This window comes from Humulus lupulus, chromosome 3 (genome assembly GCF_963169125.1).
Source record: "Humulus lupulus chromosome 3, drHumLupu1.1, whole genome shotgun sequence".
In the NCBI taxonomy this organism is placed as follows: domain Eukaryota; kingdom Viridiplantae; phylum Streptophyta; class Magnoliopsida; order Rosales; family Cannabaceae; genus Humulus; species Humulus lupulus.
In genome coordinates, this window is record NC_084795.1 from 199,760,210 (window position 1) to 199,904,388 (window position 144,179).

A 144,179-nucleotide genomic window follows, 5' to 3' on the forward strand; every position below is an offset into this window, starting at 1 on the left:
CACGTACTATAAATGAGAAGTACTAAACTGTTCCAATTCGAGCTGCAAAGGTTGATGAATTCATGAACATTACTCATAATAAAAAGACTGTAACAGAGTATGCCTTGAAGTTTGATCGATTGGCTAAGTTTGCACTGGATTTCGTGCCTATTGATATGGCATGGAGAGATCACTTTGTACGGGGGTTGAATGTAATTATTTCCCAGGATGTCAAGATAAAATTGGATCCAAGGACTACTACCTATACTCAAGTGTTGGAAAAAGCCCTTTCTGCCAAGGGTGCTAAAGATCAGAACTGGAAAGAAGGCACCACAAGGCGCGATGCTCAGAGGATGGTGCCTCCCTTCAGTGGTTCTAGTCGAGGTAGTGGCCCTAGTGAGCAGAAGAGAAAGGCCCCGGATTCTTTTGTTCCTCCTTGTCTAGATAGGAGGGCACGAGGTGTTGTTGGTAGCCGTCAAGGCGGGGGAGAGAACTGGAGAAGCTTCCCAGAGTGTCCACGGTGTAGGCGAGGACATCTGGGAGGGTGTAGAGTTAGAGCATGTTTCATTTATTGGAGTGTCAACCATTTGAGGAAAGGTTGTCCTCAAGTTAAGAAAGAGGAACCAAGGAGGAGCGACAGCCTCACTCTAGCCAGAGTGTTCACCTTGACCCAGAGCGAGGCTGAGGCTGAGGCTAGTCCCTCGGTTATGACAGGTCATATTTCTAGTGTTTGTTCCTCATTTACTGCATTGATTTATTCAGGAGCTACTCATTCATTCGTATATGTTAGAGTGATAGACCATTTGTGTAGACCTTGTGATCTATATGTTAGGGGATTTAGAACTTTGTTTCCAACTAGGGAACTGGTAGTCTCTATGAGGTGGGTTAGAGTGTAATCGGTGGAGATAGACACTAAGGAGTTGTCAGTGGATCTGATTGAACTGGTGATGGATGATTTTGATATGATCTTGGGGATGGATTGGTTAGCAAGGTATGGGTCGACGATAGACTACAAGCGAAGGATGGTGACTTTTGATCATGAAAGAGAGGAACCCTTTGTGTTTGTGGGGATGGTGAGTGGACCACGTGTACCTATGATATCTACATTGAAAGCTAGAGACCTATTCCAAGAAGGTTGCATAGCATTCCTAGCAGACATAGTGGTTACCTCTAGGGTCGTTTCACTTGGACAAGGTATGACTAGGTTGATGTGTGAGTTTCTTGACATATTTCCAGCAGACCTGACAGGATTTCCACCACAAACATTCCCCAACGATTGGTTTTGATAACATGGGGGGTTCAGCCAAATGAGTCTTCGGATCCTAAAATTCTTTTTTGCATTCTTCTGTCCATTGAAATCGTCTATTTCCCTTGAGAAAGTTGTTCGTAAACTTTGATACGAATCGGTTTAATGTTGCGACCTTTCTAGTTAGGCTCTATACTTCTTTTTGTGACCTTGGTGAAGGCATTTCTAAAATCGAACTTATCTTCTCTGGATATGCTTCGATCCCCCTTGTGCTCACTACAAAGCCTAAGAACTTCCCTGACGAAACCCCTAAGGTAGATTTCTGGTGGTTTAGCTTCATGTCATACTTTCTCAACACACCAAAACATTCTTCCACATCAGATACATGGTTATTGTTAGTCTTTGATTTGACGAGCATGTCGTTGACATAAACCTCCATGTCCTTCCCAATCTGGTTGACAAACATCTTATTGACTAGCCTTTGATATGTTGCACCAGTGCTCTTTAGCCCAAATGGCATGTCTTTATAGTAGTATACGTTATGTTTGGTCATGAAGCTGGTGTGCTCTTGGTCTGAAAGGTTCATCACAATCTTGTTATATCCAGATTACGCGTCCATGAAGGACATGAGCTCGTGGTCGACTATGGAAAAAACTAGCTAATCTATTCTTGGTAGTTGGAAACAGGCTTTAGGATAGGCTTTGTTGAGGTCGAAGAAATCGATGCAAGTCCTCCACTTTCTATTTGGCTTTGGGACAAAAATGGGTTTGGTAATCATGGTCTGATATTTATTCTCCCTACCTACATTTCAATAAGTGAGCTACCTCTTCCTCCAAAGCTTCTCCTCACTCTTTTCCCATTAGCCTATGTTTCTTCACCTTCGCAGGCGCATTTCTTTCCAAGTTTAAGGTATGCATCATTATGCTTGGACTAATTCTCACCATAACCTCATATGACGAGGCAATGACGTCAAGGTTTTTCCTTAGAAGCTCGACCAGTTCCTTCTTACTTTCAGTTTCGAGATTTTTTCCAACCTTTACTACCCTTGAAGGTACTTCTAGGTCAAGAACGATTTCCTGTAGCTACTCTAAAGCCTAGAGCTTAGATCTATCTTTGCCTAATCTTGAATCAATTTCTTCGAGTTGGGTGGCCTCATTTCAAGCTTCCTGAGGTTCTTCAGCCTCTCCGGCAATTACCAAGGCTTGAGGTTCCTCATTTTCTTCGACTATTACCATCGCTTGTTGTCCAGGTTGTGATTTTCCGTTCATGGTAATGCTATAGAATTCTCTGGCAGCGAGCTGATCTCCTCTCATGGTACATATTCCCGACGAGGATGGAATTTTTTTGGCCAAGTGGCAAGCTGAAGTTATAGCTTCAAACACCATCAGTGCAGGTCTCCCAAAATAGCATTGTAGGCAGACGGACAGTCAATTACCATGAACTCGAGCATCTTGGAAACGACTTGTGCCTCATTGTCCAATGTTACTATGAGCTCGATTGTTCCTAAGGACGCCATTCCTTCTACTGAAAATTTGTAGAGGGTAATAGAGGTTGCCTTAAGATTGGCTACAAATAGCCCCATCTTTTCAAGGGTGGATCTAAAAAGCACATTCATGGAGCTCTTGAGGTCATGGAGTATTATGTACAACCTTCACTTAGCAAGTTGAATAGTTATCACCAGCGGATCATTATAAGGGAATTGGACACAACTAGTGTCTTCTTTATTAAAAATGATTGGATGTTTATCCAATCATTGTTGTTTAGATAACCTTTTCTTCAGAACGTATTTGGTGCCATCATATTTTTTCAACTCCTGACTATATATCTCTTATGCGCTCAGTTGCTCATTCCTTCTAGAGGAGGTTCGTCTGCAATGGTGGCTATGTCCCTCCCTTTAGCAAAGGGAGGGATGATTTCACTTTCATGAGTTAGTTGAGCTTCTTTTGGATTGACTTGGTTACTCGAAGCCGGTTGAGGGTTTTTTCCCATCGGTCGGTTAGGAGTCTTTATCTCATCCTTTAACTTATGAAAATTGTCTGTGTTGTGGCTGATATCATTGTGGTATTGGAAGAACCTAGCTGGGTCTCTTATTACCCTTTCATGCTTCATGGGCTTGGGCTTCTTCCATAAATGATGGGCAGAATTATCCAGATAAATATGTTACCACGTATTTATTAGTACGCTATACGTGATGAAGATAGAAGTGTTCTTGTCCCCGTGCTTATTTTTCTTGGACCCGTTCTGGTCTCCCTCACCATTCCCTTTTCATTTATTACCTCTTGCCTGATTATTTTTGGCAGTGGGCTGAGGCATAGCTGTAGCACTCACCACTACTCCAGCAGGCTGAATGAGGTTCTGGCAGGTTCTTTAACTCGAGCCAAGAACTCATATACACTTTTCAACCATTTCCTTTGGAGCTCCTTCCATAGATATCCTCCTACAATGATTCATGTTGTCATGCCCATGAGCTTGGCACTGTCGTCAGTGTCTCTAGCTCAGGCTGCTGCATTAGTAAATCAATTGAGGTAGGCCTTCAGGGGCTCACCTGGTTGTTGCTTAATGTTGGCCAGTGAGTCAGTCTCTACTCGAACCTCTTTTGCAGTACAGAACTGTCTCTTGAAATCAGAGGATAACTTCTTCCAGGAGGTGATTAAGTGTTTCTTATATTTTTTGAAGCATAACTTGGCTGGTCTGGTCATCGTAGCTAGAAATAGAACACAGCGCTAGTCGAAGTTCACATTGTGGGCCATCATCAGAGTGTTGAAGGTCCCAATGTGGTTTTATGGAATGGTAGTTTTGTTATATGGGGGAAGTGTTGGCATCATGAAGCCAACAAGATACAGAGTTGTTGCAATATGAGGGGCAAAAGGCTCAAGATTCTCACCGTAATTGCAATCATCTATATTTATCCTAGACAAGAACCTCTTCATTTACTCCTCCATTAGGACCAGCCATTCATGGGTTGGATTCTTTATCTCTAGGTTATTTGGGAGCTTGTTACCAACTTCATCCTATTGTGTGTGTTAGGTGGGTATTGTCCCTCCAAGCATGAGCTCGGTTAGGCACGACGTTCCCATTTTCATGCACGACAGACAGATCTCCACTGTTTCGAATATAGCTTAGATCATCATAGCAAGTTGACAGTCTTATTTGCGTGTTTAGATGATCACGCAGGTGGAAATGTTGATTGGAGCGCAAGCTTTGAGCTGAACTCAACTGATTTGTCAGACTGCTCTCGTACCCAGGGCAATTCGTGTTACAGGGCATGTGTGTCTTCGTTAAATAACTACCATCCATGAAGTTTACTGTAATGCCCCGAATTCTCCGATGTGGTTTAATGGCCGGAATAGTAAGCCAGAAGGGCCATACTTGCTTAATTATGCCATTAATTGATAGAATGCATGTATATGTGAATTATATTATAATATGATGTTAAATGCATGCATGTGGGTCCACACTTTAATTACAGGGGTGTGATGGTAATCTGGCCCATTGAGGGTATAATTGTATAATTGTATGCATGTCGGTGATATGTTGTTGAGACCACATTATAATGTGGGTTTGTTCGAGCTATTCGGCATGAGACGGTCCTGGATTATTGATTAGCGGCCTAGTCATATCAGGTTTAAGTTCGGGGCTCGGGATGAGTCTCGGGGTGATTTTAATTATTAGAGCCTTATCGGGAATTAAAGGGTAACGGGATATGAATTATTGGTGTTTGAGATTATCGAGAATAGCGGGAATTGGAGAGCGTTAATTATGATTAACGGGATAGGTGGAAAATACCAATTTTTTCCTATTAATTGACCTAGGGGTATAATGGTCATTTCACCTCTAGAATAGATATAACCATTTTTGAGCTGAGAAAGAGGTAGAAAAACAGAGTCTACTTGAAGCTTCTCCCATATCATCCTTTCCTTCATTTTTCTTTGTGATTTTTGAATCATTCTTGAGGATTCAAGCTTGGAAAGTAAGCCTTGGGAGTTTGGGAGTGTGTTCCTCCATTGAAGAGCATCATAAGTTGAGCTTTGGGTAAGTTTCTAACCATTGAAATCCTTGATTTGCCCTGTTTTAGTTTTGTTTTACAGTTGTGATTTCTAGGTTGAATACTTGGTTTTGTTGGGAGTTTTGGCTAGGTTTCCTATGGTTGTGATGTTTGGGGTGTGTTAGGATGATTTTTGGGTTCATTTGGCATCAAAAATGGGATTTGGAAGCATTGGAATCAGGTTAGAATCGAAGGAGATGAAGAAGGAGGTTTCAGGGGGTTTCTGGTTTGGAGGTAGTGCTATAGCGCCCATCTTAGTGCGCTACAGCACTACTCAGGGGACATTTTGGCATGTTGGGGGTTATGAGAATAGCACTAGGGGCTAGGGGTCAGCACTATAGTGCTACTTTGTTCCTTCAAAGTCCCATTTTGAGTATCTTTAAGGGTTTTTTACTCGGGGTTTCAATCCTTAAGGCCCGGGATCGAATCTACTCACCGTGTGGGCATGTTTCGAGGTCTCGAGAGTGGCGCTTAGGTTAAGACCCTATCTATGTTGATTTTCATTAATGAAGGTTATAATTGGTTGTGATTAGGTAACTGCTAAGGAATCAAAGGTCGATCGTTCTCAGGAGTCGTTCTTGTTATTATTTCTCGCTCGAACCAGAGGTAAGAAAACTGCACCCCATATGAAACATGCATTATTATTCTTGAGGCATGTTGATTGTGTAAATGTGGACATGGATTGATTATCGAATGCTTAGCAAATCTTGCTCACTTATGTATGGCACTGACTCATTAGTCAGAATTGGAAAAGGTGTCGGTATCAACTGTGAAGCTGTGACTCATTAGTCAGGTTCGACAGTGGTACTGGGCACTGGTCACACGGTGCTGAATCATAAGTCAGGACGGCCTTAGTGTGTTTAACGCAAGCCAATAAAGATTAGATCTAATTGACATCTGCATTGGATGACTCAAAGAGCATTAATGCCAGACCGACCTCAAGTTCGATGAATACTTTAGGCGCTTGTGTGACTTACCCATCAGTCACTCATCTGTGAAGTTAGAGACTTACCTAGCAGTCTCTCATCTATTTAAGGCTAGTGGCTTACCTAGCAGCCACTCTTCGGCTTAAATTAGTGACTTTCTTGTCAGTCACTCAGTATGGTTTTCTAAAACCTCAAGTGATATTCACTCATCTGTTTAAGAGCTATAAGCTCTGTATGATTATATTGATAATCATTTGATAATGTTTATATCCAACACTGTGTTTTCTTGCTGTGATTTGGCTCATGGGTGCTATGTGGTGCAGGTAAAGGGAAAGAAAAGCTCACCCAGCCTTGAGTGGAGAGCTTAGGTGGTGATGTGTACATATGCGGCCGCTTGACCACCACGGCCAAGGAGTTCTTAGAGGAACTAGGGGGTTTACCCTATTTTTGTCGCTTAAGTCGGCGGGTTTGTTATTTTCAAACAGTAATGACCTTTTTGAGTTGTAAATAACTTGTAAATGTTCTTGTGGGCCCATTAACAGTTTTATGTACTTAATAAAATATAACCTTTCCATTTTATTGATTTTCCACCTTAGCCTGTTAATAACCCTTAGAACACGTTTTTAACCAAAGGACTCGGGTAACGGGTCAAATTTCCGGTTCAACGTTCACCATAGTGGTTCTGGGGTAACCAGGGCGTTACATTTACTACTAGTGGTGGAGGTTGAACAGCTGAATTATTGGCGCGAGATTGCGGGGCATATGTGTCTTCTCCATGTATAGAATGTTTCCTTTCATTCATACGCCCTAAAGCATTCCTCTATGGACGTGGAGGTGTTGGATGAAGAATAGGTGAGGGAGGATGCCTTATTGGAGAAGCAATCTATGTCCCATTAGGGTGGACTAGATTGGATCACCCATTATGTACTCTAATTTCTCGAGCTGGCTGCAACATGGAGTTATATGTGGTACCTGAGTGGCTGGTTGAGGCGCTGGTGGGTTTACAGGGATTTCTGCCCTTCTTGATGAGGTCTCAGCTCGCCATGCCTTTCTAGGATGATTTATGTGAGTGCAAGCCTCTTGTCAATTCGTAAACCAAATACAATTTTAATCAAGGTTACAAAAGTAGCTGACCTAAGCGGCAAAGATGGACTTATACTCTAATTCCGTCAAAAGTAAATCTCAAAAGTGGGAGCCGAGTAGGCTGAGTATGTACACAACGCCCTGTTGGGAAAACTCATACAATATCTTTATTTATTTTCATGTAGATATAATATTAAACAAATTAATATGAGACAACCTAGAACATGTTTCTAAAATTTAATTCAAGGAGAAATAATGATAAGAATGCTAACATTATACGCAGCACAATGAATGAGTCTTTCCTTCAGTTTCTCTAACCCTTGTATCCTTTCTTTCATAGAGTATTACCAAGAAACTGTCGATCTTTAATTTTCTTCACAGCCTTGAATAGTATTCTTAGAATCACCTAGACTAGAGTGGACAATTCTCAACACATGATATAGATACAGAGTTTAAAAGAATAGAATAGAAAAATTGAGGCTTAGAAACGACTTATGTTTAGAGAGAATCTAAAACATATCAGAAACTTGTGTTTCAACTTGTGTTTTGACTTCTCTCTTAAACCTCCCTTTATAGTCTCAATTAAATCATTTATTTAATTAAAAAAATCAATAAAATAATAGTCAATTAATAGCCCTAGGTGGAAATTATCATGGGCTTTAGGCCTGTGAAATTTTCCATTTGATTATAAGTCCATTGGACATAAAATCAAGGCCTGTATTATTTTCTATTGATTTAATTAATTAAATAATAATTTAAATCCTTTATCAAATTAATTATTTATAATTTGAACCTTGATTTAAACTTATTTATTAATTTAGATATCAATTTATCTTAATTAATAAATCTGCCCTTATTTCTCTTTTCTTCTCAAAATTGTAAAACTCTGTGAAACTATCCAAAATTTTCCTAGTCAACTTTGATAATTCTAATTGATAATTAAATCAATTAATTGATACTATCTAGATGATTTTATCCAAGGTATAGTGGGGACCATTGGCCTATGAAATTAAGCTCCAATAAGTTATCATAAATCTAACAAATAAATTTACTAACTTATTAATTCCTCGTCACTCCACTAAAGACTCAGAATTGCACTCTTGAATTGATAGAACGCTCTATAACAAATATAGTTACGCTATTAATTATCCATTGTTACAACAATAATTGTCACTCAATCCTTTATAGATGTCCTACAATGAGATGGGACTAAAGTACCGTTTTATCCCTAATTGTATTTTATCTTTAAAACACTTAGTTCCTTGTAAATTATATTTCAGTAATCTAATTTAATTACTGAAATGACTATCATTTAACACCTTGAACCAAACTAAAAGGAAACCATCGTTTCACTTCTTCATCAGAAGCTATAGATGTTCATATCTATGATTAACATTCCCACTCAATTATACTACCGAGTTTCTAAGATGTAAGTATGGGCAAGTCCGTAGGGTAATCTGGTAATGAACAAGTCAAAGAACTCAAATAATACAATAAGTTAGAATACTAACCACTCAGAATTGAGATTGAATTGACATATGGTCAACTATATGATATGAATAGAATAGATAATAATTGTATGTTTACTTATCCTATCAACTGTCAATATCGGGCCAGTCCGATGTAACAAATACATTCGATCTTATCTACTTTGGTAATGTTCTTGAAAGAACATAACACTACAAAATTTAAGTAGATCATATCGTAGATTGGCAAGTAAGTGTAAATCCTGTGCACTGACTAATCTTAGGACTAACTTATTTTGAACATATAATCAAATTTATATTCCACTGTTATTACGTCACTATAAATACGATTAGCTATATGCTCAGGATTGAATAGAAGTTTATATTAAACAACTAATCATGAAAACTTGTTAGCAAAGTGATTGACCAATCAAAAAATGATTTCTATTCTTTTATTGATAATAAATGAGATTACAAAGAAATTAGGGCATAAAACCCTAAAAAAATCCCACTTGCATTAATTGAAACTAATGCCTTAATTATACTAATCCCATTTCCTTGATATACTTATAAAATGTAGCTTCTGGTAGTGTCTTCGTAAATGGATATGCAAGATTTTGTTCATATGCAATCTTCATAACCTTCCCATATCCCCTGGCCAAATATTCTCGAATAATGTGATACTTTCTTTCTTATGCTTACTCCTCTTTTGACTACAAGGTTCTTTCGAGATGGCTATCGGTCATGTATTGTCACAAAACGACATAAGCGGTTTATCCATTTCTGGAATAACACCAAGATCCAAATAGAACTTCTTTAGCCAGACTATTTCTTTAGCTTTTTCTGATGTGGCTATGTACTTAGCCTCCATGGTGGAATCTAAGATTGCAAACTGCTTTATGCTTCTCCATATCACAGCTCCACCCTCAAGAGTAAACACCAGGATATGCTTAACTGTCATTCAATGTTCTATTCCTGGGTTCGCCTGATACCTGCTCACTACTCCCACTACATAGCAGATATATAGTCTAGTACTCCCACTTACAATTGCGGATGCGTAAGGAATTTTCTCAATGCATCTTCCTCTTCAAGAGTCTGAGGAGACTACTTCTTTGTAAGATGAATTTCATGGCGGGACAGTAAACGTCCTTTCTTGGAATTTGTCATTGAGAATCATTCAAGCACTTTATGTAACGACCCAAATTCGCTAATAAGGCTTAAGGGCCTTGATGAGTGTGCCAGGAGGGCATTAATAGAATAACTGTGATTTAATGAGTAATTATATGATTAATAATGCGTATATGATAATCGATTATTTTATGTGGTAATATGATATGTGATATATGTGAGAACAACATTATTATGTGGACAGGTTCGCTGAGCACGACTTAAGACGATTCTAGGGCCAGATAGTGGGAAAAGTCACAATGAGGGTTTAAGATAAGGCTTTGGAGAAGTCGGGGATACTTTTAGATAGCGGATAGTAATTTGGGTTATCAGGACACGGAAAGAAATATATGGAGATATATTTGAGGTTAGGATGTCTAGGCGGGAATATTGGGGGATTTTACCATTTTGGCCTTGGGGACGGTTCTGGCACCCCGAGCCTCGGGATTAACTTAACATATAAGTTAGACTTAAGGAAGCCTTTAGAAAAAACACAAACCGACTAAGCATTTTGTCCCAGCTCACTTACACATTCAAGGGAAACTAAGGAGAGAAAAACACAGAAAACATAAAGGAGAAACAAGCTGGAATTCTGAGATTTGAGGTGAGGAATTGAAGGTCTAGCTCAGGGATTGATCAAGCACTAAAACAAGGAGAAGGTAAGCCTTTAATTCTATTCTCTGTGGTTAGGATTCTGGTTTTGGTTAAGTGTTGAAACAAAGTTAGCTTTGGTGTTTTAAGGCAGAATTAAAGAAGGGAACTTGGGAACCTAGCTTGGCTATCCAGGGCATTACAACTTGGTATCAGAGCGTCCTAGGTTTATGGGTCTTGAAGACTGGCTGGATATGTACATTTTCCACAAGTGACAAGCTCAACTCAGGGTTTGGTAATTGTGTATACATGATTGTGTGTTTAAATGATTTGAGGGTGATATGATTGTTGATATCTGTTTGTTGAATAGGGAGCATGAGATACTGATAGGGCCTGGCCCTTGACTATTGCATGATGTTGTTGAGGCGTGCTTATTAGCACCGCTGTGTATGTGAATGAATATCTGGATAAATTGCTAAACTTTGATTGCTTGTGAATGATTGGAGTTCCAGTGATGGATTGTGAAAGAAATTTTACCCTGTCATCATAGCCTAATTGTCGAGTCGTTGATTGCAGATCGACTTGAATAGTTATGTGTTCAAGGAAATCAACACGACTAGCCGGCAGGTTTGGGGCTAGAGATGATGACCAGGGCCCGACCCCTCCGCCAGTCCCTGAGAAGTGGCAGCAGTTAATGGCAGATATGCAAGCTAGGCTTCAGAGCCAAGATGAACAGATTCGAATTTTGCAGCAGGCTCCATCTGGGAGTGTTGCCCCTGCTGTGCCACCGGCAATGGTACATGTGGTACAGCCAGTTGACGTTGGGAACAAGTGGGAACCGTTGTATGAGCGGTTCAGAAAGCAACAGCCCCCGGTCTTTGAGGGAGGAACAGATCCGCTGAAGGCTAAGCAGTGGATGACTTTGATCACTACCATACTTGATTTTATGAGAGTTGAAGGATATGATAGGGTGGCCTGTGCCACTTATATGCTGAGGGAGGATGCCCGAATCTGGTGGGAGGTGGCATCACAGACTAGAGAAGTTGCTACATTGACATGGGAAGGGTTTAAGGACCAGTTTAATCAGAAGTATTATAATGTTGCCATCAGGGCAGCAAAAGTGAATGAGTTCGTGGGGCTGGTTCAGGGCAGTATGAGAGTTACAGAATATGCCTTGAAGTTTGATAGGCTCGCGAAGTTTGGATCAGATCTTGTGCCTACCGGTGTAGCTAGGCAGGACAGATTTGTCAGAGGGCTGAATGCTATGATAGCCCGAGATGTAAGAATTACCACAGTTCCTGGAGAGACTACTTATGCCCAGGCTGTGGAGAGGGCTCTTACCGCTGAGGAAGCGGAGAATTAGATATGGAGGGAGAGTGCTGTGAGAAGGGAGGGCTGCAGGGCGGTGCCTCCGATTGCTCCTGTTCCTGATAGGAGAGGTCGGGGTACTCAGGGTGGCCGCCAGAGAGGCAGTGATTCATGGAGGACTTATCTAGAGTGCACTAGGTGCAAGAGGCGCCATTTGGGCGAGTGTCGGGCTAAGGCCTGCTATGTAAAGCCCTGGACAGCCAGGACCGATACACTGTGTGTTTATTAAGTGTTAGACTTGCTAGTCAAGTCAGTTAAATAGAATCGTGATACTAAAACTGTGAAGGAGCTAGGGCTAAAAACGCTTTGGTCTCAAAAGTTACATTTTCATTGCTAAACATTGTTTAATTACACGGGATCCCAAAAATATCAGTTTAAAGGCCATTTACAAAAGTTACAAGGTTTAAATACATTAATCAGCGATACTAAGGCAAAACGAGCAGTTAGGTAATCCCTGTCCTGACTCACTCCTCGACCATGGTGATCGAACAGCTGGCTATGCACATATCACCTCGGAGCTCTCCACCTCAGGCTTGGTCCAACTTGCCCTTGCCTTTACATGCACCACGTAGCACCCGTGAGCCAAGGCCCAGCAAGAAAACACAACAACAATAGAGCATGAACAACTAACAGACAAATCAATTACTCATATTATATCGCATAAACTCAGATATATCACCAGTTGGTATAATCAAGTTTCACATACTAAGCATTTCAGTACATAACACATAATTCACAAACGATAACCAGGGCTAGCGCTCACAGGCTGCTCCCTCTGTTAACATGTTGTTTCTGGCTCCCGGTGGCCAATTCGCGCCCCGTGCGCTAAAATCATGTACGGTACTCTTAGACCGCTTTTACATATCCCTTGGCGTAATACCAACATTGACATGATGTAACTCTTGGGAGCACTTAGTCCCATTACAATCATACATCCGGGTGCAGTTTTCTTACCTTTGAATTCACTGGTTTCCGATGCCACTAAGCCGCGAGCACGGTCCTCTACCCCGAGCCTCCCCAAAGTCCTAATCACAACACAAATAAAACATCCTTTGTCACTAATCAATCCAAGGCTACCTCCCCGGAACCAAACCCACACTCTCGGAACCCCCAAAATCCTAAAACAATATACCGAAGACATCCCCCGAACCCTCGGAGCAAAGGCCTAAAATTGCAAAAAATCATGTCCTGAAATTGGCCTTGAGCCGCTGCGCAGCCCTGGTGCGCCGTGGCGCCCAGCAAGTCATAGGCCAAACTTCGGCCAAAAGCAGCCTTGCGCCGCGGCGCGCTAGAACAGCGCCGCGGCGCGCCTTCGCGAGCCCAGAATTCTGGGTTTTCTTTCGCGTTTTTCCCGAACCCAACTCACTCCAAATCACCCCAAACTCCTTCCTAAGTCTCAAAACCAACTCTAAATCCCTAATAGACCTCACAGCAACCTAGAAACATCATGCTCAAGCTCATTCACACAATTATTCCCAAAATTCACTCTTGAGTTTCATGCTTAGTAACTCAAACCAGAAAATTAAAAACAACTTGAACCCAAACCCAAACCACACTCCAAATCCCCTAATCCTTAACAGAGATAAGCTTAGCAATTACTCAGAAACCTTACCTTGAATGGTGAGTCCAACCTCTAGCTTCAAACCTCCTTTCCCTTTGATTACCCAATTCTGAATTCATGCAAAACTAGCCACCAACTTGTTTCAATTCACACTTATCAACCAAAAACCAGACTTGAAACTTAAATATTCCATAGCTAAAATCTTACCTCTGAGAATTCTTTGTCTAAGCTTGCTTGACAACTTCAATCACCCCTTGATTCTCCTTCCAAGAGTTTAAAATTCTGCTTCCCCTTTCTATCTCCCTTTTGCTCTAATTCTAGGTCTCCACAATTCAGCATAAACCTATTTTCCCAAGTGTTATACGTACTTGTGTTTTTCTTCAGTTCAAACTCACCTATACACTGCCAAAAGACCAATTTAACCCTCCATTAATATCCCTTACTAACTAGACCTCAAGGGCTTACTTGTCCTTTTCCTAGCTTTACAATTCTACCACTTTCCCAATAAAACTTGTTACTCTCTAAGGTTACTAACAGCCACACAAGTTACCAAATTATCAGTTACCATTATCTAGTCTTCTAAGACCGTCTCGGCACGTGCATCACATCGGTATCACCGCGCCCACGTGGTACGATTCACCTATCATAATTATCACATAGCATAGTTCACATAGTCATATAACATGCTTAAACTCATAATCATGCATCTTAATCATAAAAATGAAACATAATTCCCATCATGCCCTCCCGGCACACTAATCAAGGCCCTTAAGCCCTATTAGTGAATTTGGGTCGTTACATGCTATGTGTGCAGGGTGGTGGGATACCTCAGGAAGGATTGCCCCACAGTGAAGAAGGGAGAGACAGGAAAGGTGGACAGCTTGACTCCAGCTCGAGTGTTCACCCTGACGCAGGCGGAGGCCAAGGCTAGTCCCTCGGTGGTGACAGGTCAGCTTTCTAGTGCTGGCACTCCCTTTACTGTTTTGATTGATTCTGGTGGTACGCATTCATTTTTATTTGATAAGGTGGTTGATAGATTGTGTATACCTAGTGAGTGTAGTGCCTCAAGGTTTGGGACTATATTGCCTATAGGGGAACTGGTAGTATCTAGGAGGTGGATTAGAGCACTGCCAATGATAGTTGATGGTAGGGAGTTATCAGTAGACTTGATTGAGTTGAGTATGGAGGACTTTGATATGATTTTAGGTATGGATTAGCTGGTTAGATATGGACCTACCATTGACTGTAGGAAGAAGATGGTAACTTTTGAGCCAGAGGGCGAGGATCCCTTCGTTTTTGTGGGAGCGGTGCATGGACCCCGTGTACCTAGGATATCTGCATTAAGAGCCAGAGACTTATTACAGGGTGGATGTATAGGCTTTCTGGCTGGTGTGGTGGATACCACCAGGGTTTCACCAGTAGGACCGGAGGGGACCAGATTAGTTTGTGAGTTCTTGGATGTCTTCCCTGAGGATTTTCTAGGGTTGCCGCCGCGTAGGGAGATACAGTTTGAGATTGAGTTGGTACCAGGGACAGAACCAGTGTCTAGGACACCATACAGGATGGCACAAGCAGAATTGAAAGATTTGAAGATACAGTTGCAAGAACTTCTGGATTTGGGGTTTATAAGGCCTAGCTACTCTCCATGGGGCGCACCGGTATTGTTTGTTAAGAAGAAGGACGGGACCTTGAGGATGTACATCGATTACAGAGAATTGAACAAGTTGACTATTAAGAATAAGTATCCTCTGCCAAGGATTGATGACTTGTTTGATCAGCTGCAAGGTAAGACGGTGTTCTCAAAGATTTATCTTCGATCTGGTTATCACCAGCTGAGGATCAAGGATGGGGATAAACCGAAGACAGGTTTCCGGACGCGTTATGGGCATTATGAGTTCTTGGTCATGTCTTTTGGTCTGACCAACGCCCCAGCAGCTTTTATGGACCCAATGAACAGGGTGTTCAATGACTTTTTGGACCAGTTCGTCATTGTCTTCATCGACGACATCTTGGTGTACTCTAGTTCGGAGGCAGAGCACAAATTTCATCTTCGACAGGTTTTAAAGAGGTTAAGGGAGCATCAGTTGTACGCCAAGTTTAAGAAGTTTGAGTTCTGGCTACCAGAGGTGACCTTTCTTGGACATATAGTTGGGGCAGAAGGGATTAAGGTGGATCCGTCTAAGGTAGAAGCAGTTAGGGATTGGCTGAGGCCGAGGAATGCCTCGGAGGTGCGAAGTTTCCTTGGGTTAGCAGGTTACTATAGGCGGTTTGTAGAAGGGTTCTCAAAGATTTCTTCTCCGATGACAGAGTTGACAAGGAAGAATCAGAAGTTCACCTGGTCAGAGAAGTGTGAGAACAGCTTCCAAGAGTTAAAGCGACGGCTTATTTCTGCGCCTGCGTTGAGTCTTCCTTCGGAGGAAGGGAAGTTCATGGTTTACTGTGACACATCAAGGTTGGGTTTAGGTTGTGTGCTGATGTAGAATGAGAAAGTTATAGCCTATGCATCTCGACAGCTAAAGGAGTATGAGCAAAGGTATCCGACTCATGATTTGGAGTTAGCGGCAGTTGTGTTTACACTGAAGGTGTGGCATCATTATCTGTACGGAGAGAAGTGCGAGATCTACACTGATCATAAGAGTCTGAAGTATTTCTTCACACAGAAGGATCTGAATATGAGACAGAGACATTGGCTAGAACTGGTTAAGGATTATGATTGTGACATCCTTTACCATCCTGGGAAAGCCAACGTGGTGGCAGATGCATTGAGTCGGAGGGGCCCAGGACAGTTGTATAGTTCTACTCATATCTCGAAGGAATTGGCTGATGAGATGGTTAGGGCAAAGATAGAAATAATGGTGGGCCAGTTAGCCAATATCACTTTGCAGTCGACCCTGCTGGAGCGGATCAAGGAGGGTCAGTTGGTGGATGTGCAGTTGCAGGATAGTAGGCAACATGCCTTCGCGGGGACAGCTAAGGATTATTCAGTTTCAGAGACAGGTTTGCTTCGGTATCAGGGACGGATGTGTTTCGGCAGATAAGGGGATTAGGCGTGAGATATTGGATGAATCCCACACTACGCCATACTCACTTCATCTGGGTACCAAGAAGATGTATCAGGATCTATGAACATTATACTGGTGGCCCGGGATGAAGAAGGATGTAGTTGAGTATGTGTCCAGATGTTTGACATGTCAGCAGATTAAGGATGAGCATCAACGACCGGCAGGGTTGCTTCAGCCTTTAGGTATCCCAGAATGGAAGTGAGAGTATATTACTATGGATTTCGTGGGAGGATTACCCAGGACAGTTGGACTTCATGAAGCAATGTGGGTGATAGTGGATAGATACACCAAGTCAGCTCATTTTCTACCAGTTAGGTCAACCTATATTGTGGAACAATATGCAGAGCTGTATGTGAGGGAGATAGTTCGTCTCCATGGGGTTCCGAAGTCTATTGTGTCTGATCGAGACCCTATCTTTACCTCTAAGTTCTGGGGAGCTCCGCAGAGAGCCATGGGGACTCAGTTGAAGTTTATCACAGCTTTTCATCCTCAGACTGATGGACAGTCTGAGAGAACGATTTAGGTATTGGAGGACATGCTTAGGGCATGTGTGATTGACTTTGAGGGTTCGTGGAGTAAGTATCTTCCATTGATTGAGTTTTCATATAACAACAGTTATCTGTCCACAATTGGAGTAGCTCCTTATGAGTTGTTATATGGAAGAAAGTGCAGATCACCTATTTACTGGGATGAGATGGGTGAGAGAAGGAATTTGGGGCCAGATATGGTTCAGAAGACTAATGAGGCCATTGAAAAGATTCAAGCTAGAATGCTTGCCTCGCAGAGCAGACAGAAAAGCTACGCTGATCCTAAGCATAGGGACGTGGAGTTTCAGGTTGGGGACCACGTGTTTCTGCGAGTTTCACCGTTGAGGGGTGTGAGGAGGTTTGGAGTGAAGGGCAAGCTGAGCCCTCAGTTCGTTGGACCCTTTGAGATTTTAGAGAGGGTTAGGCAGGTGGCTTACAGGCTGGCCTTGCCACCGTCCTTATCAGGAGTTCATAATGTGTTCCACGTCTCTATGTTACGGAAGTATGTTTCTGATACAACACATGTGTTGAGGCATGAGGACTTGGAGTTACAGGCAGATTTGTCCTATGAGGAGAGACAAGTTCAGATTTTAGATCGGAAGGATAAAGTTCAGCAGAATAAGACAATTTTGTTAGTGAAAGTATTATGGAGGAATAGCACGGTCAAGGAGGCGACCTGGGAGTTAGAGACAGCAATGCGGGATCAGCATCCTGAGCTATTCAGGTAAATTTTGAGGACGAAATTCTCAGTAGGAGGGGATAGTTGTAATGACCCAAATTCCCTAATAAGGGTTAAGGGCCTTGATTAGTGTGCCAAGAGGGAATTAATAGAATAACTGTGATTTAATGAGTAATTATATGATTAATAATGCGTATAGGATAATCGATTATATTATGTGGTAATATGATATGTGATATATGTGAGAACCACATTATTATGTGGACAGGTTCGCTGAGTACGACTCAAGACGATTCTAGGGCCAGATAGTGGGAAAAGTCACAATGAGGGTTTAAGATAAGACTTTGGAGAAGTCGGGGATACTTTTAGATAGCGGTTAGTAATTTGGGTTATCGGGACATGGAAATAAATATATGGAGATATATTTGAGGTTAGGATGTCTAGGCGGGAATATTAGGGGATTTTACCATTTTGGCCTCGGGGACGGTTCTGGCACCCCAAGCCTCGGGATTAACTTAACAGATAAGTTAGACTTAAGGAAGTCTTTAGAAAAAACACAAACCGACTAAGCATTTTGTCCCAGCTCACTTACACGTTCAAGGGAAACTAAGGAGAGAGAAACACAGAAAACATAAGGGAGAAACAAGCTGGAATTCTGAGATTTGAGGTGAGGAATTGAAGGTCTAGCTCAGGGATTGATCAAGCACTAAAACAGGGATAAGGTAAGCCTTTAATTCTCTTCTCTGTGGTTAGGATTCTGGTTTTGGTTAAGTGTTGAAACAAAGTTAGCTTTGGTGTTTTAAGGCAGAATTAAAGAAGGGAACTTGGGAACCTAGCTTGGCTATAGCTTGGTGAAGTGATTCTACAGCAAAGGTGAGTCTCTACTCCTGGTTTAGAGGTTTCTCATTGAGTTTGATGGCTGGTTTGTGTGTGTGTTAGCACTTGGGTTTCAGAAATTGAAAGGAAGAGATTAGAGTGTGTTAGGCTATGTTTTCTTGGGAGTTAGGTGGTTTAGATCATGCTAAAGAAGTTGGGAATTAATTTGTTAAGAGTTGGGAAGTTTTGGGATGGTTTAAGGTAAGGTTTTGAGCTTTGAAATGGTGTAAAATCTGGGATCGGAGGGGAGGGCCGTGGCTTTGTTCTAGAGCCTTGCGGCCCTAGCATGCAAGGAAGCCAAGGGGGCTCGGCGAAGGGGGCGCGCCGCGGCGCCCAAGGCAAGGGCCGCGACGCGTGTGTGGTTCAGTGAGGGAGTAGGCTCTGTTTTTGGGAAGGTCTGCGGCTAGGCTTTGGGGGCCGCAGCCCTTGGTTGCACACTTGGGATTTTGAGGGTTTTAAGCATGGGGGAGTGATCTAGTGTGCTCGGGTTTGGTTTCACCACCATGCTTGGTGGAATTTGATATCCCGGGAGTTAGTTTTATAACCGGAACCTATATTTGAGTATTTATGAAACCCTACACTTTGGTTGTGACTAGGTAATAAAGGCTTAGGCTCGGGAACGAATCGTACTTGAGGGGCGTTGCTCGTAATTCTATAACCGCACAGATTAAAGGTAAGAAAACTACACCCGATTATATGTTTGTGATGGGACAAAGTGCTCCCGAGAATTGTATCGTGTCAATGATGGTATTATTCCATGGGACATGTAAAGCGGCCTAAGGGTGTTGTACATAGTATTTATGCACAGGGCGCGGCTTGGTCACTAGTAGCCGAGAATATTCACCGAGCTCGGCTTAATCAAGCCGGAGTCAGTGCGATAACGGAGGGAGCAGCCTGAGAGCGCTAGCCCTAGTTATCATTTGTGCATTGATATGCGATAAGAATTGATATGCTTAGTATGTTGAATACTTGGTCATGCTGAATGATTATATGTTTGAGAACTCGTAATATAATGTGAGATGTGGGCTTGTCTGTTTATTGCTCATGCTCTGTTGTTGTGTTTTCTTGCTGGGCCTTGGCTCACGGGTGCTACGTGGTGCAGGTAAAGGAAAAGGCAAGCTGGACCAAGCCTGAGACGGAGAGCTCCGAGGTGGAATGTACATAGCCAGTCGTTCGATCATTATGGTCGAGGAGTAAATCAGTACAGGGATTACCTAACCGCTTGTTTTGCCTTAGTATGGCTGGTTATTGTATCTGAATCTTATAACTATTGTAAACGATCTTTGAACTTATATTTTTGGGATCCCGTGTAAACAAATAATGTTTCTTAATGAAAAATGTGGCTTTCGAGACCAAACCATTTTAAACCCTAGTTCCTCTACAGTTTTAGTAACACAATTTTAACTGAATGACTTGATTAGCAAGTCTGGCACTTTATAAACACACAGTGTAACGGTCTTGGCTATCCAGGGCGTTACACTTTATCTATGTAAACTTCTTGAGATAGAGCTAAGAGTCTGTTCTTTCTATCCATGATGATTTGGATACCTAGAACATAACTTGCTTGATCCAATTCCTTCATCTGGAATTGTGTGCTAAGACAATTCTTCACATCTTATAATTTCTTAACCTTGTTTCCAATGAGTAAGTTATCATCTACATAAAGAACCAGGAATACCACTATTTTATTTGCCTTCAGTTGGTAAACAGAAGGCTCATCAATATTTTGTTCAAATCCATAGGTTTTGGTTATTTCATGAAACCCAATATTCTAGGAACGAGAAGCTTGCTTAAGTCCATAAATGGACCTATTCAACTTGCAAACTTTTCCTTATTGTCCAGCTACTTTAAATCCTTTTGGATGATCCATATAAATGACTTCGTCAAGCTTTTCATTTAGAAAAGTTGTCTTGACATCCATTTTCCAGATCTCATAGTCGAGAGCGGCTGCTATGGATAGGAGGATGCGAATGGGCTTGAGCATGGCCACCAGACTAAAAGTTTCCTCATATTCCACGCCTTCTCTTTAGGTATAACCCTTTGCCACTAATCGAGCTTTATAAATCTTGATATTTCCATCAACACCTCGTTTCTTCTTGTAGATCCACATCATCCAATGGCCCTAAAGTCACTAGGTGCCTCCACAAAATCCCAGACGGAATTTGAGTACATGGACTCCATTTCATTTTTCATGGCTTCAAGCCATAGTTCCTTCTTAGGGTAAGCCTCTGCCTGTTTGTAAGACAACGGATCATCGTCACTAATGTGACGACCCAAAAATTTGCTACTAAGGCTTAAGGGCCTTGATTAGTGTGTCAGGAGGGCATAATTTGTATTTATTTGAATGAATGATTAAACGCATGATTGTATGGCATGCATGATCGAATGAGTATATGGATATAATTAGATGCATGTGTTATGATTATTGAATATACATGTGGGCCCTGTTTTGTTCTTAAGGGCATGATTGTAATTTTGGCCTGTTGATGGCATAAATGTAAATAATTGCGATAAATTGTTGAGACCACATTATGATGTGGATATATTTGCAGCTTGTGGCTCGAGGCGATCTTAGTGAGCGGTTTAGCGAAAAAGTCACAGTGGGGATTTATACCCGGTTCGGGGTGAACCTGGGGTATTTCTGGCAATTAAGGATATATATTGGAGATTATTTGATATTGAGGAAAATAATTGGTGATTAGTTAGGTGTCGGGGTTTAAGTGATAATTATTAGAGACACTCGGGGAATTAGCAGGAATTTGCAGCAATGACCAAAATGCCCTTAGAATGTTTTAGGTTTAGATTTTAATGGGAGGGCAATAAGGTCATTTTGTATAAAAGAGATAAGTCATTTTCAGTCTTATCAGATGTAGTGTAATGTTTAGAAACTAAGGGAAACTGAAAGAAAAGAAAAGAAGGAGGAAAGAAAGAAAGAAAAACAGAACACTTAAGCTTACCCTTTCTCTCTCTCGGTTTACCATTTTCTTCATCATTTCTTCTGGAATTTGAAGTTAAAATTCAGAGGAGGTTTAGACTAAGACTTAACATTTGGATCCATGATAAAGCTTGAGGATTTAGCAGGAGTTCTGACCCAATTGAGGTAAGGTTTTAAGATTGTTTCTTAGTTTTTGAGTTTTGCTGGACTGGTTTACTGAAACCTGGTTTTTGGAGGAAATTGAGAGATCTAAGTTTGAAGAACAGAGGAGTTGGAAGCTGGGAAGGTTTGGAAAATAACCTATGGTCGAAATTCTCCGTTGAAGGTAACAAATTCTAGTTTTGAAGTTTTAAGTTTTTGGTGTTCTGTTGAGTTTTTGAGCTTCAAGCTCAATCATGGCTTTGGGGTACATGTGTCTAAGTTTTACAAGGTTGGGTGATATGGGCTGAGATGTAGATGATGGTAGGCTCAATTTGGGGTATGGTTGAGGTTTGGAAGTGTTTTGGAGAGGTTTGGCTTGGGAAAAATTGACGGAAGAAAACCAAAGTTTTGGTGTGCTGTGACTACTGCTGTAGCGCTAGCCTTGGGGCGCTACAGCGTTAGGCTTGAATGTCTGGGAGCTTTTTAGATCTGTTTGTAGTGCTGAAGCTCCCTCTTTGAGGCGCAGTAGCGCTACCCTATTTCCTAAAGTGGGTTTTTGAGTTATTTCTTAGGGTTTTTGCCCGGGGGCTCGGGGTTTGATTCAACCACCCTGTTTGGTGGAATTAGGGCTTCTTGAGGGCTCGGGATTGGTCCCGAGGTTAGATTTTGGAATTGAAGTTTAGTGTTGTTTCTAATTTATGGCAGTGACTAGGTGTACGCTAGGGCTCGGACAGGATCGTGCTTGATGGTTGATTTCACTAGACAAAGCTATTGGAATCAATGGTAAGAAAACTGCACCCGATTATGTAGTAAGGTTGGGACTAAGTGTTCCCTGTATTTGTATGCATTGTTATGTGATTGTGATGAACCATGTGAATATGTTGGGACTAAGAGCTCCCTATATTTGTATAATGTCATGAGATGGTATTATGCCATGGGGACATGTGATAAACGGCCTAAGAGTGCCAAAATCAATATTTGCGCACAGGATGCGGCTCAGCCATTGGTAGCTAAGGACAGCTTATTTATCACTGAGCTCGATTAAGCTGGCTGGAGTAAGTGGGTATAACACTGGGGGCGGCCTATGTGAGCCGAAGACAGTGGGTTAAACAAAGGGTGCCAACCCTAAACATTATGTAATGGTTGCAATAACTGTTGGTTATGAATGTGATTATCGTTATTAATCTGATGAATATGATATGTTGGTTATCTGGATGACAAGTTGTTAACTTGTTGATTATTATCACTGGATAGGTGAATGTTATGAATTGCTAAATACTTGGTTATGCTTTGTGGAATATTTAGTTATTGATATTGATCATGCTATGATATTATGTTTTCTTGCTGGGCCTCGGCTCACAGGTTCTTCATGGTGCAAGTAAAGACATGGATTTAGTGGTTCGGTCATGAGTTGGAGTGCTCTAGGGGCGAGGTGTACAATGTCAGTTACTCAGCCGCCACGGTCGAGGATTTGTTCAGGGGCAGAAAACCTAAAATTGTATATTTTTCCATTAGAGTGGCCATGGTTGTTTATAACCTTTGGAATTATTGTAGACATGATTATCTGTTTTGACCAAAATATTTTAAGCCAAACCTGTTTATGATTATAGGATCACATTTTCAACTATATGACTTGGTTAGCAAGTCCCGCACTATCAAAAATACACAGTGTAACGACTTTGGTTATCCAGGGCGTTACAACTAGTGTCACCAACAACCCTATTGTTTTCACCATCCAAACCATAACGAACTAGGTTCCTAGAAACCCTCCCACTATGATGAGGCTCCATGACAGTTTGCTCCTGAACAATGGTACTATCTTACTTTAAATTGACTTACGTCAGTTGGACATGAAGAGTGGGAATTTTATCATCAACTCGCATTGATGACGATGGAACATTGGTTGGAGTCAATTCTTTAACCATCTCCTCTAAAACTACTTTCTTGCGTGGTTTGAAGTTTTGGACATAGTCATTTTCTAGAAAAGTATCATTCGTAGAAGTAAACACTTTCTTTTCTGAATGACTATAGAAAATTCCACCCCGAGTACCTTTAGGATAGCCAACAAACAAGAAAACTCAAGTTCAAGGTTCTAGCTTTCCTGTCCTTTTTCCTCAGGACATGGGCAGGACACCCCCAGATTCTATAATGGCGTAAACTAGGATCATGACCATTAAACATGTAATTAACCTAAGGTGAGTTCCCTCAAAGGCCCATCCTTTGTAAGTCTTTGAATCCTATCATAGCCAATGTGACCTAGTCTCAAATGCCATAAATACGTCATATTATCGTTATTGGTCTTTTGACGTTTATTGGTCCTAGGTTTTGCTACTTTGAATAAATCATTGTTAGGAGCGAGGGGTTCGTTAGGTCGCAGAATATAAAGTCCGTTTTCAAAACATGCAATACACAATTGTGATCCATTGAAAGAAATAGATATATTAGAACTTGTGAAAGTCATAACAAATCGTTCTAATTGCAACATGGAAACTGAAATTAAATTTCTACTAAAGTCCGGAATAAAAAATACATCTTGTAAAGAGTTGGACCGCAACGAAGGCTCTGTTCCCAACTCTAACCTTTAAGCCGCCTTTGTCCACTTCCTCCCCTGATTCAAGAAGTTATAAAGAGTTGCAAACAAGGTTCATAGATCTAGAATCAATAATCCAAATGGATTTATCATTCTCTAAAACGCATGTTTCTAAGAAAAATGAACTATAATCATTACCTTTTTTTTCCGTTGCTAGAAACTTGGGGCAATCTCGTTTCCAATGCCCCTTCTCTTTGCAGTGAAACCACTTATCTTTACATTTCTTCTTTTTCTTGTTCTTCCCCATAGGCGTCTGTGCATTTGGTTGTGCACTCATCTTTGCAGCCTTTGTAGGCTTGGGGTTGTTGTTTTTTCCATATTACCTCTTGTTTCCAGAACTCAAAGACGAAGCTTGGTTAGCTTTAGCCTTAGCTGGACAAGCAGCAACAACAATAGTCTTATTTTCTCCTCTCTTACTAAGTCCACCCATGATAGGCTAAAAAATATGAAGCTCGTTCATGAGAACCGTTAGACCATAGTTGAGTTGATCACGAATGTGTGGACACGATGCAATTTGAGCATTCACGAAGTCATCACGAACATGCGGAGATGGTGCTATACGAGCATTTACGGTGCCATCACAAGCATTGACGGTGCCATCACGAACATGTGGACACGGTGCTCGTTCTGGGGATTCCTCAATCATGATGAACTTGGAGTTGTCACCAATCAACACAATGTTTATGTTCTGCTTCCATTTAAGGAATTTTTCTCCAGTGAGTTTCTCCATCGAATGTTGAGAAAGGATGGGAGTAGAGACAAACACTACTTAACTTAAAACTTCAAATTATCAATAAAATAGAAATCAATCACATTTGCTCAATAAAACTCACACAAATTTCAAGAAATAGCACAACATATATAAAAAATATGTAAGATATGAGAAAAAATACCAAAATAATCATATCTCTATTTCTTAAAGTTTTTAACTAATCTATGATATCCTTGTCCTAGTTGGCGAGAGTCAAAAATACCACCAGTTAAATAAAGTTGTAAACTTATTTAATAATGGTGATCATTATTAACAACCTACTATTCGATCAAAATAAGAAAACAAAATCTCTTATTTTTTGAGCTAGACCCACAATTTCGACAATCAATAGATTTAGTCCTAGTAGTCACCGTAGGGATGAGTGTAGGAGAATTTGACCTATAATTATTTATCTTTCGAAATTTAACCTTGTCAAAATAACTAATGAACATCTTCCATAGGGGGACGAATCAAAGCGTCTCAAGGCCCCATTAAGGTATTGACTTTGTTAAACCAATGGTGGAGATTGAATATAATATTTAAAATAAGCTCATAATAAAACTAAAATAGTATTTTTATTATTTATTTTTAGAAAATTAATGACTACAGTTTACCAGAAATTGAAAAAAATAGAATTTTTAAAGCCAAAGTCCTATAATTTCCTATTAAGTCTAAAGTTTCATATTGAAACAAATTCAATTAATTTAGAATTAATTTGTTGCTAATCAATATTTAGGTTTAACTATTATAATGAACCTATACAATTAAGTCCAATTCAGGTAAATGGTCCTTAACAATTGGGCTTGTATGGAGGAGAGCTGGGTCCAGTATGTCGTTCCCACTACAAAGTCCCCCAAACTTCCATACAAGGTCCACAAGACAGAAATGGGCATTAATTGATTAGGCCAAGCCCACTATAGTCATGCAAAGAAAATGGGCATTCACAAGTAGAATCACCCATAAGAGAGGAGTTTAAACTTTATATTTTCTAATGGGCCTAAATAAAACCTATCATTTTATGAATATTTTATTTGACAAAATCCATTTATCAAAGCCCAATTGCAAAAATACCACATATAGTGGAAATAGACATGCTATAATTGGATGAGCCTAATCATGTTACTATATGAGCAATTCTATGAATTTATGCAAAAATACCACAATTTATTTCATTTGCAAAAATATAAAAAATTAATTATCTAGAATTTATCAAAAAATTTGAATTAATTAAATTTTTACAAAAATAAGGCAATTTAAATGAAATTTATCAACAATTAACAAAAGTTAATTTAAATTTCATTCATCAACAATCAACTTGGTTTTAGGTTAATTTAAAAAATATATATTAAATTAATTTAAATAGGATTTATCAACAATTAACCAACGTTAATTTAAATCCCATTTATTAAAAAATGTTTTATTAATTGGTTGGAAAAAATTATATTTTTCAAAATTTAACCATTTTAAAATTTTAAAATCAATATCTTAAGTGTTTTTCAAAAAATATCTTGTGCTGTTACAACTATAAGCTAATATTTTAACCATTTAAAAAAAATATATTAATAGTTATAACAACCCTAAAATATCTTAAAACAGTTAAACAAATTCAAATATCCATAAAAATATCTAACTAACAAATTTCAAATAATTTAAATATTAAAAACTATAGAATAAACATATATTTATATTCAAATAAAGATTTAATAAAAAATATCAAGTATTTAAAAGAAAATATCTTAAATATATGATATCTTAATTCTAATATTTTAAAAGATTTAAAATTAAGTTGTTAGTCTATTTTTAAATTTGAATTTGAATCTTTGTAAAAAATATCTAATTATTTAAATCTCAACTAACAAAAATATCTTATTTTTAAAAACATTTTTCAATGATATAATAAATATGATATTTTTGATTTTGTTATAAATAATCAATTTCATATTTTTATTTAAAAAATAATTAAACAAATTATGGGATGAACAGTGACGCGTGCGTGTGCGCGAAGGGCAGAGGAGTGTTGTGCGCACGAGAGCGTAGTGTACATGGGTGTGCGGTGTGTGGCGTGCTGCCCCTTTGGCACACCCACATGGGGCCATTTTGTAAGTGAGCATGCCTTGGTGCTTGATCATTAGTCAAGTCTTGCACCAAGCAACCTCATGATAGGGTAGTGGCAGTTTTGTAATTATGCATATGTCTCCCAGACGAAAATCATATATGTTCCTGGGAGGACCTTATTTCCCTAGAAGGCTCCTTAGGGGGAGGTGACCTGGTGACTTAGGGAAGCACCATGGACATCAGCAAATAGGGGCCAAAGATGTGTCCTCCCTTGCCCTATCAAGGCTATATATTAATAAAACAATATTTATCCATACTTGCCCCTGTGTGCTTCCTTGTTGCCTATAAGTTACTTGTTTGTTATCATCGTTGGGCCATTGCGTGCCACTTGCCTTGTTGTGTGCTTTGTGTTGTGTGGACGTTCCTAGGAATGACTTACTTTGTGCTTGCTCATACTTCGCTATTGCCCGTTGCATGTCCGAGATGTGTATGTGGCTAACCACTGAGTTTGTTTGCCTGTAGGTGTGTGTTGTAGGCTGACTAGCTTGCTTGAAGAGTCTGCAAGTGCCGCACGTTCTGTCTAGTTGGAGTACCCAAATATCTAGCCCGTGATAGTTGGGGTATCAGAGCCAGGTTAGAAAGAGCTTGGCAAAACAAACTATGGTGAGCAACACTCAGAGGATCGAAGCTCTTGAGAAGCGGTTGGGGGAATTAGATGGCGTGGACGAAAGGGTCAGGGATCATTCCTCTGCAAGTCATAACTCTGGATCGTTTGATGCAAACAATCGCATAGCTGCGCTGGAAAAGGAAAATGATGTTCTCTTATCAAGAATAATCGTGTTGGAGAAAAGAAACACTCCAACAAGTACTTATGTTTCCCCCCGGTGGGAAGAGCGCATCGCGGCAGTGGAGCGCATGCTGAAGGAACAAGAAGTTTCCATAAATGACACTACGGAGGACTGCAGGGAGGCAGTTGGCATGCTCAGAGAAGAAATGGCTGAGCTAACTGCCAAGGTAAACTTGACCATGCGAGCGGTTCAAAATGCCCCTGCAATAGGGCCGATAGGTATGGAATATGGCCGAGCTAAAGTACCCGAGCCGAGGCCCTATAATGGGGCCAGAGACACAAAGGATTTGGAGAATTTCCTCTTCGACATGGAACATTATTTTATAGACATGCGGGCCGATTTGGAAGATGGAAAGGTCACCATGGATACTATGTACTTGTCTGGGGATTCCAAGGTGTGGTGGAGGACCAAGTATGATGACATAGAAAATGGCAGGTGCACCATCATATCTTGGGCAGACCTGAAGAGAGAATTAAAGACGCACTTTCTGCCAGAAAATGTCTCTTACATAGCTCGACGCCAATTGAGAGAGCTCAAACAAGTCGGGACAGTCCGAGAATATGTGAAGAAATTTTCGGGACTAATGCCTGATATAATGGACATGTCCGAAGTAGACAAGCTCTTCTACTTCCTCGAGGGATTGAAATCGTGGGCCCAATAAGAACTTCAAAGACATCGTGTGTCTGATCTTGCCACCGCTCAAGCTACTGCTGAACGCTTAACAGATTACACTCCGGAGAGCAGCCTGCCGAAAAGGGCTTCTCCTCCAACCAGCTCAAGTAGCGATGGGAGTAAGAATTCTAGGAAGTCTTGGCAGGGCAAGAGTAGAGGAGAGAAGAGGACAGCTGAGTCCAATTCTTCCAGTGGTACAGATGCTGCTGCAGGGAGGAAGCCGCTAGCTTGTTGGCTTTGGAAAGGCCCACATAAGTCGGCAGTTTTCCCTTACAAGAGCAAGCTGAATGCCCTCATTGGCCAAGAACAACAAGGCGAAGGAGAAGAGGAAGACGAAGAGTATGCGCACATGGGCAATGTCCGCCTGTTGAATGCTCTCAAGAAACATGGCGAAAAAGGGAAGAAGACCCTAGGGAAGGGGCTAATGTTCATGGATGCCACTATCAATGGGAAGCCCGCCAAAAGCGTTATGATCAATACTGGCGCCACCCACAACTTCATCTCTGAACTTGAAGCAAAGTGACTGGGACTGAATCTGGAGAAAGATACAGGTCGCATGACAGCGGTCAACTCCAAGGCCTTGGCCACAACTGGCGTGGCTAAAGGGGTAAAAGTTAGAATTGACACGTGGGAAGGGCAGACTGACTTAGTGGTCGTCCATATGGACGACTTCGATGTAGTTTTGGGAATGGACTTTCTAACCGAGAAAGGTGCCATTCAATTTCCTACCACTGGAGCTTACTCATAATGGGAGAGATTCCTTCAATGGTGCTTGCAAAGGTGAAACAACTCCCTGGTGTGAAGCTTCTATCAACTTTACAGTTCAAGAAGGGTGTGAAGAAGCAGGAGCCCACTTGTGTAGCTGTACCCACCATGTTTGAAGAAGTAGTGGAAGTGATTGTTCCACTAGAAATTACGAGGGTCTTAAAGATGTATGGGGACGTGATGCCAGATAAACTCCCCAAAGCCTTGCCACCAAAGAGGGGGATTGATCACTAGATAGAGCTGGTACCGGGAGCAAAACCTCCAACTAAAGCCCCTTACAGAATGGCATCACCTAAGCTAGAAGAGTTGAGGAGACAACTAAAAGAGTTATTGGAGGCAGGCTTCATCAGACCGTCGAAGGCGCCATTTGGTGCGTCGGTTCTATTCCAGAAGAAGCACGATGGGAGCTTGAGACTGTGCATCGTATATAGGGCTCTCAACAAGGTGACAGTTCGCAACACCTACCCCATCCCTCTGATCGCTGATTTGTTCGACTAGCTAAGTGGAGCCAAATACTTCACAAAGTTGGACTTGAGATCAGACTACTATCAGGTGAGGATTGCAGATGGGGATGAACCAAAGACAATGTGTGTTACTCGATACGAAGCATTTGAGTTTCGAGTAATGCATTTTGGGTTGACAAATGCACCGTCTACTTTCTGTACACTGATGAACCAAGTATTCCACGAGTATCTAGATAAGTTCATGGTGGTGTACTTGGATGATATTGTGGTTTATAGTGCCACGATTGAAGAGCATCAAGAACACTTGGCTCAAGTGTTTCAAAAGTTGAGAGAGAACCAGCTATATCTGAAGCGTGAGAAATGCTCGTTTGCACAGGAGAGCATCAAGTTCTTAGGCCACGTTGTGGAACGTGGCCAAATTTGTATGGATCTGGAGAAGGTGAGGGCAATCCATGAATGGAAAGCCCCCACAAATGTGAAAGAACTCCGCTCCTTCTTGGGCCTAGCCAACTACTATAGACGATTTGTGGACGGCTACTCAAGAAGGGTGACACCCTTGACCGAGCTTCTGAAAAAGGGTGTGATTTGGGTGTGGACTGACAAGTGTGCTGAAGCATTTCGGAATTTGAAAGAAGCCATGATGAAGGATCCTGTTCTTGCCTTGCCAAATGTCAGCAAGCCCTTCGAAGTATAGACAGATGCCTCATATTACGCTCTAGGAGGGGTACTAGTAAAAGAAGACCACCCAGTAGCATATGAGAGCCGCAAGCTGTCTGATGTTGAGAGGTGGTATACTGCCCAGGAGAAAGAACTCCTCGCAGTTATACATTGCTTGCGAGTGTGGAGACATTACTTGCTGGGGTCAAAGTTCGTGGTGAAGACGGATAATGCAGTGGTTAGTCATTTCCTCACTCAGCCGAAACTGAACCCTAAGCAGGCTCGATGGCAGGAGTTCGTGGCGAAATTCGACTTCCGTTTCGAGCACAGGGCAGGACTCTTGAACCAGGCAATTACGCCTTGACTCGCAAAGAAGAATTGGCGACTATAATGATCCTGGCTAGTTTGTCAGCTAGCGTGGTGAACACTCCACACAAGGAGTGCATCAAAGTAAACATGGAGAAAGACTCGGTTGTCAGGACCATCCTGAAGCTTGTAAATGAAGGCAAGACTCACCATTTCTAGGTGGAGGATGATCTTCTGTGGGCTAAAGGGGGTCGCTTGTATGTTCTGAAAGATAGAGATTTACAGAGGACATTACAAAGCGAGTATCATGACACCTTGTGGGCAGGTCATCCAGGGTGGCAGAGAACCCATGCCCTCTTGAAGCAGGGATACTACTGGCCACAAATGCGAGATTATGTAGTGGAGTACACTAAGACCTGTCTCGTCTGCCAGCAAGACAAGGTCGATAGGAACAAGACACCTGGGTTGTTGGAGCCCATGCGAGTCCCAAGCTGACCATGGGAGAGTGTGTCGCTTGACTTTATCACCAGTCTACCAAAGACAGGGGATTTAAGTGCGATCTTTGTGGTCGTGGACGGATTCTCGAAGTACGCAACATTCATCCCAGTGTCGAAGTACTGTTTGGCAAAAGAGACAGCCCGACAATTTTTCAAGCATATTGTCAAATAATTGGGAGTGCCCCAAAACATTGTTAGTGACTGAGATGGAAGATTCACTGGGACCTTTTGGTCCGAACTATTCAGTCTCTTGGGGTCACAACTGAACATATCCTCGAGCTACCATCCACAGGTAGATGGGAAGACAGAAAGATTCAACGGGATGTTGGAGGAGTACTTGCGCCACTTTGTCAATGCCAATCAAAAGAATTGGCCGCAGCTACTCAATGGAGCTTAATTTTGCTTCAACTCTCTAAAGAGTTCTTCATCGAATAAGAGCCTTTTTGAAGTTGTTAATGGATAGCAACCACTGTTTCCCCACACAGTGGACGAATATCTCTATCGAAAACCGCGAGCCTTTCACTTCACAAAAGACTGGAAGAAAACAACAGAGATTGCCCGAGCTTATTTCGAAAATGTATCAAGAAGAATGAAGAAGTGGGCAGATCAGAAGCACACACCACTGGAGTTCAAAACAGGTGACTTAGTGTTAAAAAATACTTTTTGAAAGTCGTAGGCCATACATAATATTTAATACAAACATAGTTTATGAAGAGTAGAGTGAGCCTAGTCTATGAAAATAACACAACATTTCCAAGAAACGAAACGGCTTCCCAAAACATCAGTCCACATGTACATTCACAAGTTAGACTCCAGTGCTCACTGCTCTGCCTTTCCCTTGTTCTTACCTACAATTGGAGACAACTAGGTAAGCGAAAACGCTTAGTAAGTTCAACTTTAAAATGAAAGCATGTAGATAATACAGGTGGTCACTAACCTAGTTACTGTCCACATATAACAATAGCTCAAAAAAATTAGGGTCCCGGATCCATCCGGACCCTACGCAATTAATTTCAAGAATGCAAAAGCATCCTGGCAAACTTATGGTTATGCCTGATAACTAATGACAAACTATTTCATATAATCAAATAAATCCCTGCACTCAGAAAATCCCAGAGCAAGCAGGTATAATATATGAAAATATAATTCGAGACCAACGCTCGACAATTTCCAACAATTCGGGCGTATCACGCCCTCCAGCATAATTGCAATTCTATAAGAGAGAACCAAGTCTTAACACTAAGATCTAGCCAATAAATATCCCCATCAAGGGTAACTATTGAGTTACCTAGGGCATCACTACTTATCTATGAGTAAATCCCTCACAAGGGTAACCATCAAGTTACCTAGGGCATTGCTACTATTCAAGAATGTAATCGAAGTTGCACATGTTTACAGAGACTTTTATGTTAATCAGTGGTGCTGGTGAGCAGTTGCCCCTAGGGTGTTCAGCCTCACTCAAACTTGGCAAACCCTAGTATCTCTAGGCACTCTCACTAAATGGCCATTATTCACGGCTACTATCCAGGAATAACTTATCAGAGCACTTGCTGGGATTCTAACCATTCACTAATTAAGTAAGCATGAAGGCCCCTAGGTTTAAACCAGCAATCCTCAACTCTTGGCCACTCGTCGCTTTAATGAACCAGACATAATACAATCAAGTAGTGTGACGGGGATCAGCCGTCTAGAATATGACGAATATCTAACATTCATATTTGCTGAATCAGCAGCCACTATACTAAAGTCTCTAAGAAAACTTTCTACGACAGTGTATATGTGTCTCTATACTAACATACAACACAATAGTAGTTTCATGTTGTAGCCACACAATAGATGTTCACTTACTTGGTGTCCTTAGCTTTCAGGAGGATTTCCCCCTCCAACGTATAGTCCAGTTATGCTTTAGCCAATACTGTAATTATCCATACAGTATACTCAGATTAATTATGGCACTTCATAATTCATTATTATTATTTTGGGCAGTTTGGTCATTTTCAAAATCACTTGTAAGGATTAAAGATCTTTATTTGGTTTTAAACCCATTCGAGAAATTCATACTAAAAAATATTTGAGACTAAACCCTAAGTCTCGGAGAGACCTATCCTATGGTCTCAATACTTAGGCTCAGGTATCGCAATAGTATTTTCCCACAATCCGCTAAAATCTTATTCTTTAAAAGTATCGCTATTAACCCGTACTTTCAACAAGTCGATTAAATATATTAAAGATTTTAGCTGGTATTATATCCCGAAAATACTAATTAAATTCCTCAATTATTTTTCAAGAAAATAACATCTTCAATTTCCTTTTATTTTTCTAAAGGTTTTAATCTCTAAAAACCGTTTTAAGAAAATCGCCTAATTTTTACTTAATTAGGAGAAACCGTTAATAATTTCTTATCTTGACTAATTAATTCTCCTAAGTTAATTAATCAAGTTTGCTAACTAGAAAAATATTTTACTTAATTATTTTCTCAAAATCTAGGGCTTTTAAACCTTTTTTAATTTATCAACTTAATAATAAATTAATTCTTTTACTTTTAGACACAATAAAAATTCTTTAATAAATTTTTTTTTCACTAATCTCAAAGTTGTATTTTAGGTGAAAATGTTTTTAAGACTTACCAAGTTTTTATCTTGCAATATGCAAAAATGTACTTTTTGTCTTAAGTGTTACCAAAATTTTTAACTACATATTTTGTTAGGTTATAACTTGAAATTTACTTACCCAATTGTTACCAAAATTTCCCAATACAATATTTGGTATGCCTTTTAGGTCTTTGTAAAATCATACATCAAAAGGAGCATTTTTTATTGGTGAAAATATTTTCCAAACATTGAGGTAAAAATAACTCTCAAGCAGTTCATTATTTTGTTACCAAATTTTACAGTGGAATACTAGGTTATACCAAGAATCTGTCCACCAAATTTTAGAAAAACTTGGTTCATTTGAGCTATACAGTTGCTATCCAAACTTGGTCCCGAATTTAAGAATACGAAAAAAACAATTTTTTTTTTACCTAAACATTGAAACAGCATAACTCACTCATTTCTAAATATTTTGTAGTGTTTCAAGAGCTCAATTTTATGTACTCCATCTCAACAACATCACAGTATAATTTCATTTTACAAAATAAATATACAGTGGATTTTGAACAAAACCCCTTGGGGATTTTGGTCCCTATTTTCAAAAATCAACACACAAGCATCATAAAAATTATAAAGCAACTGCCATATCCTTATTACATCACCAATAAGAAAATTTAAGCATTCAATATACAAAATAATGTTTAAAAGAAATAAAAACCATACAATAACAACCATAAAATGTAAATTTTTTACCTCTTGTTGTTCTTGCTTTCAATCCTTAAAATCTCTTTCAAAACCTTAACCAACTCCCCCAACAACATATATAATCAGTGTTGACGGGGAGAACTCGTCAATGAAGTTAAGTTAGAAAAATTAAAGTATAGTGCTTATAAATGAAGAACTTCAAGAATCTAAACAGAAACTTAGAAAATAGTTGCAGAAGAAAAATGGAGGAAAGAACTTGTATTTCTCTTTTGTGTCCAGCTACAATGTTTTTTCCAATCCCTTATTTTGAGGGGTCAAGTCCATTTATAGTTGGGCTCTGATGGCCCCTTATACATGGTGGTCCCTCGGGACAAAATAGTACATGAGTAAACTGTCAGGATAATGGCACAGGTGGTAGTAGTGTTGGAAGAGTGGTGGTCTACTCTAGTACGTGTCAGGGGTCTGCAAAAGTACTCCTGTCTTGGTACCATATTATGCCCCCACTACTTTTTGGGTAGTGACCTCATAAGCGCGCTGAGGGAGTCCTGACCATGTACCATTCTTGTACTACCACTACCTCTCTGGCATGGGCACTGTATCCGTACCCTGACTCTTCTTGGTCTGTAGGCCCACTCCATATCTCTTCTGACTTCATGTTGAATCGTTGTGAGGCCTTTTCTGACTTTACATCTTATGGGACTCACAGGGAGAGTGGTGCCCCATTGGTGGCACTTTCCTTAGGAAGAGAGGTAAGGCCTTTCTAATGGGGCCTATTGCGTGTATGGTGAGGCTTGATGCCTGCGCATATGATTAGGATCTAACCTTGCGAAACCATCGCTTTGCAGCCTTCATGTGCGAGGCCCTTGGTGCGAGGCCATGGGGTGCTTGGCGCGAAACCCATGTCGCGAGACCTTAAGTGCATGGCCGAGGGGTGCTTGGCGCGGGACCCATGCTGCGGCTGTGTGAGGTGCGAGGCCATGGGTGTGCTTACGCTTCACACACCTTGGCAAGGCCCCCTAGGCACGGAAGATGGCTTCGCGAGGCGGAGGCCGCAGCTGTGTGAGGTGCTAGTCCATGGGTGCACCTACGTGAGACGCACCTAGGTTAGGCCCCTAGGCGCGTGAGACGGTTTCGCAAGGCGGAGGTCGTGGTTGTGTGAGGTGCGAGGCCATGGGTGCGCCTGCGTGAGATGCACCTGGGCGAGGCCCTTAGGCGCACGAGACGACTTCATGAGGCAGAGGCCGCATCTGTGTGAGGTGCTAGGCCATGGGTGCGCCTACGCGAGACACACCTGGGTGCGACCCCTAGGCGCGCGAGACAACTTCGCGAGGCAGAGGCTACGGCTGTGTGAGGCGCGAGGCCCTTAGGCGTGCGAGACGGTTTCACGAGGAAGAGGTCGTGGCAATGCGAGGCGCAAGGCCATGGGTGTGCCTGCGCGAGATGCACCGCGGCGAGGCCCTTAGGCGCACGAGACGGCTTCACGAGGTGTGGTGCAACATGTGCATATGTGTGAGATGGGCATGTCTAGGATGTAGCCAATATCATGAGGATCGAAGGTTCCAGCACTTGACCTATGGCCTCTTGGGACTACCTCGGCGGCATGCTACATTTTCTCTTGGCTTCCACAGGGGTCATTTTGCACAAGGCGGCTCATCCCCATTTTATGCCTTAGGCTCTAGGCTAGCCCGATCTCTAGAACCAAGCCATTGCTGCTCGTTGGGTCACTTCTTTCATGTTCGCAGACCCTTACTCATCTCAACGCAGGATCATGTATTTATTAATTTTATTAATGTGGATTTTTTATATCCAAACTTGCCCCCAGTCTAGCAGAAGGCCTTTAGGCGCTTTGGTAGACTCTTCGGTATGGTGTCCTGAAAGCATAGGCGGTGTTTATGATGATCCTTGTTATTACTTGAGCTTGGGTGTGAGCCCATTATTTGGTTTCGTGGATCCCAATGCAGGTGTTTAGCTTCATTTTTTTACCATAGATCAAGAACTGGACTTAATGGCTAAGATGAGATCATGAACCTTATAAATATCACTTCATGTCTAGCCTATCCTTCACCCTTTATTTCTTTGGCTTAGTGGTTTTGGAAACCTTACTCTTTTCAAGAGGTGAGGAGTTCCATTCCTCACTACCTCACTTTTTATTATTTATGTCATTTCATTTTTTTTTAGTTCATTTCATGTAGGTACGTATCCATGCAGGCATTTGTGGACTAAAACACCATTTTCCTTTGTTTTTGTAGACGCGTACTTTCGACCATTTGCCTCTAGTTGATCGTGATGGTGCTTTCGGCCCTCGAACTCCTTTTGACCACAACAGCACCCAATTTTACTTGCTTAAGGTATACTTTCTTTCTCCCTTATGTTTATTGCGTCCAAATTAGCACCACTCAGGAGGGGGTGTTTTGGCCTAAGCTTGTCGTTATTTAACCCAGTTGCATGCCCTTATTCATACCCCGTAGTGGGTTATTTAGAGCTCTTGTACCTAGGGGTTTTGAGCCCATTCCTTTGTGTTTTGTAGAAATCCTCTCATTTATACGTGAACCCTTTTTGCTTTCGGCATGTGAAGGTCCATTCGACACTCCTCTGGGGGTCGAGTTTGTTGACTTGTCTTCAGACTCGGAGTCCCCCAAGGACTATCCTCACCATGACTATGACACCTTAAGGCAGGCCCATAATCGTCATCTTGAGCATATGGCTGAACATAGGCATAAAATTTGGGTGGTAGAGAGTGAAATAGACTCGGTTTTCAGGGGAGACAGAGTACCTTTCCCCTTTGATCTTAACGACCATGTAGCGAACCTTAGGGTGACCCTTTTAGATTTACAGATGGAGTTGGAGTTTATGGAGGGAAATCTCCTGCCTGAGCCTCCTACTCCGTTTTTCGCTAATGACTATCATGGGGCCGTCTCGTCTTCTCCTCAACCCTTATTCTCGATCTACCCTTGCTTAGCGCTTTCACATCGATGCCTCGGTGGAAAACCCTTGCTAGGAAGAAAAAATGGAGGGTAAAGAGCCCTGTTTCCACCTCACCTTTTTCTTTTGGTTTTGCAGATATGTCGAAGAGAGCGTGACGACAGGTGACTACTGATGATCAAGACACTGCCCCCCTGTTGGCATCCACTCTAGTATCCCATGTGTCTGAAATAAACTGTTGGAGATAATGGGGAACAACCGTGTTGGCCCAGAATACACGTTATACATTCCTTCGAACAAGTGTCGGGCTGACTACCCTAGTCCGGGTTACGTGGCCATGAGCGAGCATATCTTGAAAGCGGGTGGCAAAATCCCATTACACCCATTTTTCATCACGGTTCTCAATTATTTTGACCTTGCTACGCTCCAGCTGGCGCCCAATAGCTGGCTGACCTTGATTTGCCTCTTCATCTCGTATATGGAGCGTTTCGAGCGTGCTCCTACGACCCAAGAGGTGCATATCATGTACAACCTCATGCCCTCTCCTAAATCCAAGGGTTTTTATTTCCTGCAAAAAGCCAATACTTCGGTCTTCTTGATATAGGGCTTTATGTAACGCCCCAACTCCAGGGACCGCTACAGTGCACATTGCAAACAGTGCTAAACTCGCTAATCGAGTCGTTTGGCCATAAATGTGTAACTAAGCATGTTTAGCGGTTTAGGGGTTAAAAACTTTGGTTAAGATATAACGTCTCACTAGAACGTTTAATATATACATTGGGATCCCAAAAATATAATTTTAGAGTCTACTACAAAAGAATATTTACAACAGGCCGTTCTAAGCGGCAAAACAGGGTTTAACCCTAGTTCCACTTTCAAACCTCGCCCAAGTATTGGTCGAGCAGCTGCATATGTACACGTCATCACCTAAGCTCTCCAACTAAAGGATGGCCCAGCTTCCTTTTGCCTTTCCCTGCACCACAAAGCACCCGTGAGCCGAAGCCCAGCAAGAAAACTCGTATGCTCAAAAACAGTCATTTCATGATATCAAATCATATCTGGCATGCCTAGCATTCATAGCGCTACTCAGCATGCAAATGAATTCAAACATATGCTGGGGTATCCAGGATAAGAAAACCTGGCCTTCTGATTGGAGGACTATCAAGTCAATCCTAATCAGATGAGTGTCGTAACACTAGAGGTTCTGATAAACCATGCTGAGTGACCGACAAGCGAATCACTAATTCAAGTGGAAGGGTGGCTGTTGGGTAAGCCTCTAACCTTCGATAGGTTCTGGTAAACCATACTGAGTGACTGACAAGCACGTCACTAATTCAAATGGAAGGCTGGCTGTTGGGTAAGCCTCTAACCTTCAACAGGTCCTGGTAAACCATACTGAGTGACCAACAAGCAAGTCACTGGGGCTTCGGTGCCCAAGCCATGCATATGATGATCAAAATGATCATGCAGAGCCCGTAGCTCTGATCAGATGAGTGAATATCACTTTGAGGTCCTGGTAAACCATACTGAGTGACTGACAACCAGGTCACTAGGGGCCTAGTGCCCATTTCCTGCAATGGCTCTACATGACTAGCCTTTGGCTAGATAAATGCTTGTTTATAATCATCGAACTTGAGGTCGGTCCTGCATTAATGCTCTTGGAGTCATTCAATGCAGAGGGTCGATTAGGTCCAATAGACATAGCTTGCACTACTCACTAGGGTTGTCATGACTAGTGAGTTAGCACAATGTGGCCAGTGCCCAGTACCACTGCCGAACCTGACTAATAAGTCACAGCTTCACAGTTGATACTAGCACCTTTGCCAATTCTGACTAATTAGTCAGAGCCATGCATGAGTAAGCATTTCTAACAATGAGTATCATATGCCAATTATCCACGAATAGGTCATTCAGCATGCTTACTAAATAGTTGCTAGCATATTTATGATCATGCACAAACGCAGAGACATAAGCTCTGGCCAATCTCATATTCATCATTCATGGCATGCCCTAATCACATGTTTCTCATGCATCACATTTAACCAACCAGCATGCCTCAATAATAATCATATGCAAATGGGCAAGATTTCCAAGCATTCATTATGCTATCAATGTTTACATTTCAACATCCAACATGCATCAAACATAACCATGCATGTCACATATGGGGTGCAGTTTTCTTACCTTGGGTCCAAGCACAGGTTACCAACAAATGAGCCACAAGAACGATCCCTATTCCAAGCCTCTAGAGATAACCTAGTCACAACCATAATATAAAACCTCATCAAAATGAGTAGATAAATACTTCCAAACCCAACCCAAGCCTCCGAGACATCGAATCCCACTCAACTCAGTAATAGGATCGATCCCGGGCCCTTAGAGCTAAGTTTCCATCACAAAAACACACTTTTGGGCAATTTTTCCCTTAAGGGCCGCGGCCCAACATGGCCATGCCGCGGCCCGCCACCCTGGCAGAGCCTCCTCCATCTTCTTCAAGCTAGGGCCGCGGAGCCCAAGAACAGGGCCGCGGCGGAACCTCGCTCCAGCCACTTTTCTTCGTTTTTTCCATTTTAAAACCTTCAAAAAACCCATCCAAACATTCCCAAATCATTAGATCAGAGTTCCCAAACTTCTCAATGGTCTAAAACCACCAAAATCTGAAGCTCAAACAAACTAAAAACTCAACGATTCACAAAATCCAATTCAAGCTTAAAAACTTTTAAAAACTTAAAACTTAAACTTGAATTACCTCCGATTAAGTTGTTTCCAACTAAATCCTCCGGTTAATAAGCTTCTAATCTTCCTTAGGATTGCTATGCCTCGATCCTTGCTTGATTCCGAGTCCTAGAACTCAAGATACCTTCGAAAATGCGATCGGGAAACAAAAAGGGAACTTTTAGGGAGAGAGAACGTACAAAACGTTCTTTTTATTTTCTTAAAAGGTTACTTCAAGCTTAAGTAGCTTCCAATAAAACCTAACGCTTGGGGTCCCGAAAACACCCCCCCCGGGGACATTATAGTCAAAACTTCCAGAATTTCCCCCTGATCTTACTAACTCCCAATTTATCACCAAATATTAATTCCCATTACCCAATAACCCGGTAATGCTCTAAATACCCCTTGACTTACTCCAAGTCAAGCTTAAATCCTGTTGTGACTTTCCCACTAGCTTACCTCCTAGGATCGTCTTGTGCTGGGTAACCCTGGCATAACCAAATAATAACAAAGCACCACACCCATTTCACATATATACCAAAATTGCCCGAAATGGCCAAAATATGAAAATCACCCAATTAATCACAAATGGGTTCACATGCATATTTAATACACCTAAACATGCATATTATCATTAAATAGCATAATAAATCAATTATGGCCCTCCCGGCCTCCTAATCAAGGTCCTAAACCTTATTAGGAAATTTGGGGCATTACAACTATCCCCTCCTTACAGAAATTTCGTCCTCGAAATTTACCTGAACCGCCCGGAATATCAATTCCGCACAACTGAGTCCAATTCCTAAGTCGTTCTCTCGACCTCGCTGTTTCTGCTACATACCTTACATCAAGGTACACTTTGTTTCTCAGAACCTCATAACTCAACTCATGAGTTCTTTCAACCCATGTCCACTGCATGAAAATACATAACACAATGTATAACTATCAAAACCAAAACTATGGTCCAACAAAAGATAATCTGATCAGTCATATCTAGGACCCAAACTGTCATACCAGTCTAGGCTCAACTTGCCTTTACTCATCACCCCTTTCCATGGTGATTCTTTAGGAATACACAACTTCCTACCTGGAATTCCATGTTCCTGCTTTTCAATTTAGTAACACTTTTCCTTTTACTCTGAGAAGCGAGCATCCAAGTTCCAACCTCTAATAATCCAATGGTCCCCTGAACCATCTCATGATCCAGATATAACATCTCCCCCAACTCATTCCAATGAAACGGTGACAAACATGTTCTACTATACCTTATCTCATAAGGTACCTTTTCAACTCTGGACAGCTCTCCCTCTGATTATGATCAGCCCGAGAACAATGAACTGTTATAAATTCCATCCATATACTCATCACCTTCCCTTCTCCCTTCCATACCCTGGAAGTAACAATAAAATCTTCCTCTAATAAGATAGACCTTAAATTTCATGAAGGCGCATTATCTCTTTCACAAAGAGATCTGAACACTGATCCACTGTGTTACTTATTCTTATAAACAAAAGGAATCTTACTCACAACACTGGTCCGAAGTGACCCAAATTCAATCATGTTGTCCCACCTTCCTGGGTAGCCCTACCGTGAAACCCATCACGATGTTTTCTTATTTCCATGACAAAATACTCAAAGGTTGCAATGACCTTACTGATTCCTGATACCTTGTCTTGACCTGCTAACATGTTAAGAACTTATCATGCATTCCATTATGCCCATCTCCATCCCAGGCCATCACCATAAAACTTTCATACTCTAGTACACTGACATGATGCCTGAATGAGGAGAATCAAAAAGTGACATGAGATTCATCCTGAATCTCCCATTAATTCCAATGTCCATCAGACCCCAAGTCTGACCCTTATATTACAATAAACTCACACTTGACACTGTAACACTCTTAGCTAACCCAGCTAAGACTTCCATTCAACTTTCTTATTTGAGATTCATTTAGTCATTTATCCTTTTTATCTCCACTGAGATAATAATCTCAAGCACAGAACTGGCCACCTGGCCCACCAGAAACTCTACACTAGCTCTGGTCAGATTCTTATACCAATGTGTTACACAAGCAATCTTTTCTCTGTTTCACTGAGGTGTCACAACAACCTGCCAATTGATTCTGATCTGTAAACAGAAACTCAGAGTTCTTTCCACAAATCACATATAATACCATACTCATCCAAGGACACTCCCACCTTCTAAGGTATCCCTTGGCCTTGGAAAATTTCCACAGAGAATACACCACAATACCATCGTCCCCAACGATCACAGATTCCCATTCAAATAATTCCTTGAACGCTCTGTTCATCCAATCCATAAACACTTAGCGTTAAACAAATTCTCAAAATACAATCCAGCACTTCCTAGTGCTCTTTTATCTATTATAAACACAGCCTTTCGCATATTCTTTTCCCCTGATCCCTAACTGGTATTAACCAGATCAATGATCAACTCTTGAGAATTCTTTCTCACTTCAGTATCTAAGCCTCGAGTTCTTACAACTCTACTAAACCATTCGATACAATGCATTCAATTCAACTCTATCCTTGGCACTAATCAAACCACCATTTTATCTCTTCATATTACAGAAATCCCGGCTAATCCCTTGAAAACACATTCAGGAACTCACAGACTAGTCCAGCCTGTCCTGATCCCACTAACCCAATCTAAGTGGTAACCACCACACTAGCTAAGGGTTCTATGCATCTCTCTGCCATAAAACTCTAGCTCTTAATACAGACGTCATCAGTATACCAAATCTGTGCACAGTGCCAACTACCACAAGGCTTTCCACTCTCAAGCCCAAGAAGTACTATTCTTAAGCCACCAATACATTACCACCTTTCCATCACATCATGACCATGAGATCAGCATGTCAACTCTATGCCTCTTTATATGCAACAAACAAAGGAACCACATGGCACCAAAACCAATTAGTACAACTCAGAAATAGAAACTAGAAAACTGACCTGCCACTCCCGAGGAGCTAGTCTCAGTCCCAGACTCTGACTGCTCTGGAATAAAAACTCGAGTTGGAGTCGAGCTGTCTATCCTCTTTTGCTCAAACTCTCTTAGTCTTCGGCAATTCTTCTTAAAATGTCCAACCATGTCACATAAGAAACATGCTTTTGCTCGGCATTCTCCCAGATGATGCCTCTTGCACTGAGCGCACTTTGGGTAAGGCCTCCAGCTTTCAATCTTACTTGCTCCAATATATGGAGATACCACCATCTGAGCTCCATGCCTCGTGGCACTCTTTTCCTCATCTCTGATGCTCTCAACAGCAAGAGCCCTCTCTACCACCTGAGCATAGGTAGAGACTTCATGCGCTGGGGCAACTCTAATGCCCTGAGCTATACCAGGATTCAATCCTTGAACAAACCTATCCTTCCGAGCCACATCTGTGGGTACCATGTCTAAAGAAAACTTGGTCAACCCATTAAATTTATTAACATACTCAATTACTGATGCCTTTCCCTGAACGAGATTCAGAAACTCATTCATCTTGGCAGCCTTGGCCACATCACAATAATACTTTTCATTAAACAGCTGCCTAAATTCTTTCCAATCCATCACAGCTGTGTCTCGTGTCTGGGATATCACTTCCCACCACGTCTGAGCATCATCCCGCAGTACAAGAGTAGCACAGATCACCCTATCGTGACTTACCTGCCCCATACTGTCAAGAATGGAGCTGATCATGCCCATCCATTGCTCAGCTCTAAATGGATCTAGGCCTCCCTCAAAAACTGGAGGGTAATACTCCTGGAATCTTCCACAAAGAAATTCCCATCTGCTCTCAACCCTAGGCTGAGCCAAATCTGGTGCCCTTCCTGGCACAACACAGGAAGAGGTGCTCCCCAACAGATTCTGCTGTTGCCTCAAACACCTAATCTCTTCCTCATACCTCTGCAATCTTGATTGCAAATCTGTGACTATCTGTTGAAAACTCTGAGGGGCAGATGAAGAACTCAACCCCTGGCTGAAACTCCCAGCCTCTAAATAACCACCACCAGGCCTCATATCTGCCTTGGCTATAAACTTGTTCTGCAGTCAATAACTTGACCCATTAGACACAAATGAGCATATCATGAGTTTTTTTCCCCCACGGGATCAATCTTACCACACCACATACACATATCACTGCAGTGCTATAAACATTCCCATGGCATTCACACATTAATTAGAATCCCTGTTCTTCCAACATTCACACCATGCCTCAACTCAAGCATGCAAATATCACAATTATGTAATCATGGAGCGGGTAATCAAATGACCATATTCATAAATATATCCACGGAGCATATAATCACATAGTCAAGAGCCAAGCTCTATCAGAATCTCATGCTCCCTAATGCAATGTGCAGGTAAAGCATTCACAATCTATTTAAGCAGCTAAGCACATAACTACGAAAATAGTTACCATTCCTTCAGTGAAGCTATCTTCAGTGATGAGTGTACATGCCCAGCTTGTCTTCAGGAACACATAAACCATGGCATTGCTCTGATACCAAAATTGTAACGCCCCAACTCCAGGGACCGCTACAGTGCACATTGCAAACAGTGCTAAACTCGCTAATCGAGTCGTTTGGCCATAAATGTGTAACTAAGCATGTTTAGCGGTTTAGGGGTTAAAAACTTTGGTTAAGATATAACGTCTCACTAGAACGTTTAATATATACATTGGGATCCCAAAAATATAATTTTAGAGTCTACTACAAAAGAATATTTACAACAGGTCGTTCAAAGCGGCAAAACAGGGTTTAACCCTAGTTCCACTTTCAAACCTCGCCCAAGTATTGGTCGAGCAGCTGCATATGTACACGTCATCACCTAAGCTCTCCAACTAAAGGATGGCCCAGCTTCCTTTTGCCTTTCCCTGCACCACAAAGCACCCGTGAGCCGAAGCCCAGCAAGAAAACTCGTATGCTCAAAAACAGTCATTTCATGATATCAAATCATATCTGGCATGCCTAGCATTCATAGCTCTACTCAGCATGCAAATGAATTCAAACATATGCTGGGGTATCCAGGATAAGAAAACCTGGCCTTCTGATTGGAGGACTATCAAGTCAATCCTAATCAGATGAGTGTCGTAACACTAGAGGTTCTGATAAACCATGCTGAGTGACCGACAAGCGAATCACTAATTCAAGTGGAAGGGTGGCTGTTGGGTAAGCCTCTAACCTTCGATAGGTTCTGGTAAACCATACTGAGTGACTGACAAGCACGTCACTAATTCAAATGGAAGGCTGGCTGTTGGGTAAGCCTCTAACCTTCAACAGGTCCTGGTAAACCATACTGAGTGACCAACAAGCAAGTCACTGGGGATATAGTGCCCAAACCATGCATATGATGATCAAAATGATCATGCAGAGCCCGTAGCTCTGATTAGATGAGTGAATATCACTTTGAGGTCCTGGTAAACCATACTGAGTGACTGACAACCAGGTCACTAGGGGCCCAGTGCCCATTTCCTGCAATGGCTCTACATGACTAGCCCTTGGCTAGATAAATGCTTGTTTATAATCATCGAACTTGAGGTCGGTCCTGCATTAATGCTCTTGGAGTCATTCAATGCAGAGGGTCGATTAGGTCCAATCGACATAGCTTGCACTACTCACTAGGGTTGTCATGACTAGTGAGTTAGCACAATGTGGCCAGTGCCCAGTACCACTGCCGAACCTGACTAATAAGTCACAGCTTCACAGTTGATACTAGCACCTTTGCCAATTCTGACTAATTAGTCAGAGCCATGCATGAGTAAGCATTTCTAACAATGAGTATCATATGCCAATTATCCACGAAAAGGTCATTCAGCATGCTTACTAAACAGTTGCTAGCATATTTATGATCATGCACAAACACAGATACTCAAGCTCTGGCCAATCTCATATTCATCATTCATGGCATGCCCTAATCACATGTTTCTCATGCATCACATGCATCACATGCATCACATTTAACCTACCAGAATGCCTCAATAATAATCATATGCAAATGGGCAAGATTGCCAAGCATTCATTTTGCTATCAATGTTTACATTTAAACATCCAACATGCATCAAACATAACCATGCATGTCACATATGGGGTGCAGTTTTCTTACCTTGGGTCCAAGCACAGGTTACCAACAAATGAGCCACAAGAACGATCCCGATTCCAAGCCTCTAGAGATAACCTAGTCACAACCATAATATAAAACCTCATCAAAATGAGTAGATAAACACTTCCAAACCCAACCCAAGCCTCCGAGACATCGAATCCCACTCAACTCAGTAGTAGGATCGATCCCGGGCCCTTAGATCTAAGTTTCCATCACAAAAACACACTTTTGGGAAATTTTTCCCTTAAGGGTCGCAGCCCTACATGGCCATGCCCCGGCCCGCCACCCTGGCAGAGCCTCCTCTATCTTCTTCAAGCTAGGGCCACGGCGCCCAAGAACAGGGCCGCAGCCCAACCTCGCACCAGCCACTTTTCTTCGTTTTTTCCATTTTAAAACCTTCCAAAAACCCATCCTACATTCCCAAATCATTAGATCAAAGTTCCCAAACTTCTCAATGGTCTAAAACCACCAAAACCTGAAGCTCAAACAAACTAAAAACTCAACGCTTCACAAAATCCAATTCAAGCTTAAAAACTTTTAAAAACTTAAAACTTAAACTTGAATTACCTCCGATTGAGTTGTTTCCAACTAAATCCTCCGGTTAATAAGCTTCTAATCTTCCTTAGGATTGCTATTCCTCGATCCTTGCTTGATTCCGAATCCTAGAACTCAAGATACCTTCGAAAATGCGATCGGGAAACAAAAAGGGAACTTTTAGGGATAGAGAACGTACATAACGTTCTTTTTATTTTCTTAAAAGGTTACTTCAAGCTTAAGTAGCTTCCAATAAAACCTAACGCTTGGGGTCCCGAAAACACCCCCCCCCCCTCCCGGGGACATTATAGTCAAAACTACCAGAATTTCCCCCTGATCTTACTAACTCTCAATTTATCACCAAATATTAATTCCCATTACCCAATAACCCGGTAATGCTCTAAATACCCCTTGACTTACTCCAAGTCAAGCTTAAATCCTGTTGTGACTTTCCCACTAGCTTACCTCCTAGGATCGTCTTGTGCTGGGTAACCCTGGCATAACCAAATAATAACAAAGCACCACACCCATTTCACATATATACCAAAATTGCCCGAAATGGCCAAAATATGAAAATCACCCAATTAATCACAAATGGGTTCACATGCATATTTAATACACCTAAACATGCATATTATCATTAAATAGCATAATAAATCAATTATGGCCCTCCCGGCCTCCTAATCAAGGTCCTAAACCTTATTAGGAAATTTGGGGCTTTACACTTTATATCCAACCCAGGGTTTTTGAAGCAGGACTTTTCTTTGTGAAGGGTCCCCTCTCTATTCGTGAGCACTTTCGCTCAGCTCCTAGTAAGTACTTTAAGCCCTTTTTTTAGGAACTTATGTTATTGTCGGTAACTGTGTTGATTGTGCAGAGCATTTCGCCACGCCTGAAGTTGGTCGGTCGGAGGCGAATACAGTGGATAAATTTCTCGAGGCTAACCCTACACAGAAAATGGCTATACACCTCTTCACCGTGGCAAAACTGAACTTTCACCAGTTGTCCCCGGTTTCGGAGCCCGGGTTGTTGTGCACTATTTCTAGAACAAAGAAGAAGAAGGATGTTTTGGCTGAACATCACTTGGACGGGGGTGAGACTGAGAGTGTGCCAGAGGGGGTCTCCACTGGACATGGGCAAGCCCACCGACCGTCATTGTCTCCCAGGGGGTGCCCTCCTTTAGCCCCTACAGACCATGACATGGCCTCCCATTCCCAGGATCAACAGGCCATGCCGAGGGGTTTCGTTTGTCCTTATTCTGAGGACTTCGATGCTTTCCCTCAGGCATCCCTTGATCCTGGTCCATCGAGGGCTCATTTTTTTGATATTCCTACGCCCCCTCCTGGTCCATCAGGGGCTCATTTTTCCGATCTTCCTACGCCCCCTCCTCCTTCTGTGAGGGGGTCATCTGTCCTTACCCAACCAAGCGCCTTTAGCTCGGAAGGGATTCTCTGGGTGGGCCGCATGGCAGCCTTTTATGGGCGACGGTATGTCTAGGTCGCCACAGATCTTCCTGAGGCTGATTGGAGTGGTCTTGGGTATTTTTCCATGTCGGAGCTCGGGGAGACTCTTGCGCGTTCCCCCGCTTGGGTGAGTTTATGCATCTTATGTCGGCCCTATCCCTTTCCTCTCTTTTTTTTTTGTTGCAATTCATTGTTATTGTTATTTTTCTTATGCAGACCTATACAGTGGCTCAGCGATTTGCCGAGTCAGTTCAAGACCTCTCCACGTCGAATGCTGAGAAGGACCGTCTTCCAGTCCAGGTCCAGGGGCTCGAGAGGGAACTTGTTGAAACCAAGCTTAAGCTAGAGAAGGCCCTAGTGAAGGCCTCTTCCTCATCAAAAAAGGAGAAGAGGGAGACTTCCAAGGCCACGATGTTGCAGGAAAAGGTCACTTGCTTAGAGACTGAACTTGAGGGTGTAAAGGCTACCATCGCAGCGTTGCAGGGGAGGGTCGCTTCCTTAGAGGCGGACAAGGTAGATATTGAGTATAGATCCATAGAGTGCACCCTCTACGGAGTATGGAGGTAGAATCCTAACTTCGATTTCTCCTCCTTTGGTGAGCACACCATTGCCCGGGCGGCTGAGTGGAACGCCCATGGCAGGAGGCCTTGAGATTATCATTCTGCGATTTTTTCCAGTTAGTCCAATGTGGATGTATGCTCATTTGAGCCCTATTTTGTTTGTAATTTCTCTGAGTCCTGTTATGTTATCAAAACTCTTTTTTTTTTATATACATATGTGATCATTCATCTTTATTCCTCTATGTTTGAGGTCCTTTTGTGCCGGCACGATGGGGTTCGATAGGTTCTCTTTTTGATTTATCAGGCTTGAGGTCCTTTGGAGCCCATGCGAAGGGGTTCAATATGTCCCTCTTTGGTGCCTCTTGATTGTTCCTATAAGTATATATTGACCCCTTGGGTTCGAGTTATTCTTTTATATACTTTTGCGCGCGCTTATTATTTCTTGCGAGAAGCGCCTTCTCTTCATTATTCATAATACTATTTTTGCCAGGGTCTCTTTTAGAACCCTTTTTGGCTAGCCGGCTTGGTGGCCGCTCTAGGCTTATCGGAGGGTGCTTCCCTTGAGGCACTTCCTCTTGTGGAAGCATTTACTCTTATTTAGATGCTTTTCTTGTAGGACCTTTCGGCCTCCTTGATGTTCATAAGGGTAGCTAATCCTTGTGAACCCAAGCGATACCTTACCAGGTCTTCTTCTTGATTTATAGGGTTTTTATATATATATATAAGGGTCTCGTTTAGGATCCTCTCCTTTGCTATATAGGTCTCGTTTAGGATCCTGAGATAGGGGGTCCTTTTAGGATCCTCTTGATATAAGGGTCCTTTTAGGATCCTCCTGATATAAGGGGTCCTTTTAGGATCCCTCTAATATAAGGGGCCCTTTTAGGATCCTTTTGACATCAGGGGTACTTTTAGGATCCTCTTCTTTGCTATATATTTTGTCTCCTATCCTACCCCTCCAAGTGCTTGGTGAAATTTATTCCAGCAGGCACTTTGGTGGATGCTATAGAGAAGAAAAATAACATGTGAATTTGCGAACAGTTTCATTCATGGCATGCAAGTTACAGTGACATATATGAAAGGGTTACATCTAATTGGGAGGTCACTGAGGTAGCCTCTCTAATTCCTACCTACTAGGTTAACACAACAGGGAACAAACTAAACATAGGTCTTCTTCGCATCAGGTGCAGAAGTCTCACTGGTAGTATTTCTTGAGGTGTTCCGCATTCCATGCTCGAGGTATGATGGTGTTATCAATGCGGGCAAGTTTATAGGTGTTTGGTGGTATGCATTGAGCGACTTGGTAGGTTCCTTCCCAGTTCGCCCCTAGTACCCCCGCCCCCAGGTCTCGCATATTGGGTAGTACTTTTCTCAGTACTAAGTCTCCTACCCTGAACATTCTCTCTCGCACCCTTGAGTTGTAGTACCTCGCTTCTCGTTGTTGATATGTGGCTAACATCAGTTGAGCTCTTTCTCTCTTGGCTTCCAGCAGGTCCAAATTCCCGACCAATGTTGCGATATTAGCTTGGTCATCATATGTTTGCATGCGGATGGAGTTAATCTTCATTTTTATCGGAAGGACAGCCTCGCAATCGTAGGGCATTACGAAAGGCGTCTCCCCAGTGGTGGAACGAGGGGTGGTCCTGTAGGCCTAGAGTATATTGGGGAGTTCCTCGACCCAGGCCCCTTTCAACTTTTCTAACTTTGTTTTCAAGTTCCTTTTTAGGATCTTGTTGATGGCCTCTACTTGTCCATTGGCTTGTGGGTGTACTACTGTGGAGAAACTTCTCTTAATTCCTTTTTCCTTGCAGTATACCTCGAACATTCCTCCTTCAAATTGTGTTCATTTATCGGAGATAATCTTGTAGGGTACTCCAAATTTGCAGACGTTATACTTATTGACAAAGGTGGTGATTTGCTTAGCCGTTATGTTGACTAAAGGCTCTGTTGGCAACACTCCAATCAATTCAATTCCCCACACAGCGAAGGGCCACGGACTGGCCATGTTCACCAGCTCATTTGGTGACTGTCGGGGGTAATTTGCATGTCTCTGGCACTTGTCACACCTTATCGCAAAGTCGCTTTTGTCCTTCTCCATGGTAGGCCAATAATACCCCTGACGGATGGCCGTTTTTGCCGTGGACTGCCCCCCAGCATGATTTCCACATTCTCCTTCGTGTATCTCTTGTAAAAATTTTAAAGCCTCTCCCTTATCTACGCACCGTAGGAGGGAAGTAGAGAAGCCTCTCTTATAAAAGGCTCCATCTAGTAGGGTGTACTGAGCGGCTTTGTAAGTCAGTTTACGGGCATCTTTTTTTTCCAAAGGCAAGGTCCCGTCATTTAAGTACCTCACGATGGGCGCAAACCATGACTCCTCAGTGTTCTTGACCATGTTGATCCTTTCTTCTACTATGCTTGGCTTGGGGAGGCATTCGACCAGGATGGACTCAAGCGTGTCTTCATCTCGTGTGGATGTGAGTTTCGTGAGTACATTGGCATTTGGGTTCTGCTCCCTTGGGATCTGTTCTATGGTGTATTTTTTGAACTAATCAAAATACCCTTTCACCTTGGCAAGATAAGCAACCATTTTTGGACCTCTAGCTTGGTATTCACCGTTCACCTGAAACACTACCAGCTGTGAGTCACTAAAGATATGCAAATGGGTTACCTTTAACTACCTAGCTAGCCATAGGCCAGCCAACAACGCCTCGTATTCTGCCTCATTGTTGGAAGCTTCGAATCCAAATCTCAAGGCACAATAAATTTTGTGCCCCTCAGGTCCCATCATTGCCATGCCAATGTCGGCTCCTCCTTCGTTTGATGCCCCGTCTAAATGGAGGCTCCATTCTTCAAGGTGCTTTTCCTCTTCATGCGCCGGTTCATTCTCATCTATTTCTCCCTCCTCATGGGGTCGGTGTGCAATCTCGACTATAAAGTCTGAGGGTACCTGCTCGTTGATTGAAGTCCTTGGGGTGTAAGTGATGTCAAATTTACTTAATTCAATCGACCATTTTACAACCTTCCCAAAGTCTCTGGCTTGTGCAAGACTTGACACAGAGGGGTGTTTGTGAGCACCTCGAGAGCATGAGCATGAAAATAGGGCCTCAACTTTTGAGAAGCCACTATCAAGGCATATGCTAACTTCTCTATTTCTTGGTATCGGGCTTCTGCGTCTATTAGTACATGGGTACACAGACTGCTAGTGCTTCTTTTCTCCTTTGCCCAAGGCAGCCCTTATAGCATGCTCTGATTCAGCTAGATACAAATACAACTTCTCCCATTTTTCTGCCTTAGGAAAAAGGGGTGGTTTTCCAAGGTGTTCCTTTAGCTTGGGGAAGGCATCCTGGCATTCATCATCCCAAGCGAACTTTTTGTTCCCTTTTAGGATGTTGAAGAAAGGGAGGCATTTGTCAGTAGACCTGGAGATGAACCTATTGAGAGCTGCTACCCTCCCTATTAAGCATTGCACCTCCTTCTTATTTCATGGTGGGCTCATTTCTAGCAATGCCTTGATTTTTTCAGGGTTAGCCTCGATACCTCGGGAATTCACCATAAAACCCAGGAACTTTCCTGATAAAACTTCGAAGGTGCACTTGAGCGGGTTTAACTTTATTCTAAACTTTTGAAGGGTGTCGAACATCTCCATGAGATCATTGGTGAGCTCTCCTGCCTTCTTTGTCTTTACCAACATATCCTCCACGTATACTTCCATATTCCTTCCTATTTGATTTGAAAACATTTTGTTCACCAGCCCTTGATAAGTGGCACATGCATTTTTTAAACCAAAAGGCATTACTTTGTAGCAATATAGCCCCTTATCTATTATGAACGAAGTGTGCTCTTCATCAGCCGGGTTCATGGGTATTTGCTTGTACCCCGAATATGCATCGATGAAGCTAAGTAATTCGTGCCCCGCTGTGGCGTCTTCTAACTAGACTACCCTAGGAAGCGGGAAGTTGTCCTTAGGGCAGGCCTTATTGAGGTTAGTAAAGTCCACACAAGTCCTCCACTTTCCATTGGGCTTTGAGACTAGCACTGGGTTTGATACCCATAGTGGGTAAAATGCCTCTTGGATAAACCCATTTGCCTTCAACTTTTCAAGCACCTCTTTTAGGTTCGCATATCTCTCTGGGTCCAACGCTCTCCTTTTCTGCCTCACAGGCCTTGCTTTTGGGTCGATGTTCAGGTGGTGGCACATGACCGCTGGGTCTATCCCCACCATATCCTTGTGACTGCAGGCGAATACGTCGAGGCTGGCTTTCAAGCATTCTACTAGCTTCCCCTTCACATCACCCATAAGGTTTTTCCCTACCTTCAACTTTCTCAACGGCTCATTCATGACCGTGGCTTCTTCCAACTCTTCAACCGGTTCGGCTCTAGGTTCTTCTGCGACTCGTGGGTCTAACTCGTGTGGGTTCGTGCCTTCATGCACAACCATTGCCGTAGGCACCGATGGTTTTGTGGCCATGTGGAGGGATGTGTTATAGCATTCCCTCGCTTCCTTCTACTCTTCTTTCATGAATGCTATTCCCTTGGGAGTTGGGAATTTCAGAGCTAAGTGGTACACAGAAGTGATCACCTTCAATATTCTCAGGGAAGGTCTCCCTAATACCGCATTAAAGGCTAAGGTGAAATCTACCACAACAAAGTTTTCCATTATGGTGGTTTGTCTGGGCTATTCTCCCATAGTGAGGGCTAACTCGATCGCCCCTAGGGGCTGTATTGAATCTCCGTAAATCCGTACAAGGAGGTACTGCAAGGCTTTAGGTGCCGGATGTTTAGTCCCATCTTATCCAAAGCTGGGCGATATAAGATGTCCACAGAGCTTCTGTTATCCACTAAGACCCAATGCACCCTCATGTTTGCGAGCTGGACAGTCAACACTAGGGGGTCATTATGGGGGAAATGTACACCCCAGTTGTCTTCCTCAGTGAAGGTTATTGAGTCATTTTCACCCTTATAACTCTTCGGAGGGCGTTGCTCCAAACTTAAGACGCACTGTGGTGGACTTCGTCTGGCCTCCCTAGCATATTTATCTCGCCCCCTTTTTAATTCACCCCTGAATCCTGGCCCTCCAAAGATGGTCCTGACCTCTCCTTGTACTTCCAAGGCCACCTCTCACGCCCGCGGTGAGGATGCTCTTTCTTCTGGCCTTTTGTTCTCCTTGCTGACACATCTGCCCAAATGACCCCTGTGTATAAGCTCCTCGATTTCTACCTTCAAATGGTTGCATTTCGCGGTGGTGTGGCCGATATCTTTGTGATACTGGCAATATTTGCCGGGGTCTCTTTTGGACCAGTCTTTTTTCATTGGCGGGGGCCTTCTAAAAGGGACCTGATTTTCATTCGTGACGAAAATATGTTCTCTAGCATTAGTGAGGTCAGTATAAAAGGTGTAGGGGGCCTGTCTGCGCTCATCACTGCGCTTATGCTTCCAGGGTCGATCATCTCTCATTCCTTCATGTACCCTCTTCTTCTTTGTGCCACTTTGGCTTTCACAGATCGAGGGTTTTGGTGGCGACTGGCCTTTTTTGGCCTTGAGGCTTTCGTGACCATCTTCCACGCGAATATATTTCTGCGCCCGCTCGTAGAAGTCATCCAAATCTGTGACCTCCGTCTTGAGCATGTTATCCCATAACTTGCTTCCCGGGCGTATTCCGGCTGTGACGAAAATTTTTAGCTCTCTATGGGTTAAACTCCCTACTTTGGCCGCCTCCATATTGAACCTGTGAATGTAGCTCTTTAGATTCTCATTTTCTCCTTGCTTCACGTTGGCGAGGCTGGTGCTCGGCATCGTGTAGACCCGCACGGCGTGGTGTTGCGGGAGAAATTCATCAGAAAATTGTTGCCAAGATCTGATGGACCTTGGTCTAAGTCTTTTGAACCATTTGTACGCAGGTCCTCTCAATGTGACAGAGAAGCAATGGCATCTAGCCCCGCTACTCATCCCCCTTAACTTCATCAGGTCCTTAAATGCATCCAGATGGTATTTAGGATCTGTGCTTCCTTCATATGGGGTCATATGGGGCTCCTTGAAGATGGCTGGGTGCCGAATGGCTTCGATCTCTTTGATGAAGGGCGACTCATGGTCGAACTCATCCTCAATGGCTTGTCCTCCAGAGGCGGTGATGATTTTGCTTCGTAGGCTCCTCATTTCTGTGTCTAGGTCTTGTCTCCTCTTGTTCAAGGAGTCTCTCAGCATGGATGGGTTAGGATCTCCCTTTCCTTTGCCTTCCCGCTGCGCCATAGGAGGCGTGGTCCTTTTACCCGCCCTCTTTTTGTGGAGTTCCTCTCGTTAATCTGAGGGTGTTCTCCTTGAGGTGACTTCGACATCGTTACGAGGGCCAGCGTTGGTCTTCGGCTCTGGCCTCTGGGGCTGCTTTGGTGGTCCGGGACGTTCGTGCTACTTCATCCGGGGAGTGTTACTGGTAGAGAGTCGAGTCCTTCCATTGTCTACTGGGATGGTGGTTTCTACCCCCTCTTGACCTCTCTCTTTTCGCTTAGGGAGTGTTGCGTTTGATCTGCTTTGCAACAGCCCATTTAACACCTCTTACATGTGTTCCAGGGTGGTTTCTATCCTTTGGTTCTTACGGTGAAGTTCGCGTATCTCATCTTCATAGAATCAAGATCAAGAACTCAAGCTCACGGAGTGGACCTGAGGGTGTTTGTCAAGTCTGCGCACCGATGGGCCTGGATCCTGCCGGCCGGAGTTTGGCACCTGCGGTGGCCTTGGAGGTAGGAACTCACCGGCATCCCTTGCTGGGGTAGCCGTTGGCCTTGGATGATCTTCCTCAAGTGGGAGTGCTGGGGATGAGGCTTCCCTTTCATCTCCGTGAACGTCAGGCTCCTTTGGGGCCTCCATGTTTGTGGGTGGAGGAGGATCCTTCATAGAGGCTTCATTTGACCTATACAGTTGCTGTCCAAACTTGGTCCCGAATTTAAGAATATGAAATTTTTTATTTTTTTTTACCTAAACATTGAAACAGCATAACTCACTCATTTCTAAACGTTTTGTAGTGTTTCAAAAGCTCAATTTTATGTACTCCATCTCAACAACATCACAATATAATTTAATTTTACAAAATAAATATACAATAGATGTTTGAACCCTTGGAAGTCACATCTCAAAACATGTATTTTTGTTTTAGGATTTTGAACAAAACCCCTTGGAGATTTTGGTCCCTATTTTCAAAAATCAACACACAAGCATCATAAAAATTATAAAGAAACTACCATATCCTTATTACATGACCAATAAGAAAATTTAAGCATTCAATATACAAAATAATGTTTAAAAAAATTAAAACCATACAATAAGAACCATAATATGTAAAATTTTTACCTCTTGTTGTTCTTGCTTTAAGATTTGATGTTTCTACTAGCTTTGAATCCTTAAAAACTCTTTCAAATCCTTAACCAACTCCCCCAACAACATATATAGTTAGTGTTGACGGGGAGAACTTGTCGATAAAGTTAAGTTAGAAAAATTAAAGTATAGTGCTTATAAATGAAGAACTTCAAGAATCTAAACAGAAACTTAGAAAATAGTTGCAGAAGAAAAATGGAGGAAAGAACTTATATTTCTCTTTTGTGTCCAGCTACATTGTTTTTTCCAACCCGTTATTCTGAGGGGTCAAGCTCCATTTATTGCTGGGCTCTAATGGCCCCTTATACATGGTGGTCCATTGGGACAAAATAGTACATGAGTAAACTGTCAGGATAAGGACACAGGTGGTAGTGGTGTTGGAAGAGTGGTGGTCTGCTCTAGTACATGTCAGGGGTCTGCAAAAGTACTCCTACCTTGGTATTCCGAAAGGGCCCCCACTACTTGTTAGATACTGACCTCATAAGCACTCTGAGGGAGTCTTGACCATCTACCATTCTTGTACTGCCACTACCTCTCTAGCATTGGCACTGTATCCATACCCTAACTCTTCTTGGTCTGTAGACCCACTCCGTATCTCTTCTGACTTCATGTTGAATCGATGTTAGGCCCTTTCGGAATTTACATCTCATGGGACTCACAGGGAGAGTGGTGCCCCATTGGTGGTGCTTTCATCAGGAAGAGAGGTAAGGCCTCTCTAATGGGGCCTACTGCATGTGCACTAAGGCATGATGCCTGAGCATGTGATTAGGATCTCACCTTGCGAGACCATCGCTTTGTAGCCTTCATGTGCGAGGCCCTTGGTGCGAGGCCATGGGGAGCTTGGCGCGAAACCCATGTCGCGAGGCCTTAGGTGCGTGGTCGTGGGGTGCTTGGCACAAGACCCATGCTGCGACTGCGTGAGGCACGTGGGCGAGGCCCCCTAGGTGCGCGGGCGAGGCGATGGGTGCGCCTGCACCTGATGCACCTGGGCAAAGCCCCCTAGGCGCGCGAGACTGCTTCGCGAGGCGGGTGCATCATGTGCATATGTGCGAGATGGGCATGTCTAGGATGAAGCAAATATCGTGAGGATCGATGGTTCCATCACTTGACCTATGGCCTCTTGGGACTACCTCGGAGGCGTGCTATGTTTTCTCTTGGCTTCCATAGGGGTCATTTTGCACAAGGCAGCTCATCCCCTTGTTAGGCCTTAGGCTCTATGCTGCTCGTTGGGTCACTTCTTTCATGTTCACAGACCCTTACTCATCTCAACGTGGGATCATGTATTTATTTATTTATTATTTTTTTAATGTGGATTTTTGATATCCATAGTTAGATATTGAAATATCTATGGTTAAAAACTTTACAAAAGTCAATTTTTTTGAAACTTTACCTTAGGGAAACTCTTCCTTGACCAAAGCTTAAGCTTCCAAGCTTTTCTTAGTGTTCTTGATGGTTGAAAATGGAGAGAAAACTTGAGAGATAATTTTTTAAGAAGATGAGATGATTTGAGAGAAGGGAGGGGGGGGGGGGGGGGGGGTTGTGTTTGGGTGGATTGGAAGAGTTTAGACTACTCTAAAATATCTAAAACACTCAGGTGTTTTTACCTTTAACCACTTAATGCCATTAACCCTAATTTAAATGGGACTTAAAACATAATTAATTTGGACCACACAATTTAAAACTCTAACATGGCCGGCCACCTCTTTTCTTTTTATGCATTTATATTATATATATATATTTATATAAAGGTTAATAAACATTTCCTAAGAAGAAAAATAAAAAATGACTTTCGATAACCTTTTTCACTCATATAATGTTTTAAAAACAAAACTTAACATATAATAATTAAATTAAATGTCTCTCCCATTTAATTTAATTAATCACACAATAAAATTTAACCTAAGGTCCATTTATGGAATAAAATTCCCCATTTTGGTAAAACTAAGCATTTTAACACAAAATGCCCTAAAATTTCCATTTCCTCTTCCGTTTATTATTTTTGACCAAACTTTAATTTTTATGATTGTATTTTATGCCCAAAATATATTTGCCATAGTTTTTCATTTTACTTTTTGAGATTTTTACCCGATTAGGGTTTTTGTGTCAGACTAAGACTGAAAGTCATTTCTTGACTTTTAATCACAAAATTCATAATATGGCTAGCAATAACTCATGCAAATAAATTCCAAACAAATATAATATTATTTAAAATAATATTCTTCACTCAGAGAAAAATCCCGACCCAAGTCATTTAAAGGTACCAAAAATGCAGGGCGTTACACTTTGTTAAATGTTGAATAAAGAACATTTTTCGAAGTAAAAAACTCACTGGAAAATAAAGAATTGGAAGATTCAAACCGGGTGAGGAAATACTTACAATTTATATGTTCGATTCAACAGAAATTTCAATACGTCCACAGGAAGCTCCTTGAAAGCTTCTAAGAGTCTGAAAGGCGGGGAAGGTTTTTGGGAGAAGTTTGAGAAGAAAAAGGGAATTTTTTTTTAAAAGGAAACTTTTTGAATGCAAAGGTGTTAAGGGTTCAGGTCTGATCACCCTATTTATATGTAAACTATGGGAATTAATTCGGGCCATCTGATTGGGTTAGGTTGAGATCCAAAGGCCAAGATTAAATGAACCACACGGCAGCAACAAAGTTGCAGGAGAGTGTCACAGTCCTCGAAACCCGAACATACACCAATTACTGATAGCCACATGTTCGATACTCGATTAGTAGGCTGGCACGATTTTACATGGAAGAAGCCTAAAATCCCGTACTGTGCATGTAAGAAAGTGAGGACATCAAGCAGGAGCAGGAGCTTGGGGGTCAAATATTGTACCCTAAAATTAGCACGAGTTTAATCACTTAGTTTGGGGTACAACTGGCAAATCAATACATGGAAAAGCAACCAAGTAGAACATCTGGTTAACCATGATGTCAGAAGCTCGATTTGTGACTTGACAACACAACACACAGGTTATTATCAGACCACCTCTTAGGATAAAAATCTAGTTCGAGACCTATAATGGTCAAATCCACCTTTGGGCACCTCGAGCTTAATCGAAGCTAAGGATCACACAATCTTTTACCACCAGCTCGGATGAGATATCCATTGTTACAACCATAATTTTCACTCAATCCTCTATATACGGTCTACAATGAGATGGGACTAAAAACCGTTTCACCCCTCATTGTATTTTATCCTCAAAACACTTAGTTCCTTGTAAATGATATTTCAGTAAACTAATTTAATTACTGAAATGAGATCTCTATCATTTAACACCTTGAACCAAACTAAAAGGAAACCATTGTTTCACTTCTTCATCATAAGTTATAGATGTTCATATCTATGATTAACACTCCCACTCAATTATACTACCGTGTTCCCAAGATGTAAATATGGGCTAGTCCGTAGGGTAAGATGGTAACAAACAAGTCAAAGAACTCAAGTAATACAATCAGTTAGAATACTAACCACTCATATTTGAGATTGAATTGACCTACGGTGAACTATATGATATGAATAGAATAGATAATGACGGTATGTTTACATATCATATCAACTGTCAATATCAGTCCTGTCTAATGTAACAAATACATCCGATCTTATATACTTTGCTAATGTGCTTGAAAGAACATAACAATACAATGTGTAAGTAGATCATATCGTAGATTGGCAAGTCAGTGTAAATCATGTGCACTGACTAATCTTAGGAGTAACTTATTTTGAGCATATAATCATATGTAGATTTCACTATGATTACGTCACTATAAATACGATTAGCTATATGCTCATGATTTAATTAAACAAATAATCATGAAAATAAAACATTTAAGCAAAGTGATTGAACAAGTCAAAAAATGATTTCTATTCTTTTATTGATAATAAATGAGATTACAAAGAAATTTGGGTTTTAATTAAGGCATAAAACCCTAACAAACTCCCACTTGCACTAATTGAAACTAATACCTTAATTCTACTAATCCCATTTCCTTGATATGCTTCTCAAATGTAGCTTATGGTAGTGTCTTCGTAAATAGATCTGCAAGATTGTCTTCAAATGAAATCTTCATATCCTTCACATCTCCCCGGGCCACATATTTTCGAATAATGTGATACTTCCTTTCTATACGCTTACTCCTCTTATGACTACGAGGTTCTTTCAAGTTGGCAATCGCTCTTGTATTGTCACAAAACAACAGAAGCGGTTTATCCATTTCTGGAATAACACCAAGATCCGAATAGAACTTTTTAGCCAGACTATTTGTAACGCCCTGGATAGCCAAGACTGTTACACTGTGTGTTTATAAAAGTGCTAGACTTGCTAATCATGTCATTTAATTAAGAACGTGTTTCTGAAACTATAATGGAACTAGGGTTAAAATTTTGGGTCTCAAAAGTCACATTTCTTATAAAGAAACATTTCTTGTTTACACGGGATCCCAAAAATATTAAGATTAAAACCATTTACAAAAGATTCAAGAATTAAATACAGTATTAGCCATATTAAGGCAAAACAGAAAATTAAGCAATCTCTGTCCTGATCCACTCCTCGGCCATGGCGACTGAACAACTGGCTATGTACATTCAGCCCCGCAACTCTCCATCTCAGGACTAGTCTAACTTGCCTTTGCCTTTACCTGCACTACGTAGCACCCGCGAGCCAATGCCCAGCAAGAAAACACAATAACAGAGCATAAGCAATCAACAGACAATTCAATATCACATATTCCATAAACATGTTCTCAACCATTTAAACATTCAGAATAACCAAGTATTCAGCATACCAAACATATCAACTCATATAATACATCAATTCACAAATGATAACTAGGGTTAGCGCCCTCAGGCCGCACCCTCCATTATCCCACTGACTTCGGCCCACTTAAACCGAGCTCAGTGAATATTAAGCTGACCTCGGCTACCAGTGGCCAAAACGCGCCCTGTGCGCAAATATTGTGTACGGCACCCTTAAGCCACTATCACATGTCCCATGGCATAATACCATCATTGACATTATACAGATATCGGGAGCTCTTAGTCCCATCACAAACATATAACCGGGTGCAGTTTTCTTACCTTTGGATTTGCTAGCTTTGTTCAAAGTGATCCTCAAGCATGATCCTTCCTGAGCCCTAGTGCGACCCTAGCCACAATCATAGACCAAAGTCACAACCAACCCTCAAGTCCATAACCTAGCCTCGGAACCTATCCCGAGCCCTCGAGAAGTCCTAGTTCCACCCAACAAGGTGGTGGAATCGAACCCCAAACCCTTGGTCAAAAACCCTTGAAAATAACCCTAAAATCCATTTCTGAAGACAAGGTAGCGCTACAGCAACCAAAGGCTAGCGCTGTAGCGCTAGTCATAGACTGCCAAACTGCTCAATTTCTTCCTGTGATTTCTCCCTAGCCAAACTTAACCAAAACTTCCCCAAACTTTCACCAAACTCAAAATCAAGCTCACTAACATGTCTAACTCATCCCAAGCATCATAACCATACAAAATCTAACCACATGCACCGCTAATCCCAAAAATTCACCATAGCTGCTCCTGGACTTCAGAACTCAGCAAAACACAATCAAAACATCAAAGTTTAAAGCTTAGAATTTTATACCTTTGATGGAAATTCGATTTCAAGTTAGCCTCTAGCCCTCCTTAGCTTGTTCTTTGTCAATTCTTGGCTTGAATTCCCCTAAATTTCCCATCAATTCAGCTTAGACATCATAGCATAAACAAGCCAAACCAGAAACTAAAAACTCCAAAGTCTTACCTTAGGTATTAGTGTGTTCCTGCTAATCCCTTACCAACACTTCAAGCTTAGCTTAGAATTCTTGTTTGTCAGCCCAACCTAGCTCCCATCTGAGTTTTGCTCCAAGAAAACACAAGGAAACGGTGAAGGAGATCACCAACCGACCCTTAGAAAAACAGCTCTGTTTTCTTCCCTTTCTTTTTCTTTCTTTTCCTTCTTTTCTTTCTTTCCTCATACTTCTATATTATTCTACCATTTCCACTAAGTATAAAGTTGCAAGCCAAATGACCAGAATGCCCTCCCTTTTAATCCTAAATCCTTTAATCCACTTAGGGGCATTTTGGTCATTTTACCCAATTCCCGCTAATTTCCTTGAGTGTCTCTACTATTTCCCGCTTACTTCTCGATACCTAATTAATCACTAATTATATTCCTCATTATCAAAATTAACCCCAATATATTCTCTATATTCCAATTTATACCCCAAGGCTCGCCCCGAGCCGGGTACAAATTCCCACCGTGGCTTTTTCACTAATCTGCTCACTAGGACCATCTCGAATCACAAATCACAGATATATCCACATAATAATGTGGTCTCAACAATTATCACATATATACACAGTTATGCCCGCAACGAGCCAAAATTGCGATTATGCCCTTCTAACCTATTCAGGGCCTGCATGCATACTAATACACATAGTCATGCATCTCAAATATTCAAATAGTCATATAACATGCTTTAAATAATTAAATCGCATATATTCCGATTATGCCCTCCCAGCACACTAATCAAGGCCCTTAAGCCTCATTAGTAAATTTGGGTTGTTACACTATTTCTTTAGCTGCTTCTGATGCGGCTATGTACTCAGCCTCCATGGTGGAATCTGAGAATGAAGACTGATTTACGCTTCTCAATATCACAGCTCCACCCCCAAGAGTAAACACCATTCCAGAAGTAGACTTCCTGTCATCGACATCAATCTGAAAATCTGAATCGGTGTAGCCCACATGGTTCAGAACACCACCCTTGTAGAATAATATATAATCCCTAGTCTGCCTTAAAAACTTCAGGATATGCTTAACTTCCATCCAATGTTTCGATCCTGGGTTTCACTGATACTTGCTCACTACTCCCACTGCATAGCAAATATCTGGTCTAGTACACAACATGGCATACATCAGACTTCCAACTGCAGATGCGTAAGTAACTTTTCTCATTGCATCTTCCTCTTTAGGAGTCTAGGGAGACTGCTTCTTTGAAAGATGAATTCCATGGCGGGAAGGTAAACATCCTTTCTTGGAATTTTTCGTTGAGAATCATTCAAGCACTTTATCTATTTAAGCTTCTTGAGATAGATCTAAGAGTTTGTTTGTTCTATCGTTGATGATCTGGATACCTAGAACATAACTTGATTCACCCAAATCCTTCATCTGGAATTGAGTGCTCAGCCAACTCTTCCCATCTGATAATTTCTTAACATTGTTTCCGATGAGTAAGATATCATCTACATAAAGAATAGGGAATACCACTATTTGATTTGCCTTCAGTTAGTAAACACAAGGCTCATCAATATTTTGTTCAAGGCCATCGGTTTTGGTTATTTCATCAAACCTAAGGTTCCAGGGATGAGAAGCTTGCTTATGTCTATAAATAGACCTAGTCAACTTGCAAACTTTTCTTTCTTGTCCATGTACTTTAAATCCTTTTGGCTAATCCATATAAATGACTTCGTCAAGCTTCCCATTAAGAAAAGTTGTCTTGACGTCCATTTTCCAGATCTCATAGTCGAGAGTGGCTACTATTGATAGGAGGATGCGTATGGACTTGAGCATGGCTATCGGACTAAAAGTTTCCTCGTAGTCCACGCCTTGTCTTTGGGTATAACCCTCTGTCACTAAGCAAGCTTTATAAGTCTCGATGCTTCCATCAACACCTCGTTTCTTCTTGTCGATCCACTTGCACCCAATGGCCCTAAAGTCACTAGGTGCTTCCACAAGATCCCAAACGGAATTTTAGTACATGGACTCCATTTCCTCTTTCATGGCTTCGAGCCATAGTTCCTTTTCAGGGCTAGCCATTGCCTATTTGAAAGACAATGGATCATCATCACTAGTTTCACCAACAACCATATTGGTTTCACCATCCAAACCATAGCAAACTTGGTTCCTTGAAACCCTCCCACTACAACAAGGCTCCGTGACTGTTTGCTCAGGAATAGTGTCGCTATCTTCATTTAAATCGACTTGCATGGTTTGGACATGAAGAGTGGGAATTTCATCATCAACTCACATTGATGACGATGGAACATTGGTTGGAGTCAATTCTTTAACAATCTCCTCTAAAATTACTTTGCTGTGTGGTTGGAAGTTTTGGACATAGTCATTTTCCATAAAAGTAGCATTCGTAGAAGTAAACACTTTCTTTTCTGAATGAATATATAAAATTCCACCCCGAGTGTAACATCCTGGATAGCCAAGATCGCTACACTGTGTACTTATAAAGGTGCAGGACTTGCTAATCAAGTCATTTAATGAAAATGTGATACCGAAACCACTAATGAACTAGGGATAAAAGGTTTTGGTCTCAAAAGTGTACATTTTATATAACAAAACATTTTACACATGGGATCCCAAAAAGGAACAGCGTTCGAAAGTCAGTTTACAAAATTTCCAAAGTTTACAAAATCATTAGGCATTCTAAGGCAAAACAAGCATTTATGGTTTTCCTTGTTCCTGTCTTCCCCTCAATCGTGGCGGCTGAGCATATGGTCATGTACATTTAGCTCACAGAGCTCTCCAAGTCAGGGCTGATCAAGTTTGCCCTTGCCTTTACCTGCACCACATAGCACCCGTGAGCCAAGGCCCAAACAAGAAAACATATCACACAACATAACAAGCAATAATAACATTTGAACACCCCTTTAAGCATGATCATATACTTATCATATCACAACTATCACAGAGCATAAAGTTTCAGTCAAGACATCAGCTAATCATCATTTAGTTACACAGTATAACAATCCATCAACCAATAATAACAACAAATCACACAATAACTAGGGTCGACACCTTAGGTCGCACCCTCTGTTTACCCCACTGACTCCGGCCCGCTTAAACCGAGCTCAATTCATAATAAGCTGTCCTCAGCTACCAGTGGTCGAGCTGCGCCCTATGCGCTAGTGTAAACTTTGGCACTCTTAGGCCGGTGGTTTACTGTTTACATGGCATAATACCATCCTTTCAAAGCATACAAGATAGGGAACCCTTAGTCCCATTATAAACCCACGACCGAGTGTTGTTTTCTTACCTTTAATCTCAAGTGTACTGATTACAAGCGATGCCTGCTCAGCACAATCCGATCCCCAAGCCCTAGCTCAGCACCTAGTCACAACCAAGATAATGGATTCCATTAATACTCAAACAAAGGTTCCCGAATATAGTTCTAGCTTCCGGGACATCAAATTCCACCAAACACGGTGATGGGATCGATCCCGAGCACCCTAGGTTAGGTTCTCGCACTTAAAACCTTCATTTAGCCAAATTTTCCCTTTTGAGCCACAGCCCTAGAAACTGGCGCCGCGGCCCACCCCCAAAAACAGAGGCTAAGCCTCTCTGACACAAAAGCCAGTCAGGAAACTCAGATTTTAACCTCTAAATTAAGAATTAAAGCTTACCTTCTTTCATGCACCACCTCGTTAACAACTTCTGAGCCAAAACCCAAGCTTCTCAGCTCCAATTTAGTTCTTAAATATTCAAACTATAAACACCCTTAATATTCAGCCAAACCCAGAATTCTAACACCCAAAAACAAAACTCAATTCTTACCTTGGCCTTCGTTGAGTGTTCCTTGGTTAGAGCTGAGCTAATTCCTTAAACTTCAGCTCAAATCACAAGATTTCCAGCTGAATTCACGTTAGTTTTCACTAGCTTTCTTGAGAGAGAAGAGAGAAGAGGAGATGAACAATAAACAGTCGGTTTCTCTCTTTTGTTCCACTAGTTTCTGTTTTGGCTAAGTCTCACTTTGGTTAATTAAGTCAATCCTGAGGCTCGGGGTGCCGGAAACGTCCCCGAGGGCAAAATGGTAAAATTCCCCAATATTCCCGCCTAAGCTTCCTAACTTCAAATATATCTCCATATATTTATTTTCATAACCCGATAACCCAAATAATCATCTAATTCATGGAATACCCCTTGACTTGTCCCAAGTCAAATATTAAGCCCCGTTGTGACTTTCCCGCTAACTGGCTTCCTAGGATCGCCTCAAGTCGCACGCTGCAGACTTACCCACATAATAATGTGGTTCTCACAAATATAACATTTACATTCATATAATCATACAAGCATGCTTATCATGTAATTATGCATTAAATCAATAAATTCACACATAAACCAATTATGCCCTCCCGACACACTAATCAAGGCCCTTAAGCCATATTAGTGATTTTGTGTCGTTACACCGAGTACCTTTAGGATAGCCAACAAACATGCAAACTTCAGTTAGTGGTTCTAGCTTTCCTTCCTTTTTCCTCAGGACGTGGGTAAGACACCCCCGGATTCTATAATGGCGTAAACTAGATTCACGATAATTCTAGCGTTCTAAAGGTGTTTTGGGGATGGATTTAGACGGCATGACATTGAGAATGTCTTTCGCGGTTTCAATTGCATGTCGCCAGAATGAAGTTGGTAGAGTTGAGTAACTAAGCATGCATCTAACAATTTCCAATAAAGTTCTGTTTCTACGTTCCGCTACACCATTTTGTTGTGGAGTACCTGGGGCAGTAAGTTGTGATAAAATCCCAAATTCAGTTAAATAATCTTGGAACTGCATACTGCATATCCAAATATTCTCCACCCCTATCAGATTGCAAGATCTTTAACGTTTTACGTAATTGGTTTTGAGCCATCGCTAGGAATTTCTGAAGCTTTGAAAATGTTTCTGATTTCCTATGCATTAGGTAAAGACATGAGTATGTTGAGTAATAGTCAATGAAAGTGACGAAATACTCAAAACCACCCCTGGCTTATACATTCAAAGGTCCACAAACATTTGAATGCCCAAGTTCATGTGGTTCTTTGGCCCTATCACCCTTTGTAGTTAATGGACGGTTGCTCAGTTTGCCTTCTAGAAAAGATTCATAGACAGGTAATTCACCTATGGTTAGTTCCCTCAAAGGTCCATCCTTTGTAAGTTTTTGAATCCTATCATACCAAATGTGACCTAGTTTCAAGTGCCATAATACGTCATATTATCGTTTTTGGTCTTTTGACATATATTGGTCCTAGGTTTAGATACTTTGAATAAATCATTGTTAAGAGTGAGGGGTTCGTTAGGTCGCAGAATATAAAGCCCGTTTTCCAAACATGCAATAGAAAATTGTAATCCATTGATGGAAATAGATAGATTAGAACTTGTGAAATTCATAACAAATTGTTCTAATTGCAACATGGAAACTGAAATTAAATTTCTACTAAAATCTGGAATATAAAATACATCATTTAAAATTAATTATTTATTTCCAAACTTCAGAGAGCTCTTCCTCTAGCTTGGACCGCAACGAACTTTCCGTTCCAAACTCTAAGCTTTAAGTCGCCTTCATCCACTTCCTCCCATGATTGTAGAAGCTATAAAGAGTTGCAAACATTGTTGGTAGATCCACAATCAATAATCAAAATGGATTTGTCATTCTATAAAACACATGTTTCTAAGATAAATGAACTATATCATTACCTTTGTTTTCCGCTGCTGGAAACTTGGGGCAATCTCATTTCCAATGCCCCTTCTCTTTGCAGTGAAAACACTTATCTTTACATTTCTTGTTTTTCTTGTTCTTCCCCTTAGGCATCTGTGCATTTGATTGTGCACTAGTCTTTGTAGGCTTGGGTTGTTGTTTTGTCCATATTACCTCTTGTTTCTAGAACTCGAAGACGAAGCTTGGTTAGCTTTAGCCTTAGCTAGATAAGTAGCAACAACAGTAGTCTTATTTTCTCCTCCCTAACTAGGTCCACCCATGATAGGCTCAAAAAACTGAAGCTCATTCATGAGGTACGTCAGACAATAGTTGAGTTGATCACGAAAGAGCGGACACGGTGCCATCCGAGCATTCACGGTGCCATCACAAGCATTGACGGTGCCATCATGAACATGCGGACACGATGCTCGTTCTGGGGATTCCTCAGTCATGAAGAATTCAGAGTTGTCACCAATCAACAAAAGTTTTCTTCCATTTAAGAAAGTTTTCTCCAGTGAGTTTCTCCATCGAAAGTTGAGAAAGGATTGGAGTAGACACAACCATACTTAAAACTATCGATTATCAATAAAATATAAATCAATCACTTTTGCTCAATAAAACTCCTATTCACACAAATTTCAAGAAATAGCACAACAAACATCAAAAAATATGTAAGATATGAGAAAAAAATACCAAAATAATCATATCTTTGTTTCTTTAGGGTTTTAACTAATCTATGATATCCTTATCCCGGTTGACGAGAGTAAAAAATGCCACTAGCTAAATAAAGTTGTAAACCTATTTAATAGTCAACACCAGTATTAACAACCTACTATTCGATCAAAATAAGAAAACAAAATCTCTTATTTTATGAGCTAGACCCACGGTTTCGATAATCACAGATATAGTCCTAGTAGTCACCGTAGGGGTGAGTCTAGTAGAATTTTACCTATAATTATCTATCTTTCGAAATTTAACCTTGTCAAAATAACTAATGAACACCTTCCGTTGGGGGATGAATCAAAGTGTCTCGAGGCCCCATTAAGCTATTGACTTTGTTAAACCAATAGTGGAGATCGAATATAATTCTTAAAATTAGGTCCTTATAAAATCTAAATAGTATTTTTATTATTTATTTTTAGAAAATTAATGACTACGGTTTACCAGGAATTGAAAAAAAATAGAATTTTTAAAGCCAAAGTCCTATAATTTCCTATTAAGTCTAAAGTGTCACATTGAAACAAGTTCAATTAATTTGTTGCTAATCAATATTTAGGTTTAACTAATATAATGAATCTATACAATTAAGATCAATTCTGGTAACTGGTCCTTAACAATTGGGCTTGTATGGAGGAGGGCTGGGTCCAGTATGTCGCTCCCACTACAAAGTCCCACTTTAATTAATTATTTATAGTTTGAACATTTATTTAAACTTATATATTAATTTAGATACCAATTTATCTTAATTAATAAATCTACATGGTCAACTTTGATAATTCTCAAAATTGTATAACTCTGTGAAACTATCCAAAATTGACCTGGTCAACTTTGATAATTCTAAATGATAATTAAATCAATTAATTGAGACTATCTAGATTATTTTATCCAAGGTACAGTGGGGACCATAGGCCTATGAAATCAAGCTCCAATAAGTTATCATAAATCTAACAAATAAATTTACTAACTTATTAATTCTTCGTGACTCCACTTAAGACTCAGAATTGCACTCTTGAATTCACATAATGCTCTATAACAAATATAGATACGCTATTAATTATCCATTGTTACAACCATAATTGTCACCCTATCCTCTATAGACAGTCTACAATGAGATGGTAATAAAATACAATTTTACCCCTCGTTGTATTTTATCCTTAAAACACTTAATTCCTTCTAAATGATATTTCAGTAAACTAATTTAATTACTGAAATGAGATCTTTATCATTTAACACCTTGAACCAAACTAAAAGGAAACCATCGTTTCACTTCTTCATCAGAAGCTATATATGTTCATATCTATGATTAACACTCCCACTCAATTATACGACCGAGTTCCCAAGATTTAAGTATGGGCTAGTCCGTAGGGTAAGCTGGTAACGAACAAGTCAAATAACTCAAATAATACAATCACTTAGAATACTAACCGCTAAGAATTGAGATTGACTTGACCTATGGTCAACTATATGATATGACTAGAATAGATAATAACGGTATGTTTACTTATCCTATCAACAGTCAATATCAGTCCATTCCGATGTAACAAATACATCCAATCTTATCTACTTTGCAAATGTTCTGGAAAGAACATAACACTACAATGTGTAAGTAGATCATATCATAGATTGACAAGTTAGTGTAAATCATGTGCACTCACTAATCTTAGGACTAACTTATTTTGAACATATAATCATATATATACTCCACTGTGATTACGTCATTATAAATACGATTAGCTATATGCTCGAGATTTAATAGAAGTTTATATTAAACAAATAATCATGAAAAAAAAACATGTGGGAAAAGTGATTGACCAAGTAAGAAAATGATTTCTTTTCTTTTATTGATAATAAATGAGATTACAAAGAAATTTGGGTTTTAATTAGGGCATAAAGCCCTAACACGCCCTAGAACCCTCCAACTCATGGTTGGTTCAACTTCCTTGCCCTTATTGACACAACAAAGGACCCTTGAGCCAAGGCCCAGCAAGAAAACTCAAATAGACATAGCATGTAATCAATTATACATAAACATTAAATACATACTTTACGGATTATAAATAAACTCATATTAATTATCCAATGAGTTATACGGCCTATGCCGAGTTGGTGCATATTACACCCTCATAGTGGCCATGCCATAACGACCTACATTCTGCATGATTATCGCCAATTCGGATCCCTTGCAGACAACTAACAAATAAATATATGACAAAATATACATAGATGCAATCACAATAACAAGAATATATAATTCTAATAAGAAATCAGCACACATTTATAATCGTTCTTAATAGCCGGAGCCATTGCCCTATTCACGATGCATGTACCAGTTTTCTTACCTCGAATCCAGTGTGGAAGACGAAATGACCTTGAGTGTTATCTTTTTCTCACCCATTGCGAAAACCCAAATCACAAATATTTCTAGCTGGGTATGGCTTCAACAATCCTAATCTCTTCCCTTGATGCTCAGTTACTCAAATATTTGATTCAAAATTACAAGAATCTCTTTAAATTGAGGTGCTCTTCTTTTGGTCAGCATGAGAAGAACCAATAGTGCATATGGGGGACACATGAATACTTGGCTGTCCAACAGTTAGTTAATTTTTTTTTCTAATTACTTAGCCAAAAGACTCTTTTTCCCTTCCCACAAAGAAACACTTAAAAAACACTCAAGGACATTGTCTAATTCCTTAGCCCATATGTGATTTGGTTGGTAAAAATCAAAGGATGGGTAAAATCGATTATGTTTGAAAGATTACGAAACAAATTTTTTCTGGCTAGGATCGATAGTGAGAACAAAGTGGGAAATGTTGTAAAAATCTGACTTTCAATTAACTAGACTTGTTGAGAGAAGTTTTGTCGAAAGTTTTGAATGATGCTTAGAGGGCTAAACTATGTAAGAGCGATAATACCCTTACCTAATAAATGGTAATGACTAAAATGCCCTGATGGTTTATTAATAACTTAATTGCCATAATTAATCCAAGTATATTGTATGAATTACAGTATTGGCTTAAAGGAGCGTATAACTGTGGTTTAAGGATTTACGCATGGAGATGGGATGGTGCGGTAGGTACCCTTCCTATGTTAGCAAAGTGCACATGATTTCTGCCTTTCACATTATTTTAGTATAGTTCAAGTCTATGACAATTAATATCGGTTTTGTTCAAGTCTGTGACAATTACTATTAGGTTTGGTTCATGTCTGTGATCCTCTGTTCATTTCAAGTTTGTGACCCTCTCTCTGTTACATGTCTGTGACCCTTTTTCCATTTCATGTTCGTGACCCTCTGTCCAATTCAAGTTCTTGACCTCTAGTCCAATTCATGTCCGTGTAATCTGGCTATGGGTTAAGCATACTGGTAAAACCTAAAAGACTCGATGAGCTGGTGTAACTCTGGTTACACGCTTGAGAGTACTTATGCCCTAGGTAACATGAAGGTTACCCATGTTGGGGATTTGGGGCAGGTTTATATTAGTGCTGAGAGCTGGGTCTCCACTATTGTTTGTTTTTGGAGGGCGCCTAAAAGCCCCGACTCTATTTGCAACCCCCAACTCTATTTGTTCCTACATATATCTGCTTGTTTTGAGATTTTCTACGTGTAGGGTTGATTTGACTATTTCTTGTTATCGGACATAACCATAATTTTTCCAAGAGGCTTAAGCGTTCTTGAATTGTCTGTTTAAGGTATATATTTATCTAAAACCCTAATTTTGTAATAGGTTTTATTTCCGGTCAATGACTTGGTGATGGACCCTTATCTGCTTTTTGGATTTTATGTTGTAAGGTTCAATTTACTAAGCATTAGAGGACCAATGAGGCAATTGAGAAGATTAGAGCTCTAATGCTAGCCTCCCAGAGTCTCCAAAAGAGTTACTCAGACTTGAGACGGAGAAGCGTAGAGTTTCAGGTCGGTGGCCATATGTTTCTTACGGTTTCAACTTTGAGGGGATTGAAATGGTTTGATGTTTTGGGAAAGCTGAGCCCTAGGTTTGTTGGCCCCTTCGAGATTCTGGAATGTGTTGGAGAGCTAGCGTACAGGTTGGAGATGCCTCCAGCCTTATCAGGGGTTCATGATGTTTTTCACGTATCCATGCTCCGGAAGTATGTATCAGATTCAACGCATGTCCTGAGTTATGAGAATTTGGAGTTGGACCAGGATTTGTCTTATGAGGAGAAGCCAGTTCTGTTTCTTGATTGAAAGGACAAAGTCTTGCGGAGCAAGAACATTGCCTTGGTGAAAGTGCTGTGGAGGAACACCATGGTTAAGGAGGCGACATGGGAACATGAATCAGAAATGCGGGAACAGTATCCTAAGTTGTTCAGGTAATTTCAAGGAAGAAATTTATGTAAGGAGAGGATAGTTATAGCGTCCCAAACATGCTAATTAGGCTTAGGGCCTTGATTAGTGTGCCTGGAGGGCAAAAAGTGATTTATTATAATATGTGATTTAAGAAGCATGTTTAGGTGATTTAAGTATGCATGTGGGCCCCGTTTGGTTATTAGGGGCATCTTTGTAATTTTAGCCCGTTGAGGGCGTAAATGTAATAAATGTGATAATTGTGATACACTTTTGGTATATCTGTGTTGCCCGATCTGAGACAGTCCCAGGGAGCCGTTAGCTAGAAAGTCACAACAGGGTCGAAAACCCGACTTGGGGCGAGTCGAGGGGTATTTTCGGTATTAGATGTTTTATGGGGTAATTGGAATATAGAAATAAATACTTGGAGATATATTTGAAGATAGAATGATTAGGAGGGGATATTGGGGAAATTTACCATTTTGTCCTCGGGGACGTTTTTGGTACCCCGAGCCTTGAGGTAACCTTAGAGACTATGATAAATAAAACAAAACCAAAGAAATACTCAGAAACTTGGAGAAAATGACCCAAAACATTCTCTTTCTCTCTAAGCCAAACCAAGGGAGAGGTTGGGAATTAAGCAAGGATTTAAGCTCTTGACTTGGGGATTAACTCAGCATTACTTTGAGGATTCAAAACAGAGGCTAAGGTAAGTATTACTTGTGATTTTATCTAGTTAATTCAGTGGTTATTGACTGGTTTTCTTAGGTCTTTTGAGGTATTGAAGTTTAAGATTGAATTTTGGGTTTCATAAGTTTTAAAGCTAAAGTTTGTTAGGTTTTGCTGCTGGAATCATAGTGGAACTTCTGAGATGATTAAATTAAGTTGTTAGACTTCTTTTAGAGGTAATTGGCTTGGTTTTGGTAGAGAAATTGGTGGGTTTTTCTGGGTTCGAGGGATCGGGCCGTGACATTGTTCTTCCTGAGCCGCGGCCCTTTAGAACTTTGGACGGCCTGAAAGTGGAGGCACGCCGTGGCACCCTATAGGTTGGCCGCGACGCGTGTCGGCAAAAATGAAGCAGGGCCTCTGGTTGAGCTGGGGGTCACGGCGCTTAGTGCATCTTTGGAATTTAAGGAGGTTTTAGGCTCGGGAATCCAAAAGTTAAGGCTCGGGATGGATTTTATCACCCGGATTGATAGAATTCAAGGTCTTAGAGATTAGAATTGTGACTCAAAGATCTTTAATGAATTCGTACTTGATGGATGAATATTGTTGAAGCATTGTGACTAGGGTTTCGGCAAGGCTCGGACTAGGGGACTGTTCTCGGGACATCGGTGCTTGTAAAGCTCGGGACACAGGTAAGAAAACTTCTGTACCCGTAGAGCAGGACGAGGCCCTATAGTTTGTGTTGAAGGGCACGACCTTAAATAATTGTGCTTATGCATGTTTAAATATTTGTTTAATTATGCTATGTGTGCATATATGTGAATGAACGGCAAGGGCCAGAAATGTCAAAGGTCGAGAACGGTGAGGGCTGGGAACGGCAAAGGTCGAGAACAGCAAGGCCGAGTACGGCAAGGGGCTGGGAGCACGCAGAGTGCGAGTTGTCAGGGCGAGACCTTAAAGGATACCTGGGATATCTTCACGGTGGAGACCGCAAAACCAGGGCCTGGTAAAGCACCTAGGACGGTGTGGGCGTGAGTATTTAGCCTATTGGCAGCTTGATTACATGTTGAATGTTAAAATATGCATATGTTATATGCTTGTGAGGGTTTTCTTACTGGGCCTCAGCTCACGGCTGCTCTATGGTGTAGGAAAGGGCAAGGGGAAAGTCGACCAACCATGAGTATGGAGAGCGTGAAGCGGTGCGTACAAGTTTGGCCTGCCTGGCTGCCATGGCCAGGGATATTTTTGGGAGATGATTGTACTAAACCTAGATTTCGTCGTTTAGTTGACTTTAGTTATATTTCGAGTTGTAAATATTTCTAAACAGTATTTTGGGATCCCAAATATTAAACGCTTTATGATTTTCAATGAATGGTATTATGTCCAACGTATAAGACTCTATTTATGGTTTAATTAGACTTTTGTCTTAAAACCTTGATTAACGAGTTAATTGCACGTTTTAAACTCACTTAGTAACGGCTCTAAGGAAGTAGGGCGTTACACGAGGTGTGAGAAGACATGGCGTCCTATGTGTGGAATGGGGGTTGTTGGGCGTAGGACAATGATCTCGCGAAGTGTGAGATGCAATGGAGGCCAATTCACTAGATGAGGGTCTTGATGGGCACGAGACAATGGTCTCGCGAGACGTGAGACGACATGTCGGCCCGCGGGGCTACAATCGTGTGAGCATGAAAGAAAGGGCCCACCGGGCTATGGTCTCGTAAAGCGAGGGTTTTGTTAAGTCCACGTTGTGGGTGTGTCTATGACCTTGCGACGATGCCACCAATGTGGCTACGGGCGAAGGTCTCACCATTCAACCCAAGCTCCCCCGGGGCTACCTTGGGAGTGTGTCACATTTTTGGCATACACACTTTAACACTATCAAACAAATATATTCTTCTTATGAATCACGAATACATAAACCAAACTCTGAAATAGAAAAAAGTATGTGAAAATGAAACAGTACATAAACATTTCAATAAAGTGTAGTCGAAACAAAGAAAAATATATTCAAAGCAGATATTTTCCAACACTTACAATGGATTGATCGAAACTTGAAGAATCAACAAGACCGGGATAGAGAATATTGAGAATAATGGATTGGGAGGTTCAGAAAAATGTGAGAGATAATGAATTTTTTTGCGAGAATGCAAAAGGTGGTGAGGGAGATCAGAGACGGCTTATATATAGAATAAGCTAGGGTTGAAACTGGGATCATTCGATCGAGGGAGTTTTAGATCTGAGGGTCATAATAAAATGGACAAAATGACAAAAAAAAAGGTGACAAGACAACTCTTACAATACTCAGGAACTCAAACAGACGCCTGTTGAAATAAGATACGTCCACATACTCGAGGGGGTAGGTGGGCACATCTCCCACGACATAACTGGAAAAGCTTCTACTGTGCTCGTCAGAAGTAGGGGTTACGTCAAACATGAGCAGAGGCTTGGGGGAAAATGTTGTACCTGCAAAACACGAGTTGATGTGTTGTGTTCATGGTACAGCTGGGATGCATTTAATGAAGTTATTCCTAGTTCCAAGAACATGATACGATTTTCCTAACGAGTAGCTCAAGATAATCACATGTTGAGAAGGGAGCAAGGAGATCGACTAGCCAAACCTTTAGATCATGTAGGTATATCTCACCTTCTTAATATTTTGATCGACGTAACCTGGAAACCTCTAGCTTTCATAGTGTGTATTCAGCTCGTATGGAATGCATAGATTCGAATCCCTAAAGACTAAAAAATGTATATCACAAAGTTTTATATGGATAATTAGAATATTGTAATCTTGCCTAATAAATGTATATTATCAGGCAATCGATATATTGAATGTTATTATTTTTATATAGGGAAGTTACCCAATATTGTAAGTTATCCAAACCTATCCAGGAAACCCATAGAAATAGAGATGTACACGAAAAGGGATTGTATTTTTTTATACTAAAACTCTGGAGAGATTGTCATAAACAATTACTTGAGAGATAAACAACAATAAGATAGTCTCGTGCACTAGGTGGATTTTAACCACTAAACCATGTAAAGAGTTCTTTGTGTTCTTATTAATCGGATTACCTTAAGCCTATTTTCACTCTAGAATTTTTTAATTCTCTATTGACAAAAAACCACGTCAACATGTCTAAATGACTACAACGTATTCATGGGGTGTTGGTATGCATGTCAGAGGTCTGACCTATGTATATAACTGCAAACAAAGGCCGAAAATCTTATTGTATTGACTTCAACAACTATCATGTAAGAGCTCATCAGGTACTACAACAAATATGTGACTTATTTGGGCATGAGAATTGTGTTTTTTCATGTGAAAGAGTTTTGCAAAAAAGTATTTTGATGCAATATGAGCAATGCTCACTAAAAATCCATGGCAACCAAGGTGAAAACCCACAAATGGAGAAACACTCTATCAAGACATTATATTGAAATATCAATAATTAATAATGTCATCCTACATTCTTTACTAGGCTTACGTATCCATTACAATAAAGATAATTAAATTAAAAAATAACAAAATGTTAAAATACAACAAATTAAATTTCACGACTATTCTAAATATTATTGTTAAATATATCTCCTACATCATATTTTGGATGGAAACAAAACTTTCCACTATGGATAGTATGTTGGGGTTTTATGCTCTACTTAAAAACCAAATTCTTTGTAATCTCATTTTATTATCAATAAAAGAATATAAATCATTTTTTGACTTGGTCAATCTCTTTGGTCACATGTTTTATTTTCATGATTATTTGTTTAATATAAACTTCTATTAAATCCCAAGCATATAACTAATCTTATTAATAGTGACGTAATCACAGTAGAATATAAATATATGTTCAAAATAAGTTAGTCCTAAGATTAGTCAGTGCACAGGATTTACACTGATTTGCCAATCTACGATATGATCTACTTACAGATTACAGTGTTATGTTCTTTCCAGAACATTAGCAAAGTAGATAAGATCAGATGTATTTATTACATCGAACAATATTGATATTGACAGTTGATAAGATAAGTAAACATACCGTTATTATCTATTCTAGTCATATCATATAAGTTGACCATAGGTCAATTCAATCTCAATTCTGAGTGGTTAGTATTCTAATTGATTGTATTATTTGAGTTCTTTGACTTGTTCGTTACTAGCTTACCCTACGGACTAGCTGTAACGCCCTGGTTACCCCAGAACAGTTATGGTGAACGGTGAACTGGAAATTTGACCCATTGCCTGAGTCCTTTGGTTAAAAACGTGATCTAAGTGTTATTAATAGGTCAAGGTGGAAAACCAGTAAAAAGGAAAGGATATGTTTTATTGATACATAAAACTGTTCATGGGCCCACAAGAACATTTACAAGTTGTTTACAACTCAAAAAGGTCACTACTGTTTCAAAATTATAAACCCCGCCGTCCTAAGCAGCAAAAATAGGGTAAACCCCCTAGCTCCTCTGATAACTCCTTGGCCGTGGTGGTCAAGCGGCAGCATATGTACACATCACCACCTAAGCTCTCCAGTCAAGGCTAGGTGAGCTTTTCTTTTCCTTTACCTTCACCACATAGCACCCATGAGCCAAAGCCCAACAAGAAAACATAACATTATATGTAAACATCATCAAATGATTATCATCATAATCACACAGAGCTCATAGCTTTCAAACAGATGAGTGAATATCACTTGAGGTTCTGATAAACCATACTGAGTGACTGACAAGCAAGTCACTAATTCAAATGGAAGAGTGGCTGCTAGGTAAGCCACTAGCCTTCAACAGGTTCTGGTAAACCATACTGAGTGACTGACAAGCATGTCACTAATTTAAATGGAAGAGTGGCTGCTAGGTGAGCCACTATCCTTCAGGCGCTTATAATGTTCCTCGAACTTGAGGTCAGTCTCGCATTAATGCTCTTTGAGTCATTCAATGCAGAAAGTTGATTAGATCTAATCTTTATTGGCTCGCGTTGAACACGCTAAGGCCATCCTGACTAATGAGTCAGCCCAATGTGACCAGTGCCCAGTACCACTGCCAAACCTGACTAATAAGTCACAGCTTCAAAGTTGATACTAGCACCTTTGCCAAATCTGACTATTGAGTCAGTACCTTGCACAAGTGAGCAACATTTGCTAAGTATTCCACAATAAATTAATGTCCACATTTCTACATCCAACATGCCTTATGAATAACCATGCATGTCACATTTGGGGTGCAGTTTTCTTACCTTTGATTTGAGCTAGAATGAACAAAAGAACGGCCCTTGAGAACGATTTAGCTTTTAGTCCTTTAGCGGTTACCTAATCATAACACATTATAGGATACCATCAATAACATGATAATCAAAGGTTCACAAACAAAGATCTAGCCTCCAAGAGATCAATCCAAACTAATCAAAGTAGTAAGGACACTCCCAAGGCCTAAAACTAGGTTCCCGGGGTAAAAACGAGCAAACGGGGCGAAAACAGGGCAAGGGCTGCGGCCCTAGCACCTTGGGCCATGGCCCCCAGGGTTCTCTGAGGCAAGGGCCGTGGCACCCTCCAACAAGGGCCGCGGCGCCCAGCAAGCACAAAAACTCCACCTGCTTCCTCAAGGTTCTTGGGGTGCCGCGGCCCTCAACTCTGGGCCATTCCCAAACACGTTTTTAACACTCCAAAGCCTCCAAAATCATACCTAATCATTCCCCAATAATCAAAACAAAGTTCCCAAGCTTCCCCATGCACCAAAACCCTCAAAACCCAAGGTTCAAACAGATCAAAAACTCAACAATTCACAAAGTCCAATTCAAAGCTTAGAAACTTTAAAAACTCAAAACTTTAAACATAGATTACCTTCGATTAGGTTGTTTTCTATCGAATCCTTTGGTTAAGAAGCTTCTAATCTTTCCTAGGTTCTCTAGGCCTCGATCCTCACTTGATTCCGACTCCTAGAACTCAAGATTTTGTCGAAAATGCTTGGGGTGGCGAAAATGAACTAACGAAGGAGAATGAGAGGTTTTCTAATCATACGTTCTATCTGACAGCTACTTCAAGCATAAGTAACCTCAAATAAAACCTAATGCTCGGGGTCCCGAAAACACCCCCGGGGACATTATAGTCAAAACCTCCAGAATTTCACCCTGATCTCAAATATTCCCAATTTATCATCAAATAAACATTCCTATTACCCCAAAATTGACCCCGTTATAACAAAACCGCTAATCCACTAAAAATGACTCTCTCATGCCGAATAGCTCGAATATATCTCCATAATAATGGAATCTCATTCACAAATCACATCATGAACCCAAATACACAAATTTACCCTCAATGGGCCAAATTATCACAACAACATAATATATCAAATGTGGACCCACATGCATGCATATATCATTATATAATAATATAATTCACATAAACATGCATATATTCATTTAATGGCGTAATTAAACAATTACGGCCCTCCCGGCCAACTAAACCACCACTAAACCACATCGGAGAATTCGGGGCATTACACTAGCCCATACTTACATCTTGGGAACTCGGTAGTATAATTGAGTGGGAGTGAACATCTATAACTTCTGACGAAGAAGTGAAATGATGATTTCCTTTTAGTTTGGTTCAAGGTGTTAAATGATAGAGATCTCATTTCAGTAATTAAATTAGTTTACTCAAATATCATTTACAAGGAACTAAGTTTTTTAAGGATAAAATACAATGAGGGGTAAAACAGTATTTTAGTCCTATCTAATTGTAGACCGTCTATAGAGGATTGAGTGACAATTATGGTTGTAACAATGGATAATTAATAGCGTATCTATATTTGTTAAAGTGCATTCTATGAATTCAAGAGTGCGATTCCGAGTCTATAGTGGAGTCACGAGGAATTAATAAGTTAGTAAATTTATTTGTTAGATTTATGATAGCTTATTGGAGCTTGATTTCATAGGCCCATGGTCCCCATTTTACCTTGGATAAAATCATATAGATAGTCTCAATTAATCTATTTAATTATTAATTAGAATTATCAAAGTTGACCAGGTCAATTTTAGATAGTTTCACAGAGTTATGGCAGATTTATTAATTAAGAAAAATTAGTATCTAAATTATTAAATAAGTTTAAATCAAGGTTCAAATTATAAATAATTAATTTGATAAAGGATTTAAATAATTATTTAATTAATTAAATCAATAGAAAATAATACAGACCTTGATTTTAAGTCCAATGGGCTTATAATCAAATGGGAAATTTCACGGGCCTAAAGCCCATGATAATTTCGACATAGGGCTTTAAAATGGCTATTATTTTATTGATTTATGACTAAATTAAATTGCCCAATTGAGTCTGTAAAAGGAGTGCTTAGAGAGAAGTCAAAACATATATTTAATCACTGGTTTTCTGATAGTTTTAGATTCTCTCTAAACACAAGTCTTTTTCTAAGCCTCTTTGTTATTTTCTCTTCTTCTCTCTATATCTATCTCATGTGTTGAGAATTTTCCACACTAGTCTAGGTGATTCTAAGGATACATTGGAAGATTGTGAAGAAAATAGAAGATCAGTTCAGTTTCTTGATAATACTCTGCGACAGAGAAGATACAAGAGTTAGAGAAACTGTAAGTATTCTATTCTTTGTTTCTCTTTGAATTCAATTTTAGAAATATGGTTTAGGCTATATCGTATTAATTTGTTTAATATTAGATATACATGAAAATAAATAAAGATCATGTATAAGTTTTTCCTAACATATTGTAAGAGTAGATTTGAGATCTAGGGCTTTTTACATGACCCTTGTTATACCCAGATTTCGAACCATAAAAATTGTGACCTCGAAATCTGGGTTCATAATGGATGAACTCGTAAGGTCTGGAATAAGATTTGAAATATAAACATCGAGCTGGCAAAGTCGAGACGACTTCGAAGATGGTAGCCTCGAAATCCTCACAAGCTCGAAAGGTAGACCCCGAGAAACATCTGTTCTCGAGGATGACCTTGGATCAGGGGATCCGAGCCTGATGCGCGTACGAGCTCGAAGCAATGTGACTTCGGGATGTGTTATGGCTCGAAAGCTAGTAAGAAACCTGGGAGAATATGGCCTTGATAATATGGGATAATAACTTGGAATATCCTAATGAGTCATCTATAAAGAGACGCGGTCTACATTTATTGCTTCAAGAATATGGCCTTGATAATATGGGATAATAACTTGGAATATCCTACAATCAGGGAATATTATTTGATTAGTTATACGCCCCCTGGTCTTCAGGGGACGTTTCCTTTTACATCGGATTGCATGCATTTAATGCCATTTAATCTATTTGCAAATATATAGTAACTACCCGAAATATGTGGGATAGTATTCTGCAATCTTCTCTATAAATAGAGAGGTCATGCACTATTGTAAAGGACGGAACTTTTGTGAGCCTAAGGAATACTCTAGAGAATTCATCCTTGAAGGACATTCAGAGATATTCTTAAGTCTTAATAAGAAAGACTCGTGGACTAGGCAGATTTAACTGCTAAACCACGTAAAAAATTGTGTTTGTATTATCATATTTTTATTGGCCATTACTAATTATTGTTTACGTGCTCTTCTTTCACTGTTCAAGAAAAACAGCGTCAATAGTTTGGTGCTTTCATTGAGAGCCTTAAGCATTCATTCCTGAATAAGTCATGGCCACTAATAATTAGAATACACCTGAAGATAATTACCGAAGACGTCCTGGGAAACAGCCGATGAAAAACCCAGATGTCGAAGAAAGGAGTGGATCCTCCGATTCTAGGGGACCACCTCCTCCACCAAGATATGAGGATATGTATTACAATCCTGAGCGATATGTTCCTATTGTGGAACTCGAGAACCGACAACTGAAACAGCAGTTGGCAGAGGCCAACAAGCGGAATGAGGAGTTGGCAAGGATAGTCGCAGAGGCGCAGGTGGCTCAGCCCCCGCCTCCGCGTGAAAACCAAGCCCCTCCTCCAAGGGACGTACACGTTCCTCCCCGTAGACCCCGTGGGCGCCCACGGAAAGATGTTGCCATGAGAAGGCCGGCTCAACCTCCGGCACTCGCAGAGCCATCCGCTCCACCTAGGCCCCAGAGGAGTACTCGAGCTCGGGTCCCGGTTAATCCACCTGTGGAAGCACCTGGGGGAACTGAGAACAACCGAGCCCCTGCAGAGGCTAGGACTCAAGCCCCTGAGAATGCACCACACGTAACCAACCCATCTTGGGCAAACTCCGGACCATCTAGGCCGCGAAATGGGTGGCAGCCACCGTCGCCCATACGGTTCCCTCCATCACCAATAAGATATCCTTCACCCCCTCGCAGGAATGCTCAACCAGTTCGAGATCAGGGAGAAAGGCGTGCGGGAGAAAGACAAGGAAATAGGGAGGCTTTCCAGGAACGGAGAGGCGCCCCATCAGAAAGAAGTCAAACATCTCGGTCTCGCACGGTGGAGACAAGGCGACATGGAAGAAATCCATCTCAAAATAACTATGCGACGAGTTTTACCAGCGACAATTCTGGAGATACCAGGTCGGTCAGCAAACATGACCGTGGTCGTAAGAATACTGGAAGCCGCAGAAATCGCCCCGACCTGCAGGAACACCTGAATCAGAATCGGGGTAATGTTGACCCGATAAATCCGGACTTGAGGGATCGCTTGAATAGGCATAAAGATCCTTTACGGAGACACGAGCCTGGAATTGTGATCGACGACAACCGATTCAATACTTTGCCTCTCGCAGACCCAGTCCAAGAGAGAATCGATCAGCTGGAAAAGGCATTCAGGCTTTTGAAAAACGAGCAGGAGCATGATCGATATGAATATTCCTGAAGAGGAGCTGGAACCATTTGCTCCCCATATTTCAAACACCCCATTTCCACAAGGGTTTCGGATCCCTCACGTCCCAACGTTCGAAGGAAAAACCGACCCATATAGTCATCTGAGTACGTTCAACACCATAATGAGGGCCAGTAACGTGGGTTACGAGCTCAGATGCATGTTATTTCCAGCATCATTGACAGGACCAGCTAAAAGCTTGTTCGAAAAATATAAGAGACATTCAATAACCTCTTGGGAGCAGCTGTCTAAAGACTTTAAAAAGCAGTTCAAAGCCATGATGGGGGTTCGACCTAAGGCGTCAATCCTAACTAACGTTCGGCAACAACTAGGCGAAACATTAAAAAGTTACCTTACAAGGTTTAACTTGGAAGTCGCCCGAGATCAGAATGTGGATGACAGTGGACACTTAATGGCTATCCAGGCCGGAGTAATGCCAGGAAGCGCCCTCTGGAACGATATGCAACGAAAACTGGTGAGGTCCCTAACCGAGTTTAATAAACGAGCGCAGAGGTTTGTCAATGTAGAGGAAGCGAGGTCGACACTTAATGTGACTTCCCAGCCCGAAACTGCAACGATAAACGTAAACTCTGCCTCAACCTCGGCAGACCCAGTAGCCTCAAAGCCTACTGTGGAAAACCCTTCCAAGAGAAAAAAGAACGAAGGAAGTAACCTCGAGGCCGAAGGAGGAAAGAAAAAGAAGGGGGAGATATATTTCTCCGTGTATAGAGTGTACACCGACCTCAACGAGTCTCGGGAGAACATATACCTGGCTAATAAAAACCAGGTCCCCTTTAGGCGTCTGGACCCGATGAGAAATCAAAAGTCAAAGAGAGATTCAAGCAAGTATTGCCGATTTCATAGAGACACCGGGCATACTACCGATGAATGTCGACAGCTGAAAGACGAGATCGAAGGATTGATCTCGAGAGGTTACTTTAGACAATATGTCAAGAACCAGAGTACTAATTAGGCGACCGCGAACCAGAGAGTTGCCGCATCGCAGCCCGCACCAAAAAATAATTCTCGAACTCGGGAAGAAGATAGGCCCCCGCCGATTGATGGAGAGGATGTGATAACCATCTTAAGAGTGCCTCACCCCGCAGGAACGGGCAGAAATGCCCAAAAGAGATATGTTAACGGGCTAAAGACCGGGGACGGGTCTCCCTACGAACCCGAACCTAGAGCTCCAAAAAGTCAGAGGATTGAATCCCAACCCATCACTTTTACTGAGGAAGACGCGTCCCATGTTCAGTTTTCTCACCATGATCCGCTGGTCATCACTCTCCAACTGGCAAATAAGAGGGTCCACTGAGTTCTTATAGACAATGGGAGCTCAGTGAACATCCTCTATAAAGCAACCCTCGAGAAGATGGGACTCTCCCTTTGTAACCTGAAAGCATGTGCAACAAATTTATACGGCTTTTCAGGAGAAGGAACCGCCTGCATGGGCTCCATCGAGCTCCCCGTAACCTTAGGAGACTATCCAGTCTCGACAACTAAGATGATGGAATTCGTGGTAGTGGATGTACCTTCAGCCTACAACGTTCTGCTCGGGAGACCCGCCCTGGTTGGGCTGGGGGCAGTCTCATCGGTAAGGAATCTGGCCCTTAAGTTCCCGACCCCAAGCGGCGTTGGAACATTGAAGGGAGATCAATTGGCTGGGAGGGAATGCTACAGCATTTCCTTGAGAGGAAAGAAACAGACGAGCGCACAAACACTCGTCATCATTCAAAATAAAGACGGGACAGTCTTAGAAATTGATGAAGAGATCGATCCAAGGGTTGAGGAGAAAGCTGACCTTGAACCCTTAGAAGAGCTCGAAGAAATTCAGCTCGAAGAAACCGATCCCTCGAAAAAGGTGAAGGTTGGAAAATAGCTCCAAGATGAGACAAAATAGCAACTAATTTGCTTTTTGAAGAAGAACCAAGATGTCTTCGCGTGGTCACACTCGGACATGGTGGGAATAAGTCCGAATATAGCTAGCCACGCACTGAATATAGACAAAAGCTTCCCTCCGAAGCAACAAAAGCGAAGACAACTGGACGAAGATAGAAAGAAGGCACTGAAAGAGGAGGTCGATAGGTTGAAAGAAAACCAATTTATTAGGGACGCTTTTTACCCTGACTGGGTAGCCAATCCGGTGTTGGTCCCAAAGCCTAATGGGACGTGGCAAACCGACATTGACTACTCGGACCTCAACAAAGCTTGCCCAAAGGATTGTTTTCCATTGCCAAGGATCGATCAGCTCGTGGATGCCACAGCGGGGCATGGACTGATGTCGTTCATGGATGCCTATTCTGGATATAACCAGATTCCCATGCATGCCCCCGACCAAGAACATACGAGCTTTATAACGGATAAGGGGCTATACTGTTACAATGTCACGTCATTCGGGCTCAAAATTGCTGGGGCCACATACCAGCAGCTCTTGAACATGATGTTTTCAGATCAGATAGGCAACAACATGGAGGTTTATGTTGACGACAAGCTTGTCAAATCTCAACTTAATGATAACCATGTTGATGACCTCGAAGAGTGCTTTGGCATGCTCCGAAAGTATAACATGAAACTGAATCCTCAGAAGTGCACTTTTGGGGTATCATCAGGAAAATTCTTGGGCTTTATCGTAAACGCTCGTGGAATAGAAGCTAACCCCGACAAGATCAAGGCCGTGATTGACATGCCCTCACCTCGAAGACACAAGGATGTCCAAAGTTTGACCGGCAGGATGGCGGCCCTGAGTAGGTTTATTTTGAAGTCTACGGACCGTTGTCTCCCATTTTTTAACCTTTTAAGAGGTGGAAAAAAGTTTGAATGGACAGAGGAGTGCGAGCTGACATTCCAAGAACTTAAAAAGCACCTCGTCGAACCCCCTATCTTGTCAAAACCTAAAATGGGAGAAGTACTGTACCTATACCTTTCCACCACCGAACACGCAATAAGCGTAGTACTAGTTCGAGAAGAAGATAAGGTACAAAGACCCGTTTACTACATCAGTAAAAGATTACTAGGGGCAGAGTCGAGATACCCCCTGATGGAGAAGCTAGCGCTTAGTCTAATTCATTCATCTCGTAAACTCCGCCCATACTTCCAAGCACATCCCATCCATGTGTTGACTGATCAACCACTTAGGCAAGTCTTGTCTAAACCAAAAGCTTCAGGTCGACTTCTTAAATGGGCTGTTGAGCTCGGACCATTAAGGCGCAGGTGTTGGCGGACTTTATAGTGGAATGTACTGGTATGACCAACGACGAAGTCATAACCCTGGCCCACGAGCTGTGGAAACTATACGTCGATGGCTAATCCAATGAAAATGGATCAGGGGTAGGAATCATTTTGATTACCCCCGCAGGAAGCAGATTTCATTCTGCCTTGAGATTCGACTTCAAAGCGTCGAATAATGAAGCAGAATACGAGCCTTTACTCGCGAGACTTCGTGTAGCAAAAGAGCTCAAAGCCAAAGCTTTACATTGCTACAGTGACTCCCAGCTCGTGGTTAATCAAATCTTGGGAGAATACCAGGCTCGTGGCACGAGGATGGAAGTTTACTTAGAGAAGGCAAAATCTGCATTAGAATGTTTCGAATTTTATGTGATCGAACAGGTTCCCCAAGAGCGGAACTCAAATGCAGATGCTTTAGCTCGGCTTGCTACCTCCGCTGAGAATGATGAACTAAACGTTGTCCCCATAGAACACCTCTCGGCACCTAGCATTAACGAGCCGGAGGCGGAAGACGTATGTATGATCGAGTCCGAGCCAACATGGATGACCCCGATAGTGGAATATCTCGAGACTGGTGTCCTTCCAAAAGACCGGAATCAGGCTCGAAGGTTAATGTATCAGCTTCCCTGATACACCATGATGGATGGAAAGCTATATAGAAGGGGGTATTCCATGCCATTACTACGGTGCGTAACTCCACCCGAAGCCAAGAGGATCATCGAAGAAATTCACGAAGGGTTCTGTGGAGACCATACTGGGGGGCATAGCTTGTCCAAGAAAATCATACGCCAAGGATATTTTTGGCCCACCATTAAGTCAGATTCTTTCGAATATGTAAAGAAATGCGACAAATGCCAGATATTCGCCATTTATTTGGGAAGTTACCCAATCCTTAATGTTACAATTTATACTATGGTTACCAAATATTGTCCATAATAATCCCCTAAAATATAAGGGGAATGGGTAGTAATAAGGGACCAACATCTTGTATGCCAAAACTCTGCTGAAATTGTCATAATGCGCAAGATAAGATGGGAGTTGTTAACTAGTTCCAAAATAACCTAGAAACAAAGGATCCGACCCTTGAACGATTTCCTTGATTGTGGAACAAATGAAGAGACTTATGTCTGAGAAAAACATGGATAATTGCAATTCTAATCATGAGCTCAAGCCTTTTTCTCCTCACATCGCATCCGCTCCCTATCCCATTGGCTTCAAAATGCCAAACATGCCCATGTCCAAAGGAACCTCTAATCTGTCAAACTATGCCGAGAGCTTCAACACATTGATGATAGCCCACAATGTCGACATCGACAAACATTGTGTCTTATTCCCAGGCATGTTGACAGGACCAGCCAAATTATGGTTCAATAAGTTTAAAAGGCACTCGATTACTTTCTGCAAAAGTTATCGACTGAGTTCAAAAATTAGTTTCGAGCTGCGAAAGAAGTTCGAGTAGAGGCCAACTCCCTAGAAAATATAAAACAACAACCAAATGAATCCCTGAAGGCATATCTCAATTGATTCACTAACATAGTGGCACGAGTCAAAGATGCTGATGATAGCGCCAAGCTTATGGCCATGAGGTCAGGGATCACTGTGGGAGGTGAACTATGGAAGGAACTACTAAGGAAAGTAGTGAAGAGTTTTGACAAGTTCTTGGCTCAAGCTCAGGAATGGATCAATCTGAAGGAAGCAAAGTTTGTAGTAGTAGGAACAAGCCAGACCCCTATTCAGCCCGTTGGAGTGGTAACGAATGTTGTAGCTATAGCTTAGTCCTTGGTCCATCACAACTATGCAAGGAATAACAAAAGAAAAGGGCATGGTGAGAACGACCAGAGCAAATCCAGAGCCCATTTATCTGGCTAATTCTGTCAGTCTTCCATGAAAGAAGCCAAAGCCCATGAAGCACTAGCAGACAAAGATAGATTCGACCAAATTTTGTCGCTTTGATAAAAACATTGGCCATAATACCGACGACTTTCATCATTTAAAGAATGAGATCGAGACACTCATTTGAGCTGCACTGTTAGAGCAATACTCTCAAAACTGAGTAGCCCTTAATCAACCAGTAGCACAAAATCCTAACCCATCTTATGAAAACCAAATCAACCCACCAGCAGCTCTCCCAGCTTCTAGAAACCAAATCATCCCTTCTCCTATCGAAGGAAGAGATATATTCACCATTGCATGCAAACCTTACCCTACAGGACTGAGCAATGGAGCTCAAGAAAGATATATCCAGGAGCTAAAGATTCATGAGGGCACAGTATTTACTCCGGATTAGAGGTTATCTAAACAACATCGAGTGGATAAACAACCAATCATCTTTACGGAAGAAGGCACTAGCCATCTTCAATTCCCTCATAATGATCCACTGGTGATAAACATTAATCTCGCTAATCGGAGGGAGAGAAAAATCTTAATTGATAATGGGAGCTTAGTGAATGTGCTATTCACATCCACTCTGGAAAATATGGCACTCTCTGTAACCATCCTTAAGGCGACCTCCATGACTCTTTATGTGTTTTTAGGAGAAGGAATGTTAGCAATAGGAATAATCGAGTTCGTTGTAAACAAGGGAGAAGAAGTATGGGTTGTCGTTAAATGCTTGAGTTCATTGTAATGGACTGCCCCACCTTTTACAACACAATCTTGTAGAGAGCGACGCTGATGGCGTTTGAGGCCATAACTTCTATTTTCCACTTGGTCATGAAGTTCAATTCATCCTTGGGTATATGCATTCTAAGATGGGATCAACTCGCTGCCAGGGAATGCTACAACATTTCCATGAAGGGAAGTCACATCCTAGGTAGTAGGCCATGGTTGTAATTGAAGAGAACAAGGAGTCTCAGGCATTGGAAATTGTGGAAGAGGTGAAATAACCTTAGGAGACCCAAGAATAGGTGAAGACAGATCTGATCTCCAAGCTCTAGAGGAGCTCGAAGAAGGAATTCTCGATCCAGAGACACCTTCGAGGATGGTGCAGATTGGAAAGAACCTAGGCACTGAATGAAAGGAGTTGGTCGCATTTCTGAGTAAAAACCTCGACGTCTTCGCCTGGTCAAACAAAGATATGGTGGGAATCAGTCCAAGTGTGATTATGCACACCCTAAACATGGACAAAAACGTGCCTGCGAAATAGCAGAACAAAGGTTGTTAGGGAAGGGGTGAGGAGAAGTTTTAGAAGAAGATGTGTCTCACCTATTGAAATGCAAGTTCATTAAGAAGGCAAAATATCCAACCTTGATCACCAGCCCTCTTTTGGTTCCAAAGTTGAACAAAAAATTGAGGACATGTATTGACTTCTCTAACTTGAATAAGGCATGTCCAAAAGATTGTTTCCCACTGCCAAGAATAGAACAACTGGTTGACACCATTGCTAGCCACGAGCTCTTATCTTTCATGGAAACGTATTATAGATATAGCTATATTGTGATGAACCCTACTGACCAAGAGCGCACAGGCTTCATCGTAATGCAATTCAGGCTAAAGAATGCTTGTGCCACATATCAGACGTTAGTCAATAAAATGTCCATTGACTAGATCAGGAACAACATGGAGTTGTACATTGATGGCATGCTTGTCTAGTCCAAAATGGCCATTAAACATGTATCCGTTTTAGAAGAATGTTTAGGCATACTATGGAGTCTCATCAGGGAAACTTCTCAGCTTTATAGTTAACACAAGGGGGATTGAGGCAACCTTGAAAAAATCAAATCGTTGTTAGAAATGCCATCTCCCAAGTCGCGTAAAGAAGTCTAGAGGTTTACTAGAAAATTCGCGGCCTTAAATCGATTTGTGTCCTAGTCCACAGACAAATGCCTGGCCTTCTATAATTTACTCAGGGGGAACAGACACTTTAAATGGACAAAAGAATATGAACATGAATTTCAAGATCTGAAGACACATTTAGCCGAACCCCCCATTTTCTAAAAACTGGTTGGTGAGGAATGTTTATACTTATACTTAGCGATAACAGAGAACGTAGTTAGCATTGTGTTAGATTGATAAGAAATTCGAGCACAAAAACCAGTTTACTAAAATAGTAAGATGCTTTCGGGAGCTGAATCCAGATATCCTTTGAATGAGAATCTTGCATTATGCTTAATCTTTGTTTTGAGGAAGCTCGGACAATATTTTCAGTCCTACACCATACACGTCTTCATAGATCAACCTTTAAGACAGGTCTTGCAAAATCCTGAACCATCGGGACATTTGTTGAAGCGGGTCATCCAACTTAGTAAGTTTGAAATATTATACATGTAGGGGAAAAATAAAGGGACAGGCGCTCAGTGACTTCATAGTTGAATGTGTTGGGTTCCAAGATGAGCCTATGAGTGAACCTGTATAAGAATTGTGGAAACTCTGCATTGATGGGTCATCCAACAAAAATGGATCCGGACCTGGAATAATCCTAACTACACCTGAAGGACATCGTTTCCATACAACTTTGAGATTTGGTTTTCACGCATCCAACAATGAAGCAGAGTACAGGGCTTTGTTGACTGGAGTTCGGGTAGTAAAAGAGTTGAAAGCAAAGGAAATTCAATGTTTTAGTTATTTTTAGCTCGTGGTTAATCAATTATTGGGGGAATATCAAGCTCGAGGAATCAAAATGGTAGTGTATCTAGCTAAGGTTGAATTCTACTTCATCGAACAAATGACACGTGACCAGAATACAAATGCAGATGCTTTAGCTCGACTCGCCACAACCAAAGAAGTGGACACATTGAATGTGGTCCCCATAGAATTCTTGTACAAACCAAGCATAGATGAAGAGTCGAGAGAGGTTAGAATGATTTGCGAAGGACCGACATGGATGACTCCAATCATTGAATACCTCAAGTGTGGGAAACTGCCCGAAGACTGAAAGGATGCGCTAAAAGCGCTATACCAGGTCCCGAGATATGTTATAATTTAGGGGATTCTATATAGACAAGGTCACTCAATGCCTATTCTAATATGTGCCTTGCCCGAGGAAGCGCAAGTTATCCTTAGAGAGATTAATGAACGGTTTTTTTGAGACCACGCTAGGGGGGAAAGCTTGGCCCTAAAGGTGTTAAGGGATGTCAATTTTTGGCCCACAATGAAAAAAGACTCAATCTCATATGTCCTCAAGTGTGAAAAATTCCAACAATTTGCCACAAACGCTCAAGACTAACCCATGTAGCTAACAATGATCTCCTTGCCTTGGCCATTTGATGTATGGGAGATTGACCTAATATGATTGTTGCCAACTAGAACTGGAGGAGTTTGCTACGCGGTTGTCGCAATCGACTATTTCACAAAATGGGTTGAGGTCGAACTGTGGCAACTACAACCTCGAAGAGAATATTGGACATTGTGGAATATGCCAATTTGGACTCCCAAATAAGATTGTGTTGGACGACAGGACTCAATCCTCTCAGAATTATTAAGATCTTCTCTTCAGTGGAGTACCCTCAGGCCAATGGGCTGGTCGAGTTAGTAAATAAAACTATTAAGGCAAATCTAAATAAATTGCTAAAGGATACAAAAGGGCTATGGCCCGAGTAGCTGCCACTGGACATACTCCCTTCTCTATAAGTTTTGGAACCGAAGCTATGCTCCAGTTGAGGTTGTGGTAACGTCACACATGCAAAAGACCTTTGACCAGGATTAGAATCACGACCTGCTTAGTGCGTCCCTCAATTAAATTGAAGTGCAATGAGAAGAAACTCACTACAACTCACCCATTCTCGGCAAAGGTGATGCGCTACTTCAACTCATAGGTCAAAGAGCAGAGACTCAAACTAGGAGATTTGTGCTCCAGAGGGTGTTCCAAGTTAACAAATACCATAAATATGGTGTACTGGGAGCAAACTTTAAAGGACCCTATTAGATCGTGAACATCTTATGGGAAGGAAACTTCAAACTAGCATTATTAAATGGAGAGATGGTTCCACGAACATGGAAACACTTGCTTTTGAAGAAGTGTTAACTGTGATAGGAAGTTTTTGTTAGACTATTTGTAATTCATTTTTTGTAAGTCTCAAATATATAAGCAAAGTTTTCTATTGTTTGAATTTTAATAGTATAAGTTTGCTATGTAATTTAAACACGATACCAGGATTTTCTAGTTTATCATTTTTATTTAGCACATGTTGATTCTGTAAAAGCAATTTAGAATATTTATAAACTTTGATCGCTTGGGGGCATATAACCCTCGACAATCTTTGAAATATACTACAAAGTCAAGATAAATATTTTCAACTTTGAATTTAGGAATTTTGAATGTCAACAACATTTTAAAGCTCGAGTTTTCAAAGAAATTTCAAATACGAACTAAGTTAAAAAAATTCAAAGCAAAAACAAAACAAAAATCCTTGAATTTAACTATGCATAAAAATCTTGGAGCCAAACCAGGTCTGAGGCCTAAATTCTAAAAGGTGTGCACAAATGGGCGATCATAAATCCTAGATATAACCAGGTTAACGACTAGAAATTAATTGATCAAGCAATTAGGCACATGTCTCGGTTTAAAAGGCCTCCTTACCAAGGTTTGCAATACCCTTAACAATAAAAAATAAAACATATGCAAGTCCTCTCATTCCTAACCTCTAGTTGTTTGCTCTCGAGATGACACCTCTTCCTCTCCTCCATTAGCTCCAACCCTAGAAACCGTCTCCACTTTCTCTGGGGACTCCTTCGCCAACTGGTCCTGAAACATGGGGAGGTAGCACTCCTAGACCTCAGCATCATGGAACGAGAAATCCCCATCTTGATTGCAAGCCCAATATATATAGAACATCTCCTTCAAAGAGCTCTCAATCTGGGCTCCATGACCCTTATCCTAAAGTTCAAGCTCTTTGATCCGGGCAACCTCCTTGGCTTTGGATAGGGACTTCTCCTTGACCTTTTGCTTAAGGTCCTCGACCTCCTTCAGAAGCTGATCGCAGCTCTGGATCTCCTCTAGTGGTTGTGCCTCAACACTTTCTTTTGTTGTTCTAGGTGGTCTCTACCTCAGCTCGAATCCGAGCAATAGCTCAGATCTGGGCCATGAAAGACTGCAATCAATGATTATTGAGACATCAGTTTGTGAGAACATAGAAATAATGAAGAAATATAAAAATAAGACATACAATTAGAGTCATCCCCAATGAAGAGTCGAGGACGATTGCCGAGGGTCTTGCTTCTACGGCTTACTACTCTTTGGTACTGACCTTGTGTGCATACTTCATCATATGGCTCACAATCTCCTGGAGCAAATCACACATGAGTCCTGGATGTTTCACCATCTTGATGAGAGAACCTAGGACACGATAGTTAGGGCAACGACTGGGATGACCTGCGAGATAAGTGACGGATCAAGAAGAGCTGGGGGAGGGGCCTATTTAGTCGTAACCATGGAGGGCTAGAGCTGCTTCTGGGTGGAACTGGTCCCCTTGGCCTTGGCTGGAAAACCAGAAACAAATCCAGTTCCAGATCTATTTTTCTTCAAAATTCTCGGCCTCTTGATGGCAGGGCTGATGCCGAAGACGTCCTTCACGTTTATATCTTCTTATACAAGGGCAAAAAAAAGTTAGAACAAAGTTTTATAAATCTAACCGTCTAAGAAACAAAAGGAAATAGAATAAGAACCCTACCCTTCGAACTAGAGGAGGTAACTGCTGAGATCAGATCTGGATTATGTACCGGGCTAGACAGAACCTCTAACTCTTGGATTATTGGGGGCGGGGGAGATTCTAACATTAAAATTTCATTGGACCTACTAGGTTCGGGTTTCTCATCCGATCTAGGCTCATATTCAGCCTGCCCAATACCCAGGGTAAAGGAACCATGACACAAGAAATGCTATGACAGGAGGTTTGTACCATATTGTTAAAAAATTATGGACATAAAATGTAAAGTGTTATCTATTACTATGATATATTTAGTGTAGGAAAAATCATGGCGAACGACCAATTGGTCGACGCACTGATGCAAGTTTTCATCTATGTTCGGGTCTTTAGGATGTCTGATCATAAGTTTCCTCAAATTGAATCGGGTTAGTGCAAAAATGGCAGCAACTCGATTTATTTCCCTATCTTTATTAACTTGGGCAGAGGTGTCGGCTACTGCCCCTAATTTATCACGACCTTGGTCAAAATCCTGCCCGCCTTCAGCGATTATTCTTTTATGCACCAACGGTGCGTCCTCACCCTCCTCAATGACTGGAGGTAGCCCCTTGGGAAGACCTTAAGGACTGATGGCCAGTTTCTAATCTTTCAAGATCAACTTGCAGGCCACCATAGAGGCATCATTCACCACTGCCCTAAATTCCTTCTCCTCGGGAAGAGCATTGGCCAGAATGTTGTACTGATCCCAAATGATAAAAAATTGATCAGAGGGTCTTTAGATGCGTTGTTCTCTTATAGATAGCTACAAATGATAACAACTTGATCAGAATAATTAAAACTTAGCAAAAGTGAAGAATTAAGATGAAAAGTATAAAGGCAAAGATACTTATGAGGTCGGTTGAAATAAAGGTCTTTGCATTTCTGGAATCCGTTTGACATAAAGAACTGGTATTTGAAGTCATTGGGATGGCTAGGGAGGTAGTAGAAACCATCACCATGGGTTTTAACGTCTACATTGGCTTTCAAACAGAACAAATATAAAATATCCTCTGGAGTGGGAACCTCCCACTCGTTCTTGAGAAATAGATATTATAATTTCACGAGAATGCAATAGGAATTTGGTAGGATCCTGAATGGGGTGAGCTTCACCTAGTTCAGGAATTCTGCGAAAAACTGATTCAGTGAGAGGAAGGCACCTACCTTTAGGTGTTAATCACTCTAGGCCCTATAGTCGTCCTCCAACGCGGTACAGCTCCACTCACCTTCCAATGGAAATCAAGCGTAGAAGTTAGGATTCATCTCGATCATGTAACTTAGCATTATTTTATTTACTTTGGGTTGATAAGTAATTTGAGACACAATCCTCTTGTTCTCAAAGAAACTTTTGGGTCCTACCTCGATCTCCTTCTCAACCACTGCCACAGTCTTTTTTATTTGACAGGCCATGACGATTGTTTTAGTTCGCCTGGCTACAAAATGACTCATTAGAGGAAACCTAGGGATGTAACCTAGTTCTAATCACTACAAGAATTTTGCCTATATATTACATTAAAATATTACAAATTTTTAGAAGTGCTATTGTTATGCTAGTAAATAAAAGAGGCGGCAAATAAAACATTCATTAGGCGCCAAATGAAAATGACAAAAGAAAAAGCAGATGAAAAAAAACGCTTATCCCTACCCTAATCACGCCTCCTCTGCTTCTTTTTCTCTCTAAAACATAGTCTCTCATTCTCTCTATCTCTCTGTCACAGTCTCTCGGCTCTCTCTCCCTCATGCCCATACTCTCTAGTTTGAATATAAAACCATGACTAAGCCTATTGAAACATTTTAGTCTCTCGTCATTCTCTTCCGTTGAGTCGCTGAAGCACCATTGACGATGCCCCTGCTAATGCAAGAACCCAAGCAACCCAGCTGCTCAAGAAGTCGTACTTCTCTGTGAGTTTTCTTTTCCTTTTATTTTTTTAGATTTCAGTTTAATATCAAGAAAACATTTGAATATATCAATACATATATTTGTTTGTGTTGGAATTGTTTCTAAGGGAGAGGATATAGTGAGAAAAATTAGAGGTTGTAAGCATTTGAATACAAGAAAGAGCAAAGAGCTTTTATGTGTTAAGAGAGAAACTTTTGAGAGCACAAATGTTGTGAAATTGTTGGTTCTTGTTGTGTGTTGAAGAACCTGTTTGAAAATTTCTTGTTCTTAATTCATTTTTGTGCATATCATATATTTATAAATACATATATACTGAGTGTCGTTATTCCTCTTAGGCCAACAATGGTTAGGACTTCCAATGGTTTAGCTCGATAGTTCACCCTTTTTAACACTTGTCTTTGTCTACCTCTTTTATTGTTTGAATCTTGTAATCGATACCTATGTGTCAGAGCAATTTAACATTTTGATTTTGGGATTGGGGTCGTGAGTTATTCTCACTGCTGTCTGGTGTTGTTTTCTGGTTTGCTGGTGTAGTTTTCCTTTTAACAGGGGTAGGCATTGTTGTAGGCATTGTGAACACCAATATAGAAAATTATTGATGTGGGGTCTTCTTAGTGTTTGTTTTCCAATTGAACAGTTAAATCTTCATATGTTCAATTTTGTTTGAGTTCTGTGATTGTTGAAAAAAAAAGTTTTGAGTTATGTGTTGCATATTTAGAGTGCTTTTCCAGTAAAATGAACTGTACTGAACATAGAGACAAAACATTTGGTATAGGTGCTGCTTAGAGATCCATTCGATGATAATGTAACAACCATTGTAGAGAAACTTCAAAGACGTTTACCTTTAACAAGAGCCAGTCCTGAAGGCCATGGTGAAGAAGAAGAGAAAGCCTCAGGGGTACGAGATGAAACCGAAACCAGCGAAGAAAATGGTATGCCAATCCATAACGAAATTATGGATTTATGCTTAGTTTCCTTGGCTAGTTCTTGTGCTTACATTGAACCTTGAATGTGGCATTGCTAGAAAAAGTGTTAGACTACATATATAGTGCTTTCTTTTTATATTAAGCTATTTGTGTTTTCTTGTTATCATTTTAGATTATCGCTTGAGCTTAATATTTTTTATGGTTTTGGATACCTTGAGTCATGCAATGCAGAGTCTCCATTCGAATTTTGGGCCTTAGAAGTTGCACTAGAAGCTATTTGTAGTTGTCTTGATGCTCGCACTAGAGAATTGGAAGCTGAAGCTTATCCAGCTTTAGATGAGCTGACCTCCAAGGTAACAGAAAGTAGTTCTTTTGCCCAAAACATAAGAAGTTAAATATAAGTGACCATAATTTATGTGCCATTTTGAAAGGTTTTCAGCCTAAGCTCTTTCTGGCCTATTAGTGTATTCCATTGCCAGAGCCAAACCGATTGTTCTTATGTTATGAACAGTAGAGTTGTCTAAGATGATAGTGGGAGTTGTAAAAAATTGTAATGCATGATTCTGATTTCATAGCATGATTATAATATAAACTGAACAGATTCTCTGTTTGTTCAAATATATTTGAATGATTAATCTTAAAGAAATTTTATTTGCTTAATTGGTTGACCATTAGACTTGTTCAACACAACTGTAGGCCATCTTTTTCATGATTTTTGTTGAAGTATCTAATTTTCTATATGGTTTGAGCAATTCGTATAAAAATAAGCATAAAAATATCTGGAGACAAATCGAACATTACAAGAAGCACAACATCAGTATTTTTAGGTCATGTTTGGAATGTGAAATTGGATTGGATTAAAAAATATAAGGTAAAAAACATAAAAGAATGAATAAAATAATCATTTCTGAATGATAAATTAGAAGGAAACAAGTTGGGTATAAAGTTGTAATTTTTTTTTCTTATCATTGAAATATATGAAGACGAGGATTAGATAGATTGAAATTATCTCAAGATCTTACTTTGTGCATTTGATTTCTTGTTCTTTTCTATTATTGGGTATATATATTAATGTATTCATTATTGATGAGATTTAAGTGTTGATCATATGAAATTATTCCATTCAACTGATACAATGTAAACCATGTGCTTGTGAAAATACCTCAAAGAACCATGTATGTGTTGCTGCTTCTACTTTTTGAAATTTATTAAAAACATGATAATGTACACATTGTGAGATGTTTAGATTTAGATCTTTTTCTGTACCAGCTTATTTGTTTTAATTTATAACTAGAAAATATTATTATATTCCATATTGAACTTTTTCTTGATCTCACTTTTATTTATTCTTATAATTTGAATTTGTGTAATGGCATACAAGCTACTGGTTTAATGGCATAGAATATGTATTTTTCTATTGGCTTTGGTGTATTTTGTTACAAGTTTGTGTTGTTTTTTTACTGCTACTGTTGATCTATTTTTTTATATTTGGTAATTTAATCATGCCACATTTACATAGGTATAATGACCCAACTACTCTAGACTTTGGACCATTAACGAAAACTATCCATAGACACTAATCCTTAATAAAAATTACAAGTGAAATGATCATAACTTTATTAAAACCTTGTAAAAATAAATGTTAAACTTACATAAAATTTAAAGTAGGATATGGGATCCCATTGTTTTAAAATTAAAACATAACATAATTGTAATTAAAAGGGATTACATAATAATTGTAATTAAAAGAAACTTCATCCTCGAATCGAACTCTCGACCCTTCGATTCCATTCCGCCTCAATACACATGCACAGACTACCGAGAACCTTTCCCGCCATCAAAGCTATTTTCTTGCACATATAAACATAAAAGGAGTGAGCCTAATGCCCAGCAAGGAAAATCTAACACATAAACCATATACATAAATTTCCTAATGTAACATAAAACATATCATAACACATATGTCACATACATACTATAATGCCCATTATTACTTGGGATCCCATAAACTAAACAAGTCATATGCCCATTAGATTAGTGGGGCTTGCTAGCTAAGCAAGTCATATGCCCATAATTTATTGGGGCTTGTTAGTTGTACGGGTCATATGCCCAAGTCTACAATTATACATATTATAGCATATTACATAACACATAATCATAAGATAACATTTATCATAACATATAAGTCATATAACACATAAATCCTATCCTATTTTCCTTACCAAAAATACCGGAATATGAGAACAGTTTTGGGACTTTGGAACACTCCTAAAAACCATAAATGGAAGGGTGAGTATACTAAAGGGAATGAGATGAAATTGATGAAAAGAACTATACCATCAAGAATATACTTACCGAAACCATTATGTTCAAGAACTTAGATTTCCTATCCAAGAATAAAGAATAAAGTTAGGGTGCTGATTAGAAAACTACAAGAACTTAAAGAGAAATAATACCAATTGAGCTAGAGTTTGGAATACCTTGAATGCTTCTATGACCAATCTAAACCTTGAACCGAAATGTGCTATAAACCTTACTTCCCAAGTGTTTGGTAAGCTTATAATGATCAAGCTTATAATCCCCAACCCAAGTGTTTACACTCTCACAATAACCTAGCAACTTGCAGCCTCTGAACTTAGTTTGATGAATGAATAAATGGCTGGGTACTAGGTCCTATTTATAGAGTTTATGAATAAAAAGATATTCATTTAACTTGAATAAAAATAATGGCTTTTGAAGTGAAAAATATTTGAATTATCGTTCAGCAGAGGCTGAAGAATCGTTGAGAAAGATGTTGGGCTTATCAAGAGGTTAAAGATTTGAATTGAGAACATTTTCAAAAACTTTCAAAATGCAATTGTGCGAAGTTTCGTGTTTTTCGTATCCCCGTACTGCAATATATCACCCCCCATAGCTGCGATAAATCGGCATACGCTGAATATTTAAACACGAAATTACACAATTTTAGCTTAATTTGAATTGAGTAAACTACCTTGACTAAGTCCCCTAACGTTTTCAAAACTGCTAATAGACCCTAGGATATTCAAATATTACTCTTAATAAACTTATTCCTCAAAAATACTTAATTATCATTAAACATACACATGACAAGTGTTACTTTCTTATTGGGTCTATGTAAACGTTATAATATAATATTTATCACCACCAATATCAGTCATATTAATCAGACCTTAGGTTCAAATTAATATTCTTAAACTATAGGTTAAACTTAGAAAATCTACAAGTGTTACTATGAGTGTCCTAAAAAATCCCGGTCTGAACCAAAGTCCACAGTCATAAAATACTACTACTATTACTATTATACTACTATCTAACTAGCTAAGTAAATTTCTTGGACTCTACAATTCTCCCCTACTAAAAAGAATTTCGTCCTCGAAATTTACTTACCAAAAAACTCCGTATACTGTCCTTGCATGTCCTCCTCCAACTCCCACGTTGCCTCTCGTTCAGAACTATTACTCCATAGAACTTTGACTATAGGAATGCTCTTGGACCATAATTGCTTCATCCCCCTATCCAGGATGCTAACCGGTCGTTCCTCGTAACTCAAATCTTTTTGGAGTGCTATCGTATCGTACTTGAGGATGTGAGAAGAGTCTGACACATATCTACGTAGCATCGAGATGTGGAACACGTTGTGACTATCTGCTAGTGCTGGCGGTAAGGCTAGTCTATACGCAACTGCTCCCACTTGGTCCAATATCTCAAAAGGACCTATAAACCGGGGACTAAGCTTGCCTTTCTTCCCAAACCGCTTTACACCTTTGATAGGAGATATCTTCAAGAAGACTTGATCTCCGACTTTGAATTCCACATCGCGTCGCTTGGCATCCGGATAGCTTTTCTGACGGCTTTGAGCAGCAAGCATACGCTGTCTAATAAGCGCTACTGCTTCTTGAGCTTGTCTAATAGCATCGGGTCCTAGAAGCTGCCTTTCTCCTACCGCGTCCCAGTGCAACAGTGATCGACACCTTCTTCCATATATCAACTCATAAGGTGCCATCCCAATCATTGACTGGTAGCTATTGTTGTAGGAGAACTCTATCAGCGGCAAGTACTTATTCCATGATCCTCCAAAATCAAGTACACATGCGCATACCATATCATCTAAAATCTGAATCGTACGCTCGGACTGCCCGTCTGTCTGAGGATGAAAAGTTGTACTAAGACTTAACTTAGTACCCATAGCTTGTTGTAAACTTCCCCAAAATCTCTATTTGAACACCGATCCTCTATCCGAAACTATTGTTTTGGGGAAACCATGCAACCGTACTACCTATTGGATGTAGATGTCTGCATATTGGTCTGCCATATATGAAGTCTTAACAGGCAGGAAATGAGCCGACTTGGTTAGTCTATCTATCACTATCCAAGCAGAATCATGCTGCTTATTCGTCCTTGGCAAACCTATCACGAAGTCCATGGCTATATCGTCCCACTTCCATTCTGGTACGCTAAGCGGTTGTAATAAGCCCGTAGGCCGCTGATGCTCTGCTTTGACTTGCTCGCATATAAGACACTTGCACACAAATTCTGCTATGTCCTTCTTCATCCCTGGCCACCAATAGATTGCCTTGATGTCATGAGTCATCTTGGTAGACCCTGGGTGAACTGAGTACGGGGTACTGTGCGCTTCTTCTAGAATCGCCTTCCTAATCCTTTGATCATTTGGCACGCATACCCGATCCTTATATCTCAATAAACCTTGACTAGATATTTAGAAATCTGTTGTAACACCCTACTACCTTAGAGCCGTTACTTAGTGAGTTTAAAACAGAAATCGTGCTTTTGACTGACTCTACGTGGTTTCTAAAACCAAAAGTGTGACTAAACCAGAAATTAAGGCTGTACTCTTTGAAAATGTTTAGTTTCATTGAAAGCATTAAGTATCAAACATCTGGGATCCCAAAAATAAGGTTTACAAAATATTTACAACTCAAAAATAGATTTACACCAGGTTAACTATCAAAAGAATAAGTTAATATAGCCATATAAAAAATGCCCCCAACCAAAGTAGTCGGGCAGGCCGAACATGTACGCGCCGCCCCCACGCTCTCCATACTCATGGCCGGTTGACTGACTCCTTGCTTTTACCTGCCACACAGAGCACCCGTGAGCCGAAGCCCAGCAAGAAAACCCATACAGTATATAACATATGCACCGAATATAGCTGACATATAATCCATTGATAAATAGGAAAACCCTCAGACTGATCAAGCACGGCCATGCCGCCCCAGAGGCCTTACCAAAGCCTAGGGTCTCGGTCCTCACCGTAAGGATAAATCATGTATCCATTGGGTCCCACCCTGGCTATAAGCACCCCATGTGCTGAGTGTTACTTCCGGGCCCAAGGCCGTACCCGGCCTTTGCCGCTCTCGGCCTTAGCCGTTCATTTCATTATAATCGCACGCATAATACATTTCGAAATAATTGTTCAAACATATAATAATTCATCCAAGGTCATACATTTGCAAGTAAAATAGTCTAGGGCCATGCCCTGCAATATCATTGTGGGCCCATGCCCTGATCCCGGGTGTTACGGTTTTCTTACCTTTAAATTCGATAGCCTTGATCAGCTGACTCCTTGAGCAAGATCCTACACGAGCCCTAGCGCTTACCCAAGCAAAATCCATAAGTCAAAGTCATTACCAAACCTCAAGTCCAAAACCTAGCCTCGGGACCAATCCCGAGCCCCCAGGCAGTCCTAGATCCCCAAAACAAAGTGGTGGAATCGAGCCCCAAACCCTAGGTCCAAATCCCTTAACAAAAGCCCAAAAATCCCCTTCTGTGAATAGTGTAGCGCAACAGCGCTCTAAAGAGGGCGTTGTAGCGCTACAAGCAGAACCACACCCCCCAGAATAGGGGCTAGCGCTACAGCGCCCACTGACTAGCGTTGTAGCGCTAGTTGCAGCCAGACCAAACCCAAAAATCGCTTCAGTGATTTTCCTTCAACCTTTTCAACCCCAAACTTGTCCAAACCTTTTCCAAACCCAAAAACAAACTTATCCACACCTCACACTCATCCCAAGCATCCCAAGAACTCAACCCCAAGCTCAAGCAACCCAAAACTCAAAATCTATCATAATGAACCCAAAAACCAGAAATTCATTCAAACAACAAAGATAAGGTCTTAGAAATCATACCGTGGATGGAAATTCGACTTTGGGTTGAACCCTAGACCTCCTTAGCTTGCTCCTTTACAACCTTGACCTAATTTCCCCAAAAATCCCATCTATTTAGCTCAAATACACAGTTCAAACCAGTCAAGCCCTAAAACTGAAATCCCCAAGAAATTACCTCAAATTTCTGATGTGATCTTGCTAATCCCTTGCCAATCCTCAAGTCTAGCTTAGGATCCTTGATGCTCAGCCTACCCTAGCTCTCCACTGAGCTTAACTCCAAGAAAAATGAAGGAAAATGGTTGGGAGAGCCACTAACCGATTCTTTGGAACAAAACCCTTCAGCTTTTCTCTCTTTTCCTTTCTCTTCCTTCTTTCTTTCTTTTCAGCCTTATAACTCTTTTTCTACAAAATCCACTAAGTATAAACCCACCTTTAACTTATCTCTAACTAGCTTAAAGACCAAAATGCCCTCCTTAATAATTCTAAACCTTTTTGCCCATGTAGGGACATTTTAGTCATATTACCCAAATTCCCACTAATTCCTCAAGTGTTCCTAATAATTTCCCGCTTGCTACCCAATACCTTATTAATCACCAAATATACATTCCTCATCATCAAGATTAACCTCCATATATTTCCCAAATTCTCATTTAAACTCCCCAGGCTTAACCCAAGCCGGGTATAGATTCCCGCTTTGACTTTTCCGCTAACTCGCTCATTCTAGGATCGTCTCGAGTCATAGATCACAGATATCAACACAGTCATGCCCAAAATGGCCAAATTACAATTATGCTCTTTCTAAGATAATCAGGTCTACATGCATACTAATTCACATAGGCATGCATCTCAAATAATCAAATAGTCATATAACGTGCATTAAATCATAATCATGCATTAAACTCATAATCGCACACAAAATCCCATTATGCCCTCCAGGCACACTACTCAAGGCCCTTAAGCCTTAATAGCGAATTTGGGTCGTTACATCTGTGGCGTTGCCTTCTCTGACTGCATCCATATGTGCTGCTAGTGTGTCATCATGTTTATGACCAATCCGTATGTCTTCTAGCAGATTTGACTGGATAGACAAGTTAGTCAGCTTGCCTACAACTACTTCTATTCCGACACTGATCAGCTCCTGCTGTAGCGGCTTTTCTATTCTGGCTAAAGTTGCTAAATTTCCATAACTTTTCTTACTAAGCGCATCGGCAACTACGTTCGCCTTCCCCGGGTGGTATAGGATTTCGCAGTCGTAATACTTCACTAATTCTAACCACCTGCGCTACCTCATGTTGAGTTCCTTCTGAGTAAAGAAGTAGTTTAAACTCTTGTGGTCCATATAAATCTCACACCGTTCTCCGTAAAGATAATGGTGCCAAATTTTTAATGCAAAGACCATCGCTGCCAACTCCATATCGTGAGTTGGATAGCGCTGCTCGTACTCCTTCAACTGCCGTGAGGCGTAGGCTATCACCTTGTCATTTTGCATCAGCACGCAACCCAATCCTTGCTTTGATTCATCGCAGTAAACTACGAACTTATCGTTGGGTGTTGGTACACAGAGTACTGGTGCTGCGCAAAACTTATCCTTAAGCAACTGGAAGCTTTCTTCACACTTATCATTCCAGTTAAAATCTTTGTTGTTTCTGGGTCAGGTTGGTGAGCGGAGTGGCTATCTTAGAAAAGCCCTCCACGAACTTCCTATAATAACCTGCTAACCCTAGAAAGCTTCTTACTTCAGATGCGTTTTTTGGTCTGGGCCAATCCTTCACGACCTCTTTCTTTGATGGGTCTACTGCAATTCCGTCTTTTGATATAATGTGCCCGAGGAACGCCACTTGCGATAGACAAAATTCTCATTTCTTGAACTTGGCGTAGAGTTGATGCTCCTTCAATCGCGTCAAAATCAACCTCAAATGTTCCTCGTGCACTACTTCATCCTTGGAGTATACTAAGATATCGTCGATGAACACAACGATGAATTTATCCAAGTAGTTTTTGAAGACCCTATTCATTAAGTCCATAAACGCGGCTGGAGCATTAGTAAGACCAAAGGACATAACCAGGAACTCGTAATGTCCATAACGAGTTCTAAAGGCTGTCTTAGGAATATCTTTTCCTTTTACCTTGAGCTGATGATACCCGGACCGTAAATTGATCTTTGAAAATACAGTCGCGCCTCAGAGTTGATCAAACAAGTCGTCGATCCGAGGTAGCGGGTACTTGTTCTTAATCGTTACCTTGCTCAGCTCGTGATAGTCTATACACATCCGCATACTTCCGTCCTTCTTCTTCACAAATCGCATCAGAGCTCCCCGTGGCGAATGGTTCGGCCTAATAAAACCCAAGTCTAGGAGTTCTTGTAGCTGCGTCTTTAACTCTTTGAGTTCCGTACGTGCCATCTGGTATGGTGCCTTAGAGATAGGCTCAGTGCCCAGTGCTAATTCTATTGTGAAGTCAATTTCCCGCGTTGGCGGCAATCCTGGTAAGTCGTCGAGAAATACCTCTGGGAATTCTCGTACAATACAGACGTCTCAAACCTTAAGCAATGTATCCTTTACCACATCCGTGATGCTGGCTAAGAACGCTTGACATCCCTTTTCCATCATTCTTTGAGCTTTGAGACATGATACCAACGGGGTGCGTAATCCTGAAGCTTGTCCCATGAAGCATAGTTTCTGGCCGTCAGGAGTCTCGAACATCACCTTCTTGCGTTTATAGTCGATGGTTGCGCCATGCCGTGCTAGCCAGTCCATGCCTAGTATTACGTCGAAGTCCTTGATCACCAGTTCTATCAGGTCTCCTTCTAGTTCTATGTCCTCAATATTGATTGGTACGCCTCGTACTATTCATGAGCATAGAACTACTTTGCCCGAAGGCAACTCGGTTACAAACCTAGTTCTAAATCTTTCACAAGGTTTGTCTAGTTTTTCTATCATTCCTAATGAGATATACGAATGAGTGGCTCCCGAATCAAATAATACAGAGCATATGTTATTGAGGATAGAAACCTAACCTGTGACCACCTTATTGCTAGCATCAGCCTCTCCTTGGGTTAAGGAAAAAACCCTAGCAGGAACCATCTTGTCATCCTTCTTCCCTTCTGGCTTGCACTGGGGACAATCTCTTTTTCAGTGTCCTTCCTGACACAAACTAAAACATTCCTTGGTGTTTGCACGGCATTCTCCAGGATGTTTCTTCTGACACTTAGCACATGGAGGGTATTCCACGTAGCCTGACCTATTTCCCCCATTATTTGTTCGTGCCCTCTTATCGCTGTCAGATTGCTTGTTGTCAGGATGCCTTCTCTTCTGACCGTTATCGTTGTTGCCTGACTGATTGTTGCCATTATAGTTGTTGTTCCGACTGGTCTGAGGTTGACTCTGCTGTCTAGGTTCAGGCTTACTGGCTTCCTCTTTACTTACATTAGCCTGCAACCTCTCTACTTCTATTGCCGTCTCAAGAACGTCGGCATATGTAGTATTTCCTGGGTTTGCTAGCTTAACCCTCATCTCTATCTTCGGTCGAAGTCCTCTAACAAACTTGTTTACCCTTAGAAAATCGGTTTGAACCATCTCAGATGCGAACTTAGCTAAGTAGTCGAACTGACGAGCATACTCTGCCACCGATAAATTTCCTTGCTTCATGTTGGCAAACTCCTCAACTCTTGAAGCGAGTACAACCGAATTGTAGTACTTCTTGTGGAACAGCTCCACAAATTGAGTCCATGTCATGGTGGCAACATCATGCGATTACTGGACCAAGTCCCACCATATCCTGGCATCCTTCTTGAGCAATGACGAGACGCAGGATATACGGTCCGCATTACTGAGATTCATGTGCGTTAGAATTGTCTCCACATTCCTTAGCCACTCTTCTGCCTCAAAGTGGTCTGTAGTCCCTTCGAAGTTTGGAGCATGCTGCTTGCGGAACCTCTCATACACTGGCTTCATGTGCTGTACCGGATATGGTGCGTAATTCACCACTGGCCAACCCCCATATGGTCCAACTTGTTGGGGTGCTGAGGCCATTTGCTGTGGCTGCAGCTACGGCTAAGGCGGAGGCTGAGTCTGAGTCTGAGGCTGAGCCTGTTGTCGTTGTTGCTACAGAAGTTGCTCGACTTGTTGTCACAGTCTGGCGATTTCTGCAGTGTTGTCAGCTGGTGGTGCCGGCGCGTTGCCGCTAGCAGCAGCACGCACTCCCCTTCTGCGAACTGGAGGGGCTTCATTGCTCGCTGGAACAACGTTGGAGGCATTTCCGTTGGTGCGTGTAGATCTTCGGAGCGACATCGTAGCAGAGTTCTAACAGTTGAAAGAAACATGTTAGAACTTTACCTAATAGGCTCTAAGGCAAAACTTATTCTAAAACAAATGTATCTCAAACCTATTGATTATGACTTCTTATGAAAATTTTATAAGTCTTCTTTATTTATTAGAGTGGGTTTCTATACTTAGAAAAACAAGCCATCTTTATTTTCTAAGTCTGTTTCTAATTATCCTACATGAGTTAATTCTCAGGCTCGAAACTCATCTTTGTTCCAAAGTTAACTATATTGAGGGAGGGCTGGGATCAGTAAAATCGTTCCCACTACTATGGCCCCCTAACTCTCAATATAGAAACTTGGTTCATTGATTTGTATCCACCTTCACCGAACTTATTCATTATTTATTTTATTTATTATTTATTATGATTGCAAAAATAAAATCAAACTCATACATGATAACAAAATAACATGATATTAATTTGGAAAAAATAGTTTTTCACTTATTACAACCATAAAACAAACATTAAATAAAACAAACAATGAAAAACTAACTATTCTAAAAATTAGGATCTTCTACATCCGATCCTTGATCTAGCATATCATCATCTAGTTCTTCATAATCTTCATTATCATGTGCCTCAAACTGTCCTCTAGGAAGGTTTGTAAAAATCCTATGTTTTTGCTCTTTTGTAAACTGAAATTCTGATTTTGCAGTGAACCTAACTAAGAGAAACTAATATCGCATTGCCGCTGGCAGTTCATCATCATCATCCATTGTTTCCCATATTTCCTCTAAGGCTGCTATTACAGGATGAAAATCTTTAAACAGTCTAATTACTAATACATATTGTTCCGTTGCTCTCATCATAATTTGCTTAGATTCTTGAAGGTAACCTATTTCTTTGTGGAACAAAAGCAGTCTTCGAGTGATTCTCTCTAGTGCTCCTATGGTGTTTCTTGGTTCCATTATTCTTTTTAAAGCCTTAATGGCTCGGATATCCTCATTGGTTAATGCTCCGTTCATACTTAACTGAAAACATAAATACTAAAAATCGTTAGCTATACACATAAGCAAAATATCTATAACTTAAATACTTACTTGGCGGTCAGATTCAGAGCTTTGAGTGTGTGTATCGAGGAGAACTTCATGCGAAGGAACCGTTTTCTCTGATACCAACTATAATGAACCAACTACTCTAGACTTTGGACCATTAACGAAAACTATCCATAGACACTAATCCTTAATAAAACTTACAAGTGAAATGATCATAACTTTATTAAAAACTTGTAAAAATAAATGTTAAACTTACATAAAATTTAAAGTAGGATATGGGTTCCCATTGTTTTAAAATCAAAACATAACATAATTGTCATTAAAAGGGATTACATAATAAAGTGCGGAAAAATACACATAAAACCATAAGTAAAGAAACTTCATCCTCGAATCGAACTCTCGGCCCTTCGATTCCATTCCACCTCAATACACAAACTACCGAGAACCTTTCCCACCATCAAAGCTATTTTCCTGCACATATAAACATAAAAGGAGTGATCCTAATGCCCAGCAAGGAAAATCTAACACATAAACCATATACATAAATTTCATAATGTAACATGAAACATATCATAACACATATGTCACATACATACTATAATGGCCATTATTACTTGGGGTCCCATAAACTAAACAAGCCATATGCCCATTAGATTAGTGGGGCTTGCTAGCTAAGCAAGTCATATGCCCATAATTTATTGGGGCTTGTTAGTTGTACGGGTCATATGCCCAAGTCTACAATTATACAAATTATAGCATATTACATAACACATAATCATAAGATAACATTTATCATAACATATAAATCATATAACACATAAATCCTATCCTATTTTCCTTACCAAAAATACCGGAATATGAGAATAGTTTTGGGACTTTGGAACACTCCTAAAAACCATAAATGGAAGGGTGAGTATACTAAAGAGAATGAGATGAAAGTGATGAAAGAACTATACCATCAAGAATATACTTACCAAAACCCTTATGTTCAAGAACTTAGATTTCCTATCCAAGAATAAAGAATAAAGTTAGGGTGCTTAATAGAAAACTACAAGAACTTAAAGAGAAATAATACCAAATGAGCTAGAGGTTGGAATACCTTGAATGCTTCTATGACCAATCTAAACCTTGAACCAAATTGTGCTATAAACCTTACTTCCCAAGTGTTTGGTAAACTTATAATGATCAAGCTTATAATCCCCAACCCAAGTGTTTACACTCTCACAATAACCTAGCAACTTGCAGCCTCTGAACTTAGTTTGATGAATGAATAAATGGCTGGGTACTAGGTCCTATTTATAGAGTTTATGAATGAAAAGATCTTCATTTAACTTGAATAAAAATAATGGCTTTTGAAGTGAAAAATATTTGAATTATTGTTCAGCAGAGGCTGAAGATTCGTTCAGAAAGATGCTGGACTTCTCAAGAGGTTAAAGATTTGAATTGAGAACATTTTCAAAAACTTTCAAAATGCACTGAAGGAGGCGATAAATCGCCCCCTGTAGGCGATATATCGCCTGGGCCAGCATGCCCGAGGCAATTGTGCGAAGTTTCGTGTTTTTTGTATCCCCGTACTACGATATATCGCCCTCCACAGCTGCGATATATTGGCATATGCTGAATATTTAAACACGAAATTATCGTTAAATACATATGGAGTTTATAGAATCATGCTTCTTGATATCCTTTGTTTATAGTCTCACGTTTTACATCCCTCTCTCTCATCCAATTAACCAGGTCTGCTCTTTGTTAAAGACAAATAAGCTTTAATATTCAGAAAAAGATTCTCATTTGTCACTGCAGATTGGGATTTCCACTTTGAGTTTAGTTTTGAGCAATTCTAGGGGCTGATGGTTTTTTTTAATTTTTTTTTTTTTTTAAGGAATAACCCTTTGCAATTTGCTGTTTCTTGTCTTTTTCTATCTTAATTTTTTTGTATGTAATTTTAATTTTCTATGCGACTGGTAATCTGACATATTGCTCCTCTTAACTATATTTTGCATTTTTTTTAGTTTAATAAAATTTATGTTTCTTCCTGAACAAATAAATATAAGATAGGATGTTCAAAAAATTGTCTAAGTTGATGAATATTCTCTTTCCTTTTGTTCCTCATTAAACAATCATGTCTTTAATATACAGAAAAAAAAATCTTCTTTTTGAAAAAGATGGACCTCTTGTTGCAAGGATATCTATGTTTGAGGTGTGCATCTATACAGTGGTCTTATCATTCTTTTTAATTTTATGACCTTATTCTGGAAGGCCTATATTTCTCCAAGATTTCAAGTGTTTATTTGGTAAATAGTTCTTAATAAGCTCATTACTTCATGATTAGACTGAGAAAAGATCTACTTGCTCAAAATAGCTCTCTTCTCGAACAATGAAAGTGTTGTTGAGTCATTTATTTCTTGTATCTTGTTTTGAGTGTTTATTTTATATTTGTGATCCTAAACTCTGTATTTATAGTTATTTTAATAGATTGGATATGGTTTAGGTGATAGCTTTTAGGGTTGGGTGCCGACCTAATCGGGATGCTTTTCTACTGGCTTGATGCTAGCTCTTTTGTTCTTATTTTTACAAAGAATATATATCTAAATTGATTTCCAACAGAATATAATATAAAAATTTAGTGTTTGATTTTTTTTTTCTTAACACATTTTCTTACATTATCTCAATTAATTTGTCTATTGATATTGATAGTTTATTAATTGGCATGTAGTTTTGCTTTCAATTTAGTGGCTTCATTGGATTTTAAATTTGAAGGAAACTGTATTTCCAACAGTTTGCAAGAGGTATCTTCTCTTACTTTTGTTTTTGTTATAATATTATGCAAATGTTAGAAGAGTTTGAATATCTTAGATATTCATCCATAGTGAAGTAGGTCTTGAGATTATTATTGTGTGTTGCGGTCATAACTGAAGGTTGAGAACTTGTGTGTCTTAGATATTCATTCATAACTGAAGGTTGAGAACTTCATTGGATCTGAGAAATTTGTGTGCTGCTGTGAGATAAGGAAGAAAACTTGTGTGCTGTTTGAATATTTTTAATTGATAATGGTGGATTAATTAGATTGTTAAAAGCATACACTTGTATGTTTATTTATTTTGATTTTTCTTTTAATTTTTCATAGACACATAAGAAAAATTATAAATGTAATTCTACTTTCATTTTAGTGGCTCAATTAAATTTCAAATTAGAAGGAAACTTTATTTGAAATTGTTTGGTGCTTGAGTAATTAATTTTCATTTATATTGATGGACTAATTTGATGATTCTTACTATATACTAGCGATTTTAACTTTATATGAAAACTACCATATAATTAAGATTTTGAAATTCCTAGTTTTATTTTTTCATTTCTCAAATTGATTGCCTTGTTGTAAATTCCTTAATCATGTAAATCAACTTTCATATTTATCTTCTTCTTAGATCTCTTTCAAAATTTGAAGGGTATTCTGTAACTCTTGTTTTTGGTTTTTTGTTTGAACTTTTTTTTTCCATGGATAGGCTTGGCTATTTTTTTTTATAGCATCTTTATCTATAAATATTATTTTTAATATTTGTGGCTGCTTATCTATTTAATGGTTATTTTTATGTATATATATTGTTTTTCATAGAAATCTAGGAATAGAAAGAAACAATCATTTGTTGGTACTTCAAATAAGAGATAGTGACTGAATTAGTGGTAAAGTTATGTTCATTCTTTAATTTTTTTGGGATATTTTTGTTACATCAGTGATTGAAAGTATTTTTTATTCTCTTCATATAATAATAACTAAGATTAACTTTAAGTTTAAGCATTGATTATTTAAATTCTTATGCAGATAAGAAAATCAACCCACAACAAAGACAAGTGCACAATGGATGATGAATTGAAGGATGGAGCAAGTTCATGGTTTACTTTTTGTGTGTCTGGCTATGTTTTTGTTTTCATTTTTGAAGTAAAAGATGTTCAAAATTATAGAACTTTCTAATGTATGCTTTCAAACTTAAGTTAGAACTAAGATCTCATGAAGTAGCCACAGTCATGGTTTGAATTATTTCTAGTTTAATGTAATACTTATGGTTTATCAATCTATTTAATATTACATTTTGTGATTAATTTTGATATTTTTTATCCAAATACGATATAAAATACTTTTCATTTTAAAAAAAACTTATAATTATCCTTACACAACACAATTTAAAACTTATAATCTAGACTAAAATAACAAAATTTTATTACTAGACCTTTAATATGGCATTTATGGCTTTTCTGGATACATATTATAAGTGTAAAAAAATGTTATGATTTATATAATATAGCAAACTAAAAACACTATTAAAATAATAAATTCTAACAGGTGAAATTTATAACAAACTAAAAACACTATTAAGATTAAACTTCAAATTTATAACCAATTACTCTAACTAAACGTTATTATTTTAATATGATAGCAACAAAATATGTGTTATTGAATACTTTAAGATAAAATTGAACATAACATTCAAAAACTGTTATAGAAAAGACGGGACTTTTAATAAGAGGGGCTATGTTAGCGTTTTGAGAAGTGTTATGAATACTTCCGGTTAGCAGTTTTTAAGTGTTATGAATACTATTTTTTCTTGTAGTGAATTTAACCAGTTGGACCAGTGGAATTGAAGGATGGAGACCCCACTTGGAAAGTGAAGGTCGGGAAGCACCTGGGTAATGGCGTAAAAACTAATTTAATCAATTATGTACAAAAGAACGAAGACATCTTTGCCTGGTCCACAACAACATGGTAGGCATCATCCCGTCTGTCATTAGCCACATTCTGAACATAGACCCCAAGGCATCTCCTGTCTGCTATAAGCGACGATCCCTAGATGCTGAGAGATATGAAGCCCTGAAAGCTGAAGTAAAGAAGTTGGAAGAGAATGGCTCCATTTAGGAGGCCCTTTATCCCCTATCGGTCGCAAACCCAGTGCTGGTCACAAACGGAATGACAACTAGAGAGTGTTCAATACCTTTAGCGATGTAGTATCCCAAACCTCCTAATGAGAATTAGTATGTTGATTAGGGTGCCTGAAGGACATAATTGAAATTATTGTGGAATTATGTGATAATAATTGAATATGTATGTGATTATGTGAATTATATGAGTTATATTATGATATGACCGTTTATGGATGTTTATGTGTATTAAATGTGCTTTTAGACATGCTTTTGTTAAAAAGAGGCACTATAGTAATTTTAACCCGTTGAGGGTATAATTGTAATTTTAATGTGTTATGTGCCTAAGACCACATTATTACATGGATATGTTCATGATATTCAGCAGGAGTCGATCCTTTCGAGCAATATAGCTAAAAAGTCAAAACGAGCATTAATACCCGGCTCGGGGTGAGCCAAGGGTTATTTTGGTAATTTGTTATATATTTGGGATTTATTGATAAATAAAGTATTTTTATGGGAGATAATGGTATTTGGTGGAGTAGTTGTTTAATTTGGATATTTGGGATATTGTAGTAGGAATTTAAGCTAAATGACCAAAATGTCCTTGTGTTTAGTTGTGAGGATAAGTTGAGGCTAAGGGAAAAAGTGTCATTTCACTTGATAATTAGTGAAAAATGACTTGAGAGCTGATTTTTATCCTCATTTCATATTGTGGTATGCTCTCCCAACTAAGAACTCATCAAATTACCAATTGCTTAGAGATAGCTAGGAGAATTGAATTTATTTAAACGGGAATTGCAGCCATTGAGCTCATCATCACTCCTTAGTGAATCATTTATAGAAGAATTAGGTATGAACTCATCTTAGTGTCATTCAAGCTTGTTCTTGAGCTTTTGAGGTTTTTTTTGAATTATGAGTTTGAGTGGTTTTGGAAGGTTCAATTTGAAATTTTGAGGATTGGGGATACAATTGTAATGTCTTTTGAGGTTTGATCATAGCTGGTTTCCTGAGATTAGACTTGGATTTTATGAATTTGGTTAAGTTTTCAAAGTCAATTTCTCAAATTGTTAATCTTGACATCTTTGTGTTTTTTATTGTTTAAAGTTGTTTTGATATTGTTTTGGGGTTATAATCTTTATTGTGTTGGGTGAAGTCTGCTGGAAATATTTTTTTGGGTCGAGATATTGGGATTGAAATACAAGTGAAAATGCACTTTTATAGGTTGTCACAGTGGCGCCGCAACGCCTAGGATGAGCGACGTGGTGCGTATGGGTTTCTTCGATGGTGGGTTTGACCTTTGACTGTCATGGCGTTGTGACCCTTTAGAGGGGGAGCTGCAACTCTAAATGGGAAAATTTTATAGGGAATGATCTCTGATAGTTGGGGCATCGCGACCCTTCAGAGGGAGTATCGCGACTCAAAATGCACAATTTTTAAATAGGTGCTTCTCGGTTTGTTATGGAGCAGTGGCGCCGTAGGGGGCATCATGGCGTCAATGCAATTTTAGGGCACATTTATCTAAGTTTTTGGGAAGTTAAGTTGAGAGGCTCAAGGGAACGATTCTACTATCCAGTTTAGATGAATCCGAGGTCCCAAGAGCTAGGGCTTAGTCTTGAAACCCATTATTACAATTAGTTCCTGATAAACATATCATTGATGTTATGACTAGGGTTTTCGCAAGGCTCGAAAAAGGGATCACACTTGAGGTTATTCTACCTTTTGGACATGACTTGAGGTAAAAAAACCAACACCTGCACCGAGTGTAGGACATGGGCTATGATTATCAAACACAGTTATGACCATGCCTTGAACCTGTTTAAAGTTACATGTCTACTCTATATATGTATTTGTTGATATAGTTGAATGTGATTGATCAGGTGGGGCCCATTATCGGCAATATACATGCATAATATAGGTTGTTATGGCATGGCCATTGTAGGGGTGCGATATTAATCTACTCGGCTTGAGTTGTTATAGTTGTTGAAAAAAAAAGTAAAGGTGAATTGGATTGTGTTTATAAGGCATGCAATAGATATTATTTTCTATATGGATATATGTTTAACTTGTTCAGAATTTCTTGCTGAGCCTTGGCTCACGATTGCTTTATGGTGTAGGTAATGGCCAAGGAAAGATGGACTAACCATGTGTTGGAAAGTTTTAGGAATGGCGTGTTCATACTCAGCCCGATCGGCTGCCACGGTCGAGATACTTTTGAGGAACATGGGTTATTAGCTTGATTTTGCGCTCAGGTTGGCTAGTTATGTAACTTTGTTTTACTTGCATTTTTATTTAAAATCTTTTGGATCCCTTATAGATATTAAATTTTAATACCTAAACTATTGTTTAACTTTAACTCCAATTTAACGAGTTAAGAACTATTTTTAACACACGGAGTAATGATCTTCTCTGTTATGTCAGCAAGCGGTTGATAGATGCCGAGACTAGATACCTTCTGATGGAGAAGCTTGCAAATTGTTTCGTTTTCGCATCCCCAAAGTTGTGACCGTACTTTCATGCTCACCTGATCATGTCGTCTATGGAAATGGTCCATTGAGTTAGGACAATTAGAGATCGCCTAAAAACCAATGATGATGATAAAGGGAAAGGCCCTAGCCGATTTCATAGTCGAATGAAATCGACGATAAGCGGTCATGGATGGAAACCAACGACCGCAGGAATACTTTTGGCCAGGGTATGTAGATGGCGACTCCAACGAGCACAATGTTGTGACATGCTTGATCTTAGTAACCTTGGAAGGCCATCGTATCAAATATGCATTAAGGTTTAGTTTTTTTGCAACAAACAATTAAGACGAGTATGAGGCATTGCTAGCGGGATTGCGCATGGAGAAGGAATTGAAAGCCAAGTGCTTAACAATCCGAAGCGACTCATATTTGGTAGTCAATAAAATCCTTGGTGAGTACCAGGTTCACCGACTTTGCATGGCTGCCTACCTCAATAAAGCAAAGACATGCTTGCCCATTTCGACAGCTACACGATCAACAGGTCACTAGAGAGTAGAATTCCAACACCGATCCATTAGCGAAGTTAGCAAGTGTAAGAGATGTGGAGACCCTCAATATTTTTCTGATCGAGTTCCTAGCAGCGCCAAGTATCAGTCCCGCTGCGGATGGCGCTGCTGGCAAGCGCAACTGTGCTTCTAGCAGCCTCGCCATGGGCGACCCTATCGCTAGTGACTACATCATTGGCAACGCCACCAATGGTGACCACGACTCCTCGATGCTCATTTATGACCCCTGTCATCAAATATCTAAGTGGAGGTGTCCTCCCATTAAAATCGGAACTTGGTGAGGAAGATGCTTTACCAAGCACTTTGCTATGCAAGGTGTTATTGTATTAATTGTATTTATTTAGTAACCGCTATTTTCCTATAGTTTCCTAGAATAACTCTCTAGTTTTATATAAATATATGTTCAATACAATAAAGAAATATACAATTCTCTTCACCATTTTGTACATAGTATCAAAGCTTTTAGCTTACGAAATTCCAATTTCGTTACAAAATTAAGGTTTTTCTTATGGGGTTTTGAACAAACACAAATTCAGGTTTAGTCTATTTTAGGGTTTATTTTGGAAGACCTATTTCTTTTGGTTTCCTAGTCTCACAACCCACAGCACAAGATTCCCCAACTAACGATCTCCGTTTCCCCAAAATCTGGCGGTCAGATTCCCTGTGTGTGGGCCCCACGTACCGTCACAAGCAATGGCCCCTTTTCCCATGTGTCGGCGCGTCAGCGCCTGGGTGCATCTCTGGTAAGCGTCTTCATTCTGGTTGGTCTCCTCTGAGTTTTTAGTTGATTCGTGCCTCATTTTTTCTAACCTAATTTCTATACTTGCGACTCAAGATTTGTTCTAGGTTCTTTTTCATTATTATTATACTAGGTTTTTTTTGTGTTTGCTACCGTGTTTCTTTAAGTAGTTATGGATGAGAATAAATTAGATAAAAAATCAGTGGTTGTACCTGATGTGGTTCCTGTGATGTCTACAATCACGGACCATAACCTGACTGGTTCGAATTATTTGGAATGGAGTAAGACTATTCAACTTTATTGAAGAAGTATAGACAAAGATTACCATTTAATTGATTATCCTCCGTAAAAGAAAGATGATTCGAGATGGACGTGGCTTAGTGAGGATGCTCGCTAGTTCCTTAAAATCAGGCTTTCTATTGACAATGGCGTAATTGGCTTGATCAAACACTGTGAATAGGTTAAAGAACTAATGGATTATTTGGAATTTTTGTATTCTAGAAAAGACAATCTATCTCGTACATATGAAGTTTGCAAAGCTTTTTACCGTGTGGAGAAATAAACTCAGTCTCTAATAAATTACTTTATGGCATTTAAAAAGTTGTAGGAGCTTAATATGTTGGTGCCATTTAGTACTGATGTGAAGGTTTAACAGCGTCAGCGTGAGCAGATGGATATCATGAGCTTTCTAGCAAGACGTTCATATGAATTTGATTCTCAGAAGGCACCAGTTCTTTCTCGATTTGATGTCTCTTATTTACAAGATGTCTTTAGCCATATTCTTCGCACAGAAACTACTCCAACTATTCTGCCAAATAATGCTTTGGTAAGTCGTGATAAAGTACTAATAATTATGCGCCTAGAAAATCCTCTACACCAAGTGGACACAAAGGAGGCAGTTCGCAATGGTTTGAAACTCGAACACCAGAATATAGAGCCATTATTTTCAACTATTGTAAAAAGCCAGGCCATACAAAATATGAGTGTAGAAAGCTCCAATTTAAAAATAATAAAAATACTTCGCTAATGTTGCGAGTACTAATGATGTATCTGACAAATCAGTCCTTATTTCTGCTGATGAATTTCCCAAGTTCTTACGGTATCAAGAATCACTCAAGTCGTCATCTCCTTCTATCACTGCTATTGCTGATTTAGGTAAATCTAATGTGTGTCTTCTTTCCACATCCTCCAAATGGGTCATTGATTCTTGTGCCACATCACGTGACAGATAATTCCCATCTCTTTTCTACTTTTCAGTCTCACACTTCCACTTCTAGTGTTACTTTAGCCGATGGGTCACCGTCTCGTGTTCATGGGTCGAGCACTATTACTCCTACATCTTTGCCTAATTTTACATCTGTCTTCCACTTACCTAATTTATCCTTCAATTTTCTGTCTGTCAGTCAAATCACTCGTAATCTTAATTGTTGAATCTCATTTTTTCCCGTTCATTTTTTATTTCAATATCTTATGACGAAGAAGATTATGTGTAAAGGACACGAGTCTAGAGGCCTCTGTGTTCTTGATACACTGCCACCAACTTTTAATGCTTGTTCAAGTGTCACTTCCACTTTTGAGGCTCATTGTCGATTGGGCCATCCATCTCTTCCATTGCTTAAGAAGCTTTGTCCACAATATTGTAAGGTGTCTTCATTAGATTGTGAGTCGTGTCAATTTTCCAAATACCATCATCTTAGTTCAAGTCCTAGAGTCAATAAATGTGCTAGTGTTCCTTTTGAATTAGTTCATTCTGATGTTTGGGGTCCTTCACCTGTTTTGTAAAAACTTGGATTCAGGTATTTTGTTACTTTTTTGGATGATTATTCTCGTGTTACTTGGCTATTTTTAATGAAAAATTGTTCTGAGTTGTTTTCTATATTTTGTGCATTTTGTGCTGAGATTAAAAATTAATCTAATGTTTCCATTCATATTTTGCGAATTGATAATTCCAAAGAAAAACATTTGCTTTATTTCACTCGTATATTGTTCAAGATGGCATACTTCATGAAACTTCTTGTGTTGATATTGCATCCCAAAATGGTGTAGCAGAAAGTAAAAACACACATCTTCTTGAAACTCCACGTGCCCTCTTGTTTCAAATGCATGTTCCAAAACCATTTTGGGCAGATACAGTTTCTAAAACATGTTTTCTCATTAATCGCATGCCGTCCTCCTTTCTTAATGATGAGATTCCCAATAGAGCTTTTTTTCTTGACAAGTCATTATTTCCAATTGATCCGAGGGTATTTGGTAGCACTTCTTTTGTTCGGGATGTTTGTCCACATGTCACTAAGTTAGATCCCAAATCATTGAATTCTGTTTTTCTAGGTTATTCTTGTCTTCAAAAAGGTTACAGATGTTATTATCATAGTCTTAATAAATATCTTTCCTCCAATGATTTTACCTTCATGGAAGATACACCATACTTTCTCTCCTCTCCTGTTCTTACTAGTCATGGGGAGAATGATTGTAACGTCCTCCTATTTCAGGACCGTTACACTTTGTGCTATAAATAGTGCCAAGTATGCTAATTAAGTCCCTTGGTCATAAACGTGTACCTATGGTTAATGACAAGGATTAAGGTTAAAATTTTGGTCAAAATGAAATGTTGATTTTTCATTAAAAGTATTTATGTTCCTACATGGGATCCAAAAATAACATAAATAGATGTTTAAAAGGTCTATTAAACTTCAAAAGTTACAACAAGCCGACCTAAGCAGCAAAATAGGGTTTGACCCGTCGTTCCTCTAAGAAACCCTAGGTCGTGGTGGTCAAGTAGCGGCATATGATGTCACCACCGAAGCTCTCCAACTCATGGCTGGTCCAGATTTATCCTTGCCCTTACTTGCACCATAAAGCACCCATGAGCCGAGGGCCAACAAGAAAACTTCACCAGCTAGCATATAATAATTCATATCAATAAATGCATAACTAATTAAACACAACAAGAAATTCACATGTTTTACATTAAAATTCACAACAACGGCCTAAGCCGGTCAAGGTGTGTAACTAGGCACCAAGTTTAGAGTCCTAACCGAGTGGGTGAGAACAACACCCTTAGATAGCCCTGCCATGGCAGCCTGCATTCAGCATGCTTATTTTCGATTCCGGCCCTTGCCAATTTTGGCCCTTGCCGATCTCGACCGTTTATCGTTAGTAACAAACACATATATGGCATAATGGTTACAAACATTTACACATAATACTAAGCACAATTCAAGCACAGAAAATTGGGCCATGCCTTGCTCTATTTGCATAGATAGTTTTCTTACCTCAGGTCCTAGTGCAATGCAAAATGAGAACGACCCTCGAGCATTATCCCAATTCTGAGCCCCAACCAGTAATCTAGTCACAACCACAATATGAATTCCCATCAATAACGAGCAAATAAAGGCTTCCAGACCGAGTCCTAGCATCCGAGACGTCGAATTCTACTAAATCGGGTAGTAGAATCGATCCCGAGCCCTTAGGTTTGAGGTTTCGCACTCAAATCCTTCCCAGGACTCAAAAGCCTTTCAAGCGTCGTGACCCAAGTGAAAAGAGCCATGGCCCGCCTCAAGTCAGAGAGCCAAAGGGTTCTCCTCTGGACCACATGCGTCGCGGCGCATCCCTACAAGCACCGCGACTCAAAAGTGATTTCTGCACGTACTTCGTTCTTGAGTGCCGCGTCGCCCCAAGAATAGGGCTGCGACTCAACTTGAAAATCCAGATTTTCCCCTCGTTTTTTCAAGCCAAATCTCACCAAAAACCTATCCAAACATAGCAAAATCCCAAAAAGAAAGTTTCCAAACCCAAGCTTGAACTTGGCCAAAATCTCATCAAATCTCCAAATTCAAATTGAGTTCTCAAAACTCTAAAACTTACCTAAAACTAGAGAATCAAGGCTAGAAATTGTTACCTCTGCTGCCCAAAAAGATGATAAGCTTTTCCCAAAGCAATCCCGAGCATAAGCCAGCATCGATTCCCAAGTTTCCAGCCTTTTCCTTCTCAAAATTCAATAAAACCCCTCAAGGGACATCAGGGAGAGAGAGTAACAGGAGAGAGAGAAAGATGAGAGTGTTTCATTTGTTTTGTGTGCTTTACTTAGGGTTCAAGTAACCTTGAGCGAATCCCAAGGCTCTGGGTACCAAAAACGTCCTCGAGGATAAAATCGTCAAAATCCCCCAAAATTCCCTCCTCATCTCACTAACTCCAAATATATCCTCAAATATTCATTCCCATTATCCGATATCCCAATAATGTACTTGTAGATGCTCAAAATTCCATGCTTGTAAAAGACTCAAAGTATGTGCTTAGGTCCCATGTCCTTAGGTGTGTATTGAGAAATCTTGACAAACGAAGCCCCAGCAAGTGTGCCACCAAGACCCCCCGTCTCGCACCTCGAGAGCCTAGGAGGTGTGCCACGCGAGGCCCTCAAGCACCTGCGCGAGGTCGTCACCCCCATGTCTATGCGAGGCTATTATGCCCTCGCCTCGCCTCGCCACAGCCGTGCCACCAGGGCCTCGTGAGGGATGGCCTCGCCTCACCACAGCCGTGCCACTAGGGCCTCGCGAGGGATGGCCTCGCCTCACCTCGACATAGCAGCGGCTCCAGGGCCTCGCGAGGGACAGCCTTGCTTGGCCACAGCCGTGCCACCAGGGCCTCGCGAGGGATGGCCTCGCCTCGCCTCGACATAGTCGCGCCACCAGGGCCTCGTGAGGGATACACTCAGACGCCCACGAACGTCTCACATGCCAGCAGGCGCCTCGCTAGAAGTGTTGTCTCGCGCGCCTATCACCCACATCTCATGGGTGGCCTTGAGGTGCTTCGGGCATCTCGCAAAAAGGGTCCCGTCTTACGCCAAGGGCCCAAGAGCCCCATCTCGCGCCGCAACCCCTACATGCATCACGTATCTCGCAGCCCGTGCCTCAAGATGGTGTCTCCTATGAGGACCTACTAAGACTCAAACATTTAGAGGTAAAAGACCAAGTATAATTCAAAAAGATCATACAAGTACGGAGCTCATATGGGGTACGACCTTTAAGGCCCCGTATGTCTGATCCGAATACTCATGCTAGACAAGTAGTGGGAGTACTAGGAGAGGGGACACGGCCTGTGTGCTTCTAACCAGATGTCAGAGTCGACACCACCACCAGCACCACTATGCCTGGTGCGACTCCTCTAACACTCATACTAAACAAGTAGTGAAGACATCCCCACGGAATCTGACCATGTACTAGAGCCGACATAACTACCCCTGAGACCACTCTCCTGACAATGTACTTGTGTACCATCTGGTCCCCTGGACCACAATGTATCAGGGGCCATTAGAGCCCACTATAAAAGGAACCCCACTCCCACATGGAGGGGGTTGGAAAAAACACTATAGCTAGACACAAAAGAGAAATACAACTTCTTTTCCCCATTTTTCTCGCAACTATTTTCTAAGTTTTTATTTAGATTTTTGAAGTTCTTCATTCATAAGCACTACACTTTAATTATTCTAACTTGACATAGTTGACGAGTTCTCATCGTCAACAGTTTGGCGCCGTCTGTGGGAAGAATAAGTGTCAATCCACTATTCTTCCATCGATTGTGATAAGAAAGAAATGCCACGACATTCTAAATGATTGAGAAAGCCGCGGGAAGTGGATGTCCACCTTGACGGAGATCAACTAAAAGCCTCTATGAAGGATCCTCCTCCACCCACAAACGTGGAGGCCCCAAAGGAGCCTGAGGTTTCCAGAGATGAAAGGGAAGCCCCATCCCTGGCAGTCCCACCTGAGGAGAATTGTCCAAGGAAAATGGCTGCCCCAGCAAGGGATGCCGGTGAGTTCCCACCACTGAGGCCGCCGTAGGTGCCCAACTCTGGCCGACCGGATCCAAACCCATCGGCGCGCAGATCTAACAAGCATCCCCGGGTCCTTTCCATGAGCTCGAGTTCTAGATCACGATTCTACGAAGAGGAGATATGTGAACTGCATCGTAAGAACCAAAGGTTATAAACCACCCTGGAAAACATGCAAGAGGTGTTAAATGGCCTGTTGCAAGGGAGATCAAATGTATCACTCCATAAGCAAAAAGAGAGAGGTCAAGAGGGGGCAGAAACCACTGTCCTGATAAATGATGGAAGGACTGACTCTCCACCAGTAACACCCCCTGGACGAAGTAGCATGAATGTCCATGACCACCGAAGCAGCCCCAAAGGCCAGAGCCGAAGACCAACGTTGGCGCTCGTAACGACGTCAAAGTCACCTCAAAGAAAACGTCCTCAGATTTTTTAGAGGAACTCAACTAAAAGAGGGTGGGTAAAAGGACCATGCCTCCTATGGTGCCCCGGGAAGGCAAAGGAAAGTGAGATCCTAACCCATCCACGTTGAGGGACTCCTTGAACAAGAGGAGACAAGACCTAGACACAGAATTGAGGAGAATACGGAGCAAAATCATCACTGCCTCTGGAGGACAAACCATTGAGGAAAAGTTCGACTGTGAGTTGCCCTTCATCAAGGAGATCCAATCCATCCGGCTCTCAGCCAACTTCAAGGAGCCCCATATGACCCCATATGAAGGAAGCACAGATCCTAAATACCATATGGATACATTTAACGACCTGATGAAGTTAAGGGGGATTAGTAGCGAGGCCAGATGCCATTCCTTCGCTGTCACATTGAAAGGACCTGCATACAAATGATTCAAAAGACTTAGACCAAGGTCCATCAAATTTTGGCAACAATTTTCCCATGAATTTCTCCAGCAACACCACGCCGTGCGGGACTACACGATGTCGGGCACCAGCCTCGCTAACATGAAGCAAGGAGAAAATGAGAGTCTAAAGAGCTACATTCATAGGTTCAATATGGAGGCGGCCAAAGTAGGGAGTTTGACCCGTAGAGAGCTAAAAATGGCCATCACAGCCGGAGTACGCTAGGAAGCATGTTATGGAATAACATGCTCAAGAGGGAGGTCATAGATTTAGACGATTTCTACGAGCGGGCAAAGAAATACATTCGCGTAGAGGATGGTCACGAGAGCCTCAAGGCCGAAAAAGTCCTATCCCCACTGAAACCCTCAATCCGGGAAAGCCAAAGCGGTGCAAAGAAGAAGAGGGTCTATGAAGGAACAAGGGATGATCGTCCTCGAAAGACCCATCACACTGATGAGCGCAAGCAAGGCCCCTACACCTTTTATACTGACTTCACCCATGCTAGAGAACATATTTTCACCACGAATGGAAACCAGGTCCCTTTCAAAAGGTCCCCGCCAATGAAAAAAGACTGGTCCAAAAGAGACCCCAGCAAATATTGACAGTAACATAAAGATACCGGCCACACCACCGTGGAATGCAACCATTTGAAGGTAGAAATTGAGGAGCTTATATGAAGAGGACATTTGGGCAATAAAGGCCATCTGCAAGGGGTATTATTGGCCTACCATGGAGAAGGACACGAACGACTTCGTGAGAAGATGTGACAAGTGCCAGAAGCATGCAAATTACCCCCGACAGTCACCAAATGAGCTAGTGAGCATGACCAGTCCATGGCCCTTCACTGTGTGGGGAATTGACTTGATTGGAGCGTTGCCAACAGGAAGAGGAGGAGTAAAATACGCAGTGGTAGCAGTCGATTTTTCACTAAGTGGGTGGAAGCAGAGCCTTTAGTCAACATAATGGCTAAGAAAATCACCACCTTCGTCAACAAATATATCATCTGCAAATTTGGAGTACCCTACAAGATTATGTCCGACAATGGAACGCAATTTGAAGGAGGAATATTGCAAGGAAAAAGGAATCAAGAGGAGTTTCTCCGCAGTAGTACAACCACAAGCCAATGGACAAGTAGAGGCCATCAACAAGATCCTAAAAAGGAACTTGAAAAAAAGTTGGAAAAGTTGAAAGGGGCCTGGGTCGAGGAACTCCCCAATGTACTTTGGGCCTACAAGACCACGCCTCGTTCCACCACTAGGGAGACGCCTTTCGCCTTAGCCTATGGCTGTGAGGTTGTCCTTCTGATAGAAATGAAGATTAACTCCATCCGCACACAAGCATATGATGACCAGGCTAATATCGCAGCATTGGTCGGGAATTTGGACCTGTTGGAAGCCAAGAGAGAAAAGGCACAACTGAGGCTGGCAACATATCAATAACAAGCCGCTAGGTACTATAATTCGAGGGTGCGAGAGAGGGTATTCAGAGTGAGAGACCTCGTGTTACAGAAAGTCCTGCCCAACACTCGAGATCAAAGCACGGGTGTGTTAGGGGCAAACTGGGAAGGACCCTACCAAGTTGTGCCCCCCAACACCTACAAGCTCGCACGCTTAGATGACACCATGGTACCTAGGGCGTGGAACGCAGAACATCTGAAGAATTATTATCAGTAAAACTTCCATGTTGAGGCAAGGTTGATATTAACCTGTCTAACATGCAAGTTGAATGTAATAGTTGTAAGTTCAGTTTGAACTCCTTAATATGTTGCAAGAACAAGTCACACTAAATTACCATGTACTTTCCTATTTTCAATGAATATGTTGTGACATTAAGTGAATATGTAGTAAAGTTTCTTGTTTAAGAAAAATGATTATCAAAATGCATGAAAAGAATGATCAAAGTGCCTGCCGAGATAAATCTCACCAAACACTTGGGGGCAGAGTATATGAGTATATAGGGGGTCAAAAAAAAAAAGGGTCCTGTTATCCAGATTTCTGGATAGCGTTTAGATGGATAGCCTCGGGGAAGCAGAATTATCAAAGTCTTTCACGAAGGGTGACCAGGGCTCGCGGATGGACATAAAGACTTCGCCTTTCCCGTTTAGTGTTTAGCACACTCTTTCAAGCAACCGCGACCCGGAAGCTCGTCAATTCTCCCGGACTCTCGAAGGGATATCCATCGGGGAAGGTCCTTCCAGGAGAAGCACTTCAGGTTACCTTCGCGGATACAGTTCCGTGCCTCGCACGGAAGAAGACCAAGTGGTCGAGTTACAGAGTACACCAGTTTGATAGACTCACGAGAGAATGTCTATCGGGCGACCTGTAATATGGTCAACTACAGGAAGCCCCCGAAAGTGTCTCACGGAGGAAGGCGTCTGCGAGACTCCAATAAGAGGTGTGAGTTCCACGGAGACGTGGGGCACACCACAAACGAATGCCTTCAGCTGAAGGATGAGATCGAGTCCCTGGCAAGAGCGGGACACCTCGGTCAATGGGTGAGGATACCCATAATCTATCCCGGACAGGGAGTAGTTCACGGAGCTGCGTACTCTCCGGAACAGAGGGGGACCGCTAGCGCTCCTGGAGCCGGTCACCCCCAAGCTCCTGGATCTCAGTTCCTAGCGCTTCCTGCTCCGACCTCTCCGGCACCCATTGCCATGTTGGCTCCAAGACCCGGAAACCCATATCCGCCTGGCCTTGCTCCGCCATCCGTTGACGGACACGTAGCCACCATTTCCGGAGGACCGCACCTTGCCGGAAGCACCCGCAACTCCCAGAAAAGGTACTTGAGGGAGTTAGAACCAACCGGGGAGATGTGCGCCTTGGTTCAGTCACCTGCTCAGCGTCCCCGAATGATGGATCTTCCCATCACCTTCACGGAAGATGACGCCCGACATGTGCACTTCCCCCACAATGATCCCCTCGTCGTGGAAGCCCAAATCGCCAATAAGAAGGTGTCACAGATCCTAGTCGATAATGGAAGCTCCGTAAACATCCTCTTCAAAGCTGCCTTCCACGCGATCGGATTAACCGAGACAGATCTGACCCCATGCCCCATCCAGCTTCAGGGGTTCAATGGGGATGCACTCATGCCCTTAGGCAAAATTCAACTTCTAGTCACCCTCAGAGGAGACCGCGACGCTTGTGCCTTCAAGCACTGCACATTCGTGGTGGTCGACTGCCCCACGGCGTATAATGCCATCCTAGGCCGACCGGTCCTAATCGATTTTGGGGCCGTAACCTCGATACGCCACTTATGCTTGAAGTTTCCATGCGACAACGAGCGTATCGGCACCCTCCGGGGAGACCAACGAAGTCCACGAAGCTGTTATAACGTCTCCGTCCGATCCGTCTACACGGTCCAGGAGGCGATTGTTGCCGCTCCTTTGGCGGAGAATTTACCAGAAACTGGGGGTGCCCAAGGGGCATACGTTGACGAACTCGACCCTAGAGTGGGGGTCGAGACGGCGATAGAGCCGATGGAGGAAGTCGAAGAGGTGATCCTCAACTCGGGAGATCCCACCAAAGTCATTCAGGTGGGGAAAAACCTTCCATCGGCCATTCGAGAAAAGATCGTGGCCACTGTGAAGAATAATCAAGATATCCTGGCATGGTGCCACGCTGATATGACGGGGATTAATCCTAATGTTGCGTGCCACGCACTCAACATAGACCCATCTGCAACTCCAGTTCGCCAAAAGAGGAGGCCGTTAGACCCAGTGAGGGCCGAAGCAGTCAAAGCTGAAGTGGACAAGTTGATGTCCATAGGCTTTCTCCAGGAGTCACTCTATCCCGTGTGTTTGGCCAACCCGGTTCTGGTCCCGAAACCCAATGGGTCTTGGAGAATGTGTATTGACTTCACGGACCTGAACAAAGCCTGCCCAAAAGACTGTTTCCCTCTTCCGCGAATCGATCAAATGGTAGACGCTACTTCCGGGTATGAACTCTTATCCTTCATGGATGCATACTCCGGATACAACCAAATCAAGATGCATGTCGCGGACCAGGAACACACCAGCTTCCTCACGGACAAGGGTGTCTACTGTTACGTGGTCATGCCTTTCGGTTTGAAGAATGCTGGGGCGACATACCAGCGTCTAGTAAACAGGATGTTCAAGGACCAGCTGGGGAGGAACATGGAGGTGTATGTAGACGACATGTTGGTAAAATCCAAGACCTCCGAGGACCACAGTGACGACCTTGAGGAAGCTTTCGCCGTGATCCGAAAGTACGGAATGAAACTGAATCCGAAGAAATGTAATTTCGGGGTCTCGTCTCGGAAGTTCCTCGGTTTCATTGTCAGCTCCCGCGGAGTGGAGGCCAACCCTGAGAAAATTAAGGCGTTCATAGATATGCCTTCTCCCCAAAAGCATAAGAATGTCCAAAGCGTTACCGGAAGGATAGCTGCTCTCAGCTGCTTCGTATCTAAGGCCACTGACAAATGTGTCCCCTTCTTCAATGTGTTGCGAGGAAACAAGAGGTTCGAGTGGACCCCCGAATGCGAAGCAGCCTTCCAACACCTCAAGGAACATCTAACTCGAGCTCCCATTCTGTCCAAACCTATCGAAGGAGAGGCGTTGCTCTTGTACTTAGCTGTGACAAAGCATGCCGTGAGTGCCGCTCTCGCCCGGGAAGACGGCCGTCTCTAGCTCCCTATGTATTACGTGAGCAAGAGGTTACTGGACGCCGAGTCCAGATATTCAATGATCGAGAAACTCTCCCTCTGCTTGCTAATTGCTTCGCGGAAGCTAAGGCCCTATTTCCAGGCGCACACCATCAGAGTACTCACCAACCACCCTCTCCGGCAAGTCTTGCAAAAGCCTGAGTCTTCTGGCAGATTACTTAAATGGGCCATGGAACTGAGCCAATTTGACATCCACTACCAGCCACGTGTTTCCATAAAAGGTCAAGCTCTCGCGGACTTTATTGTGGAATGCTCAGGAATGAATGACCTCCCGGAAGATCCTGTCCTGGAACTTCCCACATGGAAGGTCTATGTAGACGGAGCCTCAAATGAAAAAGGAGCTGGAGCAGGGGTTATCCTAATTTCTCCCCAAGGACATCAGCTCCAGAGCGCCATCCGTTTCACGTTCCCAGCATCCAACAACGAGGCAGAACACGAAGCCATGCTAGCTGGATTACAACTGGCCAGGGAAGTCGGAGCCCAAAAAATCGAAGTATACAGCGACTCCCTACTTGTGGTAAACCAAATATCCGGAGAATACCAGACGAAAGGCGAAAAAATGGCTGCCTACGTGTCTCTCTCCCGCGGCCTCCTGCAACATTTCAAAGGCTACCAAATCCGCCAGGTCCCCCGGGCCCAGAATTCACTCGCGGACACACTGGCCAAGCTTGCAACAGACCCGGAGATTGAACAATATGGCCTAGTGCCCATCGGGCACTTAGAAGCACCTAGTACTGAGACACAGAGGGTAAATGCCATCATCGACCATTCCCATTCCTGGATAGGACCCTTGAACAAAACATACAGAGAACACCACTTATGTGTTAGCATTGTGTTTGAAATTTTTAAATTGTTAAGCTTAGGTTGATTTGTTGCCATGAACATATTCGCATTACGTGTCATGTGTGCATTATGTGGTTATGTGAAAATTTCCATGAAAATGTCTGCCATTATGCATCATGAAAATTATCTCCTATGTAGCCCAGCGATGAACAGGACTGGGGGTTGAGGCACATTCAGAGAGCTACGCCGAAACACCCCCAACTTCCTGACAAGTCCTTCGCAGAATACTCCGCGACCGCTGTAAAGATTTGCTTCGCAAGCTTCAGCTCCAGGTCTCATAAAGTAATGCATGGCAAGATCCGCGACCGCTGAAAGCTTTGCTTCGCAAGCTCCAGCTCCGGGTCCCGCAAGGCGAAAGATGGCAAGATCCGCGACCGCTGTAAGATTTGCTTCGCAGGCTTCAGCTCCGAGTCTCACAAAATAATGCATGGCGAGCTCCTCGACCACTGCAAGCTTCACTTCGCAAGCTTCAGCTCTGGGAGCAGATATAATCGATCCCCCAATTACAGCAGGCCTTGCTTTGCAAAGCCCCTGCTCCAGGATCGCACATGGTAGGCGTGACGATTTCCCCAACCGCAACGAACCTTTCCTCGCAAGGCTTCATGCCAAGTCCCTGAAGTCGGCCACCGTGAGGTCCGCAACGACAGTTAGTTTTGCTTCGGAAAGATCTAGCCCTAAGTCTAGCGACGCTCACCAAAAGAACTCCCATTCCGGCACCATCCCGCGAAATCGTATTAAGTGTTTGCCTCGCAAGCTTTGTAAAGATCGCAATGGGGAGATGGAATGGGTCACCTTAGCCATCCCAGCGAACGGTATAACTACAAGTCCCGGGATTGGCTATTTACCTTAGGAAAGCTGAGTACGATGAAAGAGGGAGTCTGGCCGTTGGAACCAAGAACCCTCCGCAACCCAGAAACTACGTGGGAAAAGACATAAGCCGTTGGAGCTTCAAGTTAGGAATGCATAGGTTCTGGCCATTGGAACCAAAACCTCATGCACCCCTACAGCAGTTTCTACCGTATAAAAGTCTCTACCCTAAGCACAAAATTAAACAAGGAACTCAGCAGAAAAGGAAAGAAGAATTCTACAATTATTACAATGAAGGCCCTGCGGACCGGGCATCTATAATTGTCCCGCAATTAAAAAAGAGTACAGGGAGCTTCGCCCCTAAGGAAAATAAAAAAAAATAATTTATATATACACAAAGGATAAGACCCCTTCAAGCACTGGGGGTGGCAGCGGCTTCCACGACCGGGGCCTCGGAGACAGCGGTTTCAACTGGGGCTGGCGGAGTCGGCTCGTTGGAAGGTGGAACTTCATCACTGGCAGGATCAGAGGTCCCCGCCTCTTCGGGATCTTCTGCCTCAGGGGCTCTAGCAGGCTCGCCGATGTTATAAGTTTGGACGTACACCTCTAGGCTTTGATCCCACACCTGTATCTTTTCCCTCATGGAGGCGGCGTCCTCTGCCAGGTAGCCTACTACCTCCGGGTTTATTTTCCAAAGTTGGTGCATGAGGACCACGTGGGATAGATTAATCGTTCTATTCAGCACCACCTCGGCATCTTCCTTCTCCTTCAAGCGCTCCGCCTCAGAGGTCGCCAGCTTTGCCTCCGCGACAGCCAATTGAGCCCTCAGTTTTTCCAGCTCGGCCTTGGATGCATCCCACTCTCCCTTAAGGGAATCAATCTCCTTGCGCTGCACCTTATTTTGATCCAGCAAGGATTGCTTCTCGGTCACATGCCCCCTGACAGTGAATTGCAAGGCTGCAATCTGTTTATCCTTCTCAGCGAGCCCCAACTCCTGCATAGACGCGAGATCCTTGCTCCTCTTATGATCTTGCTCCTCCTCGTGCAGCCTATTCTGAAGAGTGGCATATTCCTCGTTCCGCTTAAGGAGGAGATTATTTTTCGATTGCAAGCGGGCATCCAGGGTATCCTTCTCCTCCCTGGCCTGGGATAGCTCTTCCTGGAGCTTGGAGTTTTTGGCCTTCAAGTCATCCGACCGCTGCTTGAACTCATTCTCCGCGCTGGCCCGGTACTCTTGATATTTGGCAAGATATTTCTTGTCCGCCTCTTCTTCAGCCTTCGCCGGGCCTGGTTAATCTTCTCCACAGCCTCCCCCTTTAGGCTCTCGACCTGTTGGGTCAGTTTCTGCTTCTCCGCCTCCAAGGCCTGGCGAGCCACCTGGCTCTCCTCCAGCTGAACCAGAACTGCACCCACCTCCCAGAACGAGCGTTCCGCGATGAGAGAGGCCTGCAAGGGAAGACAACAGAATGAGTTAAGCAGAACCAAATGTACTAAGAAAAATGATCCCAGAACACAACAACTGACAGCTTACCCCAGAAAGTTGCTGCTTTACGGCATGTGTCAGCAACAACGGGTCCTTACTGCTACTGATGGCCCATTTCTCAGAATTGAGCTCGCACAAGCTCAGGGCCATGTCCTCCATCATCTCCGCTCCGAACGGCGCCAATGCACGTCCGAGCCTAGGCACCAGCCTCTTCTCCAAGGCTGGGCCATCCAAAACCGTTCCAGCCGGGTGAAGGGATCTCACCCCTTCTGCCAGCTCAGCTCTCTTCACGGCAAACAGGTTGTCTGCCCTTCCCTGAATAACAGCCTTCTCGGCCTCCAACCGCCTCCTCAAAAAATTATCAGCCCGTCTTACACCCTCCAGGAGGGCAGCGGGGAAACAGGTTGGTTTCTGAGGGAAGTGGAACTTCAGGCCAGGCTGAGGAAGGCTTGTTTGTTGAGAAAGTGGAAGAGAAGGAGAAGAAGGAGACCCCGAAAGGGTGGACTCCCTTTGGACTGGAGGAGGAGGTAGACGGGGTATTAGGGATGGTAGCGAAGACACTACCGCCCCGGTTTGTTGTTGCTGCTGATGTTACTGTTGTTTTTGCTGCTGCTGTGGCGGTGTTGGTTGTCTTTGTTGTTGTTGTTGTTGTTGTTGTTGTTGCTTTTCCTGTTGGGGTTGTGGTTGCCGCTGGGTGGGGGTAGTCTGGCGGGGACTGCGCGCAGCCCGGAGGTCTCCATCACCTCCGGGAGAAGAATGTGTAACGCCCTACTTCCTTAGAGCCGTTACTTAGTGAGTTTTAAGACAAATCAGTGTGCAAAGATCCCGCTAACCGAGGTTTTGAAACGAAAGTGTGACTAATTAAAAGTTAAGGCTGTAATCTTTGAAAATGCGTCATTTCATTAAAACTTCTATTATTAAACATTTGGGATCCCAAAATAAGGTTTGAAAACTATTTACATCTTGAAATAAGTTCACAGTTGATAAATCATAAAATCGTAGATTATTACAGCCATTTTCAAATAAACCCCCAACCAAAGCAGTCGGGCAGGCCAAACATGTACGCGCCGCTTCACGCTCTCCGTACTCATGGTTGGTTGATTCAGTCATTGCCCTTACCTGCAACACAGAGCACCCGTGAGCCGAAGCCCAGCAAGAAAACTCATGCAGAACATAACATATGCAATGTATACAGTTTATCATAACAGATAATCCACAAATAAACAAGTCAATCATTAGACTAAGCAAACACGGCCATGCCGCCCCAGGACCCTTACCAAAGCCCTGGGGTATCGGTTCTCACCGCGAGGATAACTCATGTATCCCTTGGGTCCCACCCTGAATATATATCATAACACATGTATCCACCGGGCCCCGCCCTGATTATAGCATCCCATGTGCTAGGTGTTACTTTCGGCCCACGGCCGCCCCGGCTTACGCCGTACTCGGCCCACGGCCGCCCCGGCTTACGCCGTACTCGGCCCACGGCCGCCCCGGCTTACGCCGTACTCGGCCCTTGCCGCTCATTTCATCATAATCACACGTATAGTACATTTGAAATAATCATTCACACACATCATGATTCATTTAAGGTTAAACATTTGCACATAATACAATCTGGGGCCATGCCCTAACCTCGGGTGTTATAGTTTTCTTACCTGTATTCCGAGCCTCCTGATGCACTAAAGCTGCGAGCACGGTCCTCCAGCACGAGCCTCACAAAGGACCTAGTCACAACACACAAGAAACATCCCTCATTACTAATCAACCCAAAACCACTTCCCGGGACCAATCCCACACTCCCGGGGCCTCTAAAACCTTAAAACAACACCCCGGAGACATCCCCCGAACCCCCGGAGCAAAGGCCTAAAATTGCCTAAAAATGATGCCCTGAAATTTGCCTTGTGCCGCGGCACCACAACCTTGTGCCGCGGCACCCATCAGACAGAGGCTCCCTTGCCGCGGCACGAAAAACCTGTGTCGCGGCACGCCTTCGCAGACCCAGAATTCTGGGTTTTCTCCTGCGTTTTCTCCGAGCTTAAACCATCCCAAATCATACAAAACCAATACCCAAACCCCTAAAACCAATTCCAAGCTTCATATGAACAACTTAACAACCTATAGGCACTAGATACAAGATCAAAACATCAACACACTCAAGAATCCACCCCTTGATTCCTAATTTCAGCATCTCAAACCAAAAACTCAAACACACTAACTCAAGCTCTAGATTTCACAATTCAAAACATAAATCAAACTTAAATGCTCATAAAATCCATACCTCAAGTGGAGAATCCACCCAACAAGCTCCCTTGATTCACCTCCTAAGCTCCCACTTCAGCCCATTTTCCTCTTCTTCTTCTTCTCTTCCTTGCCCTAACTCTCCTCCTCTTCATTTTAGCAAAGCCATCATATATCCCAAATGCCCAAACCGTGACCCACTAAAAACCCAGCTGAGAATTGCCTATAACCCTTGCCAAATGACCATTTTACCCTTTCCTACTAATCCTCCTTAGCTAAACCTCAAAGGACACTTAAGTCTTTTCATTTCTATTTCATTTCTACCACTTTTTACCTTAAAACTTGTTACCCACAGCAGTAACTAATGGTTACCCAGGTTACTAAATCCCCAATAACCATTACCCGCTAAATCTCAACTTAGCCATAAAATTCCCGAGATACCCCTAGGCTCCTCCCGAGCCGGGTACAAAATCCCGTTGTGACATCTAAGTTAACTAGCTCTCTAGGACCGTCTCGGCACGTGCATCACAATAATAAAACCACACACACGCGGTACAATTCACAGAATACAATTATGCCCTTCTAACACGATCCGGGCCTATATGCATACTAGTAAACATAGCCATGCATCTCAGTTTAAACAAATAGCCAAATAACATGCTTTAAATCATAATCATGCATTTAATTCATAAAATCACACATAAATCTCAGCCTGCCCTCCTGGCACACTAATCAAGGCCCTTAAGCCTTATTAGCGAATTTGGGTCGTTACAACTATCCCCTCCTCATAAAAATTTCGTCCTCGAAATTTATCCAAACACACCAGTCAATAAACCCGCAGTTTTGACCATAACTTCCAAGGTCCACCGCCTTTACTTTACTTTTCAACAACACTCTTACAGGAGTAACAATCTTGCCCCTCAAGATTTTGTCTAATAGCCATGCTCCCGATAGCTTCTTGCTTACCCCGCAACCCTTCTGAAACTTCAGGGTCTGCCTAGATTACAATTACTAATTCATTGTCTTCTCGATAGCCAATTCATTGACCAATTCATCACCTCTACTAGGTGGGATCAGCTTATAGGCCCCGCTGGCCTAACCCTTAGTACAACTTCTGAATTTCATGTTGAAATAAGAGTCAGAACTCTCCCTTCTTTCTCTGAACACCTTACAGATCCTCGTCTGCTATTACGTAGAGCTACAAATATTTCCTTCCGGAACTTTATTTCCTCAACATTTAACAATTTACCTGCTCTTTATTCTTTCGAATATGCAGACACTCCTGCCTTAAGGATTCCAACAACCTCTCTGGCATTCTCTCTAAACCAAAGCCAACCCATAGTATTCATTATGCGTTACATTAACAAGACACCAACAACTGCCACCGCGACTAACTCGTCAGGGATTACACTTCGCTTAATACCTCAAGTATTCGCCTACTCAGCGCTTAATTCTTTAAGATCTTTAATAACTTTCAGACTGCCAATTCACTTGCAATCAACTGACAATTCCAGGTTCCCACTCTGTTCTTTTTGTCCTCTAAATCCATTCCAACCATTTAAAATACTATAGGCTCTCAATTCCGTATCATCGACGTTCTATCTCGAACCCAGTTCACTTGACCCAACAACATTAACTCCCTTAACTGAGTTAAAACTTTTCATGTCCAAACAATTTACTCAAGGTCTAAAGTGGTCTATTCCCATGATACACTACCACATCACCTAACCCCTCAGGGTCCAAAGGAAAACGCTATATTCCGGCACCCGCTCGACCCTCCCGGTACGACGTACCCTAGGAGGTGGAATGATATCCATTCAGAATTCTCGTTCATAAACCAAATCTAATTGGATCCTTCATCCATTCCTGGTATCCTACTGTACCACCATGACAGGGTCCTTCCCTGTTTCAACTCAAGTCAACACTTCGGATTCCATAGCTCAGTGACACTCACCAGCTAACCCTTACCTATTAACATCATGCCGATCTCAGTCGTTGCTTTGACCACCCCAATATAATCTATGGCGCTATTCCCCGACTGACACGCGCCTTACCGCTAGGAGTTCCGCCTCCAATTAAATTTCCCCTCGTCCAATCGAGACTCAAACACTGATCATCAGTCTGTTACTTTTCACCACAACTGGGCCTCAACGTTAACCTTCTTACTAATACCCAAAACTCAAGTACCTTATGCCATACACAACAGTCGACTTAACGTTCCAAGTGTATCAACCATGATCCATTCTGTCGCCTCCCGCAAGGTTCGATCCACCCTCGCGCCAACTGCACCTGGGCGTGCACAATCCGTGATGCACTCCCACATTTCCATAACCCTACCATGGATCAGGTCTTTTATGAAATCGCTCTTTACTTAACCAAATCACACGCATACTCCCGCATTAGCAGATACTAAACAATCACACCTTGTCTTCTGAATTTCTTTCTGATTTGATACCACTCAGTCCGTCTAACCTCGAGTTTACTGTTCCCCTCGCCTCTGATGTAGTTGTCTCCGGAGGTGCTTGTGCAATAGATGACGCGCTTACCAGTCTTGTTATGCCTTCAATTCTTCGGACGTTCTTCATTAGCTTCTTTGTGACTTCAGATCAAATCTTCACATACCTGTCCTTTCTTCTTGCAGCTGTAATCTGAGAACTCCTGACGACATCCAAACTAACACTCCGTAGAACCTTACCTGTGACTTCGCCTTCTGGGTACAAACGTCTTTCTCATAGTCACTTGCTCACCATTTCTGTCTGGGAGTAATCCATATGTACTGCTCGTGAACTTGAAGGGAACTTGCCCACACCGTTCATGCATTCTCTGTCTAAAGAACTTACCTGTGCTGCTGCAGCTTGAACCGTTCCAGAATCCTTGTTACCAATTCCTTACACCCTGCCCCGTGCAACCTAATCAATTCACGAAAAGTCTTTATCCTTGGTTTCCAACTGGCAATAACCAGGTCGTAGATCAACTCTTGGGGACATCGTCCCATCTTGTATCCAACATTGTACTTTTCGTCCTAACCCGATGATACTAGCAATCCCCGCAGTATAACACACTGGCTATACCACGCCCAGATTCCATTAATTGCTTCGATAGACTTTCTGTCGGCCAAGACCGTCTTTTACAACATTCTTTATACCAACCCTATCTGTAGTCTGACCTTGAAGTCTCCCCTAAATCTTTCTTTACATACCCACGTAATTTTCCCACTGACCAGCTCCGTCTCCTTTACGTACTCCAGATGATATCCTCAACAATCCATCTGCCAGAGTTTCTAATTCCTTCTCAATAAGTATCACTGTCCTCAGCCTCTCGAATGGCACCATAGAGGCACCCTCTCTATGTCCATCACCCTCTCGGAGCATTCGAAACACCGAATCCTTCCAGTTCGCTACATGACCAAAGCATAAGCTCGTCAGATACATACTCACCCTTGAGGACTCGGCCTCGAACTTTGAATGTATCGCTGCACTCTGGTTCTCCGTTCCCTCACCATGGGAAATCCATCCCAACATCTCGAGTCATTCTAGGTAGAAGTCATGCCCTCACCTGACCTCCTCTCAGGTGGCATCCTCTTCCTCATATGCATACCAATTAACCTCCTGGTTCCTGTCGCCATCTCGATATCTACCTTTTCAATCAGGCTTCTTTCAAATCTCAAATTAGGTGCCCAAGCACTGTCTGGGGTCCTTCTATCTCAACAATCGAGAATCCAACCTCGCTGCGTTCTATCAACAAAAGTACCGTCTTATCAGTCAGACTTTTCCCCTTTTTCTTGGCAATCCAAAAGCCACAACCCTATCCGGGGTTCTTTCAACTTGATTATCACGAATCTATCTTTGCTAATTCCATCAAAGGAAGCACCGCCCTTGCGACTCTAGCACTCATGCTCTATACATCAACCATCAGTTCCTCAAACAATATGGCCCTCTCCGCCATCCACATGCAGACCAAAAACTCTTTCCTCAAAGCAGCCCAAATGCCTTAGGTTATTCCAGATCTCATGCCCTTAAATGGGTCGTCATCCAATTCCGGTACATCCGCCAGTATAAATTCCCAAATGAATTATCCAATTCACCAGACCCATTGATCTATGCGGTTGTTACCCCTAACAGTCCAAACCAGACTTACACATTTGCCCGTCTCCACGGTTCTAATCATGTCTTTAAAATCTCTTCTAACCATTCATCATCTAGGTTCTTTCCAACCCAATAAACCAGTACCTCAGCCCGAGTATCACTTCCAGGAAACTCTCTACCTCCACATTTAACATAACCCCCTAATCAGGATCTCTCGTCCTCTTAACCAAGGGTGGAATTAACTCAGCTCATCTATTGATAAATTCCTTGTCAACTCGTACCTTCCTCAACACTAGAGGATAACACCTTATACGCCTTTCATATAGTACCCTTATCTGTCCATACTTCACAGTAAACCATCACCGGTAACCTTACTGTTAAAACATCTAATTCAACCATCTCCCCAGAGAATCCGCTGTTCTTCTATCCCATCTCAACTAACAAACTCCACAGCTAACTCACACACTAGTGACCCTTTGCTGCTGCTCTCAGGGATAACTGGAGATCTCAAATCCAACTTACATCTAGAAACCCCCTTTTCAACACAATATCAGGTCCCCAAACCTTTCTAGGAACCAACAACTCGAATTCATCCGTCAAAACCGACCAACTCCTGAACTCTGTGGTTCATACTCTGAACCAACCCACCACTAGGTCCAAATATCCACAGGTATAATGCACACACAAGCATATACTAGCTCAAATCCACAATGATATACATTTAGCTACCAGATTTATCACCACTAAGTATATCCAGGTCTCAACATGCTTCATACAAGCAAATAAACGGATAAACTTATGAATTTAATTCAGAAAATTAACCACATACACTCAATATTCAAACCATTATGCCAATATTCATCCACATGCATAATAGTATTATTCAGCATGCATCAATCTCAACATGCAATACTAAAGGGCTCAGCCCAACAGCATCTTCTGCATATGTCAACTCATTTCTCATGCTCCATATAGATAAGCAGGCAAACAGGGCATTCAAACATATATTCAGACATGTCAATTAATCATACCAACCAACCCTGAGTCGAGCTTGTCACTGACAGCGAGCGTACATGTTCGGTCGATCTCCAGAACCAATAAACCTTGGCTCGCTCTGATACCAAGTTGTAACGCCCTACTTCCTTAGAGCCGTTACTTAGTGAGTTTTAAGACAAATCAGTGTGCAAAGATCCCGCTAACCGAGGTTTTGAAACGAAAGTGTGACTAATTAAAAGTTAAGGCTGTAATCTTTGAAAATGCGTCATTTCATTAAAACTTCTATTATTAAACATTTGGGATCCCAAAATAAGGTTTGAAAACTATTTACATCTTGAAATAAGTTCACAGTTGATAAATCATAAAATCGTAGATTATTACAGCCATTTTCAAATAAACCCCCAACCAAAGCAGTCGGGCAGGCCAAACATGTACGCGCCGCTTCACGCTCTCCGTACTCATGGTTGGTTGATTCAGTCATTGCCCTTACCTGCAACACAGAGCACCCGTGAGCCGAAGCCCAGCAAGAAAACTCATGCAGAACATAACATATGCAATGTATACAGTTTATCATAACAGATAATCCACAAATAAACAAGTCAATCATTAGACTAAGCAAACACGGCCATGCCGCCCCAGGACCCTTACCAAAGCCCTGGGGTATCGGTTCTCACCGCGAGGATAACTCATGTATCCCTTGGGTCCCACCCTGAATATATATCATAACACATGTATCCACCGGGCCCCGCCCTGATTATAGCATCCCATGTGCTAGGTGTTACTTTCGGCCCACGGCCGCCCCGGCTTACGCCGTACTCGGCCCACGGCCGCCCCGGCTTACGCCGTACTCGGCCCACGGCCGCCCCGGCTTACGCCGTACTCGGCCCTTGCCGCTCATTTCATCATAATCACACGTATAGTACATTTGAAATAATCATTCACACACATCATGATTCATTTAAGGTTAAACATTTGCACATAATACAATCTGGGGCCATGCCCTAACCTCGGGTGTTATAGTTTTCTTACCTGTATTCCGAGCCTCCTGATGCACTAAAGCTGCGAGCACGGTCCTCCAGCACGAGCCTCACAAAGGACCTAGTCACAACACACAAGAAACATCCCTCATTACTAATCAACCCAAAACCACTTCCCGGGACCAATCCCACACTCCCGGGGCCTCTAAAACCTTAAAACAACACCCCGGAGACATCCCCCGAACCCCCGGAGCAAAGGCCTAAAATTGCCTAAAAATGATGCCCTGAAATTTGCCTTGTGCCGCGGCACCACAACCTTGTGCCGCGGCACCCATCAGACAGAGGCTCCCTTGCCGCGGCACGAAAAACCTGTGTCGCGGCACGCCTTCGCAGACCCAGAATTCTGGGTTTTCTCCTGCGTTTTCTCCGAGCTTAAACCATCCCAAATCATACAAAACCAATACCCAAACCCCTAAAACCAATTCCAAGCTTCATATGAACAACTTAACAACCTATAGGCACTAGATACAAGATCAAAACATCAACACACTCAAGAATCCACCCCTTGATTCCTAATTTCAGCATCTCAAACCAAAAACTCAAACACACTAACTCAAGCTCTAGATTTCACAATTCAAAACATAAATCAAACTTAAATGCTCATAAAATCCATACCTCAAGTGGAGAATCCACCCAACAAGCTCCCTTGATTCACCTCCTAAGCTCCCACTTCAGCCCATTTTCCTCTTCTTCTTCTTCTCTTCCTTGCCCTAACTCTCCTCCTCTTCATTTTAGCAAAGCCATCATATATCCCAAATGCCCAAACCGTGACCCACTAAAAACCCAGCTGAGAATTGCCTATAACCCTTGCCAAATGACCATTTTACCCTTTCCTACTAATCCTCCTTAGCTAAACCTCAAAGGACACTTAAGTCTTTTCATTTCTATTTCATTTCTACCACTTTTTACCTTAAAACTTGTTACCCACAGCAGTAACTAATGGTTACCCAGGTTACTAAATCCCCAATAACCATTACCCGCTAAATCTCAACTTAGCCATAAAATTCCCGAGATACCCCTAGGCTCCTCCCGAGCCGGGTACAAAATCCCGTTGTGACATCTAAGTTAACTAGCTCTCTAGGACCGTCTCGGCACGTGCATCACAATAATAAAACCACACACACGCGGTACAATTCACAGAATACAATTATGCCCTTCTAACACGATCCGGGCCTATATGCATACTAGTAAACATAGCCATGCATCTCAGTTTAAACAAATAGCCAAATAACATGCTTTAAATCATAATCATGCATTTAATTCATAAAATCACACATAAATCCCAGCCTGCCCTCCTGGCACACTAATCAAGGCCCTTAAGCCTTATTAGCGAATTTGGGTCGTTACAGAATGTCTAAGGCGTTTCTTCTTGTCGCCCTCAGCCTCTCCTCCAGGGCGCTTGCTCACCCCGGTCATCTTCGCGGGGAACACAAGACCTTCCCCCTCGCTGCTACTACTCGAGACCACCATGGTCTCGGAAGGCCCATTGACAGGAGGCCTCTCCACCACCGGAGACACTTGCGCCTCGCCACCTGTCTTCTTGGGTGTGGCAGCTTTACCTCCCCTACCAGCTCTGGCCTTTCGTCCTTTCCCCTTGGACGGGTCTTGGCTAGTGGCGGCCTTCTTGATAAGTGAGGTAGCTCTCCCAAACATCTTTGCTTCGGGATGTTCTGCAAGAAATGTACGAAGCAAGGTTAACCAACCAGCAAGCGATGTGAAAAAAGATAAGCAGAAAACAAAACAAGCAACAACATAAAAGCACAAACAAGTCCACCAGCAGGGAACAAGAAACAAACAAGAGAAAAGTTTGAAAGGGACGACCATGCACGAGAAACGTGGATGGCCTTCCCCGAGCAAAACAAGACACCGCTTCCTGCTCTAGGAAGCTCCCGTACTCCTCGAAGTCCGGGAATAACATGCTGAGGGAAGAAGGGTCAACCATGGTGACACCTTCTGGCAGACTACCGTCACTCAAACACCCGAGGAGCTCATCTACCCTATCGCAATATCTGTCAAAGGGTATCCTACGCGGATCTAGCCTAAGGAAACGGGGATCGAACCCCATCTGAGAAGTCAGGGAAACCTCAGACAGGCTGGGGGTGTGGATCAATCGAAATCTAGTCTTACCTTTCCCGGAGGTACCAGCTCCCGAAGTCCCTTCATTGGGGTAAGCTGCGGCGTGGCGAGCCTCGATTTCTTCTTCCTCCGACTGGGGGTCGGGGAACCTCTCCGCCCAACTGAGGGATAAATTATTCTCGTCCTGGGCCGCCTGGTAGATCACCTTGGACAGCTTCAGGGCAATCTGCTCCCGGACGTCAGCTGACACCTGACTTTGCCCCCTGCCACTCACTGGCTCAATATTTTGGAAAGAGGCGAGTAGCCCATACTCCCTCAAAGATTCGGTGGTCACAAGTCCTTCCACCTTCAGCTCTTCCTCCGAGAGCCCCTCGTAGAAGTTTGACCTCCTTATAATCTCCGCACAGCGAGGTGTTCGCGGGACGGCTTCTGCAAAATCCAAACACGAGTGTTAGAGATCCTCCTGGAAGGCAAACCAAACGTGAAGAAACAAAGTTAGAAAAGAACGGAAGGAGCACTTACCAGGGACTTTGAAGTCCAAAGACAGAGCTGGCACCCTCTTCAATGGGAAGCCAGTCGTTAGGAACCAGTACTCCCGGAGATCTGGAACCCTCGCGGTATGACATGTGGGACACATCACGTCCGGATACCTCTCCAGCCTATAAAACCCCACCTTGTCTGCATGACCTCTCATGGGCTGAGACTTCAGCCCATAGAAGTATAGCACCTCCTCCGGGGTAGGGGCCTCCAGGTCCCGGGACTTGCAAAAGATATATCACCCCGCTAGAAGCTTGTAGCTGGGGGGAATCAACTGGAAGGGGGCAATCCCCGCCTTCACACAGAAGTTGGCAAAATAACTTCTTAGGGGCAAGTGTGCCCCACAAACTATGTGTGCCCAGCTCCAGGCACCAAAACCCTCGTGACTCTGGCTGGCAGACTCACCCAGCACCGACAGACGGTGCCACATCAGGCCTGGGATGTTCTTCAGGCCTGCCTCTGAGGAATACAGCTCCAGCATGTCGTAGTTCCTGAACAGGTTCGGCTTCTGGTCCATCTCCCAGATGGAACTGTTGATAGTCGGTGGGCTAGCCGCGGCCACCTTAGTTTTTGCTTTCTCCTTTGCGTCGGCAACAGGGGAACCTTGCTCCTGGGCAGATTCAGCCTCTACCGCAGCGATGATTTGTTCCTTTGAGGTGTTCATCACTGAGCAAAAGAAACAAAGAAGAAAACACTCCAAGCAGTCAGCACCCTTGTCATACCCTAACGGTATTAAAGGCGTCGGGGAGACCCTCCCCGAAAACTGCTTGGAGAGGCTCCCACCGAGCTTGCCGAGGGGTTCGCACCATGCCACCCGGAGGACAGCAAGGAACCAGATTCAAACTTCGAGCCTAAGCCCGCCGAGAGAAGTGTTTTCCCAGGGGAAGACACCCTAAAGGCGTTCACGCTTATGCCCTAAAATAACAAACCAGAACAGCACAAGCAGACGAGAAACAACTTTCCAAAAGCAAATCGTCAAAGCATGCAAAGAAATGACTTATTGACTCACATCAGTCACATGCCTATCAAAGCCCTATTCACGCATGCATAAAGATGACACCGGCAGAAAACTCAACCCTAACAACTACCAACAATCTGAGGTTTAGAAGGAAAAAGCAAAGTAAAAATACTTACTGGTGTTCGGGTAGTTGAAGATTGAGGGAGTAACCGGGTCACTGCACTGCACGAACACGTGAAGTAAAGGCTGCAAAGACAAGCAACGATTCAAACCTAGAACTTCGGCGAACAAACCTACTGCCAAATCGAAAGAAAAGTTTATGGATTCCTTACCAAAAGAAGTGGCGAATTCGAAGGAAAGGAAGCTTGGAAGCTTGAGAGTTCGAAGATTTGGGAATCTGAAAATCTGAAAGCTCGAGAATTTGAAAGCGTAAAGAGGAAGAAGGGTCCGTTCCCTCGTTTTTATAGCAGGAACGAAGTCATTTCGAATTCCACAAATGGACGGTTCCGATCTTCCCATACCGCATGCATCAGATCCGACGGCTGGGGATGAAGTGCCGGTCCCATTTATGACTCCTCGGATGGGAATAAAGTATTTATTTCCCATCATTGTACCATCTCGGGCCCGGTGTACCATTAAATACCGTCAAATCACTACTCAGACGCCTGACGCACGCATACTCAGCCAGTCGCCTCACGCACACGTCTTGGTCACTGAGCCATTCCCTGC